Source organism: Morus notabilis, unplaced genomic scaffold, assembly GCF_000414095.1.
Source record: "Morus notabilis unplaced genomic scaffold, ASM41409v2 Scaffold329, whole genome shotgun sequence".
In the NCBI taxonomy this organism is placed as follows: domain Eukaryota; kingdom Viridiplantae; phylum Streptophyta; class Magnoliopsida; order Rosales; family Moraceae; genus Morus; species Morus notabilis.
The window spans coordinates 1417141-1555843 of NW_010358084.1; the positions used below are offsets into that span (position 1 = coordinate 1417141).

At 34.2% G+C, this 138703-nt stretch overlaps 21 protein-coding genes across 27 annotated transcripts in view; 12 read left to right on the forward strand and 9 right to left on the reverse strand.

The window, feature by feature from the left end:
• The window catches only part of LOC21409993 (germin-like protein), a 1186-nt gene extending 633 nt beyond the window's left edge, over positions 1 to 553 (forward strand). The window contains exon 1 of the mRNA XM_010091837.2: positions 1 to 553. This exon is cut by the window's left edge and continues 633 nt beyond it. Within this exon, the coding sequence (XP_010090139.1) occupies positions 1 to 80 (80 nt within the window). The 3' untranslated portion in view covers positions 81 to 553.
• Positions 554 to 1956: 1403 nt separating this feature from the next.
• LOC21409994 (pentatricopeptide repeat-containing protein At5g66520) lies at positions 1957 to 3897 on the reverse strand. The gene has a single exon (XM_010091838.1). It carries the CDS (start codon positions 3895 to 3897, stop codon positions 1957 to 1959), a length of 1941 nt encoding a protein of 646 aa, XP_010090140.1.
• A 2955-nt stretch (positions 3898 to 6852) lies between these two features.
• Positions 6853 to 10515, forward strand: LOC21409995 (MOB kinase activator-like 1A). The gene is made up of 7 exons (XM_024161433.1): positions 6853 to 7099; positions 7547 to 7595; positions 7726 to 7834; positions 8143 to 8236; positions 8736 to 8869; positions 9416 to 9579; positions 10304 to 10515. The coding sequence occupies exons 1-7, from the start codon at positions 7074 to 7076 to the stop codon at positions 10373 to 10375; spliced, it is 648 nt and encodes a 215-aa protein (XP_024017201.1). The 5' UTR covers positions 6853 to 7073; the 3' UTR covers positions 10376 to 10515.
• A 1651-nt stretch (positions 10516 to 12166) lies between these two features.
• On the reverse strand, positions 12167 to 16063 carry LOC21409997 (O-fucosyltransferase 35). Its single transcript, XM_024161359.1, has 9 exons — positions 15260 to 16063; positions 14753 to 14902; positions 14508 to 14580; positions 14318 to 14388; positions 14138 to 14226; positions 13809 to 13941; positions 13469 to 13701; positions 12895 to 13371; positions 12167 to 12802 (listed from the first exon to the last, which is right to left on the reverse strand). Exons 1-9 carry the CDS (start codon positions 15746 to 15748, stop codon positions 12601 to 12603), a joined length of 1917 nt encoding a protein of 638 aa, XP_024017127.1. The 5' UTR covers positions 15749 to 16063; the 3' UTR covers positions 12167 to 12600.
• Positions 16064 to 20602: 4539 nt separating this feature from the next.
• LOC21409998 (F-box/LRR-repeat protein 7) lies at positions 20603 to 22327 on the forward strand. 3 transcript variants are annotated; one of them, XM_024161473.1, is made up of 3 exons: positions 20603 to 20990; positions 21577 to 22018; positions 22134 to 22327. In XM_024161473.1, exons 1-3 carry the CDS (start codon positions 20694 to 20696, stop codon positions 22139 to 22141), a joined length of 747 nt encoding a protein of 248 aa, XP_024017241.1. In that variant the 5' UTR covers positions 20603 to 20693; the 3' UTR covers positions 22142 to 22327. The 3 variants fall into 3 exon arrangements, with proteins under 3 accessions (XP_024017241.1, XP_024017240.1, XP_024017239.1); XM_024161472.1 differs by having other exon boundaries at positions 22145 to 22327; XM_024161471.1 differs by having other exon boundaries at positions 21577 to 22327.
• Positions 22328 to 24779: 2452 nt separating this feature from the next.
• On the forward strand, positions 24780 to 29387 carry LOC21409999. Its single transcript, XM_010091843.2, has 6 exons — positions 24780 to 26302; positions 27103 to 27536; positions 27660 to 27821; positions 28405 to 28480; positions 28791 to 28946; positions 29050 to 29387. Exons 1-6 carry the CDS (start codon positions 24905 to 24907, stop codon positions 29149 to 29151), a joined length of 2328 nt encoding a protein of 775 aa, XP_010090145.1. The 5' UTR covers positions 24780 to 24904; the 3' UTR covers positions 29152 to 29387.
• Positions 29388 to 33053: 3666 nt separating this feature from the next.
• On the forward strand, positions 33054 to 37547 carry LOC21410001 (ankyrin repeat-containing protein ITN1). The gene is made up of 7 exons (XM_024161468.1): positions 33054 to 33283; positions 33557 to 34021; positions 34598 to 34753; positions 34869 to 34946; positions 35335 to 35382; positions 35517 to 35956; positions 36844 to 37547. The coding sequence occupies exons 1-7, from the start codon at positions 33097 to 33099 to the stop codon at positions 37441 to 37443; spliced, it is 1974 nt and encodes a 657-aa protein (XP_024017236.1). The 5' UTR covers positions 33054 to 33096; the 3' UTR covers positions 37444 to 37547.
• Positions 37548 to 40092: 2545 nt separating this feature from the next.
• LOC21410003 lies at positions 40093 to 44191 on the forward strand. Its single transcript, XM_024161495.1, has 7 exons — positions 40093 to 40273; positions 40386 to 40856; positions 41153 to 41293; positions 41427 to 41522; positions 41829 to 41870; positions 42021 to 42463; positions 43428 to 44191. The coding sequence occupies exons 1-7, from the start codon at positions 40093 to 40095 to the stop codon at positions 44043 to 44045; spliced, it is 1992 nt and encodes a 663-aa protein (XP_024017263.1). The 3' UTR covers positions 44046 to 44191.
• A 2365-nt stretch (positions 44192 to 46556) lies between these two features.
• On the forward strand, positions 46557 to 54706 carry LOC21410004. The gene is made up of 11 exons (XM_024161496.1): positions 46557 to 46581; positions 46735 to 47211; positions 47705 to 47851; positions 47946 to 48056; positions 49188 to 49630; positions 49903 to 50363; positions 50408 to 50498; positions 53334 to 53478; positions 53616 to 53702; positions 54358 to 54499; positions 54643 to 54706. The coding sequence occupies exons 1-11, from the start codon at positions 46557 to 46559 to the stop codon at positions 54704 to 54706; spliced, it is 2193 nt and encodes a 730-aa protein (XP_024017264.1).
• A 55-nt stretch (positions 54707 to 54761) lies between these two features.
• LOC21410005 (ankyrin repeat-containing protein NPR4) lies at positions 54762 to 58173 on the forward strand. Its single transcript, XM_024161497.1, has 4 exons — positions 54762 to 55128; positions 55540 to 55698; positions 56693 to 57117; positions 57571 to 58173. Exons 1-4 carry the CDS (start codon positions 54762 to 54764, stop codon positions 58171 to 58173), a joined length of 1554 nt encoding a protein of 517 aa, XP_024017265.1.
• A 3089-nt stretch (positions 58174 to 61262) lies between these two features.
• Positions 61263 to 65305, reverse strand: LOC21410006. 3 transcript variants are annotated; one of them, XM_024161394.1, is made up of 12 exons: positions 65040 to 65305; positions 64132 to 64231; positions 63843 to 63915; positions 63695 to 63810; positions 63336 to 63552; positions 63166 to 63218; positions 62829 to 62865; positions 62670 to 62735; positions 62399 to 62503; positions 62151 to 62304; positions 61724 to 61800; positions 61263 to 61618 (listed from the first exon to the last, which is right to left on the reverse strand). In XM_024161394.1, exons 4-12 carry the CDS (start codon positions 63793 to 63795, stop codon positions 61553 to 61555), a joined length of 876 nt encoding a protein of 291 aa, XP_024017162.1. In that variant the 5' UTR covers positions 63796 to 63810; positions 63843 to 63915; positions 64132 to 64231; positions 65040 to 65305; the 3' UTR covers positions 61263 to 61552. The 3 variants fall into 3 exon arrangements, with proteins under 3 accessions (XP_024017162.1, XP_024017161.1, XP_024017163.1); XM_024161393.1 differs by having other exon boundaries at positions 63695 to 63915; positions 65040 to 65304; XM_024161395.1 differs by lacking the exon at positions 64132 to 64231 and having other exon boundaries at positions 63695 to 63915; positions 65040 to 65304.
• Positions 65306 to 66102: 797 nt separating this feature from the next.
• LOC21410007 lies at positions 66103 to 67199 on the reverse strand. Its single transcript, XM_010091851.2, has one exon. It carries the CDS (start codon positions 66955 to 66957, stop codon positions 66319 to 66321), a length of 639 nt encoding a protein of 212 aa, XP_010090153.1. The 5' UTR covers positions 66958 to 67199; the 3' UTR covers positions 66103 to 66318.
• A 372-nt stretch (positions 67200 to 67571) lies between these two features.
• On the reverse strand, positions 67572 to 70318 carry LOC21410008. Of its 2 annotated transcripts, XM_024161461.1 has the most exons (6): positions 70213 to 70318; positions 69825 to 69973; positions 68775 to 68927; positions 68484 to 68659; positions 68241 to 68352; positions 67572 to 68111 (listed from the first exon to the last, which is right to left on the reverse strand). In XM_024161461.1, the coding sequence occupies exons 2-5, from the start codon at positions 69954 to 69956 to the stop codon at positions 68250 to 68252; spliced, it is 564 nt and encodes a 187-aa protein (XP_024017229.1). In that variant the 5' UTR covers positions 69957 to 69973; positions 70213 to 70318; the 3' UTR covers positions 67572 to 68111; positions 68241 to 68249. The 2 variants fall into 2 exon arrangements, with proteins under 2 accessions (XP_024017229.1, XP_024017230.1); XM_024161462.1 differs by lacking the exon at positions 67572 to 68111 and having other exon boundaries at positions 68240 to 68352.
• A 4423-nt stretch (positions 70319 to 74741) lies between these two features.
• Positions 74742 to 75656, reverse strand: LOC21410009. Its single transcript, XM_010091853.1, has one exon. It carries the CDS (start codon positions 75654 to 75656, stop codon positions 74742 to 74744), a length of 915 nt encoding a protein of 304 aa, XP_010090155.1.
• A 3283-nt stretch (positions 75657 to 78939) lies between these two features.
• On the reverse strand, positions 78940 to 81426 carry LOC21410010. Its single transcript, XM_010091854.2, has 2 exons — positions 80900 to 81426; positions 78940 to 79750 (listed from the first exon to the last, which is right to left on the reverse strand). The coding sequence occupies exons 1-2, from the start codon at positions 81187 to 81189 to the stop codon at positions 79246 to 79248; spliced, it is 795 nt and encodes a 264-aa protein (XP_010090156.1). The 5' UTR covers positions 81190 to 81426; the 3' UTR covers positions 78940 to 79245.
• A 5956-nt stretch (positions 81427 to 87382) lies between these two features.
• LOC21410011 (tubulin--tyrosine ligase-like protein 12) lies at positions 87383 to 93489 on the forward strand. The gene is made up of 15 exons (XM_024161372.1): positions 87383 to 87743; positions 87849 to 88097; positions 88188 to 88312; positions 88435 to 88654; positions 88783 to 88908; positions 89034 to 89290; positions 89548 to 89655; positions 89937 to 90078; positions 91459 to 91624; positions 91894 to 92051; positions 92186 to 92509; positions 92664 to 92738; positions 92814 to 92883; positions 92967 to 93124; positions 93269 to 93489. Exons 1-15 carry the CDS (start codon positions 87456 to 87458, stop codon positions 93410 to 93412), a joined length of 2610 nt encoding a protein of 869 aa, XP_024017140.1. The 5' UTR covers positions 87383 to 87455; the 3' UTR covers positions 93413 to 93489.
• A 72-nt stretch (positions 93490 to 93561) lies between these two features.
• LOC21410012 lies at positions 93562 to 97578 on the reverse strand. The gene is made up of 13 exons (XM_024161373.1): positions 97516 to 97578; positions 97277 to 97408; positions 96631 to 96680; positions 96334 to 96400; positions 96053 to 96125; positions 95872 to 95927; positions 95656 to 95752; positions 95326 to 95410; positions 95076 to 95138; positions 94889 to 94948; positions 94436 to 94528; positions 94013 to 94075; positions 93562 to 93890 (listed from the first exon to the last, which is right to left on the reverse strand). Exons 2-13 carry the CDS (start codon positions 97374 to 97376, stop codon positions 93774 to 93776), a joined length of 924 nt encoding a protein of 307 aa, XP_024017141.1. The 5' UTR covers positions 97377 to 97408; positions 97516 to 97578; the 3' UTR covers positions 93562 to 93773.
• A 1562-nt stretch (positions 97579 to 99140) lies between these two features.
• Positions 99141 to 101187, forward strand: LOC21410013 (pentatricopeptide repeat-containing protein At2g06000). Its single transcript, XM_010091857.2, has one exon. The coding sequence runs from the start codon at positions 99188 to 99190 to the stop codon at positions 100790 to 100792; it is 1605 nt and encodes a 534-aa protein (XP_010090159.2). The 5' UTR covers positions 99141 to 99187; the 3' UTR covers positions 100793 to 101187.
• Positions 101188 to 103254: 2067 nt separating this feature from the next.
• Positions 103255 to 106797, forward strand: LOC21410014 (pentatricopeptide repeat-containing protein At2g06000). Of its 2 annotated transcripts, none has more exons than XM_010091858.2 (2): positions 103255 to 105854; positions 106626 to 106797. In XM_010091858.2, exon 1 carries the CDS (start codon positions 103572 to 103574, stop codon positions 105768 to 105770), a length of 2199 nt encoding a protein of 732 aa, XP_010090160.1. In that variant the 5' UTR covers positions 103255 to 103571; the 3' UTR covers positions 105771 to 105854; positions 106626 to 106797. The 2 variants fall into 2 exon arrangements, with proteins under 2 accessions (XP_010090160.1, XP_024017191.1); XM_024161423.1 differs by lacking the exon at positions 106626 to 106797 and adding an exon at positions 106342 to 106402.
• Positions 106798 to 107788: 991 nt separating this feature from the next.
• On the reverse strand, positions 107789 to 111082 carry LOC21410015 (thiol protease aleurain). The gene is made up of 8 exons (XM_010091859.2): positions 110810 to 111082; positions 110588 to 110709; positions 109719 to 109834; positions 109387 to 109460; positions 109027 to 109291; positions 108803 to 108934; positions 108340 to 108475; positions 107789 to 108127 (listed from the first exon to the last, which is right to left on the reverse strand). The coding sequence occupies exons 1-8, from the start codon at positions 110998 to 111000 to the stop codon at positions 108087 to 108089; spliced, it is 1077 nt and encodes a 358-aa protein (XP_010090161.1). The 5' UTR covers positions 111001 to 111082; the 3' UTR covers positions 107789 to 108086.
• Positions 111083 to 127595: 16513 nt separating this feature from the next.
• Positions 127596 to 129918, forward strand: LOC21410016 (serine/threonine-protein kinase RIPK). Its single transcript, XM_010091860.2, has 5 exons — positions 127596 to 128247; positions 128372 to 128507; positions 128707 to 128843; positions 128947 to 129070; positions 129163 to 129918. Exons 1-5 carry the CDS (start codon positions 127861 to 127863, stop codon positions 129735 to 129737), a joined length of 1359 nt encoding a protein of 452 aa, XP_010090162.1. The 5' UTR covers positions 127596 to 127860; the 3' UTR covers positions 129738 to 129918.
• Positions 129919 to 138703: the final 8785 nt, after the last annotated feature.

Genomic DNA, 138703 nt, shown 5'->3' on the forward strand with positions numbered 1-138703 from the left:
CGGAGTTGGTGGCTGCCGCTTCTTTCCTCGACCCCGCTGAGATCAAGAGGCTCAAGGCTGTTCTTGGTGGTAGTGGTTAAATATTCCATTCTTTATAAAGATTCAGATTACCTGTCTAATTTTTGGTGTCACAAATAATATCTAACTGATCATATTACACTACACGTGGTATAATGTGGTTGGTCACACATCATTTTGAACACCAAGACATAGTGATCTAAGTCTTCTATAGAGATATTGTTGTTTATTTTGTTTGTTTCTTGTGTGATGGTTGAGAAGGCTTGTAAGTGTAGGATTCTTGATGTCGGTGCTTTGTAATAACAGAGTCCCTGATGATTAGGTTTGTTTCTCTTTGTATGCTTTACTAGTTAACAAACTAAATGGCGTACATGAGAAGTCAGTTAATTTCTTCTTTTTTAGGCTGTGGTCTCTTTTGTTGCTACTTGTTTCCTTGTCTTCATGTGTTTTTGCTTCATGCTTCGGTTTCAAGTGATGTATTTCGTAACGCCAAAAACATAAACAAAATTTGAGGAAAAATATATTTGGCTTTTCAGTTTTGAGTTTGCATTTTTTATGCACTTTGTTAAGTTTCTCGTGTATATTTTTGGGGTCTTTTCGCTTTTGGTCTGAAACTATGATTTTGTCCTATTTTAGCCCCATGAAATTTAGAACGTTACATTTTGCATCTCACATGCCTAGTCAATGAAAGGTAATTTAAACACATTACGCCTAAATGAATTTAAAAACTGAAGAAAGGAAGAGAAGAAAATTATGTTATCTCTACACGAGCTCGTTGAATAACAAAGTACGCAAATATTAAAATTATTAAAAATTCATCTCAAAGACGTTATTTATCTAAAATACTTATCATTACAAAATAATGTGAGGTTCACATGAGTGACTGAAGAGCCAAATATGAGACAAGGAGTATAGTTTATGGTGCTATTTGTAACATGACAAATGGGACAAAAAATGTAGTTCATGGCTTTGAGTGAAATTAACCGTATCGTTTAATAAACTAGTTAAATCACAGATTGTACTTTTAGAAACTTTCTTATTGGTATATCATACATCAGATATATGTATTAGTAGCCGCCATAGTACGAATCTCTTATATGTTTATACCAGAATACAGAACATTCTGCATTTAAATTTGGTACTATTTACTACTTTGGATGGTCCAAACTTCCAAGTTCCCGCTCAAAGAATCAGCGAAACCTTATTAATCTTTTTTCTATGTGGTCCAAACTTCCAAGTTGGTGCTTCAAAAATCACTGAATAAAAGGATAGGAAAACCAAGATTTAAGCCACAGAACTTTACAATCGCCTCTTGCAGTAAATTCTACTGCGCTTTTACTATCATGGTAATGGTGTTGTACTATTCACAGAACTGCCAATGTTTTTATCTCTATGATGGAGATTTTAAAAGGCAGTACTGTCAGTATTCTATCAGACTACGGATCATATAGAGATTCCCTTACATCATGTGTATACATCTCTTGAAGAAGCAAATTTTTAATGATTTAAAAAAAAATCAAAATCCCACGAAATTATATCACCTGAAAATGGATGGTTGTGAGTTGTGATTATATATATTCAAATGTGTGGACACTTATTCTTGTAAGCTTAAAAAAAATGAAGGTATACTGCTTGGTGACGCATGTCAAATCTCAAGCTGAAGATAAAGAGCACTAATATAAATAGAAGTCCTATTTCTTCAGCTGCTACTGATTTCACTTTCCCCGGACCAGTTTCAAGCTTTATGACCGTACCTTATCTTTCAGCCAAAACAAACATCATAGTTGATTGTATAAAATCATTCTTGGTATAACCAACAAGGTGGCTGCCAAGCAGAAGGTCGAGGTATAAAAGTACGGCTAAACAGCAACTAGGTCCCGGCTCTGGTCTGTGACTTGTGAGCAACATCCTTCCTGAAAGGGACTCCATCACAGAGTTTTACCAGTAATCCATGCAGGAACAATGTCCATCTTCAAAATGATGGTAGCGTTTTCGATCGCGAACAGCAATTTTTCTTTTGAAAACCTTTGAAACAAGCTTGAATGCAGAATGGCAGTCATTGCAGATCCTTATATTCTTCACTATCCGAATTAATGATCCACGCTTTGTGTACATAAACCCAAAAGCCAAGGCCAGTTTCTCACTGTGATATCCAACAAAAGTTTCTTTTTCCTCCTCTTCAATGTCAAACATAACCGCTCTAGTCTCCGCGCTGTAGCCAAATTTCTTAATCTCCTTGACAATTTCATCCCACATATGGTAGATCTCCTCTGTTTTCTCATGGGACCTATCTCCAGCCAAGAATTCGTGCACAAAACCGTCCACTTCTATCAAACTATACCCCGGAACCCGCTTTACTTTTCTTTTTCTCAAAGTTTTCCTGACCTCTTCAGCATCTTCACCTTTCATGGACTCGGCATAGATATTAGAAAGTAAGATGTAACGTCCATCATCTTTTTGGTCAGAATGTATCAGTAGATTCCCAACTCTCTGGCCCATTTCAGCATTTCCATGAACCCTGCAAGCACCAAGGAGGGCTCCCCATATGGCACTGTCCGGTTTAATTGGCATTGAAGCAATAAAACGCTCTGCCTCTTCAAGCAAACTGGCACGACCAAGAAGATCGACCATGCAGGCATAGTGATCCAACTCTGGTCTAATTCCACAAACATCTGACATTGAATTAAAATAGTGAAAACCCTTATCAACCCACCCCTCATGACTACAAGCGCTTAAAACTGCAATGTAAGAGATACTATCTGGTGAAATGCCTTCAGCCTTCATGTCCTCAAAGAGCTGAAGTGCTTCTTTGCTACGGCCATTCATCGCTAGCCCAGATATTGCAGCCGTGTAGGTAGAAACACACTTATTCTTTGACGAACTGAACACTTGCATTGCAAGATCAATGCTGCCGCATTTGGCGTACAGATCAATCAGGCCTGCAGAAAGTAAGGAATCGATCTTCACACGTTTCTTCTGGACATAAGAGTAAACCCAGTTACCGTAATCCAAGGCTCCTAACTGAGAGCATGCGGAGAGGACACTGACTAAAATAGCGGAGTTTGGCTCCTGATGCGACAATAGCATCTCTCTAAATAGAGCCAAAGCCTCTTTCGGCCGTCCATTTTGAGCACACCCTGAAATCATGACAACCCAAGAAACCAAACTTCTCCGCGGCATCTCCAAAAATACCCTATAAGCATCATCCAAGAAACCAAACTTGGCCAAAGCGCCAAGTACACTATTCCAAGACACGTCATTTCTATTGGGCATTTTGTCAAACATGATCAAAGCTGCAGATACATGTCCATTTCTCGCGTACCCATTGATCATGGAATTCCACGAAACAACATCAACTTCATCGCTTTCATCAAACACCCTTCTCGCGTCATCCAATTCTCCGCAAACCGAGTAAAACTGAATAACCGAATTGCGAACGAAAACATCCATATCCAAAAAACTTTTCACCAACACGCCATGAAACTGCCTGCCAAGATCAAACGCACAACAGTTCGAACATCCTTGAAACAGAAAAGTGAAAGTGAAGTTATTCGGAGCAAGGTTGAGCTCCGCCATGCGGTTGAGCACGAGCAACGAGCTCGGCGCAAAAGTCCGACGGCCGTGGCTGCGAGCAAGGCCTCGTATCACAGTGTTGAAGAGGAAGACCGAAGAAGCTACGGAAGTCCTGAACAGGAGGAGGAGAATGGCATAGTTTGTGTCGCCGGAGGGATCGAGAGCGGAGAAGGAGATTATCGGTCTGAGAGACGCTGGTGGGTGGTTTAGGCCTCTGACGACAAGCTGCGAATGGGCTTCTTTAAACTGTTTGATTGATTTGCATCTGTGGAAGATTGAAGTGAAAGGGAGGTTGTGAAGGAACATGAGTGTTTTATCTAAGGTATTTACATGAGAATGAGAATGAGAATGAGATGAGCAACTTCCAAGAGTTTCAAGTTGTAACGGCTATATTGAATGAGAGAAGGCGGGAAATGAGTTTGTTCACTTCGTGAATTCGAATTTTTAATTTAAATTGAGATGTGACGTTTTTTTAAAATTTTTTATTATAGTAAAAAAAGTTAGATGTGACATTTTCTGAGGACTTTTTACTGTAAAAATTTAAAACTGAAAACTCAATCAATAAAATTAATGAGCCCTTAGAATATTTTCTTTTTACTATGAATAAACATCTTAAAAAAAAATTCTAAAAGTGAGGGCAACCAGCCATATCTGTTTTTCAAGATCGTTACCAAAGAGGCTGCACCCGTTAAAAATATGGGCTCGTTTAGTTCGCTGATTTGAGTTTTTAATTTAAGTTAAGATGTGACTTTATGTGAGAGTTTTTTATTGTAGTAAAAAAATGAGATGAGATTGTTTCTAAGAGCTTTTTATTATAATAAAATTTGAATCGGTAAAATGAACGAAACTTGTATGTAAATTGCTTTCATTTTCCTTAAATATTTTGCCTTTTGTAATGCATCCACAAAGAAGATGTCAACTTTTTTTTTTTTTCTCCATTCCTACAAATAAATTTGCCAATTGGCTTTCAGCTTCTTGGTTACTAGTATCCGGTATATATTCTTTAAATATATAATCACCTATTTGGTTAACACATTTAAATCAATAATTTTAATTCTAAATTTGAATATATTAGCGATAATTTTCATTTAAATTTTTTATAAGATAGTAAAATTAAAATTATGGGTTCAAGTTCTAAAACCGAAGGAGCCATAAATGTCAGTCTTCTAGATTGGTTTTTATGTTCTTTATATTTATTGTCGTTTTTGAGTTTGTCGTAGTTTTCTTTATTTTCATTTTTACTTTTTGCTGGTATGGTTTTGATTTGTTCTTATTTTCTGGTTTGCCACTTGTTTTCCTTTTTATTTGGACGTCATTTTGAAATTCGTTTACTTGTCATTTTTAAAGTGAATGCCGTTTATCACGGAGACAATCGTTTTCTAAGTTGTGATTGTCGTTCTCTCAAGATTTAGTAGCTTTAAAATTTCCTTGTCGTTTCATGTTTTATTGTCGTTAGATTTATCGTCGCATCTAATTGCTTGCAAGGGCCTGACGGTTGCCATGAACAAACGCAGGCGGAAACCTTACGTTTTAGATGATCCTCTTTGACATGAAACGCCAACAAAGTTGACGCCGTTTTCATGATCAGAAACGACATCCAACAAGCCACGGATTTCCTTCTTTTTTTTTTTGTTCCGTCTTACGTCAAGAAGAGGGTCCCAAATCGAACATAGCGATTAATGTTGCTTGTGTCTGACTCTGTTAGAGAGAGAAAGAGATCAGATTTTGTACTAGTGATCAAACATCTTACACTAAGATACGACATGTTTATTTGTTAGACTTAAAATACCTCTATTGTTTTTCTGATAACTTAAGATAAGAAACATTATGCAAAACAACTTGATGGAACAAAAATCAAATTCCCCATAATACTTCTTTCCAAAAATAAAATAAAATGCCCACTATACATTATTTTAAAGTTCCAAAAATACAAAATACAAAATAAAATTATAATACAGCTAAGATGCTTCTTCTTCATGTTCTATTTACTTTTTTTCCCCCTTTTTCCAGAAGAAAATACAGCTAAGATACTTATCATTTTTTGGGACCCACCGTTAGCCCACTAATAATATGCAGAATCAAAGTTCTCCACCAATCGACACACCACTTTTTTTTCCCCCACTTTTCGAAATTATTGTTATCCTAATTTGTTAAAAAATACGTAGAATAAATAATTTTTGGTATAAATTAATGGCTAAAAAAATAAAAAATTACTAATAGTTTATTTTTTCAATCTTACTAAAAAAAAAAGCTCACAATTTCTTAATAGTTAGAATCAACGTACCTTTTTTTTTTCATTCTAGTAAGGCTTTCTCTAGTATGAGATCCTCTAAAAAAATTCACTGGTGGAGCACTCTGTTTTTATCGTTAGATTATTTTTTCAACGATCAGATCTACAGAGAGAATAATTCTATGCGGGGCATTATAAATTTTTAATATGCACGTGTACAAATTTAACTGTTATAAACTTATGCAACGATCAAAACAGAGTATTCTACCAATATATTTTTTAAGGAGTCGACTCCCTTCTAATAATATAAATTCTTCTCCACGTCACATCTCAAATAATCTTTCATGGTCATGATCAATTCCCAAATTTCTATAGGTCCTAATTTTACGCAATATAAACACCCCACCTTATTACAACCCACAAATCACCCTACCTTATTTTTTTTCTTTCTTTATGAGGACTTTCTATGGTAGAGTCTCCTCGTTAATTAGATTGGTTTATAATTATTAGATCTGATTAAAATCACATCAAATTAAAAAAAAAAACATAAGAACAAATAATTTTTAATACAAATCTAACGGTTAAAAATAGATAATCATCGGCAATTTATTTTTTATGATTCTACCCGAAAAACTCTTTCATTTTTTAAAAAGGGATAATATATTCCAAAATATAAAAAATGCATTATAAACATCAATACATACACATAGATCTTATTATAAGAAATATGACATCGTAAATAACTGATTCTATCAGTATCAAATGAAACTCAAGAAAAAATAATACGCACTGGACTCCACAAACGAAAATACACAAAGAAGTACACAAAAATCTAAACACACATACCTAAGTAGTTTATTTATGTATTTATTTATTTTGTCCAAACAGAAAAACTCCCCTATAAATAAGAATGGAATAATTTTCTGACTTAAAAATTTTTTAAAAAGAAGAATAAGCCAAAGCCAGGTCAGCAGGCCGGAATATAGAAAAGAAAGGAAGTTAAAGGTTCTTGGCTGGCTCTGAAAGAGAGACAGACAGAGATGACAGACTGGCAATAGCCAAGTCAAGCTCAGGAGAGAGACTCTCTCTCTCTCTCTCTCTATCTCTCTCTCTCTCTCTCTCTCTCTCTCTCTCTCTCTATCGTATGTAACTATTTGTATTGTTTCGTAATTCTGTGGGCAAATAATACCTTCTTTCTTCAACGTTTTTCCCCTGTATTCCAGGCTTGGTTTCTGATACAGCAAGTGACACGATGAGTCTTTTTGGTCTCGGAAGCAGGTTTTTTATTTTTTTTTATTTTTTTTTTATTTTTTTAACTTTTGCTTCTTGTTTTTTCATTGAATTGTCTTCAGTTTGATAAGATTATCATTTGAAGTATTTATTTTTATTTTTATTTTTATTTTTTTGGCGGATTCTGAGTTCAGCCTTATGTAAATCTTTTTCTGTTCCTTTTCAATTATCTGTTCATCAAGTATTTTCAAACACTTTCTCGAAGCTGTTTGTATGATGATTATGGTAGAAGTTTGCTCCAAATGGGCATTAAACGAAATTTCATAACATCTGAATTGTAACAGAACATGATTAAGATACTTATTAATCCTTTTCTTTTTACTCTTTCTGAATAAATCTTGCCCATGACATAATAGTTTTTTATTTTCCTTACCATTTTTTTTTTTTTATAAATCCTTAATATTTCTGAATCCTTGCACTTCTTCCTTCATACAGAAACCAGAAAACATTTCGTCCCAAAAAGAGTGCTCCTTCAGGAACTAAGGTTGGTCCAATAACAATAATTCACCGTTATCTGATTTCATTTGATGGTTCGTTAATCATTTTTATGAATCATTGATCAAGGCCTAACGTTTAATAAAAATGTTACAAAAACATGTGTCGCGGAAATAAAGGGCGCTCAGCTTCAGAGGCACATTGATGCCACTTTGGGAAGTGGGAATCTGAGAGAAGCTGTAAGACTTCCTCCAGGAGAAGATATGAATGAGTGGCTAGCAGTTAACAGTAAGATCTTTGAATTCATGATCTGTCTCAATTTTCATTTTCGTTTGATTTGATTCATGAAGGTCTCTGTAACAAAAATCTGTCACGTGTTTCATTTTGTAAATTCGTGCTCAAAACCTCCCCCTCACATATGTCATTTAACATTCTTGAAAATATAAGGTGGAAATTTTTTATACAACACGAGAGATTTTTGTAACATGGTTTGACAAAGTCGTTTGTGGTATCATAAGGGGGCCAAAAAAAAAAAAAAAAAAATCCATGTTGTCAACATAAAGAACGACCTTAAATTCTTGTTCTTGTTATTGCAGCGGTAGACTTTTTCAACCAAGTGAACATCCTCTATGGCACTCTTACTGAATTCTGCACGCCGTCCAACTGTCCAACTATGAGCGCAGGACCAAAGTACTACTCTTGATCATCCAAATAATGTCTCTCTCTTTTCCTGTGTTAAATTTCTTAGGCGATTGGATCCAAACTTTAATGAGGAAGGTTTTTTTATTTTTTTTATTAACTAAAAAGGTAGATTTTATGGCTATTTTGTTTATAACTTTGATCAATCGCTTGTAAACTGTGTTCAATATATCTACATTACAACCAAAATTTTGACAAAACTAAATAAGATAATGTTAAGGACTCAAACTTAGTCTAATTTTATTTCACTAATTGACGTGATATATAAATTATTATTATTTTATAAATAAATGTTTAAAATACTATCATATCAAGTAATATTGCGAGATTACGTCTACCTCACTAGCACGTAAGTTAGTCAAAAGAAAAAAAAAAAAAAAAAAGAGAATTGGGCATCCCTATCACTATTGGACTATATATACGTGATTGTTTCTTATGTTAAATACATGTCATGGTGAATTACTCAGTTTGTTTTATTTACTCTCCTCAGGTACGAGTATAGGTGGGCTGATGGAGTTACTATCAAGAAACCTATAGAGGTTTCTGCTCCAAAGTACGTTGAGTATTTAATGGATTGGATTGAAGTACAGCTAGATGATGAATCAATATTTCCTCAGAGATTGGGTACGTGGAATTTGATTGAAGCCCTACTATGTCGTGTAATAATCACATGCTATTGATTGATTACCATGAACTAATACCTTATTGTTTTCGCTACTTACGTTCACAACTTAAATTTTATTATTACAGTTTTTTTTTAATAAAAATTTTAATTTAATTTTTTTATTATAGTATTTTTTTTCTCACAAATACAATTTAAATTGTAAAACAAACCGACGCAAATAAGATACTACAGGGTTATTCTTTTACAACAAAATTCAGAAAAAGTTTAAATTTAAGTTACAACTTTATTTAAGTTCGTGTTCTTTTAAGTTCCAATTTTATTCAACTTTATTCAGTTTTATTCAAACTATAATTTTAAACTCAAATTATAACTCAAATTTAATTTAAAAATTATACTTAAGTAACACTTTAAAAGAACAATTCCTACATATTTGATAAAAGGTGGATCCCATTACATGAGATGGATCCATCTTTTGTGAGAGGTCTCGGTTGGTCAGGTTGTACAGTGGTGCTCTGCTCATAAATTATATTGTTTTTGTGCTACAGGAGCTGCTTTTCCACCTAATTTCCGAGATGTAGTGAGGACAATTTTTAAGCGATTGTTCCGTGTGTATGCACACATTTACCACACTCATTTCCAGAAGATCGTGAGTTTGAAGGAAGAAGCTCATCTTAATACCTGCTTCAAGCATTTTGTTCTCTTTACGTGGGTAAGTTATCTGTGTCTTCGAGGACTCGTTCTTTTAAATTAAAACCTAAATAAAATTTAAACTCAAATTATAATTTTATTTAAATTTATATTCGTTTATAAAATTTGAGTTTAAACTTAAGTTTTAACTTGAATTTAATGTTAAAATCTGGGTTTAAATTTCACTTTCAACTCAAGTTTTTAAACTCAAACTCAAATTAATGAATAATATTTTTTATATTCTTAAAAACATCATAACTTTTTCGTTTTAATTTCGATTGAGATGATTTTTTTTTTCTATGCGTTCACAACGAAGAGACGAATAAAACATCACACATATACCTTATTAAAATTTTTCATCATCATTGAATTTTTATTAAAATACTATTTAAATACAAATTTAAGTTTTGACCTCTCAAACACAAACTCAAATAGATTCTCAATTCAAATCATAACTCAAATGTGCACATCCAAATACAAACTCAAGTTACAACTTAACTCAAATTATAACTCAATATCTACATTCAAGTCACCATAACTTAAAAATGTAACTGAATAAGTCTTGAATTGTTGAGTACATCATGATGCTTCCTTTATTTGTTGTGGATTGGACATAAGGTAATCTTTTTCTTTGTTATACCTTTTTTTTTTTTTTTTTTTTCTATCTATTGTGTTTGACGGTAGGTATTTTGCAATTTTTGAATCACACATATTATCAATCCTTTTATCCTATATTTATAATGCAGGAATTCCACTTGATTGACAGAGGGGAGCTTGCACCTCTTTACGACCTTGTTGAGTCTATTCTACAGCTCTAGATAGTGCAACGTTATGATCATTATCTTCACTTTTCTTTTTCCCTTGTTGGGATTTGGGTAGAAAACAGAGTGAAGTAATTTACAAGTAGAAAATTTTTTGTGAACCTGTTTCTTGGAATGTAATTTCGTTTGGAATAGGATTCTTTTCTTCTTGCAACTTATTAAACTGTTTCTATCTCCCACTTCCCTGTGATGGTCCCCTTAATTAATACTTTTGCCAATCAAAAGAGACCATATTCCCTGTTCTTATTTGAAGTTCGACTTCATTAAACATCAAAATTCTAATTAAACATCAAAATTCTATGCAACGACACTGCACGCAATTCCGTCGATTTTACGAGTTCAAACAACACTATGGACTGGGCCTCTTCAAGGTGGTATACTGCTACTTGAATTTGGGAGTATTATTTTGGAAAATAGTAGAAAATAGGCCAATATGAAAAACTTAAGAAAGTATATAAGTCAATTTTTAGTTATAGAAATTAATAGGCCATAACTTTTCAAGTTATGGTTCATAACCAGATAAATTATGGATAAACTTGTCAAGTTATGGTTCATAACCAGACAAATTATGGACGAAAACAGTAATTTGACATATTTATTAACTTATATAAATTATTAACTTATTAATTTTAATTCATCTCAAGTATCGGTCTATTTTCCTCTTTCTCCCTATTATTTTTAGGATTTCATTTTATGAATGCCCCTAAAATGTACGCCTTGTTTAATAGGTCCCGTGAATTTTGAAAAAGATTCATTTTGTACTCTATTTCAAATACTCCTTTAATTTATAATACTGACAAAAAATTGACGTGTCACTGTTTATAACTTTATAAGTGTCTCATGAATTATGTAGCTTAGTCAGCTTTGAAGATATTTCATTTTATCGCATGAACTACGTACACTAATTCAAAATACCCTTCAGTTTATAATACTAATAAAATAATGACATCTCACAATCTATAATTTTATAAATGTCTTCTAAATTATCGGTTTTAAGTTAACTTTCTCCTTAAACTATTAATTTTATGTCAACTTGTTCCCTAATTTTTAAAAAGATCACGGGGAAAGTCTAAACAAAATTAATAGTTTTAGGACATGTATGAAAGTACATTAATTTAGGGGATGTTATGAACCATTTTTTCATACTTTAGAGGTGAAATGAACCCTTTTCATAATTTGAGTTGTGATAAATAGTAATGGGTTAAACCTTCAAAGGATCCATGAATTTTACCTCTAATCCCACTTCAGTCAATAGTCAATGACTTTAAAATGTCCCCACTGAAAATGACATTTTGCTAAGGGAATATTGAATATACGCATGATTATGGTGGAAAACTATTGAGTGAACGTGATTCATATTCTGTCTTATTTTTAAATAACATCCGACTGACGAAATGTCTAAAACTGAAATGAATTTAAAAGTTTTAATAGTGAAACGTTTTAAAAGTTAGGGATTAAATGAATTTAAAAGTTTTAAGAGTTGAACGTTATAAAAGTTAGAGATTAAAGTGGAATTAATGGTAAAATTTGAGAACAATTGCTAAGATTGACTCATAGTTTATAGTAAAAGTTATGATAGAATAGTGTAAAATATGTGAATAAGAAAAAAAACATGATACTTCTGTTAGAATTGATGTTAGAACTTAAAAATGTTAAAATCTGATACTAAAGCATAAAGCACCCAGTTTCATATCAAATATAATGACGATATGACTTTGGCAATAAAATATATTACCATAACATATTTTCGTACTATTATAATATGGAAATAGAAAACAGTCATTATCACTCATTGTATTCCCATCAATTATTTCAAATTCAATAAATGTATTACATGCTATAACTCCTCCCGCAAAAATGAAGAAAAAAATAATAAACAAAATAGATTGAGTAGGTGAAGAGGAGACTATTCTTGGTAAGTTGGTATTAATGTTTACTTGGCAGTTATATAACGTGAATGACATCTATTTGTTATGTGATGACCTGCAATTACTATTTCAATGTCCCCAATCTTCTAGTATAAATCCGTGACATTCTTCAAGAACTTTTACACAAGTGAGTTGGTTTTTGCCAACCAACGTATCCATTCTCTCCTGGGTTTGGAAAGATTTGCCATTTTTGCTGGCCAATGTCTGAATGAATCGTGAAGCAATCCCGTAAGGCTTTGCGTGCAGCTTAGCTCGCGCCATGAAACAAAACGGAAGCAACACTCGATCTATCTTTCATTTTTCGCTCCCCGATTCACAAATACATCCTGGGAGGGGATTTGCAAAGAAACTTTCCTCCAGTTTTGGAAACTCTCCAGGCTCTCTCAAATATGGAGCCCCAGTTCTGTCATGATGAAGCTTCTTTACTTTGGAACTGAATTTCTTCCAAGAGATTTTTCCTTCATCCAATTGATCGACAAGTTTCACGAAATTCATCCTGCAGAAGCACCAAAATAACAATTAAGGTTTATACAGCACACATGAAATATGTAAGATCGATATAGATGCTCAAATTGGAAGCAGAATTACTTGTCTGGATTGATAGTCTTCTTAAAGTTCTCAAAGCGTCTGTGTCCTTGAACTGCCTTGGCCATATTCCCGTCGTACGTGTACACAAACACATCACTCTGAAGAGCAACTACATAATCTAGACCAGCCAACATATTCTGGTGATTTTTGAAAGGTCTCAGCTCATCTTCTGTAGCAAGAGTCGAATGAGAGAAGATGTTGGGGAAGTCGTCGTTAAGATATTGCATGCTTCCATTTCCATAAGCTTCTCCAGCTACCAAGTAAATCCTGGTGTTGGATGGAAAACCCAATCCTCTCAGTAAAAGAGAAGTCTCCCTAGGGGTCAACGGGCAGCCACCAAGCAACCTCTTCTCCATCCCATTAATCTCTTTTTCCTTCCAATGGCTAATTTCATAACGCATTTTGCGTAATTCATCATCTTCTTCTGCAGTCAAATTGTGACTACAGCCTGTAAATGCAAGCATATCCTTCTCATACCTATAGCAAGAAAGAAGCGTTTAAAATTAAGGGAAAAGGAGGAATAAAACTTTTACAAATTGCAATACCTAGAATCATATATAACGACAATGCTTGCCTCAAATGAAGAGCAAGATAAGGGTTTCCATCACATCTCATTCTAGAAACCAATGTGGTTGCAAGTTCTTCTATCTGAGCTGAATACTTCAGTGCCCTGTAATTGACACGACACCGCAGCTTTTGTATGGAATTTGGAATGCCATTGTTGGCAAGCCGAGAATCAGTATGAGTGAAATAGACAACTTTGTGCTGCTTCAACGGAGGTAGGACTTCTGTCTTATAATAACCAGCCTGAGCATAAAAACATGAATCAGCTGATAGTAGTCCCACAAAATGATAGAAGGTAAGAAAGGATGCTAGCCAGAAGACTTCAGTGAAGCATAACTACTTATGCGTACCTTAGACCATGAAATTGGTGTTTTCATTAAAGGCTCAATATCAGCATAGGCAGGTGGTAATGTCTCAACTATGTGGACATCGTCCTTCAATGTCTCAATGAAATGCCGCCAATCAAAAAGATCTTTAAAGCCGCTGCAATCATATATAGAAGTAGTTAGCTTGGTAAAACCACTAAAGCAGCTAAACACTTCCCATGTAAAGCATTTATATGACATTGAACTCTTAAAGCAATATACTAAGCGGTGCTAGGCGCATTGAAAAGGAAAACCAAAAAACATTTTACCATCCAATCAACTACTCCAATAACAGAAGCACAGAGTAAACTGACCTCTCATCAGCCCAGTAGGAGGTGTGATCAAGCGAAGGAAGGACAAGAGTTGCCTTCATAATCTTAGCAACAGCAACCATATCGCAAATCTGCACTCTAAATTATTCATACATCAGATCATAGATAAATTTCAAGACCACAGTCTTCATTAAAAAAAATAAAAACACACAATAGCCAGACCCCAAATCTCATCTGATTCAAGCCGCCATTAGCATTTATAAGAAGGTATCCGTTGGTCTTCAAATCCAGCTCTACAAAGAAGCAAGCAATAAACAAGAAAAAAAAAAGGGTTAAAAGCGCATAATCAGCACCGAACAAAAATCACATGCTTCAGAGAGAGAATATGGACTTCATCAAGTAAGTTGCGTACTTTTTTTATTATTTGGCTGGTCAATGCACTGGGTGAAATTCTCACTGTTGGGTCTGGACCAGATACCTGAGTACTGAACAAGAAATGAATTTTCTAAGTGATTAACAAAAGCCCCTAATTCTCTACCTTTTTAAAAAAAAAAAAATCTCTATATGGTTTTCAAAGTTAAGTAATTCTTAATGGTTTCCATAGAAATTAGGATCAGTACATATTTATGTACAAAAGGGGGGAAAAAAAAAACTTACTTCATCCTTGCTCTTCTGGTTATCAACTCTTACACCTGTTGATACCATCATTAGAGTTCTCTCAACATCAGTTCCTTTCTTCTCCCTATACACGTAATCTTTGGAGCTTTGGTCCATCACAAGTAGACCAGACATGGGATCCGTTGAATCCTAAAACAAAAGGTTTCTTATAGTTTAGATAATACAAATATAAATCAAGCACATAAAAGATAAACCAGAACAAAACTCCAAAACAAAAAAAAAAAGGTACAAATTTACATGTTATGAAATTATGAATAGAATATATTCTTATTACGAAGTCAATCCTCATAATCCACTGCTTTTAACTTTATTTAGCATCTTTCTTTTTTTTTTAATGCCTATTTAGCATCTTTCTAGAATTGTATTTGTCACGAAAATCCAACACAAAGAAAGACAAAAACTGCATTTAAAGGGAAAAAAAAAGGGAACACATTTTTTTTTTTTTTCAAAAAAGAAGAAAGAAATAAGAAGATAGAATCAACCAACCCGATCAGAGGAAGCTCTTTCAATGGCGGATCCGAACCAACCAGTCGCGCAAATCTTCAGCACTCCGAGAAACAAACACAGACCACAGAACACCAAGAACATCCAATGTCCGAGCTTCTTCTTTTCCCTAAGCCCTAAATCCACAACCACCGATCCAATTTTCTTCCTCAACGCGAATCTATGCCTCCTTTCCAGAACCGAGTCAAATCCGTCGACGGAACTCAGATTACCGCCGATTTCAGATCTAGGCGAGTTCAGCTGAAGCTCAATCTCGTGGTGCGGACTCAATCCGCTTCCGTTGTTTCCGCCGCCGCCGCCGCCATTGTTGCCGGTGTTGGTGCCGCTCTGCGAGGAGCTGTTGGCGTTGCGCTTGAACGAGTGGGCCCGGCGAGTCATCGGGCCGGAGAATCGCGGGCTGTTGACGCGCTGCGAGACTCCATCGCTGGGGCTGTGCTGGTGGTGATGGTGATGGTGACCCATGTCCTGCATATCGCGATCGCTAGTGGTTGGCCTGAGATCGAATCGCCATTCACGAACCAGATAAGCTTCGCTTCGAGTCTGTATCTAGCTCAGAACGCCGTCGTTTTATCTCTTCCGCGTCGTCTGTTTTGCTCTGAAGTCAATCGGAAGTTTTCTTTCTTTTTTTTTTTGCTTTCCTTTTCTTTTTTATTTTTGTTTTTAACTTTATTTTTCTCTTTCTGGTGCAAATAGAATCGAAAGCTTTTATTGAAAATGAAATGGAGAGAACCGTGTATTTGCGCGTTATTCAGTGGATAATGATAATGTTCGTTCTTTGCACTTTAGTGCCCCCTGAAATGTTGGATCTTAGTTTCCATTAAAAAATATAAAATATGTCTATACATATGTCAAAAATGGAAATCCGGCAAAATAAAAGATTTTTTAATATATACATGTCAAATATGGGAAATAAAAATAGGGGAAATATCAAATATACCAAAGTGATGGCCAATGGGTTTTTTTTTTGTCCTCTGTATAAATTTGAATTCTGTGCTTATTTATTTATTTATTTTTTTTATATTTTTGAATTTTGTTGCTTATATGGGTTTTGACTCTAGTAATGAAATGGTAAAAATGTTGGTGAATCTTACCAAACTAACTTGATTCACTGTTTATTTTCTGTAATTGTATGAAACATGAATAGGATTTATGCCTTTTTTTTTTTTCCTTAAAGAGGAAGATAAGTTTTCCATTATCTTTCCTGTAAAGCGTTCCTAAGAATGAATCCTTTTCACCCAAAAAAAAAAAAAAAAAAGTGTCCCTACGAAAAGGTAAAGTAATAATTTTCTTACTAAATGGTCAAATTGAAAGGAAGAAAAAAAAAGTGTCAAGAATGACAGCAATGAAAAAGACACAACTAAAACACAGGACTTAATTAGTAAAATATTAAATAAAAAAAGGTAATAAGAATCAGAATTAAATAAGAGGAGAGCTCAAGTCCAAATCTCAAAGGTAATGCAAAAGATGGTCCAAAACTGGATGACGAGAAAAAGAATCTTCAATTATTGAGGGTCGTCATCTCTATTTTTAATCATGTTATCCCGTGAAAGCTTATTTATGCACTATTTGGAAATAAATACAAATAATTGAAAGGGATTTATCACCATCTATATATACATTGGATGTTTTTCCCATATCAAGTTTTTTTTTTTTTTTTTTTTTTTTTTTTTTTTTTTTTTTTTAGCATTTCTTCTTGGAGCTTAGTGGTTTTGATGTTCTATTTGTAATTACACCGGCCGTGTAATTTTGGCTTTTGTATTAACTATGGTTGTTTCTGTTATTATTGTTCCGGACTAATGAAGTACTTTTCCGCCAAAAGATAAAATTTTGCCTATCTTGGTGTATTCTCTGTCTTTTAAGGCAAGAGAATACACTATAAAAGCCAAGAATGAACAAGTAGCAAAAAAAGATCATATTTTTGTTGGTGTAATCCCAATCAAATGAATCCTTAAACAAAGAATTAAACAACATCGAGAAGAACACCAAAAATCCTGCAAATTAAACAAGTAAAGAAAAAGGGCACCGGTGTGGTAATTGGTACAAAAAAAAGGGCACTCTAATGCTTAAGTCAGCAAGCTTTTAGTCAATGGAGTTTTGTGTATTGTAAGAAAAATGTGCAACTTGGCCTCTGAAAATGAGAGAAATTTATAGACCTTTAGAGAATATCCAGTAATAAATGGATGAGTTCTACCTTTGAAACAAATGAGACGATTTATTTCATTTTTGAGCAATGACTGAATGCAACATTTCTTAATAGAGAAGTGATTTTGTGGATAATATAATGTAACATTAATTAAAATATTTTAACTGACATGATATTTTAGTTAAAGAAACACGATATTTAATTGCAATGTCATGGTATTATTTCATAACACAAAATGAGACATAAATAAATAGCATACAACAGTCGAATTCTTTTAAAACTCCTTTTTTTTGTGGGGCGTGTTTAGCGTACTGAACACATACAGCCAAAGTCAACGTAAGTTAATGATTATTTTATTATTGTGAAAAAAAAAAAACCTCCGACACAGTTAAGAGTAGAAATTTCTGCGCAGTATGATTTTGCTACAAGTTCCTTCTCAAGTTCACGGGGTAGACTATACCTTTTTTTAGAAAAAAAAAAAGAAAAAAAAAGAAAATTATCAATTTCAGCAATTTGGAAAATATGGGGAGGAAATGGAATTGTCCGTACACCATTGCCCACCATTAGCGACTCACTTTTTATTTTATCTATTTATTTATTTGTAAACCAATATTGACTTGTTAGACTTCTTCGTGTTTAGAAGAGGTGGTTATTAGTGTGATTGGTTTAGGTAATCAAACTAATTCAACTAAAATCCTAATCTACGAGGCGGGGGAAAAGTCGCTGCACAGGTTAGGAAAAAAAAAAAAGATTAGTGGTCTGATAATGACTTCTTTTCTCTATTCAAATATCTAATTACATTCTTAATCCTTCAACCCAATGAAAAAAAAAAAAAAAAAAAAAAACTGCATTTTTTTACAGAAACGCTGCATCACAGTGTGATCCCAATGATATGATTATATGAACCACGTGATTGCTGTTCTGGTCCTTAAAGTTTGGCGGGGCCCACCCAAGAAAATTCTTGAAGCTGATTAGTTTAGCATTCAAATGATTAGATTCCGTGACTCTGATTGGCCCACCCAATAAAAGACGTACTTTTTTTAAAAAATAGAATTACAAAAACCGACTCTTAAATACATCATTCTCAAATTTTACTTTTTTGTTGTGATAAATACTTATTTAATAATAATATGTTAAATTATTAATAATAATTTATAAAATTACACCCACAATCTAGTGACTAGAGATCCGTCATTAATATAATTTGTCAAATTATTTATTCTAAATAAATAAAAAGTTGATAAATTAATGTTGAGATTTAAAACTCCTTAATAGTATTATTTTAAAAGATATTTGTCAAAATTATTCTTTTATTTTCTTTTCTCTTTTTCTTTTTCTTTCTTTTTCTTTTCTTTTTTAAAAATCCTCCTTTTTTTTAAAAGGGTATAAATCTTATTATAAAACAGTTAATATTGGTAAATATGTAAGGGAGTACCAATCTTTTTTTTTCCCTCAAACACAACCATACTATTTCTCAAACAATGCAATATCAAACTTGCGTCCTTTTAAATTCAATCTCCTTCCAACGTACTTTTAAGGAGACGTTTGGTTCATAGATTAGAATTATTTTCGATTTATATGTATTTTTTATGAGAGAAAATACTATAACAAATCACGAACTATGATTCGAATCAGGAGATGAATTCCCTAACCAAATAACCTCTAAATGTTTGATCATCGACAACACAATCTTAACACGGGGTTAAACATTGCTGAGAGAAAAAAAAAAAAACATGATGAGAAGAAATACTTAAATAAAATAGAGAACAATGAAAACCCAAATGAAAAGGTAAAAAATTTTAATATTGGTTGATGACAGTTTTACTCAATACTTATATTCAGTATAAAACGTTTGCTCCGATGATAAATTATCAACGTGCTTATTCAGTTATTCTTCATTTATCACACAACGGTCTCTCTCTTTTTTTTTTTTTTGCATAGAATAATAAAATAAAACACAATAAAATTTGGATAAAAAAGATATATTCCCACCGATAATCTTCCAAAAATGAATAAAATTTCAGGGAAAATACCCAGCTGTCATCGTTCTGTTATGCATATTAGAGACTATATGGAAATCGCAACTTTGTGACTTGGACTTTCTTGGCCGAATGCCAGCGACCCTTGTTTAGACATTGCGGCGGATCCATACCAAGACGGTGATAAAGTTGGCAAGCATTTTATGAAATACATGGTTTTAGTAATCTTTCAGAGTTTCTCTTATAGGACCATGAAAAAATGAACTATCAATAGTTAATTTTTAATTATCTGATTTATATTAAAAATTAATTTTTTTATATTTTTTAAATTTAATGTAATTTTATAAAATATAATGTTTAGAAACTGACTTTATTAATAAGCCGGCCTATCGAAGAAAATTCCTTAATCTTTATAACAACTCTCTAAATTCTTGAAAAACTTTTGGATTAAGGCAAATACTAATAAAATCTCTCAAATAAATGTTGGCTTAGACTCAGTGATAAGTGATGGACCACTGATCAAAGATTTAATTGAGTATGATGTAAATGGTGCCATTAAAGATGGCTCGCGTGATCAACTCAGGGCGGACTTGTTTGGAAATTTGGTTTGTATTGTTTTTCTTTAATAAACTTGGAAAAAAATTGTTTCAGAAGAGATTCAAGTCACTTGTCCAGTAATAATTGATGAGAGAAAAGGATTTTGCTTTATCTTTTTTGTATCATTGGGATTTTTTTTGGATCAGATCTTGTCTATTCATTATTCATGGGTTGAACTATCTTAAGAATGTTTTTTTATGTAATGAGAAAAATGCAAATAGGCGGACAAAAATTGTTCATCGGTCTGATTGTACGACAAACGAGAGGAAAGGATAAAACGGCAAAAAAAAAAAAAACGACAACAGAAGTAAACAAGAACCAATTGAAAACGACGAAAAATATATAAAACAACAAGAACAAAAAACGACAAGGACGAATGACAACAAGTGCAAAACAACGACAAAAGGCTAAATGGCGAGAAAACTAAAAACGACAATGAAACCAAATCCAATAAAAGAAGTAAACAATAAATTAAAAACAAAGACCAATAATTTGAATGACAAAAATAAAGGAAAACGATGGAAAACGACAGCATAAAAGAGGCAGGAAACATATAGAAACTACAATAAACGATCAGAAGCTGCTCGCTTTGAGGTTGTTGACACACCTGATATCAAAGATTGCCTGGTAGTCCTTTTTCTACTTCCCTGGAGATTGTGAAAGATCGAGAAAAGAGAAATCTGCAGGCGGGTACGGTATGGTTTCCGAAGAAGTGTCAATGAGAGCGCAGGAAAAAGGTAGCTCCCTCGCTTCAAGAATTATCCTTCGGTGTTTGGCTCGCAATTCTGATAGATTAGTTTCGCTTGATTACGTCCCGGACCATTTGAGGCACCAGCTAAGTCAGTTGCTATGCCATTCTGGAAGAATGAGTGGTCATTTTCTAAAGCTTCTGGTTCAAGGATCCCCAACAGAGCTTTGGTTGAGGGATTGTTCTTGGCTTAGAGAGGAAGTGTTTAAAGAATCTTTTCAGAACTTTGATCCGAGCGAATTAACGGTATGTTTTCTCATTTCTTAATAATGTTTGGTATTGTTGAGAACCCTTAACATATTTCCGACAATGTAACTTGATCTAACATATCTAGTGTTTTGCCATAGCATTGCCATATCTGTGACAGGGTCGTCTTTGGTGGTCGTTTTATCTAATTTTAATACACAAATTTGTCGAAGCAAGACTCAGTAAACATATTTTATTTTGGCTTTGAAACAAATTGATTCTCATATTCAGTAGTGAGTACTTGGGGTAATTTGTATCATGGATAGTTTATTTTCCATACATAATGTATATCTCTTCCAGTTTGGAAGGCACGTACTATTGAAGAAGTAAATAATCGATAACTAAGTGACTAGTCAATCATGATTGACTTGGATTGAATTCAACTAGCTAGTATGACTAGATAAAAATAAAATAAAAAAGGTATAGGGTTTAAAGCTCATTGATATATTTATGTTTGTCTTTTGTGACATTTCATGCTTGCTATGATTTTCTTATGGGGCATGGAATATGAGCCTGCAGATACTCGTCTCCCTTGTCATTGTTCTTCTTTCTATTTAAGGTGGATTTTATTCTCTTTTTGAATCAGGTGCTACGACTTGGTACGCACGGGCACTGTCTGCCAGATTATGTATTGCCTGCTACCTTAGCTTGCTCGGCAAACAGTTTACCTGCACTAACCAATTTATTAGTTTGTGGTGCATACCAGCTTACAGACGTTGGACTAAGTGCTCTTGTTTCTTCTGTCCCTGCACTTAGATCTCTCATCCTCACCGTGTGCCCCTTTGTCACCTCCTTGAGTATTATCACCATAGCCAACTCATTGGCTTCGGTCCTGAGAGTATTGCGTCTTGGGCATTGCCTAAGGCTTGACGCCATGATTATTCTGCCAGCACTGAAGAAACTTGAAAAGTTGGAGGATTTGTCTGTAGAAGGCATTGAAAATATTTGTGACGAGTTTATTGAGGAATTTATTAGCATTCATGATCATAATTTGAAGGAGCTTAGTTTGGCTGAGTGCAAAGAAGTTGGTATAGGATGTTCTATTCATAACGCTTGTGATGCACAACTTTCGTGTAGTTTCATAACACTTTCTGTTACATGGATTCTTTGTTCGTTATGTTGTTTGTTTTTAAATTGGTGCAGCAATTTGACAGATTCTTCATGAAGATAATTGCTGAGAAATGTCCCGGCTGACGTGCAATTGACCTTTGGGACTTGGGACAAATTGACAGATGCTTCCTTAGGATATCTTGCGAATGGTTGTCAAGCAATTCGAAGATTAAAACTCCACAACCAACAGTTCAGGTTGTTGCCATAATGTAGACATTGATCTATCTTTCCCCTTGGATTATATTTAAATGTTCTCTTTTTGCTATATAATTGAGGATTAGTCAAATTTATGTTGTTAACAATTTAAATTACTGAACCAATTTCATAAAGAATGTTGTGGCTGTTTAACCTATATTATATATATATATATATATATATAGTTATGGAAATGGATGATTTGTTCTCACATATGGTAAACTATGGGGCTTGGTGAAGAAATAAGGAACTGCAGTCTAATTGATGCTTGTTTATATTATACTTTACCTGGTTCTCTTCAAAATTTTGAGAACTTGTAGTATTTCTGTGGTTTGTATTCTCAATTCTGCTCTTGTACAAGTGATATTATAATCTACAACGAGAAAATATGTTCAAACTTCAGGTAAGTAATTTATAACATTTGTGTTTGATTCAAAGAAATGTATGGAAGCGAATAACTCTAGGGCACACGGTTGATGTCCACTGACTGACAGACTAATTGAAATGCCCTTTTTGGATGACGACGGTGATGAATGTATTGCTGCATTTCTGGAAACCTCTATCTAGAAGAACTTGTATTGAATAAGGTCAGGAAGGTATTTATTCTCCCTCTGTCGCTGTTATGCATTTGTACATGGATACACTATTTCTCTCATTGTGTTCTGTGAGTAAATTGCATGAACCAGAGAGCCATGGCTGCCCGACTTCATGCTTCTCTAGTTCACTTGCTGTGTTTTGATGTGTCCGTAGAAGCTGGTCTAGTGTAGCATTGTTTGTTGAGTTTCTGTTCGTTGCTTGCTTGCTGCGATTTTATGCCAAGTTAATTTTTGCTAAAAACTTGAGTGCCTATTTAGGTTGGTTGGCAGACAGCCTTATCAATTGTCGGGCGTTCAAGAATGTTGCGTAGTCTGGATCTAACATATTGCCGAGGTTTAACAGACAATGAACTGGGCTTTGATTGTGGACAGTTTCCTATCGTTGAGGGTGCTTAAACTATCTGAATGTACTAGGGTAAACTTACAAAACAGAACACATATACATTTGTACACTTGACCAGTGTGTTCAACCCATGTATGCTATAGAGTAGAGAGTGACATATAAGGTGTTTTCTCTGTAGATTACGGATGCTTTTATCAATGGCCACTCCAATCCTGGATTAAAAATCATTGGCTTTCCAACGTTTCGGGTGCATAGTGGATTGACGGGACGCTTATGGCTACGAGATCCATGACTTTCCAGAAGGCAAAACTAGTCTAACAAGTTGTACAAACCTGTTACAGATTTTCACTAATAATGTAATTAGACTGAGTAAGATAGAGACCATAAAAATTTTGTTTTGTTAGGTCTGCAAATATTCAATTACAAGTATGCAATTTTTTCAATTGTTTTTAGGTTGCGGAATTGGATTACCGGCCTCTATTGTTTCCTGTAGAATTGTCTATTTAGTTGGATGAAATCCTAGTTGAGGTTAGTCTTTCAACATTCATGTTCTTACTTGCTGCACGTACGTACGACTTTTTCCTTTTACACAAATTTCCGGCTAATTTTGAAAAAGATATAAAAAATAAAAAGTATAGGATGGACAGTGTTTATAACGTCTCCGATTTTAATGTTGGTCCCTTCAAAGAGTATGGATGGACAGTGATTTTAATATCATTTATGCTTTGAAATTGTGCCTTACCTTTATGACAAAATTCTTGGGGCAATAAAATCTAAACAGGATATCTCTCATTTATTTCCTTTTTTTTTTCTTTTTAGCAAATTATAGTCAGTAGTTCGGTTTTGAATCTTTTTCAATTCTTCATATTAGAACATAACTTACTACCGACAATTGTTAATAAATAACACTTTCTGAAGAAAATTTATAATAATAAAAATTAGTTTATTAACTAAAAAGTAGTAAAATATTGTGTAAATAAAAAAGTAAATATTGATTAAAAATGCATATTATATAGGAGTAAACCGTGTAAATCCCGAATCTATTAATTTGATAATGTGATAAGCCGGAGTAAATTTTAACTTATCAAATTTGATCATGGATAAATATGATAAATTCTGAATTCACTGACAAATTCAGTGATAAATTCAGATAAATTCTAATTTATCAAATTTGATCACGTAATAAATTCTGTAAATATCTAATTTAAAAACCTAATCCTAATATAAATTTAAATAAATTCTGAATTTACTAGATTTGATTCCCAAATAGAGTGAATAAATCTCGAATTTCTTTCTATTGACTAACTTACTGTAAAGTTCTACTATCTTTTTTATTTCCTGAAGAAAAGGCCATTTACCTCTTTTTTCTGTAGAAAAGAAAAGAGAAACATTAAAAACGTTTGATCTAGTGGCAGCCCTCGTTTGGGTAGAGTTGGGGCTTGGATAGAGGTTGCGGATTTGATCCGGCCGTAAAAAAAACAAAAACAAAAACAAAAAAGAGAAAAGAAAGGAAAAAGAATAAACGAGACACAAGGGTTTATCAGATGGCGGGAAAATATAACCAACATATAAGCATGTCCCGAAAGCTTCTTCCTTTCTCAAGCCATAAACGGTGGCGCAAAACCTAACTCCTACTCTCTCTTCTCTCTGTCCTACAGAATTAAATATCAATGGCGGTTTTGAGATCTCGCGAAATCGTCCCAACTGGAACACCACCAAAACCCCAAAAAACAAGGAATGACAATAAGCTCGAACCTCCTACCCCAGCCCAGACCAAAGAGTCCTCTCCATCCTCGCACCAGGACCCGATTCCCATCTCTACCGGGTCAGCGCCCGGTCGGGTTCCAGTACTCGGAGTGGCGCCGAGGCGGAGCCGCCGACTCGCTTCCAAACTGGTGGAACCGCCCGCTGAGGGTCCGTCTCGGGATTCGGTCCAGGACGGCGGTCGTCAGCGTCGGAAGGGTGGGTCACGTGAGGACGCCGCGTACTCGGCGGAGGAGAAGGCGAAGGAAGAAATTGAGGAGGTGAAAACGGATTCTGGTTCGGAGGAGCCTAGGTTTTGGTCTTCGGATTTGGAGGAGGCGAAGGGGAAGAGGAAGTTGGGGGTCGTCGATGGTTATCTTCCGTCTCTGGAATGTTCGGAGGACGGCGAAGGGGGAATTGGGGTTTTGAGTCTGCGGTCTGGGAAGAGAGTCTCGAAGAGAGGAAATGACGGAATTGAGGGAGGAAGACAAGTTGGAGAGTTCGGGAAAATTGGTGAAGATAAGGGAAAGGCGATTTTGGATTCCGAAGAGGCATCGGGGGAATTTCGGATTCCGAAAATAAGTAAGGGCAAGAGAAAGATCAGTGACTCAGGTGAAGAAGAAGTAATTGCCGATGAAAATGGTGATAACAGGAAGAGGAAAGGGAAAGGATTATTGGTTGAAGATGATGGCTTGGTGTCTAATTCCAACCTTGACGTGGAAATAAGATTAGAAACTGAAGTTGAGAATAATTCTGGTGACAATGTAGTGTCAAATGAAGGGCAGGTTAGAAATGAGTTCATGGAAAGGTTCCGTGATATCGCCAGGCGAAATGCTTATCGGTTTGCTCATTTTGATGGTGAAGAAGAGGATAATGAGCCTCATTCTGAGGTTGATGACGAACCCGATATCGAAGATTGGCCTGGTCCTTTTTCTACTGCCCTGAAGATTATTAGAGATCGAGAAAAGAAAAATCAGCAACCGGGTAATTCCTCGTCTCGGGAGAAAAAACCCGCAGATGTGGTATGGTTTCCGAAGAGCAACCAGGATTGCAAGTGGTCGAAGAATGTTGTTCCCTCGCTTCAAGAATTATCCTTGCGGTGTCTGGCCAACAATGCCGACAAATTGGTTTCACTTGATTACTTCCCAGACTGTTTGAAGCACCGGCTGAGTCAGTTGCTCTGCGATTCTCGAAGAATGAATGCTCATGTTTTTAAGCTTCTGCTTCAAGGGTCTCCAACAGAGGTTTGCGTCAAGGATTGTTCTTGGCTAACAGAGGAAGAGTTCACAAAATGTTTCCAGAACTTTGATCCGAGCAACTTAATGGTATGCTCTTTCATTGATTGATGATGCTTGCCTTTGTTTAGAACTACTAATATTTTTATAAGCTAAAAATTACCAATTTTTTTGGCCACATGACAGCTCTATTGTTCTCCATATCATTACCATATCATATTATATCATTGATCCTGTCTTTTTAGTGTCGTTTTGGTCGTTTCTTTTTTATATAGAAGAAGTAAATCTATATCTTCTAGTTTGGAAGGCATGTACTATTGAAGAAGTAAATAATTGGGTGGTAGCATAATCGAGTAGCTAAGTGACTGTCTAGTCGATCATGATTGACGTTGACTTTCTAAGCCTACTTGAGTGTTGAACAAAAACATTGTCATAGCTGAATTTGCTGCAACAGATGGTTGTTGTCTAATTTGTAAAAGGAAATAGGGTGGATTTTCTGAAGGACGTTTGACATTTGGCTAAAAATCCAAGATCGTTCACTCTAATGGATGTAATCTGTTTTGCGTAAGAGTGGTGCAGTCCAGTGCGTGCTCTTTGCTGTATATCACAAAGCTTCTTTTTTATTGAAGCAGGGAAGACAGGTTTTTGAACGATGACAATAGAATTTGTAAAATAAATTTAACTTGCTAGTCTGAAAAGATAAAAAAGAAGGGAAAGAAAAAAATAATTGGATTGAATTCTCACTGGTATATTTTCGCCCATTGTTTGTGACAATTTTGTGCTTGCTATGTTATTCTTATGGGGCATGTGCTATAGGCCTGCAGATTCTTGTCTTCGTTGTTATTTTTCTCTTTCTATATAAGCTGGATTTTATTCTCTTTTTCAATCAGGTGTTACAACTTGGTTTCTGCGGGCGCTGTCTGCCAGATTTTTTATTGTGTTCTACCTTAGCTTGTGCTGAAAACAGTTTGCCTGTGCTAACTACTTTATCAGTTCGTGGTGCATGCCGGCTTTCAGATATTGGACTAAAGTCTCTTGTTTCTTCAGCCCCTGCACTTAGATCTCTCAACCTCACCGAGTGCTCCCTTCTCACCTCCTCGAGTATTGACACCTTAGCTAACTCATTGGGTTTGATCCTGAGAGAGTTGTATCTTGATCAGTGCCTAAGCATTGACGTCATGCTTACACTGCCAGCGCTAAAGAAACTTGAACAATTGGAGGTTTTGTCTTTAGCAGGCATTGCAACTGTTTGTGACAAGTTTATCAGGGAATTTATTAGCATTCGTGGCCACAATATGAAGGAGCTCATTTTGGCTGATTGTGTGTAAGTTGTTTTAGCATATCTTATGTTTGATGCTTGTGATGCACAACTTTCATCTAGTTCCATAAGCTTTTCTATTTCACAATTTCTTTGTTGGTTACGTTGTTTGTCTTTAATTTGGTGCAGAAACTTGACAGATTCTTCATTGAAGATTATTGCTGAGAAATGTCCTGGCTTACGCGCGGTTGACCTTTCAAACTTGCGCAAGCTGACAGATTCTTCTTTAGGATATCTTGCCAATTGTTGTCGAGCAATTCAAAGACTAATACTCTCCCGCGATCTGTTCAGGTTGTTCCCTAACATAGCCATTGAAACAACTTTCTGCTTGTACTATTTTGACATGTTTTGTTTTTTGCTAGATAATTGATTGGTTGTCAAGTTTATATTATTAACTAGTTTAAATTACTAAATCCATTTCGTAATGAATCCTCTATCTGTTTAACCTTAATCTGTTATTGTTTTAGCTTTAGTTATGGAATTGGATGATTGTTCTCTTAAATGAAAATCTATGGGGCTTATTGAAGAAATAAGGAACTGCAGCATATTTCATGCTCGTTTATATTATATTTAATATGGGTCTCTTAGACGTTTTGAGAACCTGTAGCATTTCTCTATATATATTACAATCTATAGGGAAAAACTGTGTTGAAATTTCTGGTAAGATAGGCACTGTTCAACATTTCGTTTGAATTAAAGAAATGTATGGAACTTTGGAAGCGATTTACTCTGGCTATCTTCTTTCAGAACTCATGCTTCTTCTTATGCTGGTTACATGATCTCAAGTGATTTTATGGAAGGTTCTGTGCTCACCCCATATTGTTGGTGGCCTCTGACTTACACTAATTGATATATCTTTTCCGTACAATGACAGTGATAAAAGTATTGCTGCATTTCTGGAAACCTCTGGAGAGTGTCTAGAAGAACTTTCATTGAATAGTGTCAGAAAGGTACCTACTCTCTCTCTATTTATCTGTTATGCAATCGAATGTGCAAACCCTATTTTCGTTATGGTGTTCTATGTATATAAATTGAATGACTTCTCATCACGGGAACCCATGGTTCCCTAAACATTTTGGCTTCTGCTTCAATTATTGGTTGATATTGGCATCTGCTTACCATTTTGCATAGTTCAGTCATTGGGTTTCAATGTGTCCATAGAAGCCAGCTCTAATTACTGTTGCTGAGTTTCTGTTCGTTGCTTGATTGCTGCGATTTTATGCCAAGTTATTTTTGCTAAAAACGTGAGTGCCTATTTAGGTTGGTTGCCACACAGCCTTATCAATTGCTAGGCGTTTAAGAGTGTTGCGTAGTTTGAATCTATCATTTTGCCGAGGTCTGACAGACAACGCACTGGGCTTTATTGTGGACAGTTGCCTATCGTTGAGGGTGCTTAAAATCTTTGGCTGTACTCAGGTAAACTTATAAAACGGAACATAGATACCTGTTCGACATTCAGTGTTTTCAACCCTTGTGTGTTATATAATAGGAGATGAGGTAAGGTGTTTTTTCTCTGTAGGTTACCAGTGTTTTTGTCAATGGCCACTCCAATCCGGATGTAAAAATCATTGGCCTGCCAATGTGTCCTGTGCTAGAAGATTTTAAAGAGCCAAGCGTATGAAGCTACACTAAAATATTCCTTAGCGTCGATTTTGTCTCCAACTGGACGCTTCGGGGTATGACGTCTGAGTCTCCAAAAGGCAAAACTAGGGTAACAAGTTTGGTGCCCTGTTGCAGAATTTGACTAATTCAGTTCATCTGCACAATTTCTAAGGCCTCTATCTTACTCGGTCTAATTACTTTTGTAAACAGAATACACAGTTGTACCTGTCACATTACTAACCTTTTACAAGCACTGGTGTAAATGACAGGAATGCCATTTTGTTAGTTATTTTATTCACTTAATGATGGAGATGCTGTTTATTTATTGCATTTTTGAGGTTGTAGAATTGGATTACTTTTGTGAGAGTCCGACTCAACCTGACGGGATTGAATACAAGCGTTTTTAAAAGGCTTCGCTAATCAATGGTATAACGCGTTTCCTGAGCCAACAGTTAAAAACTACGTCAGTTCGAGAAAAACGTTGACTTATTTTTTAACATTTATAGTCCTTTTTGTATAATATTCATCTTGTGTTATTAGAATCCTTTTTCTATGGCCCTTATCTTGGAATCTCTTGTTTCTCAAGAATTTGGCCATTTATTTTATCATACTTTAACCAGTTTATAATAAATACAAGATTCATATCATACTTTGAAAAATACTTTTTAAATCTCAATCTCATGAAAGTATTCCAACAATAACATATATAAATTGGAAACATTCATTAAAAATATACTATTATTCAAGTGATGCAGTGGAAGGTACACTTACAAATTCGCTGGTCGATTTGTTCTCTCTCTCTCTCCCTCTCTCGCCTCCTCCATATGAAGGATTCATAGCTTGTCATCTTATATTCTAGCCCTTGGATCAAAGCATATGTGGATAGATCCTAGCCATTGATTCCATATATAATATTTACCATTGGATCATAAGTGTTTTGGCTAAATCTTGGTCATTGATGAAATTCCAAGTGTCTAATAAAAGACAATGTGAACTTTTCTTCTTTTTTAATCTTGACAAGTGTTCACTTAGAAAAAAATTTGAACTTTTTTTCTTTTCTAATCTTGACAAGTGTCCATTACATGTGAATTTTTCTGTATTTATATGTTATCTGATAAGACATGTATTATTAATGGATACCGCTCAAGTGGTATTGAAAATTGGCCAAGCTTTTGCAGTTCATCTTCTAAAATGTTATACTGGCAAACGTGATTGTTGCAGTATAGAAATATAACATCTCCATTGTTTGCGTAAAAACCCAGAATATGCTTTTACCTCTTTCCCTTCAATGCATGCCTCACGCCCCAAATTCCACAAATAAGTCACTGTAGCATTGTCGTTGCAGTCCCTCAGCTCCCACACTCTCAAAACTTCCTCTCCATCACTCTCCTTCATCGGTAAACCGGCCAACCGAAGCCTGCCCAGCAAGCTCCAAGAAACAGATTAATGGACCTTTTAATCGGAGTTAACTACCGTACTTTAAATTTAAATAGAGGGTTGGGATCGGTAGGCGGGTCGATAAAACCCACTGGTTTTTATCACCAGTGCCTGTAAACGGGTCGAAAGCAACAGTTGCGCAGCGATAGCTTGGCTCTATATCGCTTAGCCAGTGTATAACTCCATTGCAAGAGACTACACCACCATTATTCCATGGATGTATATAACAGAACATCTCCGACTGCAGCAGCGGGGTTTGGACAACTGATTCGGTCCACTTTTGCGTTTCAGGAGAAAAGATTAATGCTGTATATGGTTCATGATAACCACCGGAAAGATAGACCAACACTACTTTATAGTTATATCCCAACTTTCCGTTGCAGTTGTTGGGTTTGCATACGAGTCTGACCCTGGAAATAGCTTTTAAAATGCATTCTCCACTGTCTCCCTCTCTTTCTAGTCGCGCGGCGAGGGGGAGCACGTGCCACTACCTGGTGAGAGGATTGCAGAGATAGAAGTTCTTGCTTTAAAGAGATGGAGAAACAAGCAATAAATCCTCGAACCACGCTATTACCAGCATCGGCTCAGGGAGGAGATTTAGGTAATCAGATGATGTACCTATTCTTGGATGGAGATTCTTTGATTTCTTGCAAAATAATTGATGGAAGTCGGTCCCTTGTTTCTTTGGCCAATCAGATCCCATTGAAATATTTTTAATTGAAAGATAAAATTATAGGGCAGTGAGTTGGAACCGGAAGTTTGCCGCTGCTGGTGACTGAAACTTCGAATGACGTAAGGCGTCGAAATCAGAGAAAACCAGCGCTTGCAGACAGAACTACATTGCATTGCAGATCATAAATCAAGTCGAATGAGTATTTCAAAGAGTAGATCATCCGAATTGGAGAGACACCACATACGAAATTAACCCAACACACTTCAAAAGCTCAACTTGACCTAAAAACTTAACCTATTAAGTATTAGGTTATTCTATGTATATAAATCATTTTACATCCTCATTTACTTTTTATGTAGAACAACACACATACGCACTTTTCTTAACAAAAACGTCGTTCAGGAATTTAGCTAATGCTGCAGTTGATGGCTCTTTGGTTTCGGTTTCGCTTATATGTTGCTATATGGAACTATCACTGGGAACCATGATTACAAAATTAGCTATGGAAGCAATGGAACGCCAACTGCTCTCTTGTATCTTCAATTAAAAATAAACATGTTGTGAGATTTACTTTATATGAAAAATAAAAAATATATAAGAATTACTTATGATAATAGGAATAGAAAACATTATTCAAATATTATTTGTTCTTGATTATGAAGAAAATGACTTTTTGCGTTTACACAAGTTTTAATTGACACATTTCTAGGTGATTCTGAAGGAAAAAAAAAGTTGGAGGATAGACCATGTCAACAACGTCTCTGATAATTCAGAAGCGCAAACAATTTTCTTTTTTCTTTTAGAAGCGACCAACTTTTGTCGTAAACAAGCCAGATTTATTAAAGTTGACTACCTGGATGGACAATGCTTTTCTTCTTCAGAGGCACCGACAATAATTTTCCTCTTTCTTCAAGGGAATCATCTTTTGAAGTAAATAAAGGCAAATTTAAGCATATCTCAAAGTCATTACACAATACTACAAGTAAATCAAAGGTGAAAATTCCCTTGAGCAAAAGCACAAAAAAGAGTGAAGATTCCTACTTCAGATCCGTGAGAAAGAAAACTGGTTGCAGAGAAAACTTCTTGTGGGAAATATGTACGGATTTATAGCAAAAGAAACAAAGCAAGGGTAAGAATAAGAAAAAGTGAAGTTGTTCTAGAAATGCAATCAATGTCTCTTAACATCCTCAGTACTCATATGGAACAACAAAAGTAATAGATTTTACTTTACGCAGCCAAGAAGAAAAGCGAACATAAATTAAAGGAAAATTTTCATTTTAATACCCTCTGTTGTATTAAAACTTGAGTATCTTCTGTTTTTGAAAATTTCTTGCTTGTATCTCAACCTTTTAGAAAATTTTTTTTTTGGTACCTAGAAGTCATTTTTTGGGACACAAAAAGATAAAATTGCCCTTATTGTAAAAATTCATCTGTTTACTAGAATTTTAAAGAAAACGAAGATTTTAAAAAAAGATTTTGAAGAGATGAATTTTTTAAAAAGGATTATGTTCTATAGGTATAATAATTTTTAAAATCTTTTTTTTTCTTTAAAATGTTTGGTCAACAGATGAATTTTTACAATAAGAGTAATTTGTCATTTTGTGTCCCAAAAAATGACTCCGAGATACCAAAAAAAGATTTTCTAAAAGGTCGAGGTACCGACATGAAATTTTCAAAAACAGATTATACCAAACTCAAATTATGTTATTGCAGAGAGTACTAAAATGAAATTTTCCCTAAATTTCCATTACTACTTGCATCTATATACAACCAATATTTCCACCCATCGTAGGTGAAAAGACTTGGTTCAAATAATTGTATCCTCTGGGAAGAGAGAGGCACACAAATTGATCAATGGCACTTCCATTAGATGTTGATCCTTCCTTTGGAGTAATCCGTAATGATCATACTCCTACAATTAGGGCACATGAACAACCATTTGTTAAAAGTCATGAAGCCATCCTCAGTTTCAACAGAACCACTGAAACTGCAACAACAAGCACTAGCACTACACAGCAGACCGTCGCTTATCAAAACTATGGTTAGCAACTTTTAAGGGTATGTTTGGAGGATGGGTTCAAACGATCCTGATTTGGGTTCAAATAATATTTTTTCTCATAAAAAAATTTGAATTTAAAAAGTTCTGCTATAATGTTTTCTCTCATAAAATTTGAATTTTAGTTGCTCAAACCACCTGATTTGAACCCACCTTCCAACGGGCCCTAACTCAATATACGTATATATTTGTGTGTTATTTTTGTTGCATCATATATAGGTAGTGAAGAACTAAAATGATCTTGTCATTGATGATTAGATTATTATCTACCCTTGTACAACGCTGCATTGAAAGGCAATTGGGAAGCTGCAAAAACATTTATTGAGAATGACCCCGGTGCAGCTACAGCAAGGATCAACCGAGTTTCATTCACCGCGTTACATGTGGCAGCAGGCGAAGGGCGGTGGGAGTTTGTGGAGAAGCTGGCGGCCATCATGCCTGTGGAGGCACTCGCAATGCAGGACCAGGCAGGGTACACTGCCCTCCACCATGCTGCCATAGCCGGAAGCATGAAGACAGCTGTGGCTTTGGTCAAACGAAATCCTTCTTTGACTAATGTTTTGGATGGCTCGGGGCTAACTCCACTGCTCGTTGCCGCTAGGTATCTGTATGGAAGCTATGAAATTTTGTGGTATCTTACTTTGGTGACTCAGGACGAGGAACCAGGCCTTCCTTTCACTGGTCCTCATGCCATGGAACTCGTTCTTATGCTTGTTTTGGCAGGTTGTCTTGGTTCGTACATAAGAATATAGAATACTTATCAGCTATATATTTTTCTTTTTGAGCTTTGATCTTCTTCTTTATTGTTTGAATTGATGAATTTTTTTTAAAAAAAAAAAAGAAAAAGAAAAAGAAAATCAGACAATACTTTTAGTCATTTTATAGCTTTGAGTTATTTTCATGAATACTCCTTGAACTTTGGACTGCGCCTTTCAAAACGTGACATATAACCCTTGAAGTTTGCATTCATATATGTGAAAAATTTTGTCATTAATTGCACGTCATTTGATTAGGAAAAAAACACATTTTGAAAGAAATAATAGAAATTAGACTTTTTCAGAGTTTGGACTTTCATCATAAAAAATCAACCTTTTAAGTGGAGGAATCAATTTCCTTATATATTTTCATGGTTAAATAACATCAGACTTGAATTTATTTTACCCTTTCGAGAAAATACGAAGTTCATGACATATTTTATAGAGTTCATGAGGTAAAATGGGACACAGTGTGAAGTACTTATGTGAATATACATGATATTTACCTTTTATTTTTCTTCATTTTTAATGTCCTTCCATGTAGACATTTTGCTGTATCTACTCCAACGTTATCCTGGCTTAGCTACCAACACCGCCACCGGGACTGGGGGTACTTCTCTTCTTTCTCTCCTGTCCCTCACTCCTTCAAACTTCTTGAGTGGCACTAGGCTTGGATTCTGGGAAAGTTTCTTTTACTCAGGTATTAATCAATTCAATGGATATGATTATTATCACATTTAAATTTTCATTCTCATGGTTTATTGGCTTATAAAGGATTATGCACGTATAATTTTCATTATCTTGGCCAATTTTAGTTATCCCGGTGAAAAATAGCTATGAACCCCCACATTCTGTTAGAAGTCTTGCGGAGGATGGTCATGGAGAAGGCTCTGGTAAACAATCCTCGTTAATAGAAAATATTAATTTTTGGATGACTTCACAAATTCCCCCTAAACTATATCACTTCTTACAACATGCCCACAGAATTTACATATTTTTTATGCCCCTAATCTATAATACGTTTTCAGCTTCATCCTCTAAACTTTGAAAAATGCTATTTTTTGGACAGTATTATTGATCGAGTTGTTGCTTGTGCACGTTCTATTCCATCCAAATAATTGCACGTTTCGGAATTTGAAAACTGAATTTGGAGACGTATTTTATATCGAGGGCATGATACAAAGTTGATGAGATATGTAGATACAAGTGACATAGTTTAGGGGAACTCAAAATTTATCCTAATATTTATGTTGACTTGATTTTTTTTTTTTCCTGTTCTAGTACTACTTCGACTACAAGGACTACTCTTTAGCATTTTGAGCCAGATAAGTATGATCAGAAAATAATCCTACGTACTTGATCTCATATATACTTGTTTATTTTTGCATTTAGCCAATCAATTTGATCCATTTCCCTTATGATCTTTTGTTTTTGTTTTGTTTTGTTTTTTCCACTTGATGAAGCACCAAGTTTTATCAGGCGACTCATAGAAGCAAAACATAGACATCATTGTGCCGTGGAATTATTCAAACAAGCTTGCACAAAGATCCACGAAACCCATGGTTCTCTGACCGAGTATTTCCGTAACAGAAGATTAATCCAATTCCAGGCCACAACGTTTGGGATAGCCGAAATCTTGAAGATAATGTTTAATCTTTGTCCTGATCTAATGTGGGTTTCTATGGAGGACTTCAAATTCCCGATTCATGTTGCTATCGAGTACAGGCGGGAAAATATTTTCAGTTTCTTGTGCGAAAAGAATATGCGTGTTAAAGTACAAGCGGATCGTTCTGATAGATCAGGGACCGTCATGCATTTAGCGGCGAAATTGGCGCCTTTCGATCAACTATCGTCTGTTTCTGGTGCAGCTTTCCAAATGCAGAGAGAGATGAAGTGGTTCAAGGTAGTAGACAATTTTGTGCCTTTTCTTTTTCTTTTTTTCAATTCCACAATATTATGGGTTACTTTTATCTTTTTGTAGCATGTGTTTTAGCTTTATATTTAAAAGTGATAAAATCATTTTGGTATCGTGTGCTACTTAGTACAATGTGTTTTTAGTAATATTAAAATGGTACGTCGATGTTTTTAAGTTAATTTTTGAGACATGTAATGTCCAAACTACTCTTCTTGTTAATTAAATAGAAATTAATATTTTTTGTTGAAATCTGAAAATATTTTAATTTTAAAAGAAAACAACAAAATAAAAAAAATTCTTTTTTCTAGATTTATTAGTTTTTGGTTAATTAAATAGAAGGGTACTAAAGTCATTTTACGTTTCAAATATCAAATTTAGGGTGCCAAGAAAATGTTTTTATAAACACCGAGGTACGGTTTTAATATTATAAAAAACACATGTTACCAAGAGCATGTTTCGTTGTAACACATGATATCAAAATGATTTTATCCCCATTAAAAAGTATACCTTCATTTTTTTGGACAATAGTCAGTTTTGATCTGAAAATGCCCAAAATACCCTTAAATAAAAAGAAGAAAAAGAAAAATAAAAAAGAAACCTCTAAAAAATGAAAAACAAAAAAAAAGTATTTTTTAAAATTTTTGAACTTTTTTAAATTTTTACTTTTTCAATTTCACAGTAGATTGGTATTTTTAGGCATGTTCAACAAGAATATGCGTGAATTTGTGTATTAAATCTAATGCGAATGTACACGTTTGATGAGATTAAAAATAAAGTGCATGCTTTTGAATTACACAAGGTACAAAATGATAAATGTCTCTGTATACTAAATCTCATTTAGTGGTGGATAATTTTAGTATATGTTTCCGTTTTAGGAGGTGGAAAAGTTGGTTCGCCCTTATAGCAAAACATTACTTAATGAGAGAGGAAAAACTGCCAAGGAGTTGTTCACAGAGGAGCACAAAAAGTTGGCTGAGGCTGGAGAGAAGTGGATGAAGGACACATCGAATTCTTGTATGATTGTCGCGACTCTGATTGCGACGGTTGTGTTTACGGCTGCATTCACAGTGCCGGGAGGTAACAATAGCGACACCGGGGTTCCAATTTTCTTGCGGACTAATGCATTCTTGGTGTTTGCAATTTCAGATGCACTAGCACTCTTTTCGTCTTTAACTTCGGTTTTGATGTTCTTGTCGATCCTAACTGCACGTTATGCCGAAGACGATTTCCTTCGGTCTTTGCCGAAAAGGCTGATCATAGGCCTTGCGTCGCTCTTCCTTGCAATAACCACAATGATGATTGCTTTTGGTGCAACACTTTCTATTGTCCTTAGCAAGAGACTAGACTGGATTTCTGTCCCGACTGTTTTGCTTGCTTCGGTCCCGGTGGCTATTTTTACTTTGCTACAACTTCCATTGTTTATCGAAATGGCTCGATCAACATTTGGGTTTACCTTTCGCCCTCAAAACCTTTAGCGATTCATCTTGGATGTTGAAAAGTCGTTCTTCATCAATTGGTTTTCAGGTTTTTTTTTTTTTTTCCTTCCCATAAGCTATAAATAAATTCATTCTTCATATAGCGCGCCAATTCCTTTCTGATTGAAGAGACTCTCCTTGAAATAGTATGGATTCCAACTTATAGTCACTTATTGGGTGATGCCAATATTTCGCATTGTAAAATTACCTAATAATAATATTCGATATATTTCAATTTTTTTATTTTTTAATTATTTTCTAAAATACACACACACGCTCCTCCTTGATAACCTACTAGCTATACAACCGATCAACCAATATCAAAATGAGATATCTAGTAAGTCGGCCATATTATATCCTTCCTAGAAGTTTTCTTCTTTTTTGAAAAAAAATTAAATAAGGACTTCTGATGCTAATGATTCTGGATATATTTAGCTCTGACAATTTGGTCTCTAATTTTTTTGACCAATATATCAGTCCTTTGAATTTTTTATTTTACTATTATTATTAGTTTTGTAATTTGGTCCCTATAATCATTATATTACCAATACATTTTTTTTTTTAAAGCTAACATGGATGGTAATCGTGTAAGAATTTAAAATTACACAAAATATATCTTCAAAGGTTTGCACTTATTCTAAAAAAAAAAAAAAAAAAAAAAAAATTGCACTCATGTTTGATTCTGTAACTTTTCAAGTTATCATGAGCATGTGAGCAACTCCATCAAATTTTAAAAATATGTCATCAATTTAATGATTAGTAACTAAAATTAAAAAAAATATATATTTCAGGGCCCAATCAATAAAATAAAATAAAAAGTTTAGGAAACTAAACTATCACATGGTACTACTAATAGTTAGGGTCAAATATTGTCAAAAATACCTTTCTTAATAAACAAAATTGACATGAGAACATGTTGATTTGAAAGCTAGTATAGTAATTATCACTATAATTAATGTAGTAATTCTCTTTCGTATTGAAGTTCTTACATATAGCAAAGAATTGCAGGATCATCATTGGTCCAGTAGAAGCAACATCGTACGGCCAGCTAATCTAAGGAGACTAGAGACAATGCCATTTTTTTTATTGGGAACTAGTGAATTAATTAAACAAAAATGGAAAGGGTAACATTGAACTGAAGTACGAAATAATTATGATATTGGTTTATTTGACGTCCAAAAAGAAAAAAAACATGGTTACGATTTTGATCTGTTCATAAAGTATCAATAGTACCAGCTAATCTAAGCATAAAAGCATTCCACAATATAATTCAAAAACTAAAAATAACTCAACAATTTATTTTTCAAAAAAAAAAAAATTCAAATGCAGATGAAAGATAGTTTCCAAATTATTATGTACAGCTCCATAACTCTCTACTCAAAATAAATCTAAATCCGATGAGCCATAATCTGAAAGCCATGAACAAGATAAACTGTCAATCAAAGTAATAATCTCTATGATCTTACAGAACATCAAAATTAAAAAAAAAAAAAAGGAAAAGCGTATGGTTTATATATGAACAAAATCAAATGTATAAACTGACCTATCAATACTACCACTAAAGTCAAGCAATTCACAGAACCAACAATTTTCCATGGAGCAGAAAACTTAAACAAAAGAAGGAAGGAAAAAGAAAAAGGGATGATGAGAGAAAGATGAATTCATCAGGAGAGAAGCATGGCTTGGAATCGGCTTTCGGCGGAATCTTTTCAAGGATCCGGCGAGCCACCGCCTCTGTGTTACCCTCACGGCGCTAAACTCCGCCAGCACCACTGTCCGACGAGAGCTCTGAGCTTAAAGCGAGAGCGAAGTCGCAAGTTATGGGGCTGAACACGATGGTGATGGATGCAAGATCTGGGATCAATAAGGCGGCGACGGTTGCGATTCTGGGATCGAGCTGGCTGGGCTTTCGATGGCCTGGGACGTGAAGACTGGATTCTCAAAGTTTTGTTTTGGGGAAAAGCATCGGCAGCCATAGATCTAGGGTTTTGTTTTGGGGACGTTCCGCTTTAATTGTGTTGTACCTTCATCTTAAAAGAAAAGAAAGAAAAAAGAGCTACGATTTGAAAAAAAGCGTTTTCTTTTTTTTTTTTAATTAAAAAAGAAGAGTTCTCTGATTTGATTAATGTAGAGAATAATTTTTTTTTAATAATTACACTAATAACTACAATTTATCTTTTATAATAATTCATTAACCTTGATATTCATTTATCAAATAAAAAAACATTTAAAATGAATGCTACGTTAGTAAAATAGTTAAATTTATTGACGGAGATTATAATGGAAGGGGTATTTTGAATTGTTTTCTATATATTAAGGAATGTTTTGAAGCATTTTGAAAATTTAAAGGGTACTTTAAAATAAGGTATAGACTTCAAGAGGTATTTATGAAAATAATTCAAAAGAAAAATAAAACAAGTACAAGAATTGCATTCCTAAAGCAATTAAAGAAAAAAAAAAAAGGTGCAAAGAATATCTCTAGCATCATTGTCGTTTTACTTTACGCTGCAGAGAAGCAAGTAATATATTCCAATAATACGTAATTCTCAATATTAGTCGGCAAAATATTATTAGTACACGATTGAACCAAACAAAATACACAGTATTCTTTTTCTTTTCTTTGTTAACTATTTATCACCTGACACACAAATGACACTCCAAGACAGCGATGTTACACAACCATTAGATATTGATTCTTCCTTAGGATTAGTAATTAACTGCGAACAACTCCTAGTTAATTTCCACAGAAGCCGAGAAAATCCCGAATCTGCAAGAAACACCACCGGCGACCAGCAACACGTTAATCCCAATATTACTGATGGAAACTTGGGTAAGAAGCTAAATTAGTAAGATTATTATTATTACTACATGCCTCATAATAATAATAATAACGTTTCTAACAATAATTTATGCTCAAAAACTGTGCTGTGCGGAAACTTTAGATTACTACTTACCATTGTACAAAGCTGCACTGGAAGGCAATTGGGAAGCAGCGAAACGATTTCTTGACAATGACCCCAGCGCAGCAATCGCTAGTATCACACTTCTATCATTCACTGCGTTGCACGTGGCAGCAAGTGAGGGGCATACAGAGTTCTTGGAGAAGCTGGTGGGTTTAATGTCGACAGAGGCTATGGCTGCAGGTGACATGGAGGGCCAAACGGCCCTTCATATAGCAGCCATAAGCGGAAGCCTGGGGGCTGCTGTGGCATTGGTTAAGAGAAACCCTAGATTGACGGGCGTTGTGGACCACAAGGGATACACTCCGCTCGTCCTCGCTGCAAGGTATGCATCGGGAAGTGAGTTGGTGTGGTATCTTACTTTGACGACTACGGATGAGGAGCCTGGCCGTCCCTTTACCGGTCCCCTAGCTGCCGATCTCGTTCACATGCTCATCTCCAGTGGTTATTTGGGTAAGAGTGAACATAGGTAGCAATAGTTTAGAACAAGCATTTTGTAAAATATATACAAGTGTTACGGATCCGAAACTTGCATTGTGATACGATGCATATTTTTAATAGTAATTGACATAATAATGTTTTAAACATTTATCAATAAAAGAACAATAGCCGATATTTCAAGTAGATTATTATTAGAAAATTACAATAAAGTTAGCCCCAAGAGATAAATTAACTATAGTTAGTTTCATTGTAATCTCTGATTAATTTGTATCTACCTAATTTTATGTTTTCAATATTTCTTTCCACAGATACCCTCTTGTATCTACTTCAGCACTATCCTAATTTAGCTACTATGGAAGAGATTTCTCCTCTTTCTGACTTGGTCTTGACTTCTTTCAACTTCTTGAGTGGCAGCAAGCTCGGATTTTGGGAAAGATTCATTTACTCTTGTGGGATTTTTGCATGATTTCTTTCTTTTGTTGTTTTTTTTTCTCTAGAAAAGAATATTCTCTCCTTGTTTATTGTCACTTTTCTTATTATCTGATCTTCTGACAAATTTTATGTTTAACATTTTTGTTGCAGTTATCCCAATTAGAAAAAACATCGGACCCCCACACTCTTTGAGAAGCATTGTGGAGAATTCTCCGGAATATAGCAAACGTCACAACTCATGTTCAAGTACACAAATAGTATAAAATCAATTTATTGAGATTTTTGCACATTTGTAATTCCTGGAACTTTAAACTTTAAATTTTGGTAATGTAGTCTCTGAATTAGCCAAATGTAATTACAAATCCACTCTAATAACTGACTGTCATTGAATGGAGTGGATTTAATCCCAGTTTGTTAAATACCTTGTTAGACACTATATTGCAAATTATATTAAGTTCAGGGATTATTGTCCTAATTTTCAAAAAGATTACAGTAGCAAGTTACCAAAAACAATGTATATTAATTTTTTCTTCGTTCTTCTAATGCATGCAGTGCTGCTGTGGATGCTCCTCTACAAAATTTTCAGACGAATAAGTACGTATATTTGGAAGAATGCTGACCTATATACGTACTCTTTGTATTTTTAGATGTTTCCTTATCATTTACAAATTCATTAATTGCTTTGACATATTTTACTACTATTATATATTTATTTAGTTATTTATTTTCATTTTTGCGCTGTAGCACCAAGTTTTATCAAGCGACTCCAAGATGCAAAACTTAAACATCATTGTGCGGTCGAATTATTCAGACAAATTTGCACGATGATTCGCGAAACTCGCGGTTCTGATCTGACAGATTATTTTCTTAGCAAAGGGGAAATCCTATACGAGGTCACATCTCGTGGGATGGTTGATATTTTAGCAATGATTCTTCAGTTTTGTCCAGATCTTGCATATGTTCGCATAGAAAATCAAACTCTAATGCATATAACTATTCAACATCGGCAAGAGAAGATTTTCAGATTTTTGTTGGAGAAGAACTTACAAAGACTAGATTATGGCCCTCAAACTCGATCAGGAGCCGTTGATATCTTGTGTTTAGCAGCAAAACTTTTACCGTTCCCTCAACTTTCGCGCATATCAGGTGCAGCTCTACAAATGCAAAGAGATATATGGTGGTTTAAGGTGAGATGGTTGTAGGGTTAATTGCATAAATATACCTCCTAATTTTTATTTTTTTTAATTTATTCTTTAATTTTTAAAAACTACAAAAATTAATATCATTGGAATTTTAAAAATATGTTCCGACTAAATTCAAAATATATATATATATATATTCCGACTTTAAACCTCCCATACTTTTGGAAATAAAAAAAAAGCAGAAAAATAAAAATAACCGTAATAATTTATGAAAAAAATTTAAGAAAATTTTTATCTTTCCTTCAAAAACATTATGGGAGACAGATATGCTTTCTTTCAAAATAATTAGGGTTAATCCCACTAATAATCTTTGATGTTTACCCTCAATCCTACTTTGGTCTCTAACTTTTAAAATGTCCAGCATTTGGTCCCTAAGGTTTTATTCTATTTTAGTTTCAGTCCTTTTGTTAGCTAGGTGTTAAATATTTGATAGAATTTGTCTAAATTAGGGACCAAAATTAGAAAAATCTAAAATTTAGAGTATTTATGGAAATCAACTTTCATTTTTTTTGTATTATTTTAGTCCCTAAGCTTTAAATATTTTTAATTTTAGTCCCTAATATCATTCTATAAAAAATATAACACTTAGATAACAGAAAGATCGAAACTGAAACAAAGTAAAACCTGAGGAACCAACTGTGAGACATTTTAAAAGTCAATGACCAAAGTGGGATTGTGAATAAATCTCCAGGAGAATTTGTGAGATTAATTCAAATAATTATTTTTGTTTTATGGTTATGATGTTTTTAATTGTTTGAGATATTTTTCAGACACTAGTTAAGGTAATTTTTGTTCTTTTGTTCTGTTTTTTGGTCTAAAGTCTTGATGAGGGATGAAATTTGATGACGGATGAAATTGAAACACACTCTTAAAATCTGAAGGATACATTTATAGTTTCAAAAAATAGAGGGATAAACCAAAAAAAAAAAAAAAAAAAAAAAAAAAAAAGACAGTCGAGAAATTGGTGGATCCTTATTCTTTCATGTTAAAAAGCGAAGAAAAAAAAATTCCACAAGAACTATTCATGAAGGAGCACAAAGAGCTAGCTGAGGCTGCAGAAACGTGGATGAAAAATACATCAAGTTCTTGCATGATTGTATCGACTTTGGTCGCGACGGTAATGTTTGCAGCCGCTTTCACCGTGCCAGGAGGAAACAACGACGCAGGAACTCCAATTTTCTTGTGGAATAGTGCATTGTTGGTGTTTGCGATTTCAGATGCACTAGCATTATTTTCTTCTCTGACTTCACTTTTGATGTTCCTTTCGATCTTAACTGCAAGATATGCCACTGAAGATTTCCTCAAGTCGTTACCAAAAAGTCTAATAATCGGTCTGGCTTCACTCTTCTTTGCAACAACAACGATGATGGTAGCTTTGGGAGCCACACTTTCCATTGTGCTTGAGGAGAAAATGAATTGGATTTATGTCCCAACCATTTTGATCGCTTCTTTGCCGGTGACCATATTTGCTTTGCTACAACTTCCTTTGTTTATCAATTTGGTCCAATCAACATTTGGATATTTCACTTTTCGCCCTCAAACTCTTGGTGATTTATCATGGATGTAGGGAGGAAAACCAAGATCTATTAATTCGTTGCGGCTCTTAAATTACTAAGTTAATGTGATCATATTTTAATATATATGTTACTCCCATATGAATCTATTTCCGTATGTAGAGATTTATAGCATTGTGTAATTTAAAAAAGATATGGATTTGACGACACAGATATGTTTGTTTGCTAATTGATATATCACACTTGTATTTTTTATTAGGTGGAGATTTTTCTTAGGCAAAGATTGAGATCATCTTGACTTTAAAAAATAATAATCAAAACTTCATGTTCAAGTTGCAAATATTGAGATAATCTGGACTTTAAACAATAATAGTCAAAACTTCATGTTCCATCTTACTTGACTTGTATTTTTATCGTTTTACACCTTCCACTTTATTATTCCTCTTACTCGGCTACTTTTCCTATTTAAATTTATGTAACCGTTAACTCTGCAATATTTGAAATATATAATGTTTTCATAGAGTTAGGTTGACAGGCTAGAACACATGTCAAGGTCGGTTCAACGGGCAGGGAACGATACTGGCTTCAGGCTGACGGGCTAGAATCGCCATTGGGTTGTACCGGAATTGGTGTGCCTTCAATGTAGGGCCAGTTCCTGAAATGAATTAGGGCAACTGTTTTGCACGACCCTTATATATGTTGGTCAGACCACGACGTCGGTCGTGACCTGACCTTGTACTAATCTTGACCCATCGACCCAACCCAACACCAGTCCTAACTTGTTGTCTGATCTTGACGGTGGTCCAGGCTAGAGCAAGGTACGGAACTCAGTCCGTTAGACCGAACCCGACAATGGTATTTCCATCGACCGAACCCCAATATCGACCTCAGTCCACCACTTCCGACCCTAAAAGTAGTCCCAACCCGTCGATTGTCCCACTTCATCGGCCCGAACTAAGTGGTGACCTCGACTGTTGATATAAAGCTAGAATTATCCTTGGTGGCGATATGGGCGGACCCAAGTATTTTTCATGGTTAGTTAGCCTGACCCCAACATCTGTCCTTGCTAGACGGGCTAACCCAGGTAGCAATTCTTGCCTATCGTTCCGGCCCTAACACTGGTAGTTTGATCTCAACTTTAGTAGTGCCACAATCTAAAATATTTGTTTAAAAAATATTAAAAATAAGCACCTTTCATTTTGATAGTTTTAAAAAAGGGGTCCTTATTCAGAGGGCCTCATACCGGCCCTGCACTTTTTATAATTTTTGAATCTAGTTAAAATCATACCAAAGTAAAAAAAAAAAAGAGAAAGAGAAAAATAGGTCAAGACTTGAGATGAATTAAAATTAATAGGTCAATAGTTTACATAAGTTAATAAATAGGTCAAATTACTGTTTTCGTCCATAACTTGTCTGCTTATGAACCATAACTTGAAAAGTTATTGTCCATAACTTATCTAGTTATGAACCATAACTTGACAAGCTTGTCCATAACTAGTCTAGTTATGAACCATAACTTGACAAGTTTGTCCATAACTAGTCTGGTTATGAACCATAACTTAACAAGTTATGACCTATTAATTTCTATAACTAAAAATTGGCCTATATACTTTCTTAAGCTTTTCATATTGGCCTATTTCCTACTATTTCTAAAAAAAAAATACATAGAAAAAAGTATAGTTTGATGGTTGAAAAATAAAGCTCTAGTAGTAGTGCATTTAATTTATATCACCGTTATGTCTTAAAAAATAGAAAATTGATAAGAATTACTTTCTTAAAAATTGACGTCACCAAAAGTTTTTTCTTAAATAGTTTTAAAAAAAACTAAAAACTGATTAAAAATAAAAATAAAAAAAAGAAAATTGATAAGAACTACTTTCTTAAAAATTGACGTCACCAAAAGTTTTTTCTTAAACAGTTTTAAAAAAAACTAAAAACTGTTTAAAAATAAAAATAAAAATAAAATAAAATTGATAAGAACTACTTTCTTAAAAATTGACGTCACCAAAAGTTAAAAAAAAAATAGTTTAAAAGAACTATAAACTGTTTTAAAAAATAATACCAAACAGCCCTATAGAACAAGTTGCTTATTTGTATTTTGGGTTGACTTTAAATTAGCAGATGTATGAAAGTTTACATCTATATACGGCCAGCACATCTATGTACGGCCAGCTTTCTGCACTGAAGTCAACGTAAAAGAAAGAGTATTCTTAATCAGCTAATCAATTGGATAGGGTTGGCGTGTTAAAAGACTTCAGCACGTTAGCAATACTATATGTACCACTTGCAAAGTGAAGAACTGATTCCTATCAGTCACGAGTTTAACTAAAAGTGGGTAAACAAAGTATGTAGTATTGAATAATTCGTTTTATACACACACACATATATATAACATTGAAGGCGGTGGTATTGAAGCATCAAACAAGCCAATGCTACTTTAGGGTAGCGAAGAAAACTTCTTTTCATTGTTGCGTAACGTACTATTCTTCTGGTCACCGCGAGTGACGCAAAGAATTTGATTTTTGGCGCTCTCATCATCCGCAGAAACGAGCAACACACGCAGAATGGCTATTACTTCTCAAGATGCAGGTAAATTACGCAGCTAGAGAAATCTAAATATAAAAATTTACAATATAATAGATATATATATATATATATATGTAAATATTTTGTTAGAGTTTGTATTGACATAAAACTGATGTATCATAAACTTGTGAATGAATATTGCAACCTTTCTGGAAGATCACTACCACCCTCTGTATCTCGCTGCACTGGAAGGAAATTGGGAAGTTGCCAAGAAGTTCTTGGAGGATGACCTCGATGCAGCGGTGGCTAAGATCACGCCTATGACTTCGATGACAGCGTTGCAAGTGGCAGCCGGCGAAGGGCACGGAGAATTTGTGGAGAAGATAACACAACTTATGACAACAGAAGCAATTTTACAACGTGATCTTACTGGCTGTACGGCTCTCCACCACGCTGCTTTGGCCGGAAGCCTGAGGGCAGCGGTGGCGTTGGTCAATAAGTGCCCTGCTTTGACAAATGTTTTGGATCTAGAGGGAAGGACCCCGCTTCTTGTTACTGCTAAGCTTGGTTTTGAAAATAGAGACTTGCTTTGGTACCTTACTTTGAAGACCACAGATGAGCAACCAAGCTGTCCCTTTACTGGTCCTCTTGCTGCTGAACTTGTTCTTATGCTTGCTGCCTCAGGTTGTCTCGGTAAGACCATCTTGCCCCAGAAAAAAAAAAACTCATTTGATATGTTGCTATATTTTATGCTCCATTACATTATGTTATTCAAATGCCAAATTTAATTTTTGTCACAAAGTTTGAGCTTCGGATTGTAAGAGGAAAATTCCAATTTTTGTAAATAATTTAAAATGGCCATACTGTAATTATTAATTGAAAAATTAATACATCAACTAATAGGCAACCAAATGTCAAGTTTAGTATATTCTATACTTGGAACTAAATTAATTTAACACCAATAACAACATATGCTAAGTGTAATATTAAGTATGGCGTTGTATTGAAAAGTAATTTTCTTACCAAATGCCAAATTTTGGTATTGGCATAGAAATTTGGCATTGTAATATTGGAGATATTGCTCTAAGAAGATGTGAGCTGTATTAGCGTTGTATTAAAAGAAATCCAATTTTGTTATTTGGCATTGAGGTTAGTTTTTTCTGCCCTTTCCTTAATTTTATCACAGATGTTCTGCTGTATCTAGTCCAGCGTTATGAAGGCTTAACTACTGCAAATATGAATAGACTTTCTCTGCTCCCATCTTTGGCGATGACTCCTTCGAGCTTCTTGAGTGGCATCAGGCTTGGATGTTGGGAAAGACTCGTTTACTCGCGTAAAAAAACTTTGTTATAACTTTTATTGTCTTCCAATTTGTATATTCTAGTCTTCTGATAGATATGTTTATGATTTTCTGTATCTGGTTTTAGTTGTGCCTCGGAAGAGTAATGGACCACCGTACTCCGTGACATGCATTGTGGATCGACAGGTCGAGGGCTCTCAACAAAACGGGATGATCACGCAGCCTATCTCCAATCAAGGTTACAACCAGTTTTTTTCTTGGTTTTGTATCAAAAGAATTAGTTATTGCTTCTGAAAACATAGTTAAAAGTGATTATCTGTCTGTTTGGTTTGACTTAAAAAAGCTGCTTTTGATTTATAAATCAAAGGCTATTTTTGAAATTGTTTAGCTAGATACACTCAATTGACTTTTGATTTTTATAAACACTTTTAGAACAAGTCATTCTATTTGGGGCTTATAGAAAATAAGCTTATGAAAAGCTAAATGAAACTTTTTATTTACATTTTTAACCACTTGTTCATGAGTAACAACTTAAGAATTTTCATCAATATCCTTGTTTTACAGTTACATTTATTTAGAACAATAAAAAATTTTGATTTATTTAACTTAACATATTTAAAAGCTCTTTTGAATTCAGACACTATCTAAAAATTAATTAAAAACTCTGACTTATACTTCTTTTTTTCTACGGCTTAAAAGTAAAAATAAAAGCCATGTATCCCAAACAGATTCTGTAGATGGTTTGTTCATTTTCAGTGAAGCATACTTTTTGCTTTATTTTTCTTATGGAGTTATATAATAGTTGCTTATATAACAAAGAACAAATTGGTAAAACTCCAATTAATAGTTGCTTATATATCTTGATCTGGGTTCTGTATTTTATATGGGAAAGAGAAATGCTTTACATGATATGTATAATAACCTTAAGGTTATTTCAGTACCATGTTGACCTTGTGAAGTGGCGCTAGACAAGAAAATTTTCGAAGAAAAATGTACTCTCAACAATCAACAGCATGGATGGTAATGCATTAACTAATTGGTAAATTTTATTTTCAGCTACAGTGCTTCGTTGGTTGCAAAGTCTACTCTTCAGCGCTTCGAGACGAATAAGTAAAAAAGAGACAGTCCTTCCACTTGTAAACGATTTTTTTTCAGAATATATTTACATACTATATTCTAAAAATAGGAATATTGAATAAACGTGACATTCATAATTTACATCAGTAAAAAATTTCATTATGCAAAGAAAAATACTAAAAAGTACAAATGTATTTCCTCATATACATTAAGAATCATGTCGGTCGTCGAGATATGGACTATGGACTAATATATTCTCTCATGATATTAAGCATCTTCTAACTTATTGCAGCACCTACTTGTGTCGAGCGCATCCAAGATGCAAAACATAAACATCAATGTGCAGTTGAATTAGTGAAACGAGTTTGCGTAAAAATCGGCGAAAGGGAACCAATAGCTCGAGCAGAATTTTTCCTGACAACTAAAGTCATATACGAGGCTGGATCCTCTGGGATAATTGAAATATTGAAGACATGTTATCGCTTTTTTCCTGATCTAGTATGGCTTCCTGTAACTAATGATGAACAATTTTTGATCCATATTGCTATTCGGTATCGGCAAGAAAAGACTTTTAATCTTTTCTGCGAGACAAAATCGAGAAACAAAATAGCATCTAGTGGCTTAATTAATTCAGAAACTATCTTGCACTTAGCAGCAAAGTTGGCACCTTATTCCCAACTCTCAACATTGTCCGGTGCAGCTTTACAAATGCAGAGAGAGATTCAGTGGTTCAAGGTAATAGATATATAATAAATCTATAAGTTAATTTTTTTTTACCTTTTTATTTTTTATTTTTTTAATAAATTAGAGTGGAGGCTTGTTTGAATTGTTCAGTTGGTGTCAGCCTAATTCAAATGTGCTAATTTGTCTCCGTATTCTCAGTTCCTATCTCCATTTAAAAAAAAAAAAAAAAGTTTTACTTTTACCCTTAAATGTTGAATCCATGCTATATAGCTAGATTCGCGCAATCATTTGATAATGAATATTATTTCTCTATTTTGCTTTAGGCGGTGGAGAAAATGCTTCATCCTTACCTTTCAAATGTGTGGGAAAAAGATGGAAAAACTGTAAGGGAACTGTTCACTATAGAGCACAAAGAGTTAGCAGAGGCTGGAGAGAAGTGGATGAAGGACACATCAAATTCTTGTATGATTGTTTCCACTCTAATCGCGACGTTTGTGTTTGCGGCTGCTTTCACGGTCCCCGGCGGCCTAGACGGCGAAGGAATTCCAAATTTCTTGTGGACCAATGCATTTATGGTGTTTGCTATTTCAGACGCAGCTTCGTTGTTCTCTTCTCTCACTTCCCTTCTGATGTTCTTGTCGATCCTAAAAGCACGTTTTGCGGAAGAAGATTTCCTCATGTCGTTGCCGAGAAAATTGGTTGTGGGTCTTTCTTCTCTCTTCTTTGCAATAGCAACTTTACATTATGCTGAGCAGGAGATTGAAATGGATTTTTATTCCAATTGGTTTGCTCACTTCTTTCCCTGTTTCTATGTTTGTGTTACTTCAGCTTCCATTGTTTATCCCAATGGTCAGATCAACATTTGGATCCACTTTTCTCCCTCAGAGCCCTTGGTGATTCATTGCCTGTGAAGAAAAATGTGATTTTTGTCAAGCCTTCCAAAAAAAAAAAAAAAAAAAAAAAAGAAAGAAAATCCATGAATACATAATAAGAAACCTAATAAGAAACCGATTCGAAAGATGTGTGTTTGTAATCCTGATTAGAGAAGGGGAGACTCTTATTCCCCCATTTCCTGCTTGTGATCCTTAAACTTATATACATTATAAAAGTGGCATTTGATTTATTTTAGTACGTGACTTTGTATTTTAAATATCTTAAATCTTCAATTTTATTCTTCGATTTCTTCTTCTAGGTCGCATTGCCTAATGGATTGGTTACCATTAAATTGTCTGTGTAGAGTAATATTATGACCCGTTGGTTCATAGATTTGAACAAAAAATTTCAAACACAGAAATTTAATTTTTATGAGAGAAATCTAATGCTTGAATGCTTATCATGCCCTTTCTTTTTCTTACAAATTCTAAATGGGACATGATATGGGCTTCGGTTACTTGATTCCTCAAATATAATTTGTGAGATTGGTTCTACATTTTAACACGTACAAGCAAACAATCAACAAACCGCAAAGGTTTGGGTGTTGCTCGTGGTATTGGAGTTCTCCTTAAATTTTATAGAGCATCATATTAAAAAGGATCTTATTTTAATTTTGGCCTAGTTGCCTCATTTTGTTCTCTAAACTTTTAAGTAATACATCATTGACACCCGAGCTTTACATGTTGCACTAATTTTACCTTCATGACATAAACATTGAAAAATGGACACATTTCAGACGTTAAAAACATGGGGATTCAAGATATAGATATGTGTGTGTGTGTGTGTGTGTGATTTCCGCTCCTTTTAAGTGCCTGCAGGAACATATATAATATAGCTCTCGTTCTCAGTTGTCTCTCTTTCTTGGAATTTGAAGACTTGAATAGCTTCTCGTTTAAGGTTGGGACATATAATTTAACGTGACTTCTCTTCTATTTTTGGTACTTCAATCCTTATGTTGTCTTTTATTCCTCGCAATGTTTTCTTTTTTTTTTTTAATTGAATTAATTCCGCGTAATGTGTGCTAGTATATATGTGTTGTAATGATCGCCACTCGCCAGGTTCTCTCTGTGTTTTGTATCACTAGACTATTCTTTTATTAATATATATATATATATATATGTACATATAGCTAGGTTCACTTTTCTTGTCTTTTTTTCTCCTAACGCGGTTTATAGATGTACTTCATATGGAGTCAATTATATAGTTTCCAATATGATTTCTTCGTTGTAATTGTCATAAATTAATTTCTTTTCCGTAGTACTAAAAACGACCCTCTTTGGCGCCTTCTTTGTTTCTAATTCTAATATGTTTTTATGATATTTATATATATAGACAATATTTATCAAAAATATATTTATTTATTGGTCTATGTCCTATCAATTTATAACGTGTACGTACAACAATTAGTAAACTACAATATGGTATCCATCAGGAGGTGGTTATATATATATATATATATATATATATATATATATATGCGCGTATAAGGCTTTAGGCAACCTTATTCCCTGGCCTTTGTGACGACGAAAACAAGACAAGACAGATAAATTCAAGCTGGATGGCTAACCAAGTCAATGTGATCAAGTCCTATCGATTTTTTTTTTTTTTTTGAATAAATAAATTTCAGAAGAGAGCGATTGGCATCACGAAATAATAGAACATCTCAACTGGAGAGGCTGGCGTCTTTCCGAAGTGAATAAATAAATAAATGATCTTTACAATTAATCCAAAGCAGAGTTTACACAGGTTCAAAGCGTGTTTGTTAACTTAGGCTGAAAATTCTTTGATGGAGAGCCCAGTACGTCTTCTACACTCCAGAAAATGACCTGAGAAACCAGCAAATAATATTTTCATCCTCAGAGTGTCCGATTTTGTTTCTCAAGTGACCCCGTTCGTTTCACTAGTTTGAATCACAACTTAAATTTTTGTTACAGTATTTTCTTTTATAAAAATTCAAATTCAATTTGTTCTAAATTTTTCACTCAAATTCTCAACTCAAACAAGCGAAACGGACGAATATATCTCGATTCTCACTAGAGCTACTTGCAAATTAGGCTTATATTAATTACAGTCACCAGAAATAATTTGCTTCACTGTGTTTATTTTGGATTCTTCTCTTTACAGAGCAACAAATAGGATCATGAAGAAGACTTGATCAGCACCTTTCTCCACTTCTCCAACTTGATCGTTTGACTGATCTCATTATTTCTGCATTCGAGCCCACTGAAAAGAAACGGTATATAATTGCGTCGATTTCAGGTTTTTTTTTTTTTTTTTTGGTTATACTACTTTAACCTAATTGTGTGAATCATCTTAATTCATGGTAAAAAAAGAAAAAAGTAGCATTATAAAACAAGAAGAGAATTGGTTATGGATCAAAATTAAAAAAGAAAATAATAATGCCTATGAATTAGAGTAAGAAACACCCAAGCATCCCATCCTAACCGATATTTGAGACATAGTCCCATATCATGGTGGTTATTAATTAGTGACCTTTTAACATTCTTCGCCTTTTTTTTTTCCTTCGTTTTTGGCTGCCGAATTCCCAAGTTTTTTTGGCCTAAAATAATTTCTTCTATTACACAATAAATAGTTTTATTTTGTTTGTTGTTTTATTAATCAAGTTGGTTATCTCTTTTCATTTTTAGGTATTTTATAGTTAAGTTTGTGACAACTTTTTTCTCTTAATAATAAATAGTTACTAATCTAGAAAAATATACCTAAAAGTCAAAATAGCAGTGGTTGAGGTGTTCAGGCCAGCCCGCGCGCTAATTGCGGAAGAGTATAGTTAATACTCTTCTTGTTCAATATTTGTGTAAAGTTGATGGCATTCCCAGACAATAATTCGTTAGAATTAGCCGAAGGAGATCCTGAAGCATTTATTGTTAGAATTGGATCTGGAAATCCGTCATCTTCAACAAGGTCCTTCATAACACATCATGACAACGTTGCTGATCAAGACTGGGGTATGTAACTATATATATATATATATACACATATGTATGATATAGCTTAATTTAATGCTCTTAATCACGTATTGTGATCAGTTTTTTCGCTTGAACATAAGCACGTGAGATAAAAATCGACCATCTTATACTTGCAGATTTTAGTGAGGTACTAAACAATTATCTTTTACGCGGAGGAAATAATCAACCAGTCCTACGTGAAAATTATGATGATGAAGACTGGGGTAAGCATATGCTGTAGCTTAGCAATGTACTTATTGAAAAATGTTCTGGTTACAGTATAATATATTAAATGGCTTTGTCATTAAGCTTCTTTGATTCGACTGTATTGATAGGCCGAAAGTAATTAACGTAAAGTACACACATATTATTTATAACTAATTATACATATAAATGTATGTATGATACACATATTATATATATTGTTTGAAATATTATACGTGGTTTTGTTTAGGACGTCGTATTTTCTATTTTATTTTTAAGAGAAATTTTAAGTTTTCTCCCTGAACTTTCGGGTTTGTAACAATATGATACCCAAACTTTAAAATGTTACTTGGCTCCCTTCCGACGCTCAAACTATGATAAATTTCATTATGCGTTGAAATATTTAGGGACGGATTAATTAGAAATCACGGACATATTCTTACAAGCCCGAATTCGGTGAACATCTTGAATTTTTTTTCTTCACACATATTTTATCGAAGTGAATATTGCATTATACGGGAATGTTCATATATAATTACTGCAATAGTTCTAGTATGTAAATACGGGAAACATTATTACTACATGTCTAATAAACTATAATGAAGTACAACTAAATACTTATTTATCTTTTCAGATAAAAAATACTTATTTATTTTTTTGGTCTTTCTTGATTAGTATTTAAGAATTTTCTTAGAAGCAAAGGAAACCGCGAAACAGTACTCAAGAATGTTGTTTTTAGAAGTGGAGTAAATGATCCATCGTCTTCAAGTTCAACAACCAATCCGCCACAGCATGCGAATGGTAATCAACCAGCCTGGTGTAAGCAGCCATATATAACTACAAATATATACTAATTACAGAAAGTTTTAATTTTTTCTTATCAAAATCATTATTTATCAATCTTGTATTCGCTAAAAAAAATTATATAAATTTATCGATTACATTGTAAAATTGTGGCAGTGGATCTGAATTCCTACCAACCCTTGTACCATGCGTCACTGAGAGGCGATTGGGATGCCGCTAAGAACTTTCTAGATGCGGACCCTAATGCGGTGACGGCTAGGATCACTCGTTTCTCAATGACAGCATTACATGTAGCTGCTTGTGAAGGGCACTCGGATTTTGTGGAGAAACTAGCGCAACTCATGCCGGTAGAAGCACTCGAAATGGTTGATGAATTCGGCCGCACAGCCCTCCATTATGCCGCTTTTTCTGGAATCCTAAAGGCTGCTATCGCACAAGTTAAGAAAAACCCTAATTTAACAAGCATTTTGGATAGTCAAGGATGGACCCCACTCCTCCGGGCTTGTGTTTTTGGTTTTGCAATTAATAAGGACTTGATTTGGTACCTCTTTTTGGTGACTAAAGATGATGGACCTGGTCGTCCCTTCACCGGACCCTGTTCTCCTTACCTCGTCGAAACACTGGCCGGGTCCGGTCATCTTGGTAAGTTTATGTGAAAATCAATGTATCATGCAACGCAAATCTTTGTCACTAGATGATGGTTAAAAAGAACCGTTTTGTTGCCGTTTAAGACAAAACGATATTAGCTAAAAGATTCAATGCAGGCTTAGATTATTTACCATATCCAACTGTTGAGGTTGAGTTGCATGGTACATCCCAGAAATTAGGACGCATCAGTATTGTAGTTTTGTTACGTAAATTTAGTATACGGCAGTGGCTTTAAGAATATAGACGATCTATTCCCTTTATCATTTTTTTTTTTATAATATCTAATTATCCCCTTAATTAGTAAATTGATATGTTCCGATTTAATCCCTTTAATTTTTTTTTATAATATCTAATTACCCCTTTAATTCAAGTTTTCCTTCAAATACTGTTCCCTGCTATGCGCAGATATTCTGCTGTATCTACTCGAGCATTATCCCGACTTAGCAACCGCTCCTATTACTGATAAGCCGCCGAGGATATATCTTCTCTCTTTGTTGGCATTAACTCCTTTGAACTTCTTGAGCTGCAGTAGACTTGGATTTTGGGAAAGACTCATTTACTCATGTAGGCAATTTATAAGTCTCTGGAAACGGCATCTTCTTTCTTAACACACACACACACACACACACACACACATATATATATATATATATATATATATATCTTTTAATATGAATTATATAATTCTTTACGTTTTAGTAATCCCCATTCCAAAGAACTGCTGCCAACCCCCTGACCATGTGAAAAGCATTGTGGAAAATCCTAATGAAGGCTCTCAACATCATAATCAAGGTTAATTTTTTGCAACTATTCTTTGTTGTTAGCTCGGTTACAACTATGCAAAGTTTTAAGTAGTACATTTTGCACAGTTTAAGATTAATATTATTGTAGATATCAAGTGACAAAATTTGCAATATTAAAATTTCGGATGATGATGGAGCACATCATATAACGTGTATTTCTCACTAAATGTTAGCAGTCATCATCTATTTTTGATACTATGAACGCTTTATTAAATTCAAGAAATAGTTTTCTAAAATCAAAATTTAAGTGCAACTTGTCAATTTGTGAAAAATACCTAAAGGCACCAAATATCTTTCTCAGGGAAAAAAAAGTGAATTGTTGACTGCCATAATTTTCTTAATTATTTAACAGTATTTTAATATATATATCAAATTCATGTGAGCTATGTAATTTTAATTATGAAATTCCTAAGACTAAATATTTGATTTGCGTTTTAATTCAGTCATTTTATGTTTTTCTTTTCAGCTCATAATGTGCTTCAATGGTTAAGAAGACTAGTCCGTGTGGCTATTGGACGAATTAGTACGTGAAAAATAACCTAGTATTAAAAATGAACACTACTTGAACAATGCTACAAAGCATCCTGGCGTTGAGCACGTTCCACTAATAGAAGGTGGATCCGGACTCATACGTTGGGACCACCTTCTACAACTGGTGGTTGTTGTGTGTGCAAGCATTCTTTTCATCTAATTTTACTATCTTATTAAGAATCATCATTTTCTTTATAAAGCTTAATGTCTTCTTTAATTTGCAGCGCCAAGTATTATCAAGCGACTACAAGATGCAAAAATTAGACATCATTGTGCGGATGAGTTAGTAACACTTGCTTGCAAAAAAATTTGCGAATTGCACGGCTCATTGTTGTTTGATCGTTTTGGCGAATCATTGATTCTGGAAAGTGCTGCCAACAGTGGAATAACTGAAATTGTAAAGACAATGTTACATTTTTGTCCGGATTTATTATGGGCTACAAAAGCCGATGAGTTATTTATGCTTCATGTTGCCATTGAACATCGTCAAGAAGAGATTTTCAATCTTCTTTGCAAGACGAATGCGCATCTTAAGTTCACCAGTGGACAGAATACCCTCTTGCATCGAGTTGCGAAGCTGGCGCCTCTTCCCCAACTTTCTGTGTCTAGTCCGGCGCTGCAAATGCAAAGAGAACTTCAATGGTTCAGGGTAATTTTTCTTGGTTGCACATGAATTTTTACTCAACTCAAAAGATCAGTTGGATTCGTAAAAACATAGCACTTACTTCTTCCAATTCCTTCATGGTAAAGTCTTTGTTGAAATTTTAAAAACGCTGACAAATTTAAGTTTTAAAAATACTCTTGGCCGGGCGTGCCTTTACTTCACACGAAAGAGAGGTGAAGAGAGAAGTTATTTTCTTTTCTATATAATCATTTATTTACTTACAATATAAAGAATACCAATCAATGCATCCACTTCACATTCATAATTTTTAATTTTTTTAAGGAAAATACATGTTATAGCATTTGTCGATTTTCCTGTAAATCTTGACATTCATAATTAAAAACATTCTAAATTTACAATCTACTGTTATCACTCTACAGCATTACTATACTTTGGTTATTAATTTGCCTTTTCCATCTTTTTTTTTTTCCCCCATAGGCCGTGGAGAAATTGATCAACCCATGTTTGACAAATTTAAAAGACAAAGATGGGAGAACTCCAAGGGAAATATTTACAAAGGAGCACAAAACGTTAGCTGAGGCCGGAGAAAAATGGATGAAGGACACATCAAATTCTTGCATGATTGTTTCGACTCTAATTGCCACATTCGTCTTCGCCGCTGCATTCACCGTACCCGGAGGCAACGACGAAGCCGGACTTCCGATCTTCTTGTGGACCCAATCGTTCCTGGTATTCGTCGTCTCCGACGCTCTGGCTCTTTTTTCTTCCATCACCTCTCTTTTGATATTCTTCTCAATTCTAACTGCGCGTTACGCCGAAGACGATTTCCACATGCTACTGCCGAAGAAGTTGATCATTGGACTGGCTTCTCTCTTCTTCTCCATAGCAACAATGATGGTCGCCTTTGGTGCAACACTATTGATTGTGCTGAGCAAAAGAGTAGATTGGGTTGCTATTCCTATTATTCTGCTCGCTTCTGTTCCAGTCAGTATATTCGTGTTGCTTCAGTTTCCGTTATTCATCGAAATGTACCGCTCGACATTCGGAAACCGCATGTTTCATCCTCAAAGCATTTGGTAGTTAGTGAATTGGATTGGATTAGACCTTTAGACTTGGTTTAACAACGGTTTTTTCATAGAAACCGAAGCGTACGAATCACCTAACGAGTACTTCATGGATTATTGGATTGCTAAAGTTAGCTCTTCAAGATATATACTATTATGTGCTGGAGACTAGCTCATTGTATATAGTGATGTGTGTTTGTATTGGTAATTTGCTGAGGATTACCAATCTATTTGATTAATCTTATTCAGTTAATTGGCATTTGACAACCACATCTGAAATCTACGTAATATGATTTACATATATTAAACCATAAATTTTGTGACATTTAATTATAGGAACTTGATTACCAAAAATTTAGAGACCAAAGTTCCAAATGAGTAAAGTTCAAAATTAGCATTCTAGTGCTATTGGATTTTTTTTGTTAATTTCAAAAATGCCTCCTTTAACGACTTACCCTATAGTTTAACATGCCTCTAAACTCCAAAAAGGATTCATTTCACCCTCAACTACATAAGATCATTCACAACACTCTACTCTGTCCTAATCCGTTTATAGTACTACTGATAAAATGATAACATGGTACTAATTATAATTTCATAAATGCCCCTTAAATTTTGAAAAATTATATAGTAATTCGGGAGGTGTTTTGAACGATTTTATATGATTCAAATGTGAAATGGACCTTTTTTTTTGTTGAACTAGTGTACACAGTTCCGGAAACATCATAAAATATACCCTCTTTTATTGTATTTGCAACTAATCACTTCATATGTCTAATATTTTGTACTTTCAACCCCTAGATTTATCAAGCGACTCAAAGATACAAAACATAGACACCTTTGTCCCGTTGAACTAGTGAAACAAGTTTTCACCATAATCATCGACAAGGATGGTTCTTTGATAAAGTATTTCTCCGGAGAAGCGGGACTCGTGTTCAACGCCACATCTTGTGGCATAATTGAAATGCTAAGAATAATTTTTCAGTTCTGTCCTGATCTAATATGGCTTTCCAAGAATGGAAAATCTTTTATCCATACTGCTATTAAGCATCGGCAAGAAAATGTTTTCAACTTCTTGTCCGAGAAGAATGCGCGCAATAAAATACAATCTGATCGTTCAATTAAATCATGGCCAATCCTACATTTAGCTGCGAAATTGGCCCCTTATCCGCAACTCTCGTCAGTGTCTGGGGCAGCTCTACAGATGCAAAGAGAACTGCAGTGGTTTAAGGTGCTGTTGTGTTAGTACTCTCTTTCTGAAAAGCATTTCACATCTATTGTTCTTGACACAAATTTTATTTTTTTTCAAGAATTTCACTGATTATCATATCGTTTCAAGAATTTTTTAAAAAAGAAAAGTGCATAAATTTAAATTTTTCCAAACACATGAATTATAAGTAGGATTTTTGCACTTTTGCTCCCTAAACTTGTGAAATAGCAAGTTGCCTGCAAACTTTTAATTTTGAAAAATTACCCCTTAATTTAATAAAATGTTGTAAAATGGATCCAAATCAATGAAAGATGTTAAAATTTGGAATGTCACACCCTCATGACGTGACATAATTTGCTGATCATGTGATCACATGGACAAAAGTGTTTTTGCCCAAATTTAATAGTTGTTTGGAAACTCACATTATTTTATTAAATTAAAAGAATTTATCAAAATTAAAAATTTAGGAGACAACTTGTCGAATTGATAGACGTTCATAGACAAAGTAGCCATGTACACTTATAACTATATATGTTGTTCACTCTTCTGTTTCTGTTTAGGCTGTTGAGAAATTGGTTCGCCCTCATGCTTTGAGCACAAGAAACGAAGAGAAAACGACTCCACGAGAGCTATTCACAAAGGAACACAAAGCGGCAGGAAATGGATGGAGGATACAGCAAACTCTTGCATGATTTAGCAACTTTAATCGCCACAGCCGTGTTTGCTACTGCTTTTACCATGCCAGGCGGTAACAATAGCAACAACATCAACAGAGGAGTTCCAATCTTTTTGTGGACGAATTCCTCCTTGGTGTTCGTCATTTCAGATGCTTTGGCTCTCTTTTCGTCATTAACTTCACTCCTGATGTTCTTGTCGGTTGTAATCTCGCGTTATGCCGAAGAAGATTTCCTCAAGTCATTGCCTAGAAGGTTTTTTTAATTGTTCTGGCTTTTCTTTTCTTTGCAATTGTGACAATGATGATAGCTTTTGGGGCGACACTTTTCATTGTGTTGAGGAAGAGGCTAGATTGGGTCTCCATTATTCCAATTGCCTTGTTTTTATCTTTTCATGTGAGTTTATTTGCACTATCACAGCTTCCTTTATTTTTCCAAATGATCCAGTCAACATTTGGATCAAGGTTTCGCCCTCAAAGCCCTTGGCCATGAATTACATAATAATCAAGCTGTACTCTGTTGACCTTTTTTGTTTTTTGTTTTTTTTTTTTTGTTTTTTTTTTTTTGTTTTTTTTTTTTTGTTTTTTTTTTTTTGTTTTTTTTTTTTTGTTTTTTCCCTCTGATGTTGACCCTTTTTGTTGGGTTGCGTCGCAGAGTAATTAATCTGCAAGAAGTTATATATCTTCATTTAAATTAATTTCTATTGAGTGAAAAATATTATTACGTGAGTTGCTCAAACAATCTCAATAGCCCCTCTAGCTGTTCTTCCCTCTAGCTGTGAAAGGACAGGTAATCACTATTTATACCCAAAATTTCTCATTGAGTTACGGACTTACTTTAAAACGAATACACTTCAGTTCCAAAAAATCATATCTTCTACCAAGACATTTTCTAAGGAAGCAGAAAGACTTGAATATTTGATGACTTTGTTATTAAAATAATTGACCTTATTCATTTCACCGATTCGAATTTTCAATTTTCAATTTTTATAATTAAAAATTCTCAAAAAATGTCACATCTAACTTTTTTTACTATAATTAAAAACTCTCAAAAAATGTCATATCCCAATTCGAATTGAAAACTCAAATCTGCGAAGCGAACGAAACCAAAATAACGAGTATGTGTTGTTAAGATTCTTTTTCACTTTTGGCTGGAAATTAAAATGTTGATAATGACACTATTGACTATGTTAAAGTTCATTCAAGGAGATTCCCTGTCACGAATACTAATATTTACATTCATCATATCATTTTTTTTCCCAGAAATGTATTTGAAGCAGAAATACAAAACATTCCATGTACAAGTACAACATCATTGTTCAACGTATCTTGAACAGGGTTCGTGATGTAAAATGATCTCTAAAATGATCTTTCTTTTTCTTTTTCTTTTTCTTTCTTACAGGAACGTGTTATGAGGATTTGCGGCCCTCCAAATATGGGTTACCTCTAAACAAGTATTGTATAATATGTTTCTTTACCGAGAAATGAACTTAAAGCTGAGTGGGCTTAATTTCACGACCTCAAACAAAGCAAGAACGTTTGCTCCTCTAACAATTGAGAGCTTGCCATTTCGACGATCTGATAAGAGACTAAAACCCACATCAGTTCTTGTATACTATATAATAACAAGACCACAAATTTAAGCCATGATCAGCATAAATCAAGTAAGAATCACTGTGTTACCTCGAACCCCATCTTCTGGTACAGCTCCTGAGCAGCTTTGTTGTGTCTATGGACATGCACATAAACCTGTTCAACACCTGTTGCATGAAAACATAATCAGACAAGCTCTTCTGACGAATCCATCTCTGTTTGGTCCAGAAAAAGAAAAGGCCAGAACTATAGTATGACCGTCTTTCTTTGGTTGTACCATGCAGACATCATGCATTGGACGATGGACGATGGACGATGGACAAACCAACCAAGCCCATTGTAGTTTGAGCTACTTTTAGTAGGTAAGACCCAATAACTAAAAATTTTAGATTTCTAAGCTTCAAATCCCTATGTGCCATCATCCCACCTAAAAAGCATTGCACAATGCGACCAGATTTCACTAGTCGTAAGGTAGGAGTCAAAAAGAGAACGGATTCTTGCTCCACTTCCATCTTACCATCTGATGTAGCTGATTCAACAGCAAAATGCAACATATTACTAGCAATCCCCTGACGACGTGCTGATTTGGCGACACACAAGTTTGCAACATAACCATATCTATTTTCGGATGTTCTGTTGATGCTGCAGAAGAGTGGAGCTTTCACTCGTTCCTGCAAAGGGAATTAGTTGTTCAGTACCAGATAAGCAAAGGACTTAATTTGGACAGACTAAAATAACTGGAGGATGAGTTAAATGGCACAGCACCCCTGGAAAGATCTCTCCATGCAGCAAGTACCGGATGCTCAAGTCAAGAGTTCCAACGACGCTTTTCAGTACAGTACGTTTCACATTCTTTTTTTCTTTTTTTACCTGATAAATTTGATACCAAAATACCACGTAAGGACTTGAACAGAACACACTTAATCAAAGCCCATCGTTTCCTCACCATCACAAGAACACAAACTTGGAGTTCTGATTTCCTAGGACCGTAGACCAAATTTAAATGAAGATTCAAGAAGGATAATAACTGTCATACCGTGACAATGCATGTACATGTTTGCCCATTTATCAATTTGCTTCGCTTTTTAATGGCATTGAACTCCTAAACAATAGACAAGCATTATCAACAATATTGTACAGATAAACAATTGATCTAAGTAAACTGAATAAGAAACGGGAATGAGGTAATTCCTACCTGCTCGGCAAATTTCCTTTTGTGATTATCAACATATCTGTGTTAATAAAGCATAAGCTAGAATTAGCTTTGCCAATCCTCCACTTAAGTGCACAAATATATTTAGTTGAGCCCACTAGATGTTTTTTTTTTTTTTTTTCAGCTTGATTTCTTAGCTTTTCTATAACTGAAAGATAATTTCCCCTGCGTGTATCCTTTTAGATGGACCTACCTGTGACAGTAATCTATATGCACTTCATTTATTTACAGTATTCTAATTAACAAAGGCCAGATACACACAGATAGAGGAGATAAAATGTAGATTCTAATGTTATAATGGAATATATAGCGGGCATGCCTTTCATTTAATCGATCCTCCCAGTGACTTTCTGCACGAAGCCATGCTGCCGTCTACCACAAATTTAAAAGCAAACCACGCACCACAAGTTAATTGGTGAACACAAATAATTTACACCCAAAAAACAAATCTATGGACAAGATGTTTTCTGCTGTTACATGATAACCTACCCAGTATTCTTCATCAAGCATGGCCTCTCGCGCAATAAATTGCCCGAATTCATACTTTTTCTCATGGTAATCCTGTTCTGATGGTTGCAGCCGGTCAAATTGCAGATCAGGCTCTCTTAACAATGATTCACGCTGAGGAACAGGTAATGGTATCGATGGAAGCTGTACCGAAAATTTTTCTACTTTACTCTTTTCAGAAGATTTCGAATCCATTGTCCTGTTAAAATGCAACTGAGTAAATCAGGAGGAAAAAGCAATACAAAAGAAAACCCAGAATTCAGTTCCCCTCTCTAACAAAAATAAACGCAATTCTTATTAAAAAAAAAAAAAAAAAAAAAAGAACACAACTAAAAACTGACATAGTCCATGCTGCATGAGTTCTTTGAAATCTTCTCTGTGATTTGACTCCACCATAAGGGTGGGACAAGAAATCAAGCCTGTGAAGCACAATCGTCGACATTGGATCAAATTCTTCCTCCAGAATCTCTCCCGGAGGAAGAATTCTTCTTGAAAGCTATCCCCCTATCTATAAATGATGGTGTAATAAGCAATGGCCGGCATGTGAAATCTCCTCTGATCCCTGCTGACAAGTAGCTGGCGGTTAGAACAATGAAGGAAAAAAATGTCAGACACCTCAGACATATGGATATAACAGCAGTCATAACGGCCTCATTGACAGATTGTGGACCATGGAATTGGAGGATAAGACAAAAGAAACACATACTTTTATAGTTAATTTCTAAGGGGAGACGAAAGCCCCTTTGAAGTGGCTGAACCACATTGTTCGTGGGCCTACCTTGATTTCCACCATGTTAGGTGAGACCCCGCGGTATGGTGTGGGCCGCCCAATAGGTGATGACGTGGCAAAAACTGGACTGGATTTTGTTCTTCTGGATCTAAAACATCGAAAAAACATCATCCTGATTGTAAATCATATACCCAAAGTGTTGACTGTTGACAGCCAAGCAACGTTAATGGTTTTGTCTTGACGGGTTTTCTTTTTCCTTTTTTTTTTCCTGAAATGGTTTTTTTTTTTTTTTTTTTTTTGGTCCTGAAATGGGTTTGTCTTGACCGTGTTGATTATGGTGGGGGGAGTGACCAACCGGTGAAGCAAAACATGTGGGTGTAAGGATCAACACATATCATACTATCACAGAATATGTGAATATCAAGCACATCCAATTTTCCTCCTCTCTTTCCAATTTACATTATAAAATCATTTATAAATTCACAATTGCATCCCTTTTTTTTTTCTGCCCCTTTTGTTGAGTATCTATCCAAATTTATAAATTTACTACAATTGCTCGAATAAAAAAATTAAAATAATACTAATTATATAGTATTTTACTTTTTCAGTGCTATACAAAAAATAAAAATAAAAAATTAACCTTATCCAATATAAACAGCAGAATTCATTTCTTTTCCAAAAACTAAGAAAGAGAATTTAATTGAAAAAATAAAAAATAAATAAAAAAAAAAGACAAGAGAAATCAGAAGGTCAATCTGTTTTGGCTATAACGATCTAAACGCTGAGCGAAATCGGGCGAGTTAACACAGAATTCCTTTATTCTCGCAACTTATCGACATAAGAGATCAAAATATCGGAGATTTTCCAGCTGTCTGAACCATTCGTTTTCATTAACAGACAAAAGTTCAAAAATTGAAAGTGAAATTCAGACAAACAAAGGAAAAAGAGAAAATTACCAAAACTTCCTGGCCCAAAAACCAAGCTCACGGGTGTCGTTTGCAGAGCCTTCTACGGTGATCGCAGGAAAACGACAACTTGGGTTGTGATTTGGGATTGAAATTGTTAATCTCTCTCCCTCTCTTGAGATGATTTTGGCTATGGAAGAAACTCTAATTTTGACCCTGTAAGAACTCGAAGCTTATTATTTTCTGGCGGGTTTGGTGTGGCTCTACTTTCCTTTTCAATTTCTTTTTCTTTTTCATTTTTCAAATTGAAATTTGGGATTTTGTCGAAATGAGCGGGGATCGTGTGGCTGACGGTACATGCTTACTCTGGTGTGGCTTAATAGTATTCTTTAAAAGAGTAAAAATCGTCCTTTTTTCTTCCTTATTTTGTCAGAATCTTGCACTTAGGTATGGGAAAAGGACTTATATATAATTCTGTATAATACCCTTTTTATCATGCTTTTTAAATTATATACTTGTGATGATATTTTTTAAGAAAATAATATGATTTTTGTTTTTTCAGCCGTTAAATCTAATTAATTTCACATCATATTAAAAAAATATGTATAATAAACAAATTTTAATACATATTTAATGACTAAAAAACAAAAAATATCAATATTTCTAAAAAAAAAAATGAACACTGAAAAAGTCTCATTCTCTTATCCCATTATAAAATTTTCTTGGTTTTTTTACGGTATCAAATCATCAAATGAAGAATGAAAATCAGGATGATGATGAACATGTGACGTCTTCAATCATCAGACTCATCCAAAATTTTGCATCCTTTGAGTTTAATTAGTAAAACAAAAAAAAATAAAAATAAGAATAAACCAACAAAAACAAGAAGTCAACAATACGGATAAGGGCGACCAAATATTTACACAAGAATGATACATTGGATAAAACCAATTATAGGCTCTACAAAACACACAACATTAACAAGTGGGCACAACCAAAGTGCCGTCTTCAATCATCAGACTCATCCAAAATTTTGCATCCTTTTGAGTTTAATTAGTAAAACAAAAACAAAAAATAAGAATAAACCAACGAAAACAAGAAGTCAACAATACGGATAAGGGCGACCATATATTTACACAAGAATGATACATTGGATAAAACCAATTAGAGGCTCTACAAAACAGCAACATTAACTAGTGGGCACAACCAAAGTGACCAAACAAACACAACAAACGGGAATGAAACCTAACAAAAAAATAATAATTAAAAAAAAAGACAACTAAAATCAAATCGTTCAAGAGTTGAACAAAATGACACAAACAGCCTCATATCAGCCTTCAAAGTCAGTTTTAACCCACTGGACATGGCCACACTTGCTCTTCATCTTCTCCTCAAACTCTTTAGCCTTAATCTCCACAATCTTCTCCGCATTGGCCAAAGACTCCTCCTGAACCTTGGCGATCCTCTGGCTCCTCTTCCTCGCGGCGGCCTCTCTCTCCGCCTCGAGCCCCTCGTACTCCCTCACCCAACAGCTCTGCACCGCGCAGCTCAAGACAAACACCACGAGTTGAAGCAAAAGCATTGCCATCAACACACCACACTCCAATCTGGCCAAAAGCTTGGCCTCTCTGGGGTCCCGGGTCGATTTGATCAGCGAGAGGGTCGAGTTCTCTTGGGTGAACAAGGCCAGTAGGCCGAGCAATTGCCCGACCAGAGACGCGAGGAGGAGGGAGGAGTGTGTTATGAAGCAGAAGTGAGTGAGCTGAGAGTAGAAGCCGACGAAGGAGGAGAGAAGGGAGATCGCGGAGACCATGAGGAAGGCCATTCCCATGGAAGTCGGAGGGGCTCGGAGGAGGATGACCGGGGTGATGGAGGCCGCGGAGAGGATGAAGAGAGTGAAGTTGAGGCAGGAGAGGAGGAGGTTCGGGAAGGAGAATGAGTTTCTGAGGTTGGATTTGGAGGAAGCCATTTTTTGTTTGAATGGATTGTCGTTGGGTTTGGTTTTGGTTTAGGGGGGATTTTGAATTTTTATAGTAAAAAGAATTAATTCTGCCGTTGCTGGGATGTAACGGCTACGTGGGAAAAGGCCCACTTTATATCCTCGAATTGATTAATATTCCCTCCTCAGAGTTTTCAAAAATTCTGAGGCCTGTACATTGCAGCTCCAGGCTCCACCACTCAAAACTCAATCATCTTTTCTTTACCCCTGTAGTTTGACTGTCTTGAATAGCATGAACCCAAATTAAAAAAAAAATAATAATTAAAAAAAGATGTTGAAACAGAAATTATTCAAAAATAAATAAAAAATTTATGTGCATAGAGAATGTATTAAACGTTTAAACGGTTATATTTACATATCTAAAGTTAAACAAAATCAATAGACATTATAGATTTATCACTACTGGTAGGTGATTTCTACAGTAAAATTGGCCTCAACCCAAACACGGGGTGATTGTTGTCCAGAGAATTGACTAAATGATATTAAATACGAGTTACTAAAGAGTAGCAAAAATAAAGAAAAGAATCACCCAAAAAAAACAAAACAAAACAAAACAAACACGAATCAATGAAAATTTTGGCAATTTTATATGCGAGGGTCTATCAATTTACACAAGTTCAGGTTTGAGTTCAAAAAAGAAAAAGGTAAAGCCAGTGATCGACTTTCACTGAGGGAAGAAGAACAGCAAGTCAAAATAAATCAAACAGACGCGGGAAAATGAAAACATAGAAAAGCCAAAATGAATGTACTTGGCAATTAGTTCTTCCATTTACACATGACCTTCCAAACAGGAAAAAAGCATCATCGTAATGAAGCTTTTTTTTCTTTGCAGGAACTCTGATTGAAGCCAATTACATGCAATACTTTGGTTATATTCAAAGGAAATATTCAATCAGATAAGGAAGAATAATACAGCATGTCCACTTCTGCTTTATGCAACATCCTCAGTGGCCAATTTTTGATCCCATACTCTGACGATTAGTCAATTTGGTGATAGAGAAAAAGGATATCCATTGCTGATGAATGTACTTGCATTCTGAGGAATGATCACTCTTTCGTCAGTTGCAATATGGAGTGAAATATTGACATAAACCGATTTATCTTTTTTTTTTTTTTTTTTGCCCCTGAAAGAAATAAATTTAAAATCAAGTTAGTAGCAATTTTAAGTCGGACAAAACTGATCTTGTGCAAAAATGAAACTCAACCTTCAATCCTTCTCATCAAAGTTTTTATAGGCATGCTGGCCTACTGACCTGTAGAAATCACTCTGCGTCTGAATGGGTTAGAATAGCCTCGACTCTATCTAGTGATCCTTGGAACTTTCCAGAGTTCATGTTGAACAATGGCTCATCAGTTCCTAGAGCCCTGTTAGTTCAATAGTTCCAAACCACGACCTATTCTTCGTAAGATGAGGATATATAATAAATGAAAATTATCGCTGACACTACGAGGCATAAACACTTCTCTTAGTAAATTCATATTAGGTAAGTACTTGCCCAGTAATTTCTGGAAGGACATAATCAGCCCTCCACCCAAACCGAAAATCCACACCAGGGCACAATCCAAGTGTTGTTTTATTCCGTATTCGAGATATACCATCTCCACCAAAACATGTAGTGAGCTTCCATTTCCAACCAGTTGCATGCATGTGAAAATTATGGCCTATTCCGACCTGTAAATAACAGGGAAAGTTGAGAGTGATTTAAACTATTGTCAAATCCTATTACGATAGGTATTAAGATAGAGTAAAAAAGTAATTAGGATTGTCAAGAGTTAGTGAATCATACCTGGAGATTTAAATATTTTGTCACGGGAATTTTTTTAGAAAGAATGCGGACATCTTGGTGGATCGGCTCATAAATGAACTTCCACTTTTTATCAGGGGACAATGGCTTCAACACAAGCTTTGCTTGATACTCATTGCAGGGAGCATTATAGAACTGAACAAAAGAGACCACTTTCAATAAATTGCAACTTAGCCAGCTTTAAACGTGATCTATTGATATAATGACCTATGAGCAGTGATTATAAACTGAGATCAATAGCTAAAGATGGTAAAAGCATGGCAAAATGCATCACATCAGAACCTGTATTCAAGAATGTATATACATAATCTAGTTTCTAGGAAATTAGGAATGTATCTTAGCTCTTTAGGAGTCCAATTTATCCACACCACGGATCTAAGAAAAATGACAGACCTGAATGGCTCAGTGGCAACAGTATTTTATCTAAAATACTAAGCTATAGCAAAAAAATCTGACATAGAAATTGACAACCCTGATCCAAACTTGTAACATGGACTAGATAAATTCCCATCCTCCTTTCTTCATGCCAAGTTGCTTTGCTAAAACACCATCTCATGGAACTTTACTATAGTCTTAGGAAAATTCTACGATAGGCATAATTATGAACTGTCAGATTTTTATCAAGTTATGTTTATTTGTAATACTTTTCTTTATCTGATAGTTCAGAATTGTGATCAACTAGCAACATATTTTTTCACATTCTATAGAATTCTTCTAAAACACAATAATAGCCCAGAAAGACCACCAAAATCTATAAACATGCTACACTATTTTAGCCAAAAGAAGGAAAAAAAGTGGGGTAACTTTCTTAGTGAATAATGGACCAGGATAGCCTAACTGGAACTGGGGATAGCCTAAATCCTATAACTAGAATGGAGAAACCTTCTCAGCATATTGCTCGCTCCATATTTTGGTTAGCAAATAGCACATTCAAAAATAAAAAAAAAATAAAAAATAAAAGCCCTTTGGACAGAATTGACTTACACATTAATACTTAAGCAATAGAAGATTTGAAGGAATTAAAAAAAGTACCTCCAAATTGACACCAAGTCGTATACCCTGTATTTCTTTCCGAAACTTGAGAAACAACTCCGAGGGCATGAAATTAATATTGTAAAGCTCATCCCATGATGTGGGTTCTTCACCATTAGAACCAGAATCCATCTTTTGAACAATTAAATCTGCAATTTGCAAAAATGAACAAAAAAAAGGCTTTTTTTTAAGTCAATTCTCCAGGTAACAGAATTCAACACCAGAAACCCACCAAAATTAAAAACTGTTATTTCTCAGAAAACCCCAAAAGAGATTTCGATCTTTGAAGGCCTGCGAAATGGATTTATAGAATTCAAAATTTCCAAATCCGAGAAAAGAAGAAGAAAACGAAAACAAAGCAAGTATTTGAAGGTACAGAAGTAAGTACCTTTAAACGTCGTCGTATGAGTGAATCCCTGTGACGTATATACACTTTGCAGAGGGGGCTTTGGAATTTTCAGCCACTGCTTCTGCTCTAGAAGGAGCGAGGGAAGAAAGATGGAGCCGGAGAAAACAATTTGGAAATGAAAGATTGGTGCAAGTTAAGTTTGTTTACCAATATGCCCTTTAAATGTTATTAGACTGACAATTATGTCCTTTTGAGTAGATTGAAATCTCATTCATTTACCTGATTCGAATTTTCAATTTTAAATTTTTACAGTAAAAAATTTTTTAAAAATATCATATTTAATTTTTTTTACTATAATAAAAAATTTTAAAAAATATCACATCTCAATATAAGTTAAAAACTTAAATCTTGAACGTGAATTTATACTAGAACCCACAACTTATGTGCTATGGTCCATGACTGTCTATGAGCCTATCATTGTCTAAGGAATATGAGGCTTACGTTTGGGAAGTGGCCCACTAGCTAATCTTTTCAAAAGAAAAAAAAAATGAATATCTTTTAGGCGTGTCACTCAATTTTTATCATTTATTTTTAATTAATATTTGTTTAGTAAAGTGTTCTTTCTTTAAAACTTTTTCTTCTCTTTCTCTTTTTAAGTTTTTCTGTCGTCCTTTTCTCTTTAGCCGGGGTCTTTGGTCATAAAAACCTCATCATTGACCTTCCAGCTAGACAAACTACATAGTGATGGAGCGCTAAACCTTTAGCTATAAAAATCTCATCCTTAACCTCACAACGAGATAATTTATAAGGTGATGGGTTTTTTATAATTATAGGAAGTGACGTTTTGTCAAATTTAACCCGTAAAAATATGAGTTTTTCAGTGGTTTTACAAAATCTTCAGAGGGTGTTTACCGATCGTAGACTCCATAAACTCATGGACAAACTTAGTAGAGTTGCTTGCCCATGGTATTCACACCGTCTCCAACCAGATTTCTCCTGTATAGGTTATGGATTTGTGTACATTTTTTTGTATTTTATTCTTTATTTTGCTGTAATAATAGTGATAATTTCTCCATCCCTCGGTGTATTCCTCCAGCTAGAAGGTGGCTTCTCCACCTCTCTTAGTTTGTGATGCTTTCTCCCTCAGCCAGCGATTGGCTTCTCCACCACTGTTAGTCTGAGGTATGCGTGTATGTGTGAGGTCCATTACAGAATTAGGATATGACTCACTTTGAGTCGATTTTTCATGGCCAAATGTTAGAGCCACTTTTGGGAGGTGTCCACCACGTTATTGAATTAAGGGTACGTTTCTAATGTCTAGTATTGTGAGTGGCACCGGTTCCTATGGCTTTGGTGCAGTCATATATTCTAGTCTTTTAGTGACCTTTTAATGAAATTGTTATATTTATCTTCAAAAAAATATATATATCCTTTTAATAAAATAACTATATGGGACTTTTTGTCGTAATCCTTGTAAAAACATACTATTGGTAGTAATCCTTGTAAAAACATACTATTGGTAGTGTTTTATTTTTCAACTGTAGAAACTGTATTAGAATCTGTCTGTTATGTATATTTTTTTAATCTGATATAATTTTGATCAAATTTAACAGTAAAAAACTAAAATTATCAATAAGGCAGACGACTAAAAAACTCTCTAAATATATTAATCAAAAGAGTAAATTCAGTAATTCTTTCCTTTATGGAAAAACAAAAAAAAAAATCTTAGGATTTTATTTTGGCGCCTGGTGAAGTGGTGATTAATGATTAAAAAAAATGTCTGGTTAATTTATTCTAACAAGGCATTGCCACCAGGAAAATATGAGCATTCTGTGTGTACTGTCGGTTATGATATTTTTCTTTTCTTTTCTTTTCTTTTTTGTTTGTTCTTTTCATAATGGGATTCTATACTCCACCCCCATTTTGAGGCCCTTTGATGGTCAATAGATTATGTAATGTTTGTGGTGGGGAGATTGAAATTAAGGTCCTGTTTATTTCACCAATTTGAGTTTAAAATTTGAGTTTTGTTACATTAAAAAGCTCTTATAAACAGTCACATTTAACATTTTTACTACAATAAAAATTCTCATATAAAATCACATCTCAATTTAAATCAGCAAACTAAACGGATCTTAAGTTCATACTTTGAATATAATTGGATCAAAATCCATTCTATTCTACGAGTGGGTTTCTATCTCTCTTAAAAAGGAAGGACTATCATGGTATGAACGTCATAGATTAACTTGTTAGATCGATTATATTAATTAACCACGTCATTTCTTCTTCAATGCCTTGATTTAAAAGATTAAAGGAAAGTTTTTTGTATGAGCTGAAACAACAATATTAATTGTTTTGATGAGATGTGCTTATGTAAAAAATAACAACTAATCACTTACCAATTGTACACGATTCAGAACTTCATACGGCATAAAAAATTCAATAAATCTGGCCGTTTATAACTAGTCAATAGTAATTATAATAATGGGATATATTAGATTTATGTTCTTTAAAAAGCACTAACTCGTTATTTGTCAGTTTTACACGTTTCAAAACTTTATACGAGGTAGAAAATCAATAAATCGATAGCTTACAATTTATTATACAAGTTTCAAAACTTCATACAGTGCAAAAAAAAAAAAAAAAAAAAAATCAATAAATCAAACAATTTAAAACTAATCATTTATCAGATGTACACGTTTAAAAATTTTAGGAACGACAAAAACTTTATCTAACTGCTCATGATATGACTCATAAATTTCCATCTCAAATCAGTCAAATTAACTGTTAGTATGTTAACAACTTAACACAAACAATATTTTGAGCTCGACACAAACATCTTGCGCGTAAATCCTCCTCTTAGGAGTCAAGAAAGAACTTCATTCAATTATTTACTCCAAACAAAACCCCAACTCAACCTAACAGTCCAACAAGTACCATTACTAATCACATTAATTATACCCCAGATCATTTTTTTCTAAATGCCTTAATAATAAAGATTGGTGGAAAGTTTTTATATTAGTGGAAATAGAAATATTAATTGTTATTATTAAGATATATGATTTTTATGTACTTTTTTCAAAAGACATAATTAATTATTTATTAGTTGTACACGTTTCAAAAATTCATACGGTGTAGAAAATTAATAAATTTGACAACTTACAATCAATTGTTTATCTGTTTATACACGTTTCGAAACTTCATATGGCCTTAAAAATCAATAATGGGATGTTTATTTTAAGGGTTCGTCTTTGGTTCTGAAACATAATTCTTAATTCTCTATAGTGTTTTTCTCTCATAAAAAATTTGAATTTTAAAAATCAGAATCATGAATCATGATTCTGAATCCATGAACCAAACGTCTCATAAATCATTTAGCTTATAAGTATTCATTTATCAATTTTACGTAGCATAACCATTGCTCATAATAACTCTAATCACTAGATTCCTAAAAATTTATCATTGGTAAATAAGAGCTCTTATAAATTCTCATTTCAAGTTAGGCTAATTGTCTTGTTGGTATGTAAATACAAACAAACATCTTGCGAGTACTTCCTTCTCTTAATGGCGAAAACTTCCTTTAAATTTCCACATTCAATCCTCAATGAAGTTACATTTATTCCAAACAAAACCTCCAACTAATCACTACTTAAAACCCAACATTTCAACAAGTTCCATTACTAATCATATTAATTAAACCCCACCATTTCTTCTAAATGCATTAATAATCTTTTAAAAAATGCCTTAATAAAAAAATATTGATAGAAAGTTTTTATATTAGCCAAAGTAACTGTATTAATTATTTTGATGAGATATATGACTTTCATGTACTTTTATAAAAAGTAAAAGCTAATCATTTATTTATTATACACGTTTCAAAAGTTCACACAACGTAGAAATTCAGAGTCTGCTTAGTTTGCTGATTCGAGTTTTTAATTCGAGTTGATATGTGACTTTATGTGAGAGCTTTTTACTGTTTAGATGTGACTGTTTTTAAGAGCTTTTTACTGTAGCAAAACTCGAATTCTAAACTCGAATCGATGAAATGAACGGAATCTCAATAGATCCGACGGTTTGTAACTAATCATTTATCCAATCGTACACGTTTCAAAATTTAATATGTCGTTAAAGATCAATAATTCGTTTAGTTTACAACTAATCATCACGAGTCGTGTGGGTTTTAAAGGGTATGTTCTTTCTAACTAACTTAAATTACAACTCAAACTTTTTACTACAGTATTTTCTCTCATAAAAATTTAAATACAACTTTTTTATTATGTTTTCTCTCACATACTAAACTCAAGTTCTTAACTCAAATTTGAGAAAAGAACATGCCTAAAATTTCATGTAACAGAATCATCCCTCCTAATGTATCTTATCGCTAACTTTATAACTGGTAATTTCAAATCAGGCTAATTGTCTTGTTAGTATGGAAAACACAAAACAAACGTCTTAGGAGCACTCCTCTTAGTAGTGAATTACAACTTCAATTAAAATATCAACATTAAATCCTCAATGAAGTTACATTTATTCAAAACAGAATCACTACTAAAACCCAACAAGCTCCATTGCTAATCAAACAAGGAAGTTGGCAAAATGGGAAGCTGCCGTTGCATCATGAATTTAGTCCGTTTCGGGACGAATTTCCGCATCCAAACATGCTTCCCATTGATGGTGAACTTGGCCTTGGTGACACCATTGAGTATCACATCAATGGTAGAAGCCTTTCGGAAAACAATCCGAGCAAACAGAGACTGCTCATTAGCCTGCACATCTTGCATGTGAAGAGACTCAATACAATCCCCATACGTCCTTGTAAAGAACTCTCTCATTTCCCACTCATAAACCGGATACCCCTTTGAGAATGTTATAAACATTGTTCTATCATCTGGGTGGACCCCATTTTCTCTATCAATAGCACCATTATTATTATTATTATTATTATTATTAGCAGCAGCAGCAGTAGTGGTGGTGGTGCCATTCCTTGGCTGAACTGCTGGGAGATGAAACGACGTCGTTGGGGGCAAAACGAAGTCTTGGTTGGCTTGTTGCATTATGTCACCCATTGCTCTAACGCACACCTCGTTCACAATCTCGGTCACTTCAAGGCGTGCCATTTGCCGGTTGTCAAGGAAGAACTGGAAGCTGATCTCCTTCTCCATAAGGGATTGTATCAACGGGATGTTGTCGCCGCTGGTGGTCTCGTGTGAGAGAGCGGTTTCGGAGGCGATGAACTTGAGGCAGGCGACGGCCTCATCGGCCAGCTCGTTGATTAGGAAGTGGGGTAAGGACAGCATTTTCTTGACCACGTTGTGAAAGCCTTTGTGCTCAAGCCAGAGCCACAAGGCCATGATTTGCATCGCCTCCGCCGGGTCCCGGAAGAGGGTGATCACCAGGAGGGTGTAGAGCTCTCTGTCTATCGCGTGGAATCCGTTGAATTCCTCTTGGGAGACGAACACGGAAGGAGTTGTTGAAAAAGAAGCCATCTTTTTGTAATTGTAAGCACACATGTGTTAGAACTTAGAATGTGTGTATATTTTAGAACTGGTGCTCTTGTGTCCTTCACCAAAATGTATCAAATCCTGAACTGGAAAAAACAAAGGGCTATATATATGGTCAAAATCAGCAAAAATAAAATAAAAAATAAAAAAGAGGGCAAAATCTTACCATTTTTTTTTTGTCGGAATGGGCTTACTGAAAAGACATGAAAAGGGACAAGAATAAGTAGACACAGGAGTTGAATTCTTGGATTTCATGAAGCATAAATGGCTTTGAAAGTGATTACATAGGCGATATAAGACTCCTTACTTGAAGCCATATTGTAGTGGTGACCAAGAGAGACTCTGAGAATAAGCAGCGCAAGCAAGAAATGGGTTTCAGTATTGGAAATTATATAGGCAATTCTTTTTTCTTTTCTCTGTTTTTTTTTTTTTTTTTTTTTTTTTTTTTTTTTTTCTTTTGTTTTGCCAGGAGACCAATTACAATGCAAACATAGAAAGAGTTGGTGAATTAATGCCGTTCCTATCACTTTAGAAGGGATATTGTTGAGTTTAGAAAATTAAGAAGAAACAAATCTATATGGCAGTAAAGACGTTATAAGTATATCTAAGAATCTTGAAGAAAAGCAAATTTTATATGGTGTCATTAAAAGTTTTTCCTTTTTTGAGAGTCAAATTTCGGTAATGCCAAAATTGATTGCCAACGCCTGACCAGTCAAAATGCAGACTAACACAATCTGGTTTAATTAATTAGAATGCAATTTTGAATTTATTACTTGCCTACCAAGTTAACCAGTTATTGGCCAAATATTGCTAGTAATTCAAGTAGTTAAGCACTAGTTCATTTTGCCATTCCATATTAGAGTTCACCAGAAAACTATAAATTGTTGTTTCATACAGATTTTTTCTCATACAAATCTAAATTAAAAAAAAAAATGATTGCTTTTGCTTCACCGAGTGTCCTTTTACATGGTAATTAATGAGTGGAAATCAAAAAGCATAGAGACAGTTATAGATTTTAAATTTCTTTTCTGTAATTAACTCATGTTAATGTGCATGAATGACACGCTACATGCGATGCACTTTTTCAATTTTTTTTTTCCAAATATGTGAAGGTTATCAGAATTTGAAAAACAAAATTGAAAAGAATGATATATACTTTTTTTTTATTGTCCTGCAAAAGGAAAACATACATTGTTTCTTTCTCAAATAGAACAAATACTGACAATGCATTCCATAATAGATTACTGCTTATAATCATAACTCAAACGCTTTGTTTGGTGAATTTAAGGGAAAGAAAAAAGATAAATACCACTTAGAATGCACCAATTTGAATTTTTATCTCTTTATTCTTTCTTTTTAGTCAAATACTATATTAGTCAAAGGATTTTAATTCAGAGGAGGTAAAAATTTAAATTTATACACTCTTAAGGTTAAGTTTGCAATTTTCTCATTTTTTAAAGATGCAAGTTGGGCCGGGGTCAGTCAGGAGCTCATCTTGGGCTTTGGGCTAGGTCAAGGAAGCCTTTTGTCTGGGTCGGGCCGAAAACAATCTACTGAGGCCCAATCGACAATCTAGATATGACGCAGGTTGTGCGCTAGAGATCGGCGTATGGGGGAGTGGTTACTCGAGTTTCTTGGCTTGGTATCATGCACCTCGCATTGAATATGAAAAAATTGGTGAGCTCACTTTTTAAATGTATTTTATCTTATTATTTACTTTTAATTAATATAATTTTTTGACTAAAGGGTATTAATTAAGTATAAAAATTTGAGGGTCCGTTTAGTTTGTTGATTTGAGTTTTTAATTTGAGTTGAGATGTGACTTTATGTGAGAGCTTTTTACTATAGTAAAAAAATTAGATGTGACTGTTTTTGAGACTTTTTACTGTAACAAAACTCAAATTATAAATTCGAATTAGTGAAATGAACGGGGCCTCAAAACTCGTGTATTTTAAGGAGTATTTGTCTTTTTTCACTATTTGAATTCTAACTGTATTTCCTTTCTCGGAGTTAAAGAGGTCTTATTGGAGATTTTCTAAGAATTAACTTAGTGAAATTCTATTAATCCATACATTTGAAGTAGAGCCTAAAATAAACGGTATGTTCTTCTGAGAAGAAGGTCTTCGCTGCTGGTTACCGAAGCCCGACTCCAGATGAAACCCATAGTGCGAAATAGCCAGCTCTTTTGTTGGGCTGAGCCCGAACTACTCATGCGTATGGATCCATTTTTGCAAGGCGAGTGAGACAATTTAGGAAATATGAATAGAGCTAAAGAAAATGAGAAGATTGTTTACATTTATAATTACTAATTGAAACCGCGCGCATACAGATGCTTGGTGAGAATGAAAAACATATTTCTTAGAGTTTCATTAAGAAGAATAATAAGGCAAAAAATAAGAATGAAAAAAAGAAGAAGATAGAAAAGAAAAGAGTGAAAGGAAGAGGAAAGAGAAAAAAAAACTTATGAAACGTTTTGTCAGTGGGGGTAGAGCATTTAAAAAAATGAGAAGAAATTTTTTTAATAGGGAATTAAAGAGAAAAATATATTCTTGAGGGTCAATTTAGGTCAAGAAAAAAAGAAGAAAATTTATAACATCGCAAAAATGATAAGAATGGTAAAAGGAGGAGAAAAAAAGAAAGGAGAGAAAGAAAAAGAGAGAAGTTAAAAAAGAAGAAACTGGAAAGTTAGAAAAAGCACTAACAAAACGTCACAAACGAACTTTTCGTCAATAGGCTAAAAAATTAGATAGAGATATTGAGAATAAATTATTTTAACGAAAAATTAAAAAAAAAATGTATTATGTGGATCAATATTTTTTTTTAAAAATAGTGTTATAAGAAAAAGTAAGAATTAAAAAATGAGGAGAGAGGAAGAAAGGGGAGGAAAGTTTAAAAAAATAATAATAATAAAAAAAGAGGAAAGTGAAAAAAAAATAAAAAATAAAAACCTAACGAAACGTTTCGTTAGTAACCGCAGGAAACTCAATTCATTCTTAGTGAATGTAGTTTAGATTTAGATTTAGTAAAGAAAAAATAAATAAATTAAGGTTATATATCTTTTCCTCTTTTTGATCTTGCATTTCAACATTCCTCACCTAAATTATATATTTCCTTTTTTTCCCTCTACCAAAGGCAGCAAAACTAAAGTAAATATAAAATACTAGACAAGAATAACATTATTAATTAATCATGTTCATGCTATGCAAGCGAGAGAGAGAGAGAGAGAGAGAGGATGATATATCTACTAACAAAGTATTGATGGAATAATATGAGAAAATGGCCAATTACCCCTGAATATTAGGAGGAACAAAAGTAAAATTTAGTACATGTAATTATATATTTATATATTATCACAGTATCATTGTTCATTAGTGCATACCATCTCAAGTCAGTAGCTGAGAAACTTCATAACTGATACATTTTCTAAGTGCGTAGACATAGTATGTTAAAGCCAGTGGGTGAACACGAAATGTCCCAGAATAAACTAGGAAACAGCTGAGGAAGATCTTCAACACCAAAAACATAATCCCAAGTCCCAGACAAAGACCCTGCGTATCAAAAAGAAAAAGAATGGCTAAAAATGTCGATGCAGTTCGTTGTTCTTGTCTCCACCAGAGATGATCAAGCCATTTATGTTGGGTGTTGATGATGCAGCAACAGACTGGAGATCAGACAAAGAGAAAGACCGCCGCGGAGACTGTCGAGGAGGCGATGAAGTTCCGATGGTCGGGGACCTTTTACCATGTGGATGCAAAGGTGGAAGATTGCAAGATGGCGAAGTTGAAATTGAGCTCGAGTCGTCGCAATTAACATTGGTAGCAGAGCTGCGCAAAGTCTCACAGAGAACAGATGCACTTCTGTTGCAGCTAGCCGGTCTTTTTGATGTTCCACCTCCAATGTTTTTCAAAGGTTGGTTGTGGTTTTTGTCCCAGAGGCTACCGTGAGCTAATAAGTTCTTGCGCTTCTTGTTGTAGGGATTTTCTGGCTTTGCAAAGTCCTTAATTGAAGAGACGGATGAAGCATCTGCTAAGCTCGTGAAGGACTTCGATTTGCCACTGTAAAACTTGGATATGCCTCTCCTGAAATTAAATGGAAAAGAAATGATAGGTAAGTGAGATTAATTGAATCGGATAATGGAATATGTATATTTCCTGGGGAATGGTATCATGGGCAATGCTTTGAACCATTGTAACGTAAAAACACTTTTTTCTCGTTTCAAAACATAATATCGGAATCTTCAGTTCAACAAATTGAGACTGAAGTTATGACTAAAAAGACTGCCATAGAAGTCATTCTCCTTATTTGGCAAATCATTACAAAACGTATTATTTTTTTAGACAGATCTAGATGTGTCAACAAAGTGAACTGAAATCTCAAAATCAAACTAGCCTAAACTCTTTAGTAGCTCCAAAGGAACTCATTGGAGATCTTCAGCTTTTGCCACTTCAGGAATGTAAGCTCCTGACCATATATTATGGTAAATATACATGCAAAGCCCACGTTTATGTCGTTTTCTGTCAACCAAAAGAAAATCCTAAAGATGCCAAAATTAGCACTTGCTCAGTGCTCTCATTAACTCCACACTAAGAGGTCTTAAATAAATTCACAGTGAGGTGTATCTGCTATTCTGCATAATGTCTTTCTTTTGTTATCTTTCTTTCTCATTCCAAACCAACTTTTGGCCTTTTCCACACACCCGTCTTGTTCAACATAAGAGTATGAGAAGTATCGAAATTAAATTTGATATCTTTCCAACGTTGGAGACCATAATGACCAAAAACAAGACAAAAGGCCAGCAAAGAAACATAAGAATCCAAGGAAACATGGTCCAAAACGACAGCATGCCTTGTTCCACTTCCTTTTCTTAAATTGGGAAGATGGAGAAAACGACACACTAAGCTCAAACATCACTCCCTTTTCCTTGAATACAGCAAAATTGCATCAAACAAGGTATTCCTTTTTTTTTTCCTCCTCCTTTTTTCTTATTCTTTTCATTATTGAGGTAATTTCTATGAACTATGAAGTACTAAAAATTCCTCTCCAAATATCAAATCTTTTCACAGAAACAGCGAATTAATCAACCACAAATTAAGCAATAAAAGTTAAATCAAAGCTCAATCACCAAAACCTAATTTATAGTTCATCGAAACCAGAATGAAAATCAAATTAACTAGAAACTAAATCATAAACCAGAATTAGAAACTAGAAAAGCTTATCCAAACACATACTTGATGGGAAGAACTTCCTCAAGAGCATCCATGGTGTCCAAAGGACCTTTGAAGGAGCTCTGAACCTCGTCTTCGGCCGAATCTTCGCCGTCCGACGACCCACCGGACAAATCGGAGTTCCTCCCGATCGAAGTGGAGCTGCAGGAGTCCGATTCCCGCTCTAATCGCCGACGATCCTCGGCGAATACCTTGGGCTCCGACGAGTCGTAGATCGAGACGCAGGGGACGCCGTGGATGAACCTCGACCGTCGGATCGCGTCGCCGCCATTGCTCTGCAGAGCAATCGACATGGTTCAAAGAAAAATCGATAGCGCAGAAGAAAAAAGAGTGAGTGTGTTTGCTAGAGAGAGAGAGTGAGATTGGATGAGAAAACGCAGAGTAAAAACAGGGAGAGAGATATATGGAGTGATTATATTAATAGCTGGTGAAGAGCACATGGGGAGGCGATATTTTCGCCATTGTTGTGATATTCTCTCTTGGAGAGAGAAAAAAGACTTCTGTGGGCTTGAATATAATATATTATCCACCCAGTGTAGTGCTAGTGGCATAGCGTTAGCAGTAGTTTTTTTTTATTTTTTATTTTTTTTTAGAAGATAAGCAGTAGTTAATTATCCTTTGAGTATATAGTCAAAATTCAAGTAATGAGTATTGAATGATTTTTTTTTTTCCTTTTTAGGATCATGAAATGAGGATTTATTCTTATACTCGATTTAACGTGTCTAAAAAACCACACCACACGTTTTTAAATGATTAACACATTTAGGAAGTCTTATAAATTTTTCAGAAAGAGTATGATAAGTTGTTATAATTTTCAACGAATATTTCTATCAACGATTAAAATAACTGTTTTAAGATTAGAGAATATGTTAATGCTTGTGGTCCTTTCCGAACTTTTTTCATTGAAAAAATAACGAAAAATAGTTATATAAACGAGGGAAAAAAATGATTAAAAAAAGAGAGAAGTCATGAAGCCTTATCCTTTAGAATTTAGAATGGACCGGTCTTCAATTATGAAACGATGCTCCATAGAAACGAGTAAACTAAATTATCTATTTTTTATCCGGATCTTCTTCTTTTTTTATCTTCCCCTCTTTTTTAGTGAATAAATAAAGGGAATTTTAGAGTGTTGCACGTTCCGACCATGTTATGGCATGATTAAAGATGTTTGAACCCTGAACAATGACATGTTTGACTCTCGTTTGCATTGACCACTAGATCGTAGTTTTTATGATGCTTATTAATTGTGGGGACCCACTTTTGGCTTATCTTATTACCTGTGAAACAAATAATGTGGATAAGTGGTGTTGTTTGTTTTGAAGCTTCTGTTAGTTATTAGTTTATTATAATATTTTTTTTATAAAAAATTTAAATTTTAAAAATTATAATTTTAAACTCATGAATTAAATTTTATATAGATATTTCTATTTACTTTTTGTTGTCATGGAAATCGGTTTCGGTGCATAATTGAATGAGATTTTTTTTTTTTTAAAAAAATTTTTGTTGGTATCTATGGATTATGGATATTGTCAAATATGAATGATGTACGTGTTTTTTCGACCAAAATTGAAAATTAGGACCGAAAATAGGCCTGTATGGAATTAATTGAGAGTAATGATGTCACGTGTGATATGATTATGAGGTATGCAACATGATAAAGGATATTGCCAAATATGAATGATGTACGTGTTTTTTTACCAAAATTGAAAATTAGAACCGAAAATAGGCATGTATGGAATTAATTGAGATTAATGATGTCACGTGTGATATGATTATGAGGTATCCAACATGATATGCACCAAATTTTTCTCATTTTCTGCCCAAAATTATTGTAATGTGTACAATAATTACAATTAGACAATAATTAAGCTCAATGATGTTGTCATTAAGATATTATTTTGGACACGACGAGCTAATATTTTTCTTAATTTTTTTTTATAAAGAAAACATGATACTTTTCTTTAAAAACTATAATTTCCCGCTATTATAATTAATAGGCTCAAACCTTATCGAATGTGAGATTCAATATGGTCTGAAAACCTCCTTAGGAATACGGACCAGAAATTTATATCAGTGTGGGCTAAACTTAATTTTATATTAGGAAGTATAAGATTAATTTTAATGAGACTAATTTATATTAATATAGTGTGATACATAATTATATATTTTGAATCTACAATTATATATATTATGATTTTCTTCAAAATATAAAATTTGAGTTGTTAAGCCTCCACTTGCCATGCACCTCAGTGCATGCTTAGGATGCTAAGATAAAGAAGAGTATCAAATTTCTTTTGAAAATGGAGAATATCATATATAGTTAATAACCAAAAACACAATACAAGCCTTCAAGAAAAAAAAATTCTAGAAGCCAAAAAAAAAACACGATTCTTATATAAAGAAAAAAAAAAGAAAAGAAAAAAATATACACTATATTTTGCTTTACTTTTTAGGAGAAAGAAAAACACACAAGTCAAGGTGCAATGCATTTAAAAAAATATAAATTAATAAAAATAAAAAGGTTCCAACGCACTAATCTAGCAATGCTATACAATTTTTTAGGACGTAAGAGATTACGACGCATGGCCTGCTTGACGTGTTGTACATCGAATTCGACACGACGACACCATATAAAACAGTAGCTGTGGAAACACCAACTTCAAAGCGGATTGGGGAGAGAGACGTATGAGAAACAGAGAAAGAGTGGTCCAACAACGTATATTTATCTCCATCATTTTATCTATTTAAATTTAAATTTTAAATTTTATTATAGTAAAAAATTTTAAAAAATTATTATATTTAATTTTTTTATTATAATAATATTTTTTTTATATAAAATTATATCTTAACGAATTATCCGATAATGATTTTGTTCACATCATTGTTCCCTTCGGACAGCCACTGAATTTTTCTGATTAAGATTAACTATGTTTTTGTCACGTGTCGTTGATTGAAATTTGAGTAAATTTAGCAATCCCATTTCACATTCTCATACTTATCTTCGGTTCCAACCCCAAAAAGTTGAATATTCCCATCCTAAACAATATAGTATTTTTTTCAAGCAAAAAAAAAAAACACAATATAGTATTTTTATAGGAGAAAATATCAGTTTGAAGAATTATTAGGAGACATAAAAGATTAAGCTTTATGTATAATTTTAAACCGTGTCTGTTTTTTTATTAGACCTCAATTATATATTTATATTGCTTGATCTCAATAAATAATATTCCGCTTTCAAAAAGTAATAATAAAATTCAATATTTGAACACGTATGGTTCCAAATACACGGGTTAAAAGTTTGATTGATTTCATCGTGTCATTTATCTCAAAATGGCATGTCAGAGATATTTTTCCACAATTAAAAAAAAAACCAAGACATGTCAGAGATACAAGGTGAATTAGAGGAATGCCAGTATTTTGAGAGTTGACATTTAGTTATTATTCTTTTAGCAATAGTTTGGAATCTAATTTAAGTATAAAACTAATACGAGTGAATAATTTGTTGACGGCAGAAATTCATCAACAAAAAATATATTAAATTTTAGAGTGGATAAGGTGATTTGAAAGATTTAAAACACGACTAAGAGAATATTATGTAGTAAGAATAAATGAAGATTTATAATTGTTCACTCCTAAATTTAAGGGCTACGTTTAGGAGGAGAAAAATTCACTATCTTTTTAGAAAAATGATTACATACCTTTTCCCTCTGAACTAGTATCCTCTCAATATATATCCCATGTAATCTCTGCAATTTTTCTTATTTTATTCAGGGATATTTTTCCCATATTTTGGGATAATATCCCTGGTAGGTTAAGATTTCTCTCAATTAGTATTATTTTCTCACTTACTTCCTTACTTATTTTGTATATTTTAATTACAATTTTCTGTTAATCAGCATAATTTCCTCACTTACTTCTTTACTTATTTTGTATATTTTAATTACAAATCACAAATCTCGTTACATGTCCTGTATTTTTCTCAATCTGCGTGGACTTGACATCGTAAGTACCCTCAGAGCCATCTCCACTTACAACTGCTAGTGCAGTCGACCTCATGTTGTTCTCAACTCCTCAAAGCGGTCAACCGCCTTTACACGTCACTCCCTTTACTTGCGGTCTACTCCTAAAAGAATCGTCATCTGACGTGGTAGTTAAAACATAATTGTCTCCGGTCATTTAGTGGACGTTTAGTTCACGGATTCATAACTATTCTCGGTTTAAGTGTGTTTTTTGTGAGAAAAAATATTTTAGCGAGCTACGAATCATGATTCGAATTTTCATACCAAACACCCTAATAATGCCCTTAATTGTGACGTATGGATCCCATCTAATTGCTCAATTTAGAGTTTGAAAGTTTACTCTACAACGTAACTAAACTTCTTAAATCGTAAAGGCAGGCCTCGTTTGCTCGCGGATTTGAATTTTCAATTCGAGCTGAAATGTGATATTTTATGAGAGTTTTTCACTGCAGTAGAAAAAATTAGATGTGACATTTTTTAAGAGTTTTTAATTGTAAAAACTTAAAACTGAAAACTCGAATCGGTGAAATGAACGAGGTCTTAATTTATGCGGAGTAATTATGACAGGCGCTGTCTCTTTTTCCTCGTGGATCGAAGTCTGCTACACTGGAATACATTTTGTTCTATGCCATGTTGTGTGAAGGCTAATAACTTGGTTAGAAGATTACTTTTATCCTCTTTCATTCAAAATCAAAGAGCATCTCAAAAAAACCAAAAAAAAAAAAAAAAAAAAAGGCCGTGAACAATTGACAAGAATTAGCAAGGCACGGCCATCGGTTTCCTCGCCAGCATACACGATCTACTTGCTTTAACGGAGAGATACAGGGATATCCTCGTGGTAGACGTGCTGAGTAGATCTTCATCGTGATTCTCTTACACAAAGAGATTTAAGTATCATTTATTTCACTAATTTAAATTTAAAATTTAAATTTTATTATAATAAATTTTTTTAAAAAATAATCACATTTAATTTTTTATTTATATAAAATTACGTATCAATTTAAATTAATAAATTAAACGACTCTAATTATCCGTATCTTTTTCTTTGTTTTCGTACTTCTATCAGTTTTATGATTTTTTGTGTATCTTTTGTGATTTCTTAACTATTCGGACGAAGGTGACGACATATTGTTGTTGTCGAGGTGGTTGTTGGCGGCTACCAACTAGTATCATCGTGGATACCGGTAATTACCATGCGGATACCAGTTAGCAAACAGTATCATGATGAAATACCGCTCAGAATTTTGAAGTTTAGTAAATATTTTAAAGTATTATAAAAATAGCAAAAATAACATAATAATTATGGCAGTGATATCATATTTTATACGGTGTAGTTATATAATCATTATTTTAGTGAGATCAAATTTTATTGTTATTGTAATATTTCAAAATTTTATTATATGTGTAAAGAGCCTTTAAATTTTTTTTTTTTAAAGAAAACTAGAATTACCCCTTAATATAATAAAAAATATTATTTACGTCACTCTACTTAAAAATAAATAATTACTATTCAATTAATAAAAAAATAAAAAACCAATGCCTAACCATTTACTTTTTTCTTAAATTTTACTATAAGCCCAAAATGTAATGTAAAGAGCACACTTTACACCCCAGATACATTATTCACAGGTCCATAAATGGGCAGTATTATAAATGTACCCAATTTTAACAAAAACACAAAAAAAGACACGTATTAACCTTAAGATTAATGACACCGCCTTGTAAAGCACCTACTTGCATCTCTCCCTATGTATTGCACCTGATCCGGAAACTAAAAATTAACTAATTATTTTCTTTATTACATTTTTTTTCTTCATTTTATAATTACTCAGATTAAAGTCTCATTTATTTTATTAATTCAAGTTTTTATTTTTAATTTTATTACAATAAAAAACTACGATAAAAAGTTATATTTAACTTAGAATTACATCAAATTTGAATTAAAAAATCAAATTCGGACGAGACCTAACTCTATCAATAACCTGATCCGGAGAACAATTTCACAGCCGCATCTGCATTTATCTTCCCCCACCCCCAGCATTTTTTCCCCCTTCACACGCGCAAGTATAATTTCCCATGCATTTTACATTCGGCTGAGGTCCATGATTTGGAAGTATGTGGTTCAGCCCATCCATACAACATTAAAGTTCCGTTTACTTCGCTGATTCGAGTTTAGAATTTAAGTTGAGATGTGACTTTATGTGAGAATTTTTTATTATAGTAAAAAAATTAAATATGATTATTTATGAGAGCTTTTTACTGTTGAGATGTGACTTTATATGAGAATTTTTTATTGTAATAAAAAAATTAAATATAATTATTTATGAAAATTTTTTACTGTAAAAAAATTTAAATTCTAAACTCAAATCAGCGAAGTGAACGGGTTTTACAGTCGGCCCAGGCCCAATTGAACTACAACTTCTCACTAGTCATAGTAGTAGAGTAGTTCCGTCCATGCCGCCCTCTTCAAACCAACTCCAAAGCTCTCAACTCAAACTCTCACCGCATAGCAGAGACTGAACTGAGCTCCAGCGCCGCCAATGTCAGCCGCCGCCACCACCGCCGAGAGGATCGAAACCTACGAGGACTTCGTGAAAGTCCACGGTCTTCTACTCACGGCGTCGGGATTGCCGCAGTCTCTGCACCGGAAACTCTTCGCCAAGCTCTCCTCCGAGACCTTCGATGGCGGCTCCTTCTTCCAAATCGTGCCCTGCGATGACGGCCCTCAGAGGAGCCTCGTCCTTACCTCGGAATCCATGCCTAAACACTCAGACGTCTTCCTCGTTGACCACGCTTGGACTTTCCGCCTCTCCGACGCTTACAACCAGGTCGCTTTCTCACTTTCCTGTTTTCTCCACTATTTGTTTGGCTGCCTGAAAATGTACCAGAAAGAGAGCAGATCGTTTCTTATTTTCTTCTTGATTTTGTTTCAGTTGCGAGAAGTTCCTGGATTGGCGGAGAGAATGGCTTCCATTATGTGCGTCGACGGCGATTCGAATTCGGATTCCGAAGAGAATGGAGTTAACGGAAATGACGCGAGGAAGACGGTTTTCGAGGTCGTGGAAAGCGAAATCGTTGTTGCGAAAGAGAAAGGAGAAGATAATTTGAAGTGGTTGGAGCTTGAGGAGCTCGAGATTGACGACGATGCGTTGCTTTCATTGGATTTAGCCAATAAATTTCCGGTGCGTCTCATCATAAGCAAGCATAATTTGGTTAATTTAGTATTATCAGTTAGTTTTCTGAAGCTCTTTCTGTTTGTTGCCTTGCGTCAGGGTCTACTTGCTCTCAGCCTTTGCGGAAATAAGCTCGAGAACGCAGATGTAGTTGTTCAAGAAGTTACTAAATTCAAAGACTTAAGAGCTCTCTGGCTGAACAATAATCCAGTTGTGGAAAAATGGTATGGTCTCTTAAGACCAGATTATGAGTCATGATCAAGAAGTTTGAGAGAAACTTAGAGCCTTTATTTATTTTTATTTATTTTTTTTTATTTTATATTTTATATTTTTTTTTGTGTTCCAGTGGGGTGCAATTGGCTGATAAAGTTTTGCAAGGCTTGCCAAATTTGGAAATTTATAATTCAAAGTTTACTTCTAATTATGGTGAGTGGGCATTGGGGTTCTGTGGAGAAGTATATGACAAGGAAAATCCAGGAAGCGGCAAACTTCAAGATGATCCTTCATTGCAGAGAATCACTTCTCTTGACCTTTCCAATAGATGCATTCACAATTTAATCGACAAGGTTATAGCATTTTCTAAATTTGATTTGAAAATGCACGTTGGCGGATAGTGTTTGGTATTAGGTACTAATTTTCCACTGGATATTGGTTCTGATTGTGGTATGTTGCTACAACCTCTTTCTTATTGCAGGCCTTTTCACTTCTTCGCTTACCTTCTCTTTCGTACTTGAATATTCGAGGGAACCCATTGGAGCAAAATTCAATAGGTGACTTGTTTCAGATTCTTGGTGGATTTCCTGGCTTGCATTCTCTAGAGGTACTTTGCTGGAGACAAACGAAGATTTTTTTATATGCTATATTAAAAATTGGCTACCATATTGAAGGGAGTCTTATGACATTGAAAACTTAGGATTTGAAAACTTAGTGAGACTTGTTCTGCAGGTGGATATTCCTGGTCCTCTTGGAGAAAGTGCTGTGGAAATCCTTGAATCTCTTCCTAATCTTTCAGTACTGAATGGTGTCGTGGCATCTAAAATATTAGAACATGGAAAACATGTGATCGATTCAAAGCTACAACCGCGTCTTCCTGAATGGACCGCAGATGAGTCTCTTGCTGATCGTGTTCTAAATGCAATGTGGCCATATTTAATGACGTACAGACTTGCAGATGAAGAAAAGATTGATGAGACCTCTGTTTGGTATACATTTTGAGTGTTATAAGACGATCTGCATTTGGTTGACAACATGGGTATTAAGTCTCCATAGGCAGTTTAAGCTACTTAAGTTTTCCATGATGTTTCTTAGTTCTTGCACGTAAACAAATTTAGAGTACTGCAAGTTTGATTTAAGAAATGTTGGGTGAAACAATAGAAAAATTTCTTTGAGAAATAATGGATAAACCATGGTTTTGCTAATACTTGAGTTTGCATTGCTTTGTTTTTGAATTTTTTTTTAGGTATGTGATGGATGAACTAGGTTCAGCTTTGCGTCACAGTGACGAGCCAAACTTTAGAGTGGCTCCCTTTCTCTTCATGCCGGAAGGAAAGCTGGCATCAGCCGTGAGGTTATATTTTTATTTTTTTGTTTTTGCATTACTGCCTTTGCATACAGAATAATTTTCTCATTTAGTTATATCAACTTGGTATCTACTGTGTTGTTGCACTTAAAGCACGTTTACATTGATGGGGTCGCGAATTTTGCAATTCAATTGGCTTAGTGGTTTTGACACTTATGTTTTTTGAAAAATCAATTTGAAAATGTTTGGCCATGCAGCTCTGTCTTTGCTGGTTAATTGAAAATCATTAGAGAATTTTTATTTAAATGAATCTATTTTGTCATTTTCAGTTTCTCAATATTGTGGCCAATCCAAAATGTCCAGAAAGGTGATGAGTGCACACGTGACTTTCTCTTTGGTATTGGAGAGGACAAACAACGATCTGCCAGGCTTACGGCTTGGTTCCATACGCCAGAGAATTATTTTATTCAAGTAATTTTGTCTTATATAAAATAATTCTGAGGTCTTTATTGTTGGAATATTTTTATGTGGACTTTCATAATCATAATAATTCACTCTAATATGAATTAAAGCATGTTATGAACAACTTTGATATTGTGAATTTATTTATGCATGTATGATAGTTATAGGGTCATAATAGGATGTACACTCACTCTATTGACTAGCTTGAGGTCCATGAACCCTCATTTATGAGTGCTTTGGTCAGTCCATTGAGCCAAAAAACCTAAAAGCCCACCACAAACTTACCTATTAAGTTGAGTGAAACACTTTATTTAGGTGTTAGGGGGCTATTTGTGGGTTAAGGTTGTTGTGGTGTTGTTATGCATGTGCATGGAGAGGTTATCTAATGAGGAGAGCTTTATCACACTCTAGATAGCGACTTATATGACAGCACCACGAGGTAACTTATGACCTTTGATCTTATGATATGTGTTAGACACTAAATCGGCATGGTATTTAAGACGTATCATAAAATAAAAGATTTTCGTGGGTTACCTCTCAGAAGTGATGGTGTAGCCATCGAGCTGTCGAAACTCACTGGTGAAGAGAGCTCAAGGGTGATGAACCATCCTCTTCATATAGCCTCCCTAAACACTATGGAAACACACCCCTATATGCCCATTACACCCTCATACATATAGCATGCGTGTTATGCCCAATTGGCCCATTATAATATAAGCATGGGCAACATATAATATATGCTTGTGGGTGTTATAGGCATGTGAACGGGTGTGTGTGTGCATAGTTTGGAAAGACTCCATCTGTGAGTTTCGACAGTTCGATGGCCACGCTACCGCTTCGAAAAGGTAACCCAGACATCTTTTATCTTATGATATGTCTTAGATACCATGCGACGCCTATCGTGTCTAAGACATGTTGTCGTCAAATATCTTGTGGTGCCATCTTTGGAGTTGCTACCACAATCCTTAAGAGGATGATGGAGCTCTTCTCCCTGTATAGCTTCCCAGCACACATATATAACACCCCTCGAATACTTATATAAAGTGTTTCACTCAACTCAATGGGCTTACTTTGTGGTGGGCCTATTGGGCTTTACAAATTATGCTAGAGAGGTTCTTTAGTTCGTTGGGCTGAGCAGCTTATGAGACAGGGGTCCATGGACCTTAAGATGGTCAATAAAACGAATGCCTATCCTATTATAGCCTGATATTTAACATATATTCATTAACTAAATCACATTAGCAAAGTTATCTATAACATGCTTTAATTTATATTACAGTGAATTGTCATGATTATGAAAGTCCACTTAAAAATATTCCAACATGAATATCATTCATTAAACTGAAGCTCACGGCAGAGTTTAACGTTAATTGGCATTAATCTATGCAGAGGTATGAGAAACATTGGAATAATTTACAGTCAAGAAAGTTGACTTTACCACCTATACAACCATATCCACCTAGAAGTCCGCTTCGTAATGATGGTTGCCCTTTACGTCTTTATACCGACATACCTCATGTGGAGGAATTTCTGACACGTCCCGAGTTTGTAATCAGTGTGTATTACTTTTTTATACTCTGTTATTTTCTATTTGTTTCCCTAATATGTTTTCCGATTTATCTTCAATTTGTTTCCTCAATCAGCTTAATCTGTGTAGTATTGTATCCTGGACATTTAGTTGACAGACTTTTGCTCCTTTGTATGATTTATTTATTTATTATTATTATTGAAATGTATGTCAACTGTTTTCAATGACTCAATTACTATGATTTCTTGTACTGATAGATCTTTCCCTGCTTCTGTTCTTGGGGTGTTGCTTAAAAGCAACTGATCCAAACCGTGCAGATATCATATGGACTAGTGTGCAGGTGGATGAGGATATGAAGAAGGCCACTGGAATAACAGATAACCAATTCGTAAACCAATTTCCTTTTGAAGCTTGTATTGTGATGAAACATCATCTGGCGGAGACTATTCAGAAGGTGAAGAACTTACGTTCTGTGTTTATATTAGCATTTCACTGTTTAATGATCTTACAGATTTGGCTTTGCACTTAAGTTAGACTTTAAAGGATTTATCCGGTCAGGATACTAAGGTCATCCTTTTCATTTAACAGGCACACGGTTCTCCTGAATGGCTGCAGCCTACGTATAATCTTGAAACTAACCTATCTGAATTTATTGGGGATTATTATGTACGTAAAAGAGATGGACGTGACCATCTGTGGATATTGAAACCTTGGAACATGGCACGAACCATAGACACAACTGTCACTGATAATTTAACTGCTATTATCCGACTCATGGAGACTGGACCAAAGATATGTCAGAAGTATATTGAGCACCCTGCTTTGTTCAACGGAAAGAAATTTGATCTCCGTTATATAGTACTAGTTCGCAGTATGAAGCCTTTGGAGCTATTCCTTTCAGACGTTTTCTGGGTATGCGTATTCTCCTTTGTATATATAATTTGTAATGCCAATTTCTAGTGTTTGTTGTCTGTGTCGCCAATTTGAAGAAAATGTTTTAAGGCCTTTTCTGAGTATTATCTGTAAGAACCACCATTCCGGCGGCTACTTTTAATTTCCTTTTCAGGCCAGATTGGCAAACAACTCGTATTCTCTGGAGAAGCACAGTTTCTTCGAGTATGAGACCCACTTCACTGTCATGGTATGCCCTCATAGTGCGTCTCTGCCCTTTTTATTTTTGCGTGTGTACCATTAATCATTTTGTTATGGCTTTCAGAACTACCGAGGAAGATTCAATCACAAGAACACACCAGAATTTGTCAAGGAATTTGAACTGGAGCATCAAGGTACATTATAAACAATTTTTTCTATGGCACGTTTATATCATGCTCAACATTGTTCTTAAGTTGATCCTCAAGTGTAATTGCAGTCAAGTGGCTGGATATTCGTGAAAGAGTAAGAACAATGATCCGTTCAGTGTTTGAGGCGGCTGCTATAGCACATCCAGAAATGCATAGTCCAACATCTAGAGCCATGTATGGCGTCGATGTCATGCTTGATAGCTCTTTCAACCCGAAGTTATTGGAGGTTCATATCTCAACAAACTTATCTCATCGTTCATTTTTTGCATGAATCTGATTACTGTCTGATTCTCCCCCTTTAAACTCACCTTTGTGTTCATCAGTGGTTGTACCTGCTCTTGTAAAATTAACTTGATTTGTCTTTCCCTAGGTTACTTACTGTCCCGATTGTGCAAGAGCATGCAAGTATGACACAGAGGCTATAGTTGGAGGAGTAGTCAAAGGTCGCGACTTCTTTAACGACATCTTTGGTTGTCTCTTTTTGAACGAAACCACCCACGTTAGTCCGCTGTAGTTGAGGTATAGAAGGATGTTCTTTGTAATGGTAATGTAACATGCAAAATTTTGTTTAATGTATTGTCTGATTTTGTCTATGCGAAGTCTGCATTCTTTCAGTCTTATGTACGAAAATGGAAACAAAAAACAAAACAACACTCTCCTTTCATCTTATCATGCGCGGAATTATCTATAATACAACGAATGAACAATGATCATTATGCCAAAAATGTGAGAAGTCGAGAACAATATGTTCAAGATTGCCAGCCCAAGAAAGAAGTGCTTTTCATAAACCGATATATACACATCTGATCAGTGTGATTCTTCTTGCTTCATTTGTTCTTTCGGCTAAAATTCTTGTATAAACACATGAAATTAAATTAAGGTCCTCGTTGCTCAGTTGGTTCAGCTTGTACGTGTGATTGTTTTGTGAGGATTGTGATCTTCTTTTGCAACTCAAGATTGGACATTCGCTCAGCCTCTAATGCTCGCTCAAGCTTTAACACAACAAACAAAAATACAAAAAAAGTATTAGGCGGAATTCCTGGTAAACAGTCATATATGCATTGAAGGATTTGATAATCATCCAGACAAAGCTTTAAACAGATGGAAAAAATACCTTTGCTGCTCTCGTACTCCACTCTCCTAAGATTGCTCTCAACCTTTCGTTCTCTTCTACATACTGTTTTAATAGTATAGTTACAGGAAGATACCAAGCTAGCACATGTAATAATAAAATGCAAAGTTATCTTGTCATTAAAATTGTCAAAATATTAGGCCTCGTTCGTTTACTAATTAGAATTACAACTCAAGTTTTTGTTACAATATTTTCTCTGACAAAAATTCAAATCTAACTTTTTCTGTTATAGCGTTTTTTCTCACATGAATTCACTTTTTAACTCAACTTCTCAACTTGAACGAGGAAACGAATGAGGCCTTAGTTGCCAAAAAAAAAAAAAAAAGAAAAAAGAAAGAAAGAATTGGGTTTGGGTTGATATTTTAGACTCAAGAACAACAATAGGCAGCAAGAACTGGTAAATACCTGGTTGTTGGTAGTCCGCACGCGTTGTATTTCAGTGTCTCTCTCAGCTAACAATGACCGAGCAAGCCTCAGTTCAGACTGTAGCTGATTCATCTGCGACATAAACATGCACCACTTATGATAGAGTTCAATACAATAACATTGACGAGCATTTTATTGTATTCATCTTTTGGTTAGAAAAAGAATAATAAACAAACTAGTTGCTTTTTTCTACCAAAAAGCCTCAAGAAGCTATGTCTCAAACATGAGGACTGAAAACACAAGGCATTTTTGCCAAAATGCATTTAGGGTCCAGTTGCGGCTAACAAAAAGGGGATCTGTTCAATGATCAGGAAAACATGCTATGATTATAATAGATAAAACTTGAAAAGAGATCTCCTAAAAACACAAGGCTTGTAAACAAAGCTAATTGCATCTAGTGCTCATGTAAACATCATGAGTACCGATCATTACCTCAGCAGAAAGCGTCCGTAGTTCTTGATCACGAGCTGCCAACAAATGAGCAAGATCAACCTGCAAGTAACACAATGTAGAAACACGCATGGCATTTCAGAATCAATATTGTCTCCTTTACGTTTGCACAATTCTACATTTTTTTCGTTTCCTTTACTTAAAAAAAAGTAGCTAGAATCACTATCACCTGAGGTGTGCTCCCATCATCAGAGCGTTCATATTTACTTAAGCACTCTTGCAATCGAAGAATCTGCAATGCTCAGATCCAGAATCACGTTACAAAATTTACCACTAGCAAACACATGCTGCAACATGTACATTGCGATCACACAAGCCCATTCAGCAACCAAAAGCATTACTTAGAAACTAACAGAACTATATGCTATAAAACGCATTACTTTCATACCACTACTAATTGTAAGATCCAGTGATGATACCTCTTCGCTCAAAAAGTGAAGGTTTTCGCGCTGGTATTGCAGCAAAGCCATTTGCTGATCAGAAAGCCTACCAGCATCATAATACCTGTTAACCACCGACGGATTTCAGATATGATACTACATATTGCATAAAATACACATAATAGAGGAGAATAATGCATATACTTCATAACTGTGAGTGTTACTTGAAAATGCTACTAAGGATGCTAAGGACAGCTAAAACATGGCAGTCACCAGATGCATCCCTTTGTACACGAAATCCAGTAAAGGTTGGAAGCAACAATTCAAGGGTGTAAAAACAAAAGTGACTAACTAAATAACTATAATTACCTCAAACCTTCCAATGAACTTGATGGTTGTAGTGGAGAATACAATGACTTCAAGATGTCAGGCTGAGAATTTAACGAGTTGTATTGGTACACGTAACCTAGAAAGCACGAAATATATGGGACCCCCCAAAAAGAAAGTAGTGGAAATAATAGCAACAAACATAATTGAAATTTCATGCTCCAAGTTAACTCCACTCAAATGTGTACTTATACTCACCAATATAGAGACTCATAAATGATCCGGCACATACTGCTTCAACTGCCATAATTATCCTGCAAATTTTACAGGTACACTATACGGATTTAATGGAAATATTGATCCAAGTAAATCACATCCAGCCAACTTATACAGATGAAGAGACAAATGGATACATATCATAGTATGGTGACTTGTATACCTTAATATCGTTGAGATAGAAAGAATACTGATGTGGGGTCTCCAAACCGTGACAAGTAGCATTGCAGCAGTTCCTAGAAAAAGCAAACCATTCGTAAACATTAAAAAGAACACAAGAGCCTCTTAAACTCTATGCTACTTCACTTAATAAATATGTGCCAAAAACATTTTGAATTGCTTTTTCTGTAAAATCTCATTTGACAATACACTTTTTAAATGGAATTTAGATTAATGACAGAAAATTAGGAAACAACTTAAACACAGTTGGTATACAGTACATACCATACGCAATAGTTGCAAATGGAAGGCGAACTATATGCTTCAACTTCTGGCTAAAACTATAATAACCCTGCATACCAAAATACTTCCTGTGGTTAATGAATGAGGTGAAATTTTCAAGTACGGATATACATGATTAACGAGACCCTAGGACAAAGATCCAATAGTTATGTGTATGTGTGCAAGAGAGACGGTATACTTCCATATGTGAAAAAACAAAAAACAACAACAGCAACAAAAAATAAGAATTGAAGGCAGGCCAATCGGGAAGTGAAAATTTTGACTAATTAGAGAGATTACCTGTAAGCGAATCTTCTGAACCTGGTATACGAAATACTGCTGAAAAAGGCCTGAAACATTACATAGTTTATCTTCAACAAACACTCCCAAATACTATTCGTATTCTGATCCCACACTCAGCTAAAGTAAGTAAAAATTTGCTCACCCCAAAACGAAAAACTCATGATTTTTATCAAAGCAACCAATGCAATTTGAAGAATTGACTCATCCCAAAGTTTAATAAACAATATGATAGGGTATAAAAAGTATTATGTCGAAGTAAGACACGCATTTTCATATTGATGTGATTAGATCATATTCAACATTTGAGAAACACGCACTACCTATAGTCATACTCTACCATAGAAAGCTCCTAAGCAATAATTCTACGTAAAAAAAAAAGTAAGGAAAAAAAAATTAGTCCCATTCGTTTCACGGGCCTATAGTCATACTCTACCATGGAAAGCTCCTAAGCAATAATTCTATGTAAAAAAAAGTAAGAAAAAATAAATTATTCCTGTTCGTTTTGCGGGTTCGAGTTGGGAACTTGGGTTGAAAAGTGAAAAGTGAATTTATGTGAGAAAAAACATTGTGACACAAAAAAGTTAAATTTAAATTTTGATTAGAGAAAACACTATAACAAAAAGTTTTGAGTTGTGAAACGAACGGGCCAAAGTTGCGGTATAAAACCTGCAACTACTAGAAGGATAACATCGCAGCTGCAAAGCAGTTGTAAAGTATATCTCTGAATTGGATGGAAAATCCATGGAGCTCCAACGGCCAATGCAGCATAACCTGCCTACAATCGAAGAAGAAGATCAGTCCAACTAAAATCACATTCAACTTCATCAGATTTTCAACTCTATCTAGTCACATAATTTGCAAAACCAAAAAGCTTCTACTTGCCAATAATACAGAATAAACGACACCCCCGAAGATGCTTCTGGACTTCCTGTGACCCAGCAAAGGAGCTTCGTGCAGTATATCTAGAAACCTAAAGCACCATAAACAATCAACCACGAAAAATTCACGAATTCGAAGAAAAAGACACAAGATCAGACATGGAAACAAGAGCTCTAGCAACAAAAATCAGAAAATTTAGCGTTTACATTAGTTAGTAATCATTTCGAAAGACGAAGAACATACTACATAAAACCGAACAATTTCACTCAAATATTCGATTCGGAGACGAAATGAAATGCTGTAAATCAGGAAGAGGTTTGTTCTTCTAGAGAACAAAAAATGGAAGAATTGGTTATTCGGAAAAGCTTACAGAGCGTCGAAAATCGTCTTCGAGCGCTGTGGATGCCAATGGAGTGTGTCTTTCTCGCTCGGAAGCCATTTTAGGTTTTCTTCCGGTTCTGTTTTCAGAAACAGTCAGAAACTGCTTCCAGGAAAGAAGAAAGGAAACCTGTGCTTAAATCGTGTTAATTAGCTCGTTTTACTCTCCGACCTTGCTGTTAATTACTAATTAATTATTATGGTTTTTAGGCAATTGCAGTCCAAAACTTAACACTTTTGTCCATTTTTATTTTTTTTTTTATTTTTTTATTTTTTTTATATTGGAAGCCCCCTTTTGTCACCTCCTCTAAGTTACATGCATATATAATTAAATAAAAAAAAGAGAGAAATATTTTTTAAAATATATCGATTTAAATTTTTACTTCTTATTATTAATTAATATTTTATAGTCAAATAATTATACTAGTTAAAAAAATTTAATCAAGAATCAAGAATAATTATATTTTCTCTAAATTAGATTGTTCCCCCTCCGTCCATAAATAATTGCATATACATACACACATATCTAATCTAATTTAATTATTATAAAAGGGTGAAAACGCTTATTTTTGTGGCGTTTACACGTGGCGGGAACATTTCGCTCTCGTTTTGCTTGCTTTTTTTTTTTTTTTTTTTTTTTTTTTTTTTTTTTTTTTTTACTTTTCTTATTTTTGTTATTTGATCCTCAATTGTTAAATTGTTTTTATTTGCATCCTTGTCCTTTCTTTTGCTTTTTTTTTTTTCTCATTTTGCAACCCTTTTTCACATGCATTTTCAAATTCATTTGGCAAAATTATTTCTCTCTTCTCTAATTTCTTAGTTAAAATATTTTGTACAAATATATTCTTACTCAAGTAATTTTCTTACAATCCTCAGTATATTTTAAGTTACATGTGTGTGACTATTTTTGTTACTCAGAAATATTTTCTCTCGAATATACTTTTAAATAAATATTTTTCTCAATTCTCATATGTACACCTTAATTAGGTTTTTATGCACTGTAATTTCTTTTACTGGAAATTTAGCTTATTATTAACAGTTGGAATTAATTGCTATTGTTTTTTGAGAGAGTTAAAGAATTGCTGAGAAAAATTTTAAGGAGTAAGATGTCAAACTACAAAAGAAATAAAGGGCAAAAGCGTCAGTCTGGGCGCACGCTCGCTGGGATTCGCTTGAGAACATCAAGCCAATGGGCTTTGGTGAGGCCCATTTTCCAAAACTCACCCTCCTACGGACAAGAACATCAAGTCGGCAAAACAGAACCAACGCACAGCACAACAATGGCAAAACGTCACAGATGAGACTTTTGTTCTCCAAAACCTTTCCTTTGTGCGTCCCAGCCTCTAACTCTAAAGTTTCCCTTGTCCATTTTCACCACAAACGCAAAGAGGTAATCTCTTATTCCGAGGCTTGGTTTGTCAAGGTTGTTTCTACTCTCTTTGTTCGTTCTCAGTCCCTAAACACTTTCTTTGGTTATCTCAGCAAGAAATTGACTCCTTCAATTTCATTTGAGGTCATTAAACGGCTAAACAATAATCCAAACTTGGGTTTGAAGTTTTTTGAATTGAGTAGGGCCAATTTGAGTGTTAACCATAGTTTCAGCACTTATAATCTGCTCATCAGGTCCTTATGTCAAATGGGATTTCATGATTCTGCTAAATTTGTGTTTGATTGCATGAGGATTGATGGCCACTCGCCTGATAACTCCACTATAGAGTTTTTAGTTTGTGTTTTTGCGAAAGTGGGTAAGTTGGATAGTTGTGAGAAGTTGCTTGAAGAGATTAGGGCGAGTAAATTTGTTTACAGTAGTTTGTTCAATGTGTTGGTGAAGAATAACAAAGTTTATGAGGCTGTTTGCTTGTTCAGAAAACAAATTGGTTCGCATTTTGTTCCGGATACTTGGACTTTCAACATTCTAATTGGAGGTTTGTGTGGAGTAGGAGAAGTCCATTCGGCTTTCGAATTTTTCAATGATATGGGGAAGTTTCGGTGCTCTCCAGATGTTGTTACTTATAACACACTGATAAGTGGGTTGTGTAGGACTAATGAAGTTGATAGGGGTTGTGATCTCCTCAGGGAAGTTCAGTTGAGAGGTGATTTTTCACCCAATGTAAGGACTTTTACGTCGGTCATATTGGGTTATTGCAAGTTGGGTCGGATGGAGGAGGCCTCCGCCCTTTTTGATGAGATGATGGATTCTGGAACTAGACCAACTACAGTCACTTTTAATGTTCTCATTGATGCATTCAGTAAGGTCGGTGACATGGCTTCGGCAATTGCCTTGTATGAGAAGATGCTATTTCACGGATATCGTCCGGATGTTGTCACTTTCACTTCTTTAATAGATGGCTATTGTAGGGTTGGGCAGCTGAACCGGGGTTTAAAGCTTTGGTGCGAGATGAGTGTAAGAAATGTGTCTCCAAATGGCTATACTTACTCTGTTGTTATCCACGCTCTATGCAAGGTTAATAGGCTACATGAGGCTCGTGATTTGCTGAGGCAATTAAATTGTACTAACATTGTTCCGAAACCTTTTATGTACAATCCTGTAATTGATGGATTTTGCAAGGCAGGAAATGTTGATGAGGCAAACATGATTGTGGCAGAGATGGAAGAGAAGAGATGTAACCCCGACAAAATGACGTTTACCATTCTTATACTTGGGAATTGTATGAAAGGGAGAATGGTAGATGCAATTGGTGTCTTCTACAAGATGTTGGCTGTTGGTTGTGCTCCGGATAAGATAACTGTACATTGTCTGATGTCTTGTCTTTTGAAGGCTGGGATGCCTAATGAAGCGTTTCACATTAAAGAAACTGTAATGAAGTCTCTAAATGTTGGTATGTCAAGCTTAAGAAGTAATCATATGAGAGCAATTGCTGAGATACCAATGGCTGTATAGTTGGTTGGCTACCACAATGTGCACCTCATAATGTTGGTCCCTTCAGTTAGACAAGACCCTTCAAAACTTGTACCGAGCAAGAAAAGGATGCATTTTATGTGAGTTGGAACATCGCGATAACCTAATTATATTTTTTGAACTACTTACAATACAACTTTCATCCATTGATTTCTTAAATTTGTATTTCTAGTGACTTATCACAAGGAAAAAAGAGATTTGTTATGTTCTTGTTTATGGAAACTCTATGTAGCATCAGCAATTCTATGTGCCTATAGGTGTCATTTTATGATGCGCTGAATTCATGCATCAACTAATGTACCACTATTTTTTAGAACACCAGTGTTCATGAAAAATATTATGAAGTACCTTAAAATATCATGTAAGATCCAGCTTGTGGCCTCAGAACCTAATGCTAAGTATATATTGCTTGGACTTGTTAATATACTTCCATTTGGTTATTCATGACAAATGTGTTCAGGTGAGACTCAAAAAGAAGATTATTGGTTTATTAGATTCGGAAAAGAATTATTAACTTTATTGGTTTCATTTGGTTTCCAAGAATTATTAACTTTATTGGTTTCATTTGGTTTCCAGTAATACACATTACAAGGCATCTTGTGGTGGGTTTGAACCTTAAATATTTAATCCATAATTGCACCTGAAATGTTGAAACTTAATGAAAAACATCATAATGGAGATTCTTCAAGAGCAGGAAGCCGCGCATGTTTTGGCACCAATTCTAATTTCAACAATTCAAAAAATATGCTAAAATTAGTGGGTGACTTACGGTTTAAACTCTCTATCTGTCTGAAGCATTATTGTTCTATACATTATTTAATGTTCGATTTTCAGGTCTAATATATGTGATGTATATAATTTGGGGCCTTGTTCGGCTCGGGGGCCTTAGGCACTCGCCCTTGAGCCGGCATTGAATTTTTCCCCTAGATTGCCTGCGAAATTCTGAGTCATACTTTCTCGTAGTGTTTGGATCCTTGTTACCATAGAATGACAACTCTTGGAGGTACGAGGTTGTTTACTAGACGGATGTGATTTTCAAGCACTCTAATGCATGGCAGTGGAAATGTGGAATCGATTACCACCATTATATTGGACGGAATGAGTTAAAATTTGGATATCCTATTTACTAAAATGAAAGGCATTGTTGGTTGATCACTTTGGTTGCTCCCACATGGTTTTGGGATTAATTTCTTTGACAAACTACCTGTCCATATAACATTATCATATTAACTTATAAGAGTGGGTTGGCTAGAAAGCAAACCACTATGTGCAATATGTTTAGAAGTTGTGCTGTAATGTTATTCTCTAATGGTTGTAGAAATTCTGACTCATTTATATATTACAATGTAATTAGATTTATGCCTCAACTTAGTTAAGTGTTAAAATTTGTGTTGTGCTGAATGTCAATAAAAATTAACTAACAAAAAAAGTAAATGCTAAATTTCATAATTACAGATAAAAAAACTCCTCAACCGTTTTTTCAATTAAAGAATTATTGAGAAAAGGTATACAAAATAGAAGAGAGAAAAAGAAAGTTGGGGAGTGGAGGATACCAACCCATATCGCCCACCTTTAAATCAGATCCATTCTGTCCCCAACCACGACCAACGACAAGCCTACTCTAAAGAAAATAGGATTAACAAATTAATCTAAGTTATATCAACATTTTTGTCAAGTAATAGATGAGAAGAAGGAAAATAAAACCAATGGTTTTATATCAGCCCGCTTAACACGTGAATTCAACATCAATAACACATTTGACTATAGATGTGTATTTGTGTTATGTGCTTAAGATATTTTATGTACTCAAATATTTGGATATGATTATGTTTGATTATAATTTGAAACTTGGTATAATGATTTATATTTTGTATTTTAATATTTTTATGCTTTTTTTAATTGTTTTGGAGATTTCGAGAATTTGTATTCTTGTTATCAGATGCTTGCTTGATTTGGCTATAATTAATATTTAATATTCAATTCATAATAGTTATAGCAAAAACAACCATTCTAGTTAGTTACATCATATTTATTTTAGTCATGTCATTATGACCCGTTTAATAAATATATTTTCATATCATGTCATGTTGTTTATGTAATAAATACTTTTTGTTCATATTTAGGTTCTAACATATTTAAATAAACGTGTCGATTCGTATCCATATTAATCATAATCTTATCGTTATATAATCATGTGACTTGAGCATGATAAGTCAACATAAATTACTTTGCCCATCTGAATTAGGAATTAGGATATATTATGAAATCAAATTTTTTCAGGGTATCAATACTTTTTTTTCTTTTAAGAAAATTAGTCCTTTATTATTATTATTATTATTGCTTTAACCTTTTCTTTTTTTCGTTTTTTGCTTTAACCTTTTTTTTTTTTTTTGGATAAATATCGTCTTGTTCACTTGAAAAACGCTAACGAAGTAAATATTCGTTTTTCCAGATCAAAAAACGTAAATATTCGTTTCTCTATATTAACCAGACGGTGATATAGCTGCAAACGCACAACCCTAACGAAGTAAAGTAACCTTAGAGCTTATCTTCATTCTCTGTCTTCTCTTCGATAAGAGCCTCTGTTGAAATCACATCCAAATTGAAGCTGAAAATCCTCCAATTCTTCGATTCATACCCCATTTGTTATCAACCATTTTCTTCAATTCCATCAACGGCACATATCGGCAATCGTTTTCACCGTCAAATCGCGTGTTTTTTGCGAGTTTCAGAATCCGGTTTCAATCTTTCCTCAATCTCCATGGAGACTAAGGACTCAAGTTCAAAACCCAGATCGATATCTGGGAGACCCACCAGAAAATCCGGTCCTCCACAGACAAGAATCGTGATCGAGAACATCTATGAGAGCAAAGCCGAGCCCAACGATAGCGCGGCGGTTCAGATGAGCCTTTTGTTCTTCACGACGACTCGTCCCTTGTGGGTCCGAGTCTCAAGGATCGCCATTGCCCATTTCAACAGCCTAGCTCACGGTGGGTCCCGCGCCCGTCCCTTCCACGATAGAGAGATACTCTCGAATTCCGAGGCTTGGTTTGTGAAGGTCGTTTGTACTCTCTTTGTTCGTTCTCATTCCTTGGATTGTTTTAGTAACAACTTGAACCCTTCGACTGCGTTTGAGGTCATTAGACGGTTGAACAGTCCCACTTTGGGTTTGAAGTTCTTTGCGCTGAGTAGGGTCAATTTGAACGTCAATCATACTTTGAGCAGTTACAATTATCTCATGAGGTCGCTCTGTCAAATGGGTCTCCATGATTCGGCGAAATTCGTGTTTGACTGCTTCAAGAGTGATGGCCATTTGCCCGATAGCTCGATTGTAGAGTTTTTGCTTTGTTCACATGCACAGGTGGGAAGGTTAGACCTTGTAGAAAAACTGCTCGACGAGCTTCGGCGTGATGGGATCATAGTGAGTTCGATCGTTTACAATAATTTGTTGAATGTGTTGGTCAAGCAGAATAAAGTTTGTGAGGCTGTTTGCTTGTTTAGAAAACATATGAATTCGCGTTTTCGTCCGAGTACTTGGACTTTCAACATTCTCATTCAAGGTTTGTGCGGAATAAGGGATGTCTATACGGCTTTTGAATTTCTCAATGAGATGGGTAAGTTGGGGTGTTCCCCGGACATTGTTACGTACAACACACTGATAAGTGGGTTGTGCAAGACTAATGATGTTGATAGAGGTTGCAATTTATTGAGGGAATTACAGTCAAGAAGTGAGCTTTCACCAGATGCTGTAACCTTTACGTCGGTTATATCTGGTTATTGCAAGTTGGGTAGGATGTCGGAGGCCTCTTCCCTCTTTGCTGAGATGATAAATTCTGGAATCAAACCTGCTGCAGCCACATTTAATGCTCTCATTGATGGACATGCTAAGGCTGGTGATATGGCTTCCGCAGTTTGTTTGTTTAGAAGAAATATGACTCTGCATTTTCAACCGGATACTTGGACTTTCAACATTCTAATTCGAGGTCTGTGTGGAGTAGGAAAAGTCCATACAGCTTTTGAGTTTTTTAAGGATATGGGGAAGTTCGGTTGTTCTCCAGATGTTATCACATATAACACGCTAATAAGTGGCTTGTGTAGGAATAATGAGGTTGATAGAGGCTTTGATTTACTAAGGGAAGTTCAGTCCAAAAGTAAACTGTCACCCGATGTTGTAACTTTTACATCGGTTATATCTGGTTATTGTAAGTTGGGTCAGATGAAGGAGGCCTCTTTCCTTTTTGATGAGATGATAAATTTTGGAATTAAACCAAATACATTCACTTTTAATGCTCTTATTGATGGATTCGGCAAGGCCGGTGACATGGCTTCAGCGATTACCTTCTTTGCTAAGATGCTCTTTCATGGTTATCATCCTGATGTTGTCAGCTTCACTTCTCTAATTGATGGCTATTGTCGCGTTGGGAATCTGAACCAGGGTCTGAAGCTTTGGCGTGAGATGAATGAAAGAAGTGTACGTCCAAATGGTTATACTTTCTCTGTTCTTATCCATGCGCTGTGCAGGAATAATAGACTACACGAAGCTCGTGATTTTCTGAAGCAGTTAAGTTGTACTAACATTATTCCAGAACCTTTTATATATAACCCTATAGTTGATGGATTTTGCAAGGCGGGAAATGTTGATGAGGCAAACATGATTGTGGCAGGGATGGAGGGAAAGGGATGCAAACCGGACAAAGTGACATTTACCATTCTTATAATTGGGAATTGTATGAAAGGGAGAATGTTAGAGGCAATCGGTGTTTTTAACAAGATGAAGGCAGTTGGTTGTGCGCCGGAGAGCAGAACTGCCAATTGTTTGATATCTTGTCTCTTGAAGGCTGGGATGCCTAATGAAGCATTTTCCATTAAGAAAAGTGCAATCGAGGATCTAAATTTGGGTACTGTATGTTTGAGAAGTGACCATTTAAGTACAAATGCTGGTATTCCGATGGCTGTGTAATTATTTGAATGGCTGTGCAAAAGAACACCGGTTGATCCTGTCTCACCAAGTGCAAAGCGTCCGTTTGGTGGCAGTCAAGAACCAGTAAGTACCTTTTGAATGGTTATTTTTTATGACCTAATTATATTTCTTTCACTACTACAAAAGTTTCTGCTTTCTTGCATGCTAATTGCTCTTCTCAATCAGTAAGTGTCGTGGTATTCGTTCTATGATGAGTTGGATTCATGCATCATCAGACTCACAAGTTGATTGTTTTACTATTGTTTTACTACATGCAAGGATTTTGAATGTTTTTGTTCCAAAACTATTGCATGGTTTATGCTCGAAAATGTCCTGTAAGATTCAACTTGTGGTGCTAGAACATAATGCGTTAGTTACATTCCTTGGAATTGTTAATCTTCCTTTATGTATAGTTCATGTAGAACACTTTAAGGCTGTACCGGTACACTACATTAAATAACCACGGATCTAAAATGAATTCTTGGTCACTGGAGTTGGAGAGGAATTATATGTGGCTACATATAACTCATTTACTTGCCGATAATACAAATTATAATGTTGGTTTAAATAGATCAGTGTCACTTCGTATTTGGACTTCTCAACAAAACTTCATAATGAGGATTCACTATTCAGTATGCTGACCATGAAGCCAAGCAACATCAATAATTCAAAAAATATGCTGGTATTTGTGGGTGATAAATGCCTTAAAACAGTTGACTCCTTATTTGGAGGATCAATGTTCAATTATGTTCTTTATTACGCGCTGATGTATTAATACATTATCAATGTTCAATTATATTCTTTATTACGCGCTTGATGTATTAATGCATTCTTTTTTTTTTCCCCGGACTGCAGGATGAAATTAATAATACTTTCAGTAGTGTGCGTCTGGATTCTTGTTACCATAGAGGCGTGTGGCAGACTTCATCTTGGAGTTGATATGACAAAGTTCATTAGGCTTCGTTCAGTTCACTGATTTGAGTATAACTCGAGTTGAAATGTGACTTGTGAGAGTTTTTAACTGTAATAAAAAAGTTAAATGTGACTTTTTGTGAGAGTTTTTAACTGTAGTAAAATTAGAATTAAAAACTCAAATGGGTGAAATGAACGATTAGAGAAGTATGAGATTCTGTGCCCCTGACAAACGGGTGAGATTTCCAACAGCCTTCGGTGAAATACAGAGGTCCCGTTCATTTCACCGATTCGAGTTTAGAATTCGAGTTTTGCTACAGTAAAAAGCTCTCGAAAACAGTCACATCTAAATTTTTTGCTACAGTAAATAGTTCTCACATAAAATTACATCTCAACTCGAATTAAAAATTCGAATTAACGAACTAAATGAGCCCAGATTTTAAATTTTATAATGTCTAGTAGATCGCCATAGCCGTCCATCTTGCTTTGCGGTGGTTTGGGGGGTATTGTCGTTTAGGAATTGATTACCTGGGCATTTGATTTTTGACTGAGTTAAAATTTTGACTTAGTAGATTCCCAATGTGCTGTTACGAGATGCAGCGCTTGTATTGGGGGTTGAGGAAAAATATTAGGCCGGTAACAATTTTGTTTTACAGCTTTTTACTGAGATGCAATGAATTAAATCATTTATTGTTAATGTAGTTTTTAGTATTCATGTTGTTTACTTTCATCTTCTCCAAAAGTCCAAATATAAAAATAATGCTCTTAACTTGCAGTATCGCCTTTTATGTCTCTAGTAGCTGGAACATATGTTTTGAAAAAGGGGCGAATAAGCTTCCATTGGGACGACACCCAATCCAAGGTTTATCACCCAATCACGTCTCATCACTTTTTAATGGGATGTTTAATAAGAGAATTTGTGTCATTTCGTAACTCGTTATAATATTTTTTTTCATAATAAATACACATAAATAAAAAATAATTATAATTTTAAATTTATAAACCAAACATCTACAATATTTTATACGGATTTATTGCGTTTGATTTTTCTTCGAGCGTTGAAGATGGGGTGTTAGTCATCACATGGGTTTTTATGAGATGAAGAATTACCAAATATTAATGCGTTTATTTATTTATTTGGCTAAGAGTGCGTTCATTTGCTTATTTAGGTAGGCATCAACATCTATAAATAATTTACAAAAAAGAGGTCTTTGCTTTGCTTTAAATTACATGACAATGACCATAATAGTGACTGTCTTGTTATCTTATTGTGTACCCCAAGACTAAAATTATTGACCATGACCCTTTAAATACTAGACTGCGATATTCTCAGGCTGAGACAAGCCAAAGCCCGTGTAACAAATCGCCCACCAGGGCCCACCATTACTTCTAAATCGCTCTCACTCACATGGCGACGATAGGGTATGACGCACAAGTTGCAACACCTGTCCATCAAAGTCATCAAGTAGGAGTATTAAATTCAGCAGTTGGGTATGAGCATGATCAATCCGAATCAAAATTGGACTTTTTATCAGCTTTACGCACAAGAAACTAAGGCAAAATATCTTTGGAATCTTGCATAAATGTGGAGTTAAAATCATTCCTTTTCATCAATTTGGCACATATGGTTATCTCAAACAGTGCCTAGAAAACTCACCGCACATATTCTTTCCAAGTTCCATCTTGAAGTAGCCGTTATCGCCCCACTCTGCTCCCCAGGAGTTCTTGATGAGCCAGTATGGGATGCCATTTTCGACTCCATACCCGACTGCCACCACAGCATGGTTCACGTCCTGCAATATATTGAGCTTGTCAGTATGATGGCATGTTGAGATTTACAGGAATTTATTTCCAAGCCACTGAGTTTTGGATTATCAACAGAGAGACAATATCTCTGTGTGAATCTTGAATACCAAACGTGGAGATGAGGAATTCTTAAAATATACACCATTCCCATCTCTTGAAATCCAACACTAGCAAAAATTCAGGGCAGTTGTAACATTTTTGTTTAGAACATAGTAGTGTACTGATTGCCCTATCACTACCCTCACTTAAAAGAGTTAATATATATATATACACACACACACACACACACACACACACACACACACAAAACTCACCTGGGAAGTGCTTCCACATGTGACGCTTGTGAATACTCCTTCCTTGTATAAACGGAATGGATTTACTACTTCAAATGCCACGCTCACTGGCCGAACGAGTCCTACTGCATGCTTTAATTCGTCTTCAGCACCCTGCAAATTTATATGTCCACAGGTATTACAAATCTATAGAGGACATCTTCATCAGAGAGAACAAAACGAAGAAATAGTTAGAAAGGCCTTACCAAGGTGATATTGACAGAATTTGCAATTTGGACAGCAACATTTTCTGGTTTGAACTTGCAAAGACCATTTACTCCAGCGTAAGGATAAGCTTCCTCGGTGTCAAGGCCACCGTTGTACTTGATATATTCGAAGGCCTGCGATGGCAATCCACCATTGCATCCAAAGTTGTTGAAAGCTCCAGCGCAGTCCACGAGCTGCTGCTCGGAGAGAGAGATATGCTTGCCGAATGCCTGTTTGTAAGCTGCTTCAAGAGCTCCAGTGGTACTGCAGAAGAGAGACGTCAAGTTCAAAAGCATGAAAATCGACAAGCCGATTTTCCTTTAATACATTGACTTTTTGGAATCTTAGTTCAAGCTGACCTGAATGTCCAGCATGATCCACAGCTGCCTTGATCTTTAACAGGGCTGACTATGCCTTCTTCTCTCCAGTCTTTCTGCAAGTAAAATAGAAATCATCTAGTTTATTTGTCGTAATCACAAAACAATTCATGTATGAAATTATTATCAACATACAACAATAAACGGGTAAATACTGCCACAGTTCAAAGCCTACAATGATTGTTTTGCAGTTATTATAGCCTGGACGTGTATTTTGTTAATTGCGTGATTGAATTAATTCATCCAAGTTAAATACTAAAATCAATACTCAAAACAAGTGTGCTAAAAACAGAACAACATGACAACGGTATTACCGTCACAGGAAGAGCAGCATCAGTGAGCTTGTGGTTGCCCTTTGTGGTGGCAGAACAGTTTTGAGCAGCTCCCAACCTGTGTTTTTTGAACTCTTCCCATGTCCAGTCCGCAAAACCTTGATAACAAAAGCAACACAGTGACCAAACCCAAAAAAATCAATAACTAAATGATCTACATATTAAGGTTAGTTCCTTTCAAAGAACTTCATCCTCGCATGGGGAATTTATCTTACCATCTATGTTGTCTTATTCATGGATTGTCTTGGGGAATAGGGATGTTCAAAAAAAAAATCAAGTAAATGAAGAGACCGACAAATCCAAAGCAAATCCACCAAACTATTAATACTTTTAGGTTATTGATCAGGTTTTATCACTATTTTTTTTTTAATCCGTTGGTGTTTTGAAACCGACCAAAAAAACCAACGAAAGTTACATATATGCAATTTTCATATTTTTAAATAACTTTTTTTTTTCTATTAGTTATTCTAGTAAGTTTTGAAATAGTAAAGTGAACTATAACACTAAATAATTTTGGATATTATCTTTATTCATGGAAAAATTTATAATAACTAGAACTTAGATGTAATAATTTAGAGTTAAATAACAAAACCTTAAAACTCATATGAAAAAGTTTGCAATCTTTGTCAAATATCAAAACTTTCAAACCAACCAATGACACACTTTTGTCCGTCAGGCCTCTAAATAAAAAATAAAAATGGCAGACCAGTTTTAAAATAGAGACTTCAGGCGGTCAGATCGCAACTCATAAGACAAAGCCGACGGCTTGTAAAATCTCATGAAATTCTACATATAATCTTCAAAGAAGAAGAAGCAAAAATAATAAAAAATAATAAAAAATAAAAACTTACGATTGACACCAAGAGTGTAAGGCAATCCCTTCCTGTTAGTGGACCTGATCAACTTCAGACTCTCGGAGAATATCCCGAATCGGAGCTTCATCTCCTCCACAGTCTCGTACTTCTTCCCATACCTTTCCGATAAAAATAAAAAATAAATAAATAAAAAACAAGGATCAGTCCAAAAATTCTAACGATCTGAAAACTGAAAGCTGAAAACTGAGAAGACAGTACTTGGTGGCGAATCGAGCGAAGCGGAGGGCATGGCGGGTGTTGCCGACGACTTGGAGGACATGGGACTCGAATTCGCGGAGGCCGTCGGATACCATTTGGATCGGATTCGACTCGTCGAAGCTCGATCCGGCGGCGACGGCGGCGATCACCAGAAGGATGAGTGCGGAGGAGAAGAAGGTGAGACGGGCCATGTTGTTGTGTGTGTCTCTCTCTCCAAGAACTGGGGAAGAACTGAGCAGAAGAGAGAAGGGAAATGAAAAGATTGATTGGGTTTGATTGGTACTTATCTTGGGGGATGAACGTTTGAGCATGAGATTCCAAAATGGTGAGTTATTACGATGCCAAGTCAGCGGTAGTGATGGGCTATTATTTTCTGTTTTATTACGTAAATATTTTTAAGACTTATTTAATTTGAGTTAAAATATAATTTTATATGAAAATTTTTTATTATAATAAAATTAAAATTTTAATATTAAATTGATAAAATAAATGAGACTTTAATTTATTAAAAACTTACCAACCCTTTATTTTAAATGTTTACAGAATTGTACTTTTGAATTTTGATTATGTTCCTCTAATGGACCAATAAAATTGATTTTGACCCTTGAAGTTATAAATTTAACATTTGCAGCTCATAAATGACCTTATGTTAAAAAAAATGAATCACGAGTAATGTTAGAAAAATGAAAAAATTATATTTTCAAACTAAGTTATAAGGTGTAATTTGTTTGTCAGTACTTTTGTTGTTGTATGTTTATTCGTAAGTTAGAAAGGGTAAATTCATTTATTTTGAGGTCAAAATTAATTATTGATCTAAAAAGATACAAATTTGATGTGGTTTTGTAATTCAGAGTATAAATTTTGAGAACATCCAAAATACAAGGTCACGTCACGTCTTTGATAAACTCAAAAATTAGGTATAAAATTGTGTAAATATTCCTTGTGTGGTATTTTACAATCACTGTCACGTGCTTTGTTTTCTAGGATTTTTTTTTATACGTTTTGTTGCTGTGACGTACGGGATGACTTCAAACGATGTTTTCTTTTCTTTCTTTCTTTTTTTTTTTTTTTTTTTTTTTTTTTTTAAAATTTTTTTTTTCTTTCTAAAAGCTTGTTTGTTTGGTAGGGGTTGAATATGGAAGGGGAGTCACACGATCATTAAAACCCGTTTGTTTTATAATTTGAATTGTAATTTAAATTTTTTATTATAATATTTTTTTATAAAAATTTAAATTTTATTGTTTTATTATAATTTTTTTAACTTAAATTCTCAACTCAAACCTATAAAATAAACGGTTATAAAGATTTAAGACTGAATGATTTCTTTTCTTTTCTTTTCTTTCTTAGAAATGGAGTAAAGGAGTTCCATATTCTTGATTTTTTATTTATTTATTTCACTTAGATCATGTCAAGTGAAAATTACAATATCAATACTATGTTTATCATTAAAAAGTAAAATAACTCTTATTTGATACACCTTTTGGATGTCGCCTACTCGCACCTTCCATTTTACTTTTTATACACCAATTTTTAATAAAGTTTCTTATTACTAAAGTACTCTGATAACTCTATGAAATAGAGTTATTTTACTTTTAATTTTGTACAAAATCCGACTTAATTCTTGTGATTTTAATTTACTGTTACGTGTTTTTATTTAAGTTTTAAATTATTATGTTTTATTCTAGTTTTAATAAACTTGGTGTGTGTTTTTTTTAAATATTTTTCATTTATTTTTGTATATTTTATTTTATCTAAGTAGTATTTGAAATTTAGAACAACACGGTATAAAAATTGATAAATTTGGACCACATTTGGTATTTCAAATACTATAAGATTCGGTTATAATATATTTTTATATTAATTTTATTTTTATTTTCAAACTTGAAATCAAGTTGTTGAATCAAGCACTAAACGCGGTCTAGATGCACACGAGCAACCCAAATTCGGCAGAAGCACCTTGCTCAGATTACGGGCTCCACCACGACAACGCACTCCAATCGCACCTGCTCTACGCCAGCCGCTCATCTAATTTAACAATTAAAAACTGATCATATCGATAGACTGACCTATCAGAAAAAGCCCCCTTTTTTAAATAATAAAAGAAAGAGGAGAGGTTAGTTTAGGAAAAAATAATAATAATAATCGTAGAAGTATATTAAAAGCGTTGAACGGTGTTTCTGTTTCGTCTTCCAAGAACACGTTATTGGGACGGAACATTTTGTGTCATTTTTTTCTTTTTTCTTTTAACGTTCTTTTTTTTCTTTTTATTTTTTGACATTCATTTTTTTTATAGCTTTTTTAGTCCTTCATTTTTATCCACCCTTCGTCATTTTTCTCCACTATAAATTCTTTTTCTTTCTTTCTAATGTGATCCTCGTAAATATTTTCCTTTTTCAAATTGTCACTTTAAATAATTTCTTCTCATATATTTCTCAACCTAAATTTTTTTGGGTGAAATCATCTTGAATATATTTTTTATATGCACCTAAATAAATTATCTTTAACATATATATATATAATTCTTTTTCAACGGATCTCCCCTTTTTTGCCTTTTGTTTTTATTTTTAGTCCTTCACATTTTTTGGTCCATCTTTTCCCTCCTCACTTTTCTGATACTTTTCTTTTTTGTTTTTTTTTTCCCTAATCTATTCTTGTTAAAATAAATTTTCTCAAATATGCAATCACAAAAACATTTTTTCTTGTAGTCATTTTTTTCCCCCAAAAGTAGCTCTCATAGTTGTTTCCTCCTAATTACTCTCAGATAAATTTTTTTTTTTTTCCAGATGTATTCCTGCCTAATATTGTTATCGGACAACCTTCTCAAATACTTTTTTTTATATGTACTCCACGAATTTGACTATCTAATTTTTTTTATTTTTTCTTTTATATGTGCTCTACTATTTTTTTTTTTTCCTTTTTTACTAAACTCAACTATTAGGAGAGTAATGAATTAGTATAACTAAATGTTATGAGCAAAAAAAAAAAAAAAAAACGACTGCTAAGAAAACCAACACATAACACCAACCTGTGCGCTTCAATACGAAGCAAACCAAGTGATGAACGACGATGGCTGAAAAAAAAAAAATGACTGCTCTCCCCAACGACCAAAGTTTCACAAAGAACAGAAGTTAGCAATGAAAAAAATGGTGGAAAAAGGGCGAACACACAAAAGAATTCAAAAATAAAAGAAGAGGGAGAACAATAACAGTGAAAAAAAAAAAAAACAAATCAGCATAAAATCATAATGATTGATTAAAAAAATCAATTAAAGTAAAAAGGGATAGAAAATATCTAAATTATAATCAGGCTCAAAAAAGATAACAATTAACCATGTAATTGATAAACCACATGCTTAAAATACTCAATATGGGCAAAAATCGGGAAAAAAAAATTCTCCTTATAAAAATCGAATCTACATTTTTGTAATATTGTACAATAGTTAATATTTTTGAAAATACGGCTTCCATGGTCATTTTATGTAATTACTTCAAGAATGTAAGTATGCATGTGTGGCCCTATTAAGATAACTTCTTTTAAATGTGTCCCTGTTTATTTTACAATTTCATTTCTTTATTCTTCTTTGATTTTTTTTTTTTTCACTCACTTGCTCCTATTAAATTCTGTTGTTTGGTTTTCTCAATTGGCACACTACAACATTTTTTTCCCCCTGAAATGTGTCTTTTCTTAAAGATTTTTGGTGTCATCCTTTCAACTTTTTTATTTTTATTTTTATAAATGCATTCTCTCTAGTTTGTTTCTATTGGAGTTATTTCGAAATGCACCTTTTGTATTTTACTCATATTAACATAACTTTTATCATATGTGTCCGTGCTTAATTTTTGGGGTTTTTTTTTTTCATTTTTCTAAAAAATTCTCTATATTGTAATATTTTTTTATTCACTTTTTCAACCACATGTTCCTTGGAATATAATATTTCAAATGAGTCCCTATTTAATCTTTTTCCTGTATAATTTGTATTATATTAATAGTTATTCTAATAAAGATCTCTATTATTAAAAAAAAAAAAGTAAGAACACAATAATCAAAACTAAATACTTGGATCAACTTACAAAATTACCCCACGTGCATAGCACATGGGCTTCAACTAGTAATAAAGTAAAGCGTTATAGACTAAGTATGAATTGAACAAAAATATGAGGTTTTGTTTGGATTTTTTTTTTTAGATTACTATGATAATATTTCTTGTTTATATAATTATCACTATAATCATAGTTGTTCTCATCGATTAACTCACTAAAGCAAAAGATAAGAACTTTTATTACACATAAACTTCAATCCAAAGTTTAATATTTTGTACCTTATCAAATCAGATAATGCATAAGACCAATATCAAATAAAAAGGAAAGAAATAAAAGAAACTTTCTACCAGAGAAATGCGGGCAATGACTTTCAAAAAAATGAAACTTGGAAAATTATATATTTATCTCCCCGTTTGATATGCGATTTATGCCTACACAAACTAAAAAATATCTTTGCCAGAGGAAAACTATTGAGATTCTGATGCGTGTAGTAGTTCAAAAGAAATGAGCGAAAGGTAAGACTTTTCAAATTATGATAATGATTGATACCAAAAAAATATCTTTTCCAGAGGAAAGGTTTTGAGATACTGATGGGTGTAGTCCAAAAAATAATAAGGGATAGGCTTAAGTCCTTCACATGGACTAGAATTTCGTCCACATGCAAAGCCTTGTTCATCATGCGTGGTAGGAAGTGAGAGTAGCAAGTGGAAAAAGGCCTTTATGGATGTTAAAAATTCTTAGAAGGGAAAAAATTATAAGTTGATGTTTGGTTCATAAATTCAGAACTATGATTCAGAATCATTTTCGTTTTACGTGTATTTTTTATGAGAGAAAAATACTATAAAGAATTATAAATCATGATTCAGAATCAGTGACGAATACAGAAAATAAACATTTGTAAAATATAGAGATTTATACGATAAGTTTATCGCTGTAAGAGAACAAAGAGCACTACCGGTTTATTAAGAAGGAAAAAAATTAGAAATTATGCCCTTTAAGGTGGTCCATAGTATAAGGTGGGTATTCTCACAATACAAAAGCGCTAGACAAGCGCTAGACCTAGTGACGAAGGCAGAAAAATTTCAGGAAAGCTTTAATTGAACTTAAATTTTAAACTAAATTAATTATGCAATAGATTATTTTTTAGAATTAAAAATTAGGAGCGTAAATGAACAAATTTCAAATATTCTACCTAAAATATAAAGTTAGTACATTTTAAAGGAGTACAATAATATAAGTTTTATATCAAACTTCAGGGTATAAATAAAAATTCTAAAAATGTAGTATAAAATTTAGAAATATAAGATTTTAGAGAGGGGTGCTACACAAAAAAAAAAATATAGGCAAAACAATTTTTTTTTTTTTAAATAATAAGGAAGCTAGATGCGCACGGGGCTGTAGCCCCTCTGGGTCTAAGCTAGCTTCGTCCCTGGTTAGACCTCTAACCACATGGGGCTCATGATATCCACAACCACATGGAGGTCACGATCTTCCATGACCACATAGTAGACGTTTAGTTTACGAATTTAAAATCATTCTCGATTTATGTGTATTTTTTTGTAAAAAAAAATATTATAAAAAGTCACGAATCCTAATTCGAACTATGATACGAATTCTCATACCAAATACAACTATAGAGATCTTCCACAGTATGAATATATATGGCCGAGATTGGTAAACGAGAACAGCGGCTAAGAGAAAACTAAAAAAGAAGTATTTTTCTGAATAATATGAACATCGATGATCTTAGCTTTGAAGTTGAGGTGCAAATCCATGTGAAGTTTGAAATAGAACTAGTAGAGAAAGGCCGGGTTCATGGAAATGATTTCAGTTCAGGAGAGGTGCCGCCGGGATGCTTGTTCCCTAAAGTGTGATAATAATTGTTAGGGTATTTTTTTTATGTCACGTCACTAAAAAAATAAACAATTACAATGCAATTAATAAAGAGAAAAAAAAAATTATAATAACATCTAATTATTTAAAATGACATAAATAATATGTTTGCACAAAAATTATATACTTTTCTCTATTAAGAAAGAGTTTCCCTTTTCATCCCCAAAAAATTATAAATTACCTATAGGTCTTTGTTTTGTCAGATATGTACCAGAAACTTAAGCGTATTAGTTTAGTGAGAAAGGGTTTTTCTTTTTTGGGAGATTTTCTAGTACGTCTGGCATACTAGTAAGTTAGGTTTTTCTAACCGTTAGATCTGTGTATTTTTTCATTTTTATGTAATTTTATGCAGATCTGACTGATATAAAACCTAACATATCGGTATGTTGACATGCCGAAGAAATGTCCCTTCTTTTTTAGCCTACAAAAATGATAAATTACCCATAGATCCTCGTTCTAAGTCGTTAGACATGTGTTAAAAACTACTTATTTTACATTTTTTTTTAATTTTAATGTGATTTTGACTAAAAAATTTAAGTTTTTTAAATGTAATATTTTAGGGTACAATTGTGTAATAATAACTAATAAGGAAGATATCGTGTAGTATTCGTGTTTATATAAAATAAATGATTAATTGGTTGCGTTTAAACTAGAGTACGACAAAGTCCGTTCTTTTCGCTGATTCGAGTTTTGCTACAGTAAAAAGCTCTCAGAAATAGTCACATCTAACTTTTTTGCTACAGTAAAAAGCTCTCACACAACATCATATCTCAACTCGAATTAGCAAACCGAACGGGCAATATCACGAAGTAGCAGCTTGTGTTGGTAATCATGTGCTTGATTTAATGCAGAAATTTATTAGTTAATAGCTCACTCTCCCACCACACTCGTTCGATAATAAACTTCCACTTTCAGTCATTTAGGATCGCATCCTCACCCATTCTTATCAATTTGTCTACGAACCCCAACTATTTGTTCATCCTCAATTTTGCATTATTTTATTTTATATTTTAAAAGCTTATTCATATTTTTTTTAATGGTTCACGACATCCCTACATACAAGAATAATGATCCGTTTAGTTCGCTGATTTGAGTTTTTAATTTGAGTTGAAATGTGACTTTATGTAAAAGTTTTTTACTGTAATAAAAAAGTTAGATGTGACTGTTTCTGAGAGCTTTTTACTGTAGTAAAATTCGAATCGGTGAAATGAACGAGCTTAAGTTGCTTACTCTACTTGCATTGTCCACCATTGGAATGTTGATGAACAGTTCATATCTTCAATGAAGAAATGGTTCAACAGAAGCATAGGTAAAGCACATTATCCAAACCCTACAAATTTTACGATGATAATCACATGCACAATTTTTTTTCTTAAGGGAAATTATCACAGGTGCTAGTGCAAGTGAATAAATTGTAAAATGAAACAAAAATTAGAAGAAAAAGAACAAATTATGCTGTGAATGACTTCACACCCACTCAAGACATTTATTATTAACGAAAAAATCAATAAGATATGTCGGGGAAATGACATTTCGTCCAATTGCAAGTTTTGTTGACGTCTATCTTGGAAGATATTTATGATAATTCCCACGACTTGGTCTGTCATCATTGATTGAATAATTATATTGTCGTTGGATTTAAGGAGCATCATCTCTCTATCTCTCTCTCTCTCCGGTTGTCTGAAATCACTTGAAGATTTTTTATTGGTAGTAAGTGCATTTTACTCATAAAAAAACCTTGTTGTTTATATTTAGACTTTGATTTGCTTGTGATGTCATGTTATTGTTATTCGTCATCTTTTGGTTTTGGACGATTGTAACATTACTAGTTATAGATTTTCTTTTGCTTTAAATTTCATGTTATTGTTGTTACCTTTTGAATGACTGTAATATTATTGATTAATATTTATAGACTTTTACTTTAGATTACATATTATTATTGTTTATAATTTTCAGAATCTAATTTTAAGGAATAACATGTATTATGTAACACATGATTTTATTAATTAAAAAAAAAAGCACGCGCGCACTAACGGTCCAAATTAAGATTTAATTAGACCGGATCATTAATTCGGTATGGTCTGGTCCCATCTTACAAACGGTTTGATCCGGTCTAAATTTTTAAAATCGTAATATAATGGTCCGGTTGAAAACTTATGGGATGTTTGGTTGGAGGATTCAAACCATGATTTGAATCATGTTTCATGATTCTCTACCGTATTTTCTCTTATAAAAAGTACACGTAAATCAAAAATAATTATAATAACATGATTCTTATCTATAAATCAAGCGTTAATGATTTGGAACCAGACCATACCATGAACAAATTCATTTTAAAGATGGACGTGGACCGTTTGAGCAAGAGGAGTGGGATACAAGGGCATTCAAGAGGAGGATAGAACACAGTGAAGTCATAAATAGACCCTGTTAAATTACAATTTTCAAATGAGGAGAATTTGTGACACTTGTAAGTCACTTGCATTCCTTACTTCCCGCCGATGTAGGAGTTGCCATTCATATTCGCCCTTTTGGTTCCCATGAAACTCCTATATGCAATATAGGAGAATTATCTATTCAATTCATATCCTTACTAGGTTACGTTGACCTGTTAGTTTTCAATTGAATTTTGCGTTTGATTTATTTATTTATTTGGTTTTGCAGGGAAAACCCCATTTACAATCAATATTTAAGTCCTTATTGTTACCGTTATTCATTTTATTGTCTTAATTATTTAATTGTGAGAAATTGGTTCAAGACAAATATTTTCCCTGATAAGAAGTAGTCCCGTTCATTTTATTGATTTAAGTTTAGAATTCGAGTTTTGTTACAGTAAAAAGTTTTCAGAAACAGTCACATTTAACTTTTTTACTATAGTAAAAAGCTTTTACATAAAGTCAAATCTCAAGTCAAATTAAAAACTCAAATCAATGAACTAAACGGGCCATAAATATAGAGCTTTTTAACCAGTTGTTACATGAACCAGAACCTGAATTAGCGTTGCTCCCTAACTACAAATGCCTGCTATTTAGAAGGATAATTATTCTTCAATTAGTTTGACTTGCATCAATTGCTTGTAGGCGTAGTTGTTCTGTTTGAGTGGCCTTAAGTGTACTTAGGAGCTTTCACACTATAGATGCAAGATGAGCCAGGCCTTATGTTTATTTGTTTGTTTTTTTTTTTAAAAGATAATTATTGAACTTATTTTAAAAGTGTATGGGTCTTAATTTTTAACTTTTATTATTGATTAATACCCTTTTAATTAAAGGATATTAATTAAAAATGCGGGGCAAAAATTTATATTCATGCAATATATATCTCCTTTCCTATTGTTTTTAAGGAAATTTTATTGACACCCCAAAATTTTATTAAGACACCCTAATAAATTTAAAAATTAAAAGTATTCTCTTTTTAAAATTAAAATCCCTCATAGTTCTATAAATATCCTCGTGTACACCCATGTTTTTCTACTTTTAGAAAACGGTTTATTATAGAGATTTACTTTCCCCTTTTTAAAAAGGGAATATTTTTAATTTTTAAATTTATTGGGAGTGTCTTCATAAAAAATCTTGAGGTGTCAATAAAATTTCCCTTATTTTTCGTGAGCAAAAAAGATGAGCCCAGCCGTATTGGCCCAAGTTTAATCGGCCAGGCCCTGTGCTTGTCATGTTGAGCCCATTTTAATCCATTAGCTTGGTCCATAGACAGAACGTGAGGCTCAATCCGCAACTCAAAATAAGGCGAGAGATGAGGGTCAAATTAAAGAGACTCCATTTCTATGGTTCTTGAAATGAGAAATACCTCTTCTTTTTTAACCTTTGGAATACATGAGTTGTGTTTGGAGTTGTTTTTATTTTTGTTTTTCACGTTTTTTAAGAAAAAATAAAAAGGGGAGAGAAACGACGTTCGTCACAATTAAAGAAAAAAAATAGAAATGAAAACGATTTTTTAATTTAGTGTAAAATGAGAGAAAAATGAAAAACGACTTTTAGTCGTTTTTCATTTTTTGTTTCCGTTTTCTCCTCTCTCGAGCAGAGAGGTAGAGAGAGATATATTAATGGATTTTTTATACTAAAAATAATCTCTTGATAAAACTACTAAATGTATTTTCAAAAATAATTTCTGTCTAAGATTGAAAACGTTTTCATTTTCAATTTCATACAAAAAAAAAATCATTTTGGACAGAGTTCCAAACGCACCCATGACTTTCAGCATTCAAAAAGTCAAAATTAACCCTAAGACGAACCCTAGCCCACCCCGATTCCCGTGAAGTTAATTACCTAACAATCGCATAGTGAATGACTGAAAGTTTTACTGAATTAGTGTTACATGTAAAATAATCTCTTTACTATTGTTATTCACAAAATTCAAGGAGTAATATGCAAAGGAAAAACAAAAATCAAAGTCACATAATACTCTTGTACAAGGAATAATGATGCCATATACCTAAAAGCAAAAGAGGAAACCATAACTATTAAATATTGATAATTTAGCATTTTACCTCGTTAACTCATTTTTTTATTTATTTATTTACATAGTTCATTCATCTTTTATCTTTTATTAACTACTATAATAGAATCTATACTTATACTAGAACTTTTATTATCACTACAGCATATTATTATAATTATTATTCGGAACATCCTTTTTTTAGCAATTTAATATCTAAAATCCCCCATTCCCGAATTCTAATTATATCATCACCAACTTATTTAACCATTTCGTAATATAATTTTAACAGTACTACATTCACACGACAACTCAGAGTTGTAGAGACAAAAAAGGACACTATAACCGCAGAAAATTTGTTATCAAAACCATATATATAGACGGTTACAGAAAATTTGTTCTCTCTAATTTATCATCATGACGCGGTTCCTTGCAAGTAATCCACAGTTATATACGAGGTTATGTATTGAAATTCTTTTCCGTCTGGATCTTTCTAGGATGCCATCTTTAGTTTTCTTCAAAATTAAAAAAAAAAAAACAAAAACAAAACAAAACAGCTAGCGTAAAACCGGATTATTTTCTTAGTTTAAGACTGGCTCAATAATTGCATACTTTTTATTCAATATAGTTGAAATTTCCTTCAAGTGAATGGGCATGAATTAGATAGTGGGGGTAAGTCGTGTTAACACAGGAGGTAGCTGCAGACACGCTTAAAGAAAGTACTCAGGAGAATGCTTAATTTTATGCCTAAATATTTCCTCGTACACAAATGGGGTTGACATTTGACCAAATAAAAAACCTCGTTCACAACGCGCAAATATATATTCACATATATATATACACATATATATATATATATATATATATATATATATATATATATATATATAGTGACGGATTTAAGAGAGTACCGTTTTTACTCAAATTTTTTTTTAAATATTACTTTTAAAAAATAAAATTTTACATTTAAATCTGCACTAAAATAATATATGCCCCCACTAAAATAAATATATTTTTTTAAGAAAATAGTAGAAAATAGGCCAATATAAAAAGTTTAAGAAAGTTTTTTAGTTATAAAAATTAATAGGCCATAACTTGTTAAGTTATGGTTCATAACCAGATAAGTTATGGACAAACTTGTCAGTTATGGTTCATAGTCAGACAAATTATGGACAATTATGGACAATAACTTGTCAAGTTATGGTTCATAACCAGATAAGTTATAGATGAAAACAATAATTTTGTCTATTTATTAACTTATGTAAACTATTGGCCTATTAATTTTAATTCATCTCAAGTCTTGACCTATTTTTCTCTTTATCCCATTTTTTTATATGTCTCCACTAAGATAATTTGTTAAAAAAAAATTTAATGTATGTTCAATTGAAGGAAAAAGTTGGCTCCGCTACTATATATATATATTTATGTATATAGACATTGCTGATTGCAATCAGGTTCTTATTGCCCAACAAACTTTACTATTGCACACATGTATAATGCAATCTCGGTTTAATTGAAAGATCACGTGTTTGCCTTTTTATTATTATTATTATTATTTTGCCCTTTACACCTATCTAAGAGGAAAAAAAAAGGAGTGACACTTCACCATACTCCACAAATTGCTGCCTTTGGTTTAGTCACATTGAGCAAAAATAATACATCATGCTTATCATATGTGTGCATCACTAATATTATATAGATTAGTGGATTACATCGCAGCAAATTAACAAAGGCTCCGGTTAGTGATCTATTTTTTTGTCTCTCCTAATTTTTTTTTTTTAATATTGGTTTGATAGAGGAAAACGGTTGCAGTGACGGTTTTATGTGAGACTTTTTTCTAATTTGTTTTTGGTATGCGGTTTGGAAGCAAAATTAATTGTTGGTCAAATGGTTCATAAACATGATTTCAAGAAATTTTCATGCTTTTGGGTTGTTTGGCGAAGTGCCATTGACAAAGTATGGTGGTTGTGGTTTGTTTGATTTGTTCATCCTAATTCTTGACCTTCTGAAGGAAATTTAACCGTAACACACAACAATTAATGTAAAAAAAAAAAAAAAAATACAATTACCATGCATGTTTAATAAATAAGCAAGACGGGAGAAATTTCAATGGAGGGTCTATAATTCAAATGCTTACCAAAGTTAGGTAATTGTTTGAGTTGCAAATTTCAAAGGGTAACGCTCATAAACATTTAATATTGTTTCAAAATTAATCAACTTGTGAGCAAAGTTTCTCATATAATCAATAAGGTATTTTTGATAATAGCCAAGAAGATTATAAGCCATATTAAAGTATTATTATTTTTATCACAAGATAAGGTCGGAAACTTGCAACCTGCGGGTCTGTAAGAGGGTGGCATGACCATTACCTAACACAGCCTAAAAAAAAAGTGGTCTTTCCCCCTAACTACGCTACATGCATAAGTTCATTTAATAATAATAAAAAAAGCTACATGCATAAGAGTTTTCTTATTATTGCCATTAGATGAATATAATTAGGTGAGAGCCTGTTTTGAACACCTCTTTTACTAAGGTCCGTTCATTTTATCGATTTGAGTTTAAAATTTGAGTTTTGCTACAGTAAAAAGCTCTCACATAAAGTCACATCTCCACTCGAATTAAAAACTCGAATCAACGAACTAAACGGGCTCTAAATAGATTTTTTTTAAAAAAAAAAAGAAAAATGACCGTTGATCAATCATCTAATTGATGTAAGTACAATTATAATCAATAAATCATTAACTACTAAATCAATCAGTAATTGATCATTAAGTATTAACTGTATTTAAGAAACTAATTTTCTTAATTTACATTTTCAAAAAAAAAGTTTATTAATTTACTAAGTTGACAATTTATCAAAACAATGCTTTCAAAAAAGGCCATTTTCCCACATTTATTATGTATATATAAAAAAAACAGCTTCCTTGTGGTGCTATTTAGTGGGAGTTTGTGAGATCACCATTAAAGTTAATCATGCGATTTCTATTAATAGATAATAAAGAGTAGTTTATTTTTCTTGGTGTTGCAGTCCAGGTACTATTCACTTGATCTAAATGGAAACGGACTCCTCTTCTTGTTTAATAATGTTAAACAAATAATGACACGTAGGCCTAGTTTACTTTGCAGATTTGAGTTTTCAATTCGAGCTGAAATATGATATTTTTTGAGAATTTTTAACTATAGCAGAAAAAGTTAGATGTGACATTTTTTGAGAACTTTTAACTATAAAAATCTAAAACTGAAAACTCGAATTGATGAAATGAACGGGGCCTAGTGATTCATGCACATATCGAAAGCTTAATTAGACTGTTTTTGGTATTCCCTTTAGTTATGGAGGGAACTAGGAGTGTTAAAACAATCTGTCAAACTACGAAAATTGTCTAGTTTAAATCAAACCGAACTAAATCGTTAATTATTTTTAGATTATTCAATAGTTTGATCAGTTTTTTAACATAATTTTTTGAACCTGTTTAGTTTGTGGTCTGGACTCCCTAAATTGCTCAATAATCTGTCTAAAAGTATACATATATAATTTTTTTTAATTTTTAATATATTTTTTATATTTATTTTAATTTTTATTGATCATAATAAAGGTTCTACACTTATAAAATACACACTACCATATCTTTATTGGTTTGTATTAAAGCTTTAAATAATGAACTATTAGACATCTGCTATTTTTGAGTTATAATGTAAAATTGAATCTTATTTTTATTTTTATTGGTTAACAATTTTATAATTCTTATAAATTATTAAAAACCTTTTTAGTATTAAGTTTAAACCGCCTAAATTAAACCGTGTAAATTGCTTATAAATGATTTAGTTTAATTTAATTTTTGTTAAAAATATCAAACAATCCAAACCGGTAAAAAGAAAAAATTATTTTTAATTTAGTTAGTGTTTAAAAAAAAAAGGCCCAAACCGACTGTCAACGTCCATAAAAGAAAATTTGACATATTCTCTTTTAGTTGTTTTCAACTTTCGACATCAATCATTGCATTTGGCCATAAACAAAAGGAAATAAAAATATTATTACAAAATTATATTTGCATCTCTTACATTTCCATTTCATATAAAAATCTTTTATTGACTTAATAGATTATGATATCAATTTTCCAATTTTCCAATTTTCACGCTGGCTACGTAATCAGAGAATGTGTTTCTAATAAACAAACGTTTTTTCAGTTTTTCTGTTTTATTCTTAATTTTTATGGGATCAAAATCTATCAATATTCGATTTTTCTGATAGTTTTTTAACTTACCATTACTATTTTTTAGGTGAACCCTATTATTGCTATTTACTGTTTTTTTTTTTAAAAAAAAAAAAAATTCTCCAAAGGGAGCAATCAATTCACTTCCGAAAGACCTTATTGTAATTATCAAAAAAAAAAAAAAAAAAAAAACTTATTGTTGACAAGGTCGTTCACATTTTCTAGATGACGAAAATGCCCATTGACTTTCCTTAGGTGACGACACAAACAATGGGGCCCACACACCTACTCCCCATTGACAAAATTGCCCTCCCGCCGTGCTGTCTTTCATGGGACGATAATTCATTTGCATTAGCCTAAAAAAAAAGGACACATTTCTTTGTAATAAGCTAATAGCTTAGGAACCTTCTTTTTGCTTTGTTTATCGCCGAAGTTCATTGGCAAAGAAAACGTGCATAATTTTGTATTTAAATTTTGGGTTATTAACACAAATGGTTCCGAGTAAGTGACAGTTTAATATCTTTTTTTTTTTTGATAAATTGACTTTAAGATATGCCCAAAAATTAACAGCTCAATGCAGGCGCAATTCATCTTCTCTTTCTCAGTGATAGTTTAGTCTCTATTTTTTTTGGTAAATCGACCTTAAGATCTGTTCAAAAGTTAACGGCCCAATGCAGGCCCAATTCATCTTCTCTCTCTCAGTGACAGTTTAGTCTCTATTTTTTCCGGTAAATCGCCCTCTCTCTCTCTCCCTCTCTCTCTCTCTCTCCCTCTCTCCCTCTCTCTCTCTCTCTCTCCATGGAGCCGCCATGAACGCCAAACCACCACCTTCACCACCTCACCCTTGAGCTCGCCATCACCATCACCACCATCAACTTTTAACCCATTTCCATTATCCAACCTTCTCTCCCAACCTTTTCCATCACTAAAAAACTCGCCAATCTCGTATTCAAGTCCACACAAACCGCAACACCAACACCAACACCAATCTCTCTCTCTCCTCCACCAAACAACCGATTTCTTAAGACCAAGCCCTCCTCTCTCTCCTCCGCTAGAGAAAGACCGAGGAAGTTTGGGTCACGTTCCAATCTCATATTCAAGTCCACACAAACCACAACACCAACACCAATCTCTCTCTCTCCTCCACCAAACAACCGATTTATCAAGACCAAGCCCTCCTCTCTCTCCTCCGCCAGAGAAAGACCAAGGAAGCCTGGGTGGGTGGTCACGTGCATTGGGTCATTAGCTTTTGAACGGATCTTGACGGAAAGGACCAGATTACACATGTTTTAAAAGGTTGGAGTCAATTTGTCAAAAAAAAAGATTAAAGACCAAACTGTCACTTACTAAATAAGTTGAGCACCATTTGTGTCAATAACTCTTAAATTTTTGATGAGAACAAGACTTGAACAAAATCCTTTGTCGTATATCACTTTGACACCCTAACCACCACTCATTGGACCCAATTTTTATTTTTATTTTTTATAATATGGTTAAAAAGTAAACGACATATAAAAATCAAGACCATTTGATATGCATACCTATAAGAAAATAAGACGATTGACCGACAGTCATGATCACATTGCATTTTAGGATAATGTATCCAATGGGCTATCCATGAAACATTCGGAGCTTAGATAACGTTCTAGACCTTAAACAAACAATATTGCAAACATAACAACCTTCTGTTTTACTAAAGAAGTTTAAAGAGAACATTTGTATTTCTCTTTTAACGAAATTACCCTTTGACTTGGGAGCCAAAGGAAAGGTCTCTTCCTACATGCTGTGTCAGTCACAGGGTGAGATAGCTGGATTCCTTTATTTGATTATTTTATTTGTTTTCTTTTGAGAAGAAAAATAAGTCAAAATAAAATAGCTACTTGGAAGAGTTCAATAACCGGCTTGGGGCACTAACCCAAAAAGCTATTTTCTCTTGGTTGTGCGTTCAAACAAGAAGTTTCAATGAAAAAAGATAAAAAAAAATTTCTATTGTATTTCTTTTTGTTCGGGGGATTTTTTCTTTCCCACCTTAAATGCAAAAAGTCAAGGAGGGTAGGGTTGTCATTTTCTCTTATAACCAAACATGTAGACTTGTAACAACGCGCTACCATCAATCCAAACACAAAATAATACGTAAGCGCCATAATACAAATAAACGAGTATGTAGGAACGCCATGCTATAAATGAGAGAAGCAAATGAATCATAAAATAAGTATAGAAAAAGACAATCATTTGGCTTGCTAGAAAAGGATTTGTATCCCTCTTTTCTTTTTGTCTTGCTTTGGAGGGTGGTTGGTAATTTTAAATATTATTTTAGGCCTTCATCTTCTAAAGTCTAAACCCTTTTGAAGCCATCAAAAACCAGTGCCAATTTGCTCATTTTCTCATAACACCCCATCTCAATTCCAGCCTGATTCTTTCATGCGTTAAAAATAATAGAGACAACCATTTTTGTTTCATAATGGCGGTCAAGAAAAGTACATGGAGATCTATGGTCACAAGCTGCTACAAGGCAGATTGCGCGCCGACGACAACGAAGCCAAAGAGAGTTGTGGCGAAACAAACGTCGTTTCAAAGGCTTTCTCTGTCGGACTTAAGTTTTCCGAGCTCAAATTTTTCGGAGGACCTCTCAATATCTCTTGCCGGTTCAAATCTTCACGTATTCACTCTCGCGGAGCTAAAAGTCATAACACAGAGTTTCTCCTCTAGTAATTTCCTCGGCGAAGGCGGGTTTGGACCGGTTCATAAAGGTTTCGTCGACGACAAGATTAGACCCGGTTTGAAGGCTCAGCCTGTGGCTGTCAAGCTCTTGGACCTGGACGGTTCTCAAGGCCATAAGGAGTGGTTGGTGAGTATAACATTTTTCTTTTTGTTTTTTTTTTTTGGCAATCCTTTTAGTTTATTGAATTGGGTACTTAAAAAATTTATGAATTTTGAAAGTTAGTTAAAATTTTTATTTTTATTTTTTTCAGACTGAAGTGATTTTTCTTGGGCAATTGAGGCATCCATACCTTGTGAAGCTTATTGGGTATTGTTGTGAAGAAGAGCATAGGCTTCTCGTGTATGAATACATGCCTAGAGGCAGCTTAGAAAATCAACTCTTTAGAAGTATGTTTCTCTCTCTTCACCGACTTTTTTTTTTTCTTTTTGGCTTGTATGAAAAACATTACCTTAAAGACCCCTCAAACATGCATTTAATTGCTTGATAACAAGACTAAGTCAAATTAATCTTGTTATTTGCAGTTTAATTGCTTGATAACAAGACTAAGTCAAATTAATCTTCTTTGATTAATCTTGTTATTTACAGGGTACTCTGTCTCACTTCCTTGGTCAGCGAGGATGAAAATCGCTCTAGGAGCTGCAAAGGGCCTTGCTTTTCTCCACGAGGCGGAAAAGCCGGTCATATACCGTGACTTTAAAGCTTCTAACATTTTGTTAGATTCTGTAAGTATCTTGTTCTTTGCTTTCTCTCTATGGATATTCTCATCAGAATCTTCTTGTTTTGTTTCGGTACTAAATTCTGGCGTTCTCTTTCCTTTTTGATCAGGATTATACGCCAAAACTGTCCGATTTCGGCCTTGCAAAAGACGGCCCTGAAGGCGATGAGACACACGTTTCCACACGAGTAATGGGGACACAAGGTTACGCTGCACCGGAATATGTCATGACAGGTACTAATTCACTCTCTTTTTATAACAAACTCTATTTCTAAAATTAATCACAGTTAGGCCTTTTCTTAACATGCTTGATATGTTTTGTTTAGGTCATTTGACTGCGATGAGCGATGTTTATAGCTTTGGAGTTGTACTTTTGGAGATGATAACCGGAAGAAGATCGGTTGACAAGAGCCGGCCCACGAGGGAACAGAACTTAGTCGAGTGGGCTAGACCGATGCTATGTGATCCAAGGAAACTTGGCCGGATAATGGACCCGAGACTCGAAGGCCAATACTCGGAAACAGGAGCGAGAAAAGCGGCTGCATTGGCCTACCAATGCCTCAGCCACCGTCCAAAGCAACGGCCGACGATGAGCACCGTTGTCGAGACCTTGGAACCACTTAAGGACTTCGACGATGTCGCGATCGCGCCTTTTGTCTACACGGTCCCGACAGAAATCGCGAATTCGAACAAGGAAGAAGCGAAGAAGGAGTGCTTAAGCGAGGTGAAGAAGGAGAATGGTCACCGCCACCACAGTCACTCGCCTCACAATGGCCATCACAACAAGCATCGTCGGATGAGATCGCCGAGATCTCCGAATTTTCACTCGGAAAATGGGCCGAGACAGAATCAGAGAAATGGTTTGAACTCTCCGTTGCACCATGGAGGCAGAGGAGCTTAGAGTAGTAACCGAAAATGAAAGAATGTAGAGTGATCACGCGTCAGTTGACAGTGATCAAGACTGTAAATAGAAAGAAAATTTGTTAATTGTTATTGCAAGTTGTTGATTAAGTGTAAATCTGAACTTATTTTTCAGATTGTTGAAGTAACGAAGTAAGTCCTAATTCGAGTTGAGCAAAAAAGGTTAAATGTGACTGTTTCTGAGAGTTTTTTACTGTAGCAAAACTCGAATTCTAAATTCGAATCAGCGAAAAAAAAAGACAAAAGTGGAAATTTGAGTTTATTTATTTTATTTTATATATATTTCAACGCGAAGGGACTAATTCAAAAGTGGAAATTTCACCAACTTTTGGATATCTTGACTCGAGTGGTAGCAGATTTTCAAGAGTTTGTGTCGAACACAGCTAAGCAGTTTGAAAAATACAACGCGGAGAGTGCTAAATTATCATAATTAAAGTATCTTCCCGTATGATTTTCCTAATTAAAAACTTCGTTACTAATATTCTCTAATAGTTGCTATGTCTAAATGCTGGTGATAAGTGCTATATCATGAGAGAAACACTGTCTCCTGGGGTGCCATAACATCCCATGTCTCTTGGCTTATGCTTAGCTTATTGGAGATTACTCTCGTAAAAATTGACTATCAAAAAAGCTTTATTTTTCAACTGTGAAATTTATTGGAACGAGACCAACACCAGACTCAAAATTGTACCGAGATCACAGAAACAAATAGAAAATGAACACCAAGAGTTTACCGAGGTTCGGGATAAAAATTCCCTACGTCTTCGTTGAGCTCTCTCATGAAAAACTCGATACACTATCAAAGATTGAATAATACACCCTCAAACCTCACAGATTACAAGAATCACTCTCAAGAATACCACAAACCCAGAGATTACAATTATCCCAAAAAAATCTCCAGAGAAAATACCCAGAAGAAAGAACACTCAATTTCTCTCTTGATTTTCTCAATCACAATACAAGATTTTTCTCTCACTAGGAAATTTGATCTCTCTTGCGGTTTCTCTCTCTAAAGTCTAAGGATCTGTTCAGTTCGTTAATTCAAGTTGAGATGTAACTTTATATGAGAATTTTTTACTATAATAAAAAAATTAAATATAATTATTTCTAATAATTTTTTACTGTAACAAAATTTAAATTTTAAATTTAAATCGACGAAATAAACAAGCCAAGTTCTTCGAGACTTCTCTATATTCAATTAGCCCCAAATCGTAGACCCTTTTGTTCACACGCCTTGACCGACTGAAGAGGGAGTGGATTACGACCGATCACTTCCACGTGTCACACTCTTATGGTGCTTCTTCCAATAAAAGGCTCCACATCAAACGCAGCATTTCATCCAATAGAAAACAGTGCTGCTGAGGGTGATTAAGCGCATTGTCGTTTGTTGAGATTATTCCAACAAAATTTGTATCAGAAATTGTTTGCTGCATTCTTTTTTAATATGATGTGATTTTAAATAAATTCAACAATCAGAAATTAATCCTTACTCAAAAAAAGGCCCTATTTGTTTTGGTTGAAAAGATTCACTAAAGAGACGTTTAATTTATGGATTAGAATAATGAGATTAGAACTATTTTTAATTTACGTGTATTTTTTATGAGAAAAAATACTGTAACGAATCACGAATCATGATTCAAATCAGAGTACGAATCCCCTAATTAAACAACTCTTAAGTAATAGTAGTGAAACTAGTCTTAGAAAAAGTTTGTATCTGTTAAAAATTTATATTAAAACGGGGGAAGAAGTGAATTAATTAGTCCGAACGTGGAAAATGCGCTACAGACCTACAGCTCGTTATCGTTATTGCTATGTTTTTGAAATTACAATTAGACGTTGCTTCAGGAATTTTGCTAGTATTAGTTGATCAGTATATACTCTTGTTATTTTTTGAAAGTGACCGTGTAAATATTATATAATAGGAGAGATCGAAACGATAATCTTATCACCTGTTAGTTGTAACTTTCAATTTTCGTTAAAGATACTCATCTTATCTTACTAAAGAAAAAACGTAAATTATCGTTATATCTTTTTTTTTTTTTGGTTAAAAATGTTCATATCGGGTGTGTAAATGATACTTTTATTAAACTGTAAATAAAAGAAAAGAAAAGTAATAAAAACTTGGTCTTTTTTATCAGTTTGATATTGGAACAGAAAACAATTCAATTCTCTTTATAATGTTTATTAAACCTAAGAACACAAATTTTATCAATATAATTACTTAAGGGCTCGTTTAGTTCACTGATTCGAGTTGAGATATAACTTTATGTGAGAACTTTTTACTGTAGTAAAAAAGTTAGATGTGATTGTTTCTGAGAGTTTTTTACTATAGTAAAACTTGAATTTTAAACTCGAATCGGTGAAATAAACGAGGCCTAATATTATCCTTTTGTGTCATTAAAATAATCATTAGTGATAAACATTGAACTTTGCTTGATACGAGTAAATTTGACGTTTATTTTCTTTAACAGTTAATCGATATTGCAAGAATTATTCATTGCCTATATTATATATATGAGGTATATACTACATTTTCATTACTAATTATAATTATATAAGTAAACACTTTATTAAAAGGCAAGTAATGCCTCCTAATGTAGAAGGACGCTTTTATATATATATATATATATATATATATACCATTAAAATCACCCATATGTATATATATGCCATTTTTTAGAAAAGAATTTTCTTGTTGATTTTGACGTCAGAGGTTGAGATACATCATGCATTTAATTGATGATTTTAGGGATCGTTCTTTTGTAACAAAATTTAAAAAAAATTTAAATTCAAGTTACAACTTTATTTAAGTTTACATTCTTTTAAGTTTTAATTTTATTCAACTTTACTCAACTTTATTCAAGTTACAACTTTAACTCAAATTATAACTCAAAAATTATATTCAAATTACACTCTAAAAGAACAATTCCTTAATATCCTTGATTTATTTAATTTAATATTAATAATATTATTGTTTTTTTTTATTGGTGTTTTTTGTTTTCTTCTAGTAGCTGAGATTCTCTGAGAGACGTGTATGATAGTAACCTCTCCAGAAGCAGCGGTGATTAGCAGAACTTAGTTTGGAAGCTTGTGCCACATTTCAAAGTCGTCGTTTCATGTGGATTCTTCTGCTCTCTATTTCAGTGGCAGTTTCTCATTTAAATTCTTAACGTTTTGTACTTTCAAACAAAAAATCAACTTTAATTCTAGAAATATCACTGTTATTCTCCATAAGCGAGTAAGAAATATCACTGTTATTCTCCATTGCTGATGTTGTTATTCACTTAGTTTTCATTTGTCGTCATTGACTTGTTTTGTGGACAATGTCAATTTTTTTAAATTTTTTAAAAAAATTAAGAGGATGTCACTGTTGGTTTCTCAAACCGGATTTTTAAAAAAATTGTGCAGAAACGTGGTATCGATTGAATCACATAAATTAAAATTTAATGCGATCATTATTTCATGTTAATTTAATTACAAAGATATTAAATAAAGGAATGAAGATTTGACCGTCGTTCGATTAGGACGAAAATCTTGAACTCCTCCAACACCGTCTTGAGCTCTTAAATTCTAAGAACACCACGGTTCTTTCTCAATGTATCTCCGGATTAACGTGAACTCGAACGTGTGGGCGTTCTAATGGGTTTCTCAACACATGAGATGGATGAATAGGGAAGCCACCTATAGTTATCACTCACTTTTCTCAAAAGTATATGATGGCACTCAAGAAATTTTCTTTAGTTTTCTTTTGTTCTCCCGTTCTTTCATTTTTCTTTCTTTCTATTCTCTGAAAAAAAAAACTTTTTCGTTTCACTTCTTAAAAACAGAACTCATTCCGTTTTTGAGTAAATGTGCAACTGCACATTTACTCTATTTTCTCATGGTGAGGAAACGTGCAACATCACGTTTCCTCCCACTCCTTTTTCTTTTTTTTGAGGAAACGTGCACATGCACGTTTCTTTTCTTTTATATATATATATATATATATTAACGAGGGGAGGGCGAAGGAAACGTGGAGAAAAAAATTCTCTCTAAATTCATCCATATTAATTTAAAATAATTTAAAATTAATTTTAATATTAATTAATCAAATTAATTAATATATGTGTATTTAGAATTCTCAATTCTATATTAATAATCATAACCCAATGTGATATATTCAGTTCACATTAATTTTATGGAGCCATTGAGAGAAACTATGGACATTATAATTTTAAGCTCCAATAATTTTGACAATTAATTAACACCTTAATTAATATGTCAAAATTATTAATTCCAAATTACTCCACTATAAATTTGGAATTGCACTATCAAAATAATAAAACAATTATGTTCACAAAATTTATCTTGTCCATTGATATAGTCACTACATACGAATTAATCCTCCATAAACGGTTCATAATTAAAGCTAGGTATTTTCCGTTAACCTCTTTAATTATATATTTCTCCATAAGTACCATTGATCCTCTAATGAATAATATGTTTTATGATCCAATCATAAAATTGAGCGCTCTTATTATTCAAGTCCTGAATCAATACTTATGGGAACCGTCCATCTACTTCATTATGAAGGAATGGATTTCATCTTGTAAATTAATATTCCCGGCTATTTATTTTACTATGCTCCCAATATACCAAGACTTTGACACTATTCACATGTGTCATTACTCAATATGTCAAAGAACATAATATCATAAATAGGAGTTTATTAATTACTCAGAATTAAGATTAATACATATATGACCATCATTGATTAACATTGAATACTCTATTTAATAACGGAATTTATTAGAGATTCATAATTAATCGTGTTCCGGTCCTATGTAATCATATTACATAAAATGCTTTCATTCTAATAATCTCATTATTAACAATCTAGGATAAGATTGTTTCATTCAGAATGTAATGAACCGCATTAGACTTTAATTTATAATTACGGACAAGTTTAGATTATTTTATTTCAAACATTATCCTTTGTATATAACAATTATATACAATGTTTAAAGCCACATCAAAAAATAATCTAGGGATTTTGATATTTATAAAACATCACATGTATGCAAAATAATATTGAAAAAATTCCTCATTTCATTGATAATCAGCAAAATATTTACATCTTATTTGATTTATGGGCATATATCCCAACAATCTCCCACTTGCCCTAAAGCAAATGAGGCATGTCTCTAAGTCCCATATTTTCAAGATGTTTCTCAAAACTCCCAGCTGGTAATGTTTTGGTAAACGGATCAGCTATGTTGTTCGCGGATGCGATCAACTGAAATGTCTCCTCTAGAAACAATCTCTCTGACTAGGTAGAATTTTTGCTCTATATGCTTTCCTTTGCGGTGGTTCCTGGGCTCCTTGGCATTGGCCACTGCTCCACTGTTGTCACAATAGAGTATGATAGGCTCGTGCATATTTGGAACAACTTCCAATTCCTTTAGAAATTCACGAAGCCAGACAGCTTCCTTAGCTGCTACATACTCAGCCTCCATGGTTGAGTCAGCAATACAAGATTGCTTGATACTTCTCCATATGATGGCTCCATTTCCCAAAGTGAACACTGCCCCCGAGGTGGACTTGCGAGAGTCCCTATCCGACTGAAAATCAGAATCAGTATATCCAATAGGAATCAAATCCCTACCAGAGTATACAAGCATATGGTTTCTCGTCCTCCTCAAATATTCGATTATGTGTTTGACTGCAACCCAATGATCTAATCCTGGGTTTGACTGGTATCTGCTAATCAACCCTACTGCATAACATATGTTAGGTCTAGTACATAACATTGCATACATCCGGCTACCAACTGCCGATGCATAGGGAACTCGTCTCATATCCTCTTCCTCTTGAGGTGTCTTTGGACACTGCTCCTTGGAGAGATAAACTCCATGTCGAGAAGGCAAATTTCCTTTCTTGGAGTTTTGCATCGAAAACCTGACAAGCACCTTGTCAATATACGATGCCTCAGACAATGCCAAAAGTATATTCTTGCGATCCCGGATAATTTAGATCCCAAGAATATAGTTGGCTTCTCCCAAATCCTTCATTTGGATTGGCTGGCTAGCCAGTTCTTTACTTTGCATAACGATTCTACATCATTCCCAATGAGCAGAATGTTATCTACATAAAGAACCAAGAAGACCACTTTATCTCATTAAATTTGTTTGTAGGCACAAGGTTCACCAAGATTTTGTTCAAAGCCATAAGATTTTATAGCTTCGTTAAATATGATGTTCCAAGATCTAGAAGCTTGCTTTAGTCCATAAATAGACCTCTGCAATTTGCAGACTTTCTGCTCTTGGCCTTTTACCACGAAACCCTCTGGTTGGACCATATAAATGGCCTCTTTAAGATGGCCGTTCAGAAACGCCGTCTTGACATCCATTTGCCATATCTCATAGTCATAATGAGCAGCAATGGATAAGAGTATGCAGATGGATTTTAGCATAGCTACAGGGGAAAAAGTATCCTCATAGTCTACTCCTTCTTTTTGGGTAAAACCCTTTGCAACCAATCTTGCTTTGAACGTTTCAACTTTTCCATCAGCTCATTTCTTTCTCTTATAGATCCATTTACAACCAATAGGCTTAACGCCTTCTGGTAGGTCTACAAGCTCCCAGACAGAATTGGAGTACATAGACTCCATTTCAAGTTTCATGGCTTCTTGCCATTTTTCTTGATCAATATCATCCATTGCTGTCCTGTATGACAATGGATCATCTTCACTGCCATCAGTGACTGCAACATTTGCTTCTCCATTTTCACGATAGCGAGTTGACAATCTTATTTCCCTCCCACTGTGTCGTGGTGGCGGTGGTGTTTGATCATGGTCAGTGGTCTCCCTTCTTTGTCGTCCAACAACTATTGTCGGCATGAGGCTCATCTGATCAGCCAGCAACTCTTCCAGAACTATCTTGCTTCTAGGCTTGAAATGTGCCATATAGTTATGCTCAAGAAACGTAGCGTTTGTCGATACAAACACTTTGTTATCCTGAGGACTATAAAACATACCTCCTATTGTTCCTTTTGGATAGCCCACAAATATGCAGACTTCCGAACGAGGGTCCAACTTCCCAGTCTTTCCCTTCAACACATGTGCTGGGCACCCCCATATGCGAATGTGTCTCAAACTAGGTTTGCGACCATTCCACAACTCTAGGGGTGTTATGGGGATTGACTTAGATGGAACTAAGTTCAGAATGTATACTGCTGTTTGTAATGCATATCCCCAAAATGAAGTGGGTAAAGAAGAATAACTTAACATTGATCTCATCATGTCAAGTAAGGTGCGGTTTCTTCTTTCAGTTACACCATTTTGTTGTGGTGTGCCAGGTGTAGTGAACTGAGATATTATTCTATTTTCAATCAAATGGTCTTTGAATTCATAATCCAAGTATTCTTCTCCTCGATCTGATCAAAGAGTTTTGATCGATTTGCCTAGTTGTTCTTCAGCTTCGGCATGGAATTCTTTGAACTTTTCAAAGGTTTCGGATTTCTTTTGCATCAGGTATGCATATCCGAATCTCGAATGATCATCAATAAAGGTGACGAAGTAATCATAGCCTCCCCTCGCTTTGACATTCAAAGGACCACATACATTGGTATGTATGATTTCAAAGGGTGTCTTTGCTCTTTCACCTTTTGCTGAAAATGGCCTCTTAGTCATTTTTCCTTCTAGACAGGATTCACAAACTGGTAGAGTGCCAACCTTTAGCTCTCTCAAAGGACCATCATTTGCTAGTCTTTCAATCCTATCTATGTTTATATGACCTAGCCTTAGATGCCACAAGTATGTTTCATTTTCGTTAGAAACCTTTCTTCTTTTAGGGTTTGGTTTAGCGACTTTGAACATTCTTGTTTGTAGCATTTCGTTGAATATGAGTTTAACAAAGTAAAGACCATCATCAACAAAACCAGAAAAAATATGAATTCCATTCTTAGATAAAGATACAGAGTCAATATCAAAAGAAACTGAAACAAATTGTTCATGCAATCTAGAAACCGAAAGCAAATTCCGTTTGAAATTTGGAATAAAATAAACATTGTCTAACAATAAATATTTATCATTTGCAAAAGACAGTTGCACTATCCCTATTGCCGTCGCTGAGATCCTTGCCCCATTGCCCACTCTCATCTGGAAAGATCCCTGGACGTTTCCAGCATCTACAAAGAAGTTCAAACATGATTAGATGCCCCTAAATCAACTATCCAGGTGGAGAAGTCATTATCAACTAAACATGTTTCCATGACCAGTAAATCTGATTTACCTTGCTTCTTCACTTTCAGCTCATCGAGGTACTTTTTGCAATTCCTCTTCCAATGGCCATCCTGGTTGCAGTGGAAACACTTTTCCTTAGACTTTGGAGCAGCCTTGTTCTGCTTGTTCTTCTGGATCTTCTTCTTCCATTTTCCCTTATTGCTCCATTGATTCTTATTCTTCTTATTCTTTGATGAAGAAGGCCTCCCCTCAGCTGCGTTCGCTTCAGCAACGTTTGTCTTGCCTCCCTTATCACCTATAAGGGACTCAAATTTTTGCAGCTCATTTAGGAGCTCAGTTAAGTTATCATTCTTTTGGTTCATCAAATAACTTGTCATAAATGGAAGGAAATTAGGAGAAAGTGTCTATAGTATCATGCCAACCTGGGTCTTTTCATCAATCTAGACCCATTAATTTCAACCTCATTAAGATGATTAATCATCTTAAGCACATGCTCATGTACAGAAGAATCATTCTTCATACGGCCGTTCATAACGGCTTTGACAGCAGCGTGTTGGGCTGAATCAGATGGACGTCCAAACATCCTCTAAAGAGTGTCCATGATCTCTCTAGCAGTCGCAAGGCCTTCGTGCTGAGTTCTCAGCACTTCATTCATTGCTGCTAACAGGTAATAACGAGTATTGTTGTTGGCGTTGATCCAACGATCATATCGCTCGGTCAAAGCC

Bases quoted from the DNA above. Each gene is read 5' to 3' on its own strand.
- LOC21410011 (XM_024161372.1), top strand. From the start codon at position 87,456: ATGTCAGCCGCCGCCACCACCGCCGAGAGGATCGAAACCTACGAGGAC. The intron at 92,884-92,966 runs GTACATTATAAA...GTGTAATTGCAG, and splicing joins ATTTGAACTGGAGCATCAAG to TCAAGTGGCTGGATATTCGT. The intron at 93,125-93,268 runs GTTCATATCTCA...GTCTTTCCCTAG, and splicing joins TCAACCCGAAGTTATTGGAG to GTTACTTACTGTCCCGATTG.
- LOC21410007 (XM_010091851.2), bottom strand. From the start codon at position 66,957: ATGGCTTCCTCCAAATCCAACCTCAGAAACTCATTCTCCTTCCCGAAC.
- LOC21410013 (XM_010091857.2), top strand. From the start codon at position 99,188: ATGAGACTTTTGTTCTCCAAAACCTTTCCTTTGTGCGTCCCAGCCTCT.
- LOC21410012 (XM_024161373.1), bottom strand. From the start codon at position 97,376: ATGGATTTTCCATCCAATTCAGAGATATACTTTACAACTGCTTTGCAG. The intron at 96,126-96,333 runs GTATGTACTGTA...TGCTTTTTCTAG, and splicing joins ATTTGCAACTATTGCGTATG to GAACTGCTGCAATGCTACTT. The intron at 94,949-95,075 runs GTGATAGTGATT...TGTTACTTGCAG, and splicing joins ATGATGGGAGCACACCTCAG to GTTGATCTTGCTCATTTGTT.
- LOC21410015 (XM_010091859.2), bottom strand. From the start codon at position 111,000: ATGGCCCGTCTCACCTTCTTCTCCTCCGCACTCATCCTTCTGGTGATC. The intron at 109,461-109,718 runs GTAATACCGTTG...TTTTACTTGCAG, and splicing joins ATGCTGCTCTTCCTGTGACG to AAAGACTGGAGAGAAGAAGG. The intron at 108,128-108,339 runs GTGAGTTTTCTA...TTTGATGGACAG, and splicing joins ACTTGGAAAGAATATGTGCG to GTGTTGCAACTTGTGCGTCA.
- LOC21410005 (XM_024161497.1), top strand. From the start codon at position 54,762: ATGACAGCATTACATGTAGCTGCTTGTGAAGGGCACTCGGATTTTGTG. The intron at 55,129-55,539 runs GTAAGTTTATGT...TGCTATGCGCAG, and splicing joins GGCCGGGTCCGGTCATCTTG to ATATTCTGCTGTATCTACTC. The intron at 57,118-57,570 runs GTAATTTTTCTT...TTTCCCCCATAG, and splicing joins GAGAACTTCAATGGTTCAGG to GCCGTGGAGAAATTGATCAA.
- LOC21410010 (XM_010091854.2), bottom strand. From the start codon at position 81,189: ATGTCGATTGCTCTGCAGAGCAATGGCGGCGACGCGATCCGACGGTCG. The intron at 79,751-80,899 runs GTATGTGTTTGG...ATTTAATTTCAG, and splicing joins GAGGAAGTTCTTCCCATCAA to GAGAGGCATATCCAAGTTTT.
- LOC21409999 (XM_010091843.2), top strand. From the start codon at position 24,905: ATGGCGGTTTTGAGATCTCGCGAAATCGTCCCAACTGGAACACCACCA. The intron at 27,822-28,404 runs GTTGTTCCCTAA...GTACAATGACAG, and splicing joins CTCTCCCGCGATCTGTTCAG to TGATAAAAGTATTGCTGCAT. The intron at 28,481-28,790 runs GTACCTACTCTC...GTGCCTATTTAG, and splicing joins CATTGAATAGTGTCAGAAAG to GTTGGTTGCCACACAGCCTT.
- LOC21410001 (XM_024161468.1), top strand. From the start codon at position 33,097: ATGGCACTTCCATTAGATGTTGATCCTTCCTTTGGAGTAATCCGTAAT. The intron at 34,022-34,597 runs GTTGTCTTGGTT...CCTTCCATGTAG, and splicing joins TCTTATGCTTGTTTTGGCAG to ACATTTTGCTGTATCTACTC. The intron at 35,383-35,516 runs GTATGATCAGAA...CACTTGATGAAG, and splicing joins TAGCATTTTGAGCCAGATAA to CACCAAGTTTTATCAGGCGA.
- LOC21409998 (XM_024161471.1), top strand. From the start codon at position 20,694: ATGGTTTCCGAAGAAGTGTCAATGAGAGCGCAGGAAAAAGGTAGCTCC. The intron at 20,991-21,576 runs GTATGTTTTCTC...TTTTTGAATCAG, and splicing joins TTGATCCGAGCGAATTAACG to GTGCTACGACTTGGTACGCA.
- LOC21410016 (XM_010091860.2), top strand. From the start codon at position 127,861: ATGGCGGTCAAGAAAAGTACATGGAGATCTATGGTCACAAGCTGCTAC. The intron at 128,248-128,371 runs GTGAGTATAACA...TATTTTTTTCAG, and splicing joins AAGGCCATAAGGAGTGGTTG to ACTGAAGTGATTTTTCTTGG. The intron at 129,071-129,162 runs GTACTAATTCAC...TGTTTTGTTTAG, and splicing joins ACCGGAATATGTCATGACAG to GTCATTTGACTGCGATGAGC.
- LOC21409995 (XM_024161433.1), top strand. From the start codon at position 7,074: ATGAGTCTTTTTGGTCTCGGAAGCAG. The intron at 7,596-7,725 runs GTTGGTCCAATA...GCGGAAATAAAG, and splicing joins GTGCTCCTTCAGGAACTAAG to GGCGCTCAGCTTCAGAGGCA. The intron at 8,237-8,735 runs GTACTACTCTTG...TACTCTCCTCAG, and splicing joins ACTATGAGCGCAGGACCAAA to GTACGAGTATAGGTGGGCTG.
- LOC21410008 (XM_024161461.1), bottom strand. From the start codon at position 69,956: ATGGATTCTGGTTCTAATGGTGAAGAACCCACATCATGGGATGAGCTT. The intron at 68,928-69,824 runs GTACTTTTTTTA...TCTTTTGTTCAG, and splicing joins GACTTGGTGTCAATTTGGAG to TTCTATAATGCTCCCTGCAA. The intron at 68,660-68,774 runs GTATGATTCACT...TGTTATTTACAG, and splicing joins CAAAATATTTAAATCTCCAG to GTCGGAATAGGCCATAATTT.
- LOC21410006 (XM_024161394.1), bottom strand. From the start codon at position 63,795: ATGTCGACGATTGTGCTTCACAGGCTTGATTTCTTGTCCCACCCTTAT. The intron at 62,866-63,165 runs GCATGCCCGCTA...TTATTAACACAG, and splicing joins GAGGATCGATTAAATGAAAG to ATATGTTGATAATCACAAAA. The intron at 62,305-62,398 runs GTGCTGTGCCAT...TTCCCTTTGCAG, and splicing joins ATGGAGAGATCTTTCCAGGG to GAACGAGTGAAAGCTCCACT.
- LOC21409997 (XM_024161359.1), bottom strand. From the start codon at position 15,748: ATGCAGGACATGGGTCACCATCACCATCACCACCAGCACAGCCCCAGC. The intron at 13,942-14,137 runs GTCAGTTTACTC...ATATGATTGCAG, and splicing joins TCCTACTGGGCTGATGAGAG to CGGCTTTAAAGATCTTTTTG. The intron at 13,702-13,808 runs GTACGCATAAGT...TTTTATGCTCAG, and splicing joins CACCAATTTCATGGTCTAAG to GCTGGTTATTATAAGACAGA.
- LOC21410014 (XM_010091858.2), top strand. From the start codon at position 103,572: ATGGAGACTAAGGACTCAAGTTCAAAACCCAGATCGATATCTGGGAGA.
- LOC21410003 (XM_024161495.1), top strand. From the start codon at position 40,093: ATGACACTCCAAGACAGCGATGTTACACAACCATTAGATATTGATTCT. The intron at 41,294-41,426 runs GTGGGATTTTTG...TTTTTGTTGCAG, and splicing joins GGAAAGATTCATTTACTCTT to TTATCCCAATTAGAAAAAAC. The intron at 41,523-41,828 runs GTACACAAATAG...TAATGCATGCAG, and splicing joins ACGTCACAACTCATGTTCAA to TGCTGCTGTGGATGCTCCTC.
- LOC21410009 (XM_010091853.1), bottom strand. From the start codon at position 75,656: ATGGCTTCTTTTTCAACAACTCCTTCCGTGTTCGTCTCCCAAGAGGAA.
- LOC21410004 (XM_024161496.1), top strand. From the start codon at position 46,557: ATGGCTATTACTTCTCAAGATGCAG. The intron at 46,582-46,734 runs GTAAATTACGCA...CCTTTCTGGAAG, and splicing joins TATTACTTCTCAAGATGCAG to ATCACTACCACCCTCTGTAT. The intron at 50,499-53,333 runs GTGATTTTTGTC...ATTTGTGTAAAG, and splicing joins CATTGCCTGTGAAGAAAAAT to TTGATGGCATTCCCAGACAA.
- LOC21409994 (XM_010091838.1), bottom strand. From the start codon at position 3,897: ATGTTCCTTCACAACCTCCCTTTCACTTCAATCTTCCACAGATGCAAA.